The following is a 144,179-nucleotide window of genomic DNA, read 5'->3' as shown; positions in this document are numbered from 1 at the left end:
TTTATCCTTCAGCCATGTATGCCCGGATTAGACCTAGCAATGGCGCCAGATGTTTCGCCTATGGAAACTATTTCAAAGACATAAGAAGTAAATGCATAGTACAGAATAAAAGATGCTAGTATGCCATAAGATAAGTGTTATAACTCCAAAGAACAAGTATATTTTCCTTTATATAGTCTCCAATTACAATCCTACTTCCCCAAGGGAACAAGATACAATATATAATACCCGATGGGGTGCAACCAACCGTCACGTCCAACTGCCCTTCGGGTGAACTAACTGACTCCCATAACACACAATTACCGATGATGACACAACATAATGACGACACAATAACATAATTGATTATTCCCGACTACATTGCCAAGAATCATTGCTTTATAACTCAATTTGATCTTCACAACACTTTAAGACCTTTGATTTAGACTCCCAGGACTGTCTTTTGCCATTGACCTCTGCTTTATGAGTGAATGCTGCTCTAACCCAGGTCTGAGACAAAACCCTTTCACTGTGACTATGTGTTCAAGGATTGATCTGAAAAGCTTTACTATGTGGCAACCTGCCATTTACTTTTTCTTGAAGCCTATACCATAAGAACTGAAGATGCTAGATCCTTTTGCATGTGGTTGTGATTGTCTTTATAAATCTAACACTCTTGATGTTGCTCCGATTGTGGCAGTGGCTTCTTATGGCTGTCAAAAGCTTTATACCTCTGTTATTTTAGGTGTTATGAGGTGGCTTATATAAAGCTTGCAACCTTAGTCTTTTGGACACAAATTCACCATACTTATTGGCCATCTCTCTAACTTTGTAGCTCTGTCTATTGTGTTTAGTCATTGAGGCTACAATCTTCATCCTTGACAGTGATAAGATCACTGTTGCCCCTCCTTTGATGAGGGTCATCCAACACTTCCTTATATCTGTCATTGTACATAGTAATCTTCTACCAAACTTAGGATCTCCAATGGTGTTCATTCACTGTCTCTTTGCTTGTTTTTAAGGCATTGTAAAAGATGCCTTAATCTCTACATTGGCTGTGAGTCAGGGATGCTTTGAAGCTGGTATGGACCATCTTTGAGCTCCCTTACTGATTCATGGAAACAACTGATTCATGGAAACACGTTTGTTCATTGATGTATGGTCATTGAAATCTACTTCTTGGATCAATTTTCAGCTGTAACAATCCTTTCCTACTGTGAATGACTGCAAACCTTCAGTGACTGATATGACCTTTGGGCTATCAAAACCCAAATGCTGACACAAAACCTTGCTCCTTATAGTTCATGATCTCCTAATAGTGTCAAGCATTAATGATCCCTTGTCAATGAAGGTTGATCTTTTAATTTATTGATATCAACCCCCTTTTCAAAATGCACTATTTTGACAGTCTTTAAAGAACTGTACTTTCTCCTTGGTGATACTCTAGGGTTGCTCCACTTGAATACTAGACCGCATCTATAAACTTATGACCCTTCAAGCCATAGAAAGCATTGCATTATCCTTTAAAACTAATCACTACAACTTTGTATCCTGAAACTGCATTCTTATCTCTCAATAATATCCCTTATAAACTGATTTTGGACTAATTTTTTGTGTATCCATTGTGGCCTACAAAGGATTGTATTTCAAGGCCCGTGACTGTTCCAAGGAATACGAGTTTGGGTGCTTATGGACTGGACTATCATAGTCTTGAAGGTCTATGTGCCTTGCATTTAAAAGAATTCTCACTGTTATTTTTTTGTAGCTTTTTTACAGACCTCTGCTACACTGTGATGACAATATGCTGTTAAAATCCACTCCCGTGACTGAGACAACCATCTATAGACTATAATCTGCCCTTGTTTGGTCTTCATGACATGGCTGTTGCTTCATATCTCTTGATATTTTCATGATTGCAAGTCACTGTCTTTCAGCTCTTTTACCCCACCTCTTGAAGATTGTCTCTTACTGTCCTTGGGCTGCTAATCTTCTTGGTGAAGTAGGCATTGTTTTTATGGTCTCAGTGCACTGTTATTGACCTTTTCTGGAAGCTTTGCTACTATGCTTTGATATGCAAAACTTAGATGTAATCATGAATGAATTTTATCACTATTCTTTTACCCCTCTTTACTGTGATAGTGAACTGCTTTGTGTTAAGCCTTAGGCTTTGCTTTGAAGGCTGATTAAAGCTATCTTATGTCTTGACAGTCTCATACTAATATTCCCTTCTCTGTTATCAAAACACACTGCCCTTTACCAAAGACAAGTATAAGACTGTCATGTGGCTATCATTTATGAGTGTTCTTCGTTGTCATTTTGCATTTGGTCTGCTTCTTGATGATGATTTGCCTTAATGCTTTACATGTGTCTGTGTTATGACTGCTGCTAAAGACTTGAGACTACCATATCTCTGCAACTCTGGGCTACTATAGCTTGAAATGGCTCTTCTTCTCTGACTGTTTCCATGTTGGTTTCAGTGACCGCTATTATCACTGTTCCTCCTTTAGCTGCCCTGCTCTTTTAACATTTATGGATGCCTTGATGATTTGTGGTCTATGAGAGAGTTTTAAGACTCTTGATGACTGCTATTACTATCTTTATTGATTCTATGCCAGTCAAACCCCCTCTATGCTGCAAAAACTGATATCCTGATATTTATTACTGTAGATGCTTTATGATTGCAAATCTATCATGAGATTTGATCATTGTTCATAGTGGCCTTCAAGTCATACTATTCTTAATCATTGAACTTGATAAAGAGATTGTCTTTCTTTCCACTACCTAGAGCATTCGCCTTAGACAGTCACTACTCTAGATCTACCCAAAACCTTGCCAAACATTCATGGCTGACCTTATATAAGTCTGAGACTAGACTGAGATCCCTTCTATATGTTGCTCTTAATGTCTTGTGCATTGTCACTGTCATCTCTCAGGCTGCAAAAATGATCTCTACTACCTTTTGCACAGAAGACTGCTTTGTTACTTTGAAAGAACTATGAATTCTTATTGATAACCGTGAAAAGATGACTGCATTTTTCTTCAATAAAGCCCATTGTCTTTTGTTGATTTATAACTAAGAGGTAAAACTGGAAGCTTCTCTTTAATCTGTTTGTGTTCTAGACTCAAAACCTACCATTGACACAAATTTGCTTCTTTGTCTATTAACAACAATGATCTCTCCTTACTATTAAAATGATCAAACATGACTGTCCTAATTTTATCTATATGCTGCTCACTGTGCTTTTCATAAAAACCCTAAGATATTTGAAGAGCTATCCAAATAACAACAAAGGGAAGTCTATTTCTCAACAAAATATGTGCATTCCTCTTAGAATTTCACATTGTGAGATATACCAGTGTACATGAATGGGCTCCTTAAATCAAAGAAGCATAAAATAAGGAACTAACCCGTGATATGCATGAAGCTGCTCTAAAAAACACTCTTGAAACTCTTAAAACACGTGGGTCTCTTAAGTAATCTTCAACTACAATCTCTTTAACACCTCTTCTGTGTATGCAACGTGTTACCTTGCCTTCATTCCTTCTATATGGTCGCCTTCATAGCCTCAAACCTTAGCTGGAATACTACGTTCGAAGATAACTAGGGCTTCTTTCTTTGTGTTAGTATCAACCAACTGCTATGTTAACTCGAATCAAGGAGGGGAAATCCCATGTAACCAGCAGTTGGAACAAGAGTTTATTTATTTCATCTCCCTCCAAACTTTCAAACTAAAGCATGTTGAAATTTATCCCTTAGACTTGGGCAACGTGGGGGTCTCCTTTGCTAGCTCTTAGAATTTCAACAAAAATAGGAAAGCATTTTTTCCTTTTATGAACCTTGACAACCTAAATGAAGAGTGTTTGAAGTGATTCTTTGAACTCTTTTGAAGCTCTAATGAAAAAATAAGGCATTTCTTTAATCTATTCACTTGGCAATGTGAACTCAATATCTTGGAAGTCTTGAGACTAAATTTTCCTTTTTTCCTTCAATATTTGAAACTTCTTCTGTAATATTTTATTAAGAAATATTGAAGATTTCATGAGAGCCATTTTGTCCAAGGAGAAAAATTGGCAACACAAATATTAAAAGATGGAACCAAAATATGGATAGTTGGAAATGTTTGCTTAAAAATCTTGGAAAGAAGAAGGCCAAGGACAGTAGGAAACTTGAGAGAGATCTTATGGACAACCTTCAAATGATGGAGGCTCAAGCCCAAAATGACCCATTCAATTTTAGGTGTACTCAAACTATGACATGTTCCAGAAATCTTCTAATAAATATACAGCAGAACAATATTAGAGGAGCCAAAATCAGGGCTAGAATGAACTGGTTGCAACAAGGGGACAAAGGATCTAAATTCTTGTTCAATATGCTTAAGTAGAAGGAGTATAAAGAGAGGATTGATAGAAATTGGGTTGAAGGGAAAGATGTTGTAGATGATGAAGAGATTAAATCTAATTTTTTTCACTTCTATCAAAATTTATTTACCTTAGAAGATAACCCTTCTTGTGTCATAGCTAGGGATAAATGGAGGAGATTGATTCCTAACTTGATCTCTGCTAAAAATGGTATTGATCTCAAGAAACCCATCTCCATTAAGGAGATCAAAAAAGCCATTTGTTCTCTGAATAATGATAAGGCCATTGGCCTAGATGGCCTGCCCATTGAATTCTACAAGGCTAATATTGATTGGATTAGTGAAGATCTCCTATTGGTGTATAAGGAAGTAGTTGATATGGGCTCTCTTGGTCCAAACATCAACAAAGGGACTATTAAAATACTCCCTAAAGATGAGGATAAATCATTGATTAAGAACTGGAGGCCTATTACCCTCCTTAATGTCTCATACCAGATCCTTGCCAAAATTTTGGCCCTCAAACTCATGGATATTCTACTTGGCTTTATAATCTCTACACAAACTAAGTTCATCAAGGGCAAATACATCCTCAAGAACCTTATTACAAGTTGGGAAGCCATGAATTGGGGAAAGACTTCAAACCAAAATGTGGTCATGTTTCTCCTGGATTTTGAGAAGGCTTATGACTGAGTGGAGTGGGGCTTTCTCACGATGATGTTAGAAGCCTTTGGGTTCCCCAAAGAATTTTGTCACATGGTTCAAGTCCTGATTAGGGATGCTTTTGCATACGTGGAGATCAATGGGTCTCAAACCAAATCATTTAAACTAGAAAGATCCATTAGATAAGGCTGCCCCCTAGCACCTGCCCTATATGTCATTGTTTTTTATGCAATTTTCTACTTGATGAGAGATGCAACTCTTTCACCAAGAGTTAGAGGAATCTCTCCACTGAATACGGTTGACTTGATAAACATTCAATTTGTTGATGATACTACATTGTTTGTTGAATTGAATGGGGAGAATATTGAATCTTTGATTACTAAGCTCAATATATAGAGAGAAGCCTCCAGAGCAAGAATCTCTTACTCTAAATCTATATTCCTAGGTTGGCTTGATGATCCCTTTAAGTGACTGAGCAAGTATGACTACCAATGGGGGGGACCCTCTAAGCAAGTTAGATATCCAGTCATCCCTTTCTCTATTTGCCTTTGTTTGAAAGAGATGAGGCTTTGGATCAAGGGCAAATTGGAGAGAAAATTGAGGAAATGGGACAAGCATTATTTGTCTCTTGCTAGGAGGATTCAAGTTTGCTAAAAGGTACTGTTAGAATATTTAATCTTTACTTAGCTTAGGTTTATTTTTATTTAGTTTAGGATATTCCTTTGGAATTCCTACATGTAATTTGTCCTCTAGTACATGTGTGAGGACAAGTCATTTCTTTTATTTTCCTTTATTAAGGAATATTAGATCTCCTCCATAAGAGGATGTGGACACATGGCACACACATTTTATGAATGGTGGCATTCATAGATTTGGGAGTTACTTTGTAACTCCTCTCCTCATCTCTATTTAAGAGATGCCTCCTCTCTCATTTCTTCTTAATGACAATATTGTAAAGAGCTTCTTGCTCTCTCTCTCTCTCTCTCTCTCTCTCATTTTTAGGCATTGCCTCATTCATAATATCACAAGGGGTTTTTCTTTGCTTTTCCCCTTTCAAAAGTTCTTGTGCCTCCTTCTTCACATTTGGGTGATGCTCCATGTTTATTGCTTTTCTCTTGGTAACAATTACTTCATCATAAACTTTCTTGGATTAATTTTCCTTTCCTTGCTCTTTTATTTCCTTTCATGGTATCAGAGCAGGTTTCTAATCCTTGTTTTAAGTTAACATTGATGAAGGTTACCATTCTGTGGAGTTCACCTTGTTGGAGGCATTCTTGAGATGAGAAGAAGTTCTTTTTCTAATATTTTCTATTGTGCAGGTTTTAGTTTCAAATTTTAATTTTTTTTTCAAACTTGTTAACAAGTTTGCCTGCAAGTTTAATCTTTTATTCTAGTTTTTTATTAAAAAAGGGCTTTGGAAGGCTTGCCGCCAAAGTTCCTTCTTTCTAGTTTAAATTTAATTATTTTTAAAGTTTTGGAAGGCTTGCCGCCAAAACTCCGGTGCTAACTTCTTTTCTTGCATACTTTAGATTTCATATTCATTTGTTTTGGAAGGCTTGCCGCCAAAACAGTTTCTTCATAAAGTTGTTTCTCTGATTCATATTGCAGGTTCTCACATTTTGTTTACTTGCAAGCTTTTTTTGATTAAAAAAAGAAATTTAAGCTAAATTTAAGAAATTTTCTAACCTCATTCACAGAATACTAACTTTTTTAATATCTATTGATCTATTTCAATCTTTGTTTGTGCTTATTTCAGCCTGGTTTACTTTACATAATAAATCTTACATTTTATTCCTCTCTGGAAGTTTGTTTCTGTGAGATATTTTGATCATGCACAGAGAAATCAGTCTGTGTGAATAAGTGAATACATTTTATTCAGAAACACAAGTTCACCAACACATGCGTGTAATCTTCCAGTAAATCGCATATTTAAATAATTTTGATGGGTGTTGTGTTTTAGTTCTCTGTATTCATTTATTCTGAATAGTACAAAGAGATCTACTAAAGAAATTACAGTATTTTTTGTAAACACTGTATTCATTTTTTGAAACTACTAACTCCTCCTTTTTGTAATTTGTAAACCAAACTAATCATCATTTCACTATCTTAAAGCATTGTAAACAGAGTGCATTTAAATTAATTTGCTTACCATCTGTTAAATTCTTTCTGCTTGTACCTGCGTTGTCTAACTTTACCATCTGCGTTGTCTAACTTAAAAAAAAATCAAACTGCTCTTTCACAGCATAAATGTTGGACAATATAATAACAATTTTTTTACTAATAACAGCATAAACGTTGGACAATATAATAACAGATTAAAAAAATCTTTTCATTTCTTCTTTTCCACGGCCTTTGGGCTTCTTCTTCTTGTCTTGCTTGGCAACCCTGGGGGTCTGCCCTCTCACCTTCCCTACTCGGGTCCGTGTTAACAAAAACCCTAACTTTTGCGGCAGCTTTTTCGGCCTTCGGTGATCAGATCCCTTGGCTCATTGCCCTCGCTTTCTTCTTTGCCCATGGATTCATCAAAACCGGGCTGGGGAACCGCGTGGCTTACCAATTCGTGTCGCTCTTCAGGAGCTCATCATTGGGGCTGGGCTACAGTCTAGTCTTTAGTGAAGCTTCGCTGGCGCCGGCGATCCCTCCACTCCAAAACACCTTGCAAGGAGATCATTGCAGAGCCCCGTAAAAACAATAGAAGAACCCGTTAATATTTGGCCCTTGCTTGTGACCAGCGCCCTTGTCAACTGTATGACACTGTGCACATTTGGTCTTGAAAATCTTCGCTCCCTTCCAATAGAAAGAACGGTGAGTAGCTGTGGAAATCATCTAACCCCCTCGCCTCTGTGTGTTAAACGTCTCCCTTGATAATTGCTGCAAAAAAAAGAAAAAACCTTCTGTGGAAAACCCAAATCATTATCTGCAACTTCTGTGTATTCCCTACAAATCATCATAACCTGCATTCAACGTCTCTGCACCTCTGCATAGTAACGCCATTTGCTCTTGTATTTAATACAAAAATTAACTTTAAAAAAAAATTTAAATAGTTTATATCAAAAGATTAATAACGTTAAAAAAATTTCGTTATAAAGTTTTTTTAATTTTAAAATAAATTAAAGTTTTTTGAATAAAGTTTTTTTTAATAAAGCTTTTAATATACAATAGTTTTATTTTGTTATTAAGACTTACAATTTGTTTAAATCAAATTTAAAAAAAAACAAAAAAATCAATTTCAATTTGTTATTAAAATATAATTTTTTCTTTGGTAAATTTTTTTTTGTTTAAAAATTTGTTATTTAAGATTTGAATATAACATTTTTTTTACATAAATTTTGTTATAATTCTTACTCAAATCTGGTTTATTTTTAAATCAAGGAGGTTAATTTTTATTTTTTTTAATCAAAGGGGTAATTTTTTTACAAACTATTATTTTGCTATCATGTCTACATTAATTCCAGAAATTAAATTAAATAGTTCCAATTATCATTCTTGGAAAACACATATCTCGTTTATTTTTCGTTTCAAACACCTTTTGGATGTTGCGACTGATAAAACTTTTGAACCCGCTACATCTGCTCCTCAAGCCGACCTAGATCGATGGAAGGCTCAAAATGAGGAAGCACTTGATTTAATTGGTATTTCAATGGTTCCTAATTTGTATGTTTTAATTGGAAATTGTACAAAAGCGCATGAAGCTTGGGATATTTTAAAAACAACTTATGATAGCTCAAATGAATCCCGAAAAATTCAACTTCAAGATCAACTTGAAGATCTAAGGTATACAGATTTTAAAACTATGGATGAATTCTTATTAAAGTTTGATTCTGTTAATAGTCAATTAACTGGTTTAGGAGTTACTCTTGCTGATTTACGTTTAATTCATCTTATTCTTAAAAAATGTCTTCCTCGTCAATTTCAACAATTTATTACGAATATTCATGCTCAACTTGCTATTCCTAGCTTAGCTACTCAATTAACATATGATATTTTTCGTAATTTATTGCGTCAAGAGGAAGCTAAATTAATTCAATTTGGTACTCTTAAAAGTAGTGAACATGCTTTTATGTCTAAAAATCAACATCATAATAATAATTTTAGATCCAATAATAATAAACATAATCATAATCATAATAATAATCATAATAATAATCACAAATCTCCTAATTATCAATCTCATTCTAAATCCTATCATAATAATTCTCATAATAATAATCATAATAATAATCACAATAATCAAAGGAATAATTCTCAAACAAGACCCCATTGCACATATTGTGGGAAAGATGGACATATTACTAATAATTGTTTTAAGAAACAAAATGGTAAAAAGCCCATGAATCAAAATAATCAAAATAATCAACATAAACCTCATTATAAGAAGGGTAATAATAATGGTAATTCATCTCGTCATGCATTTACATGTACTTATAATGTTTCTCAACCACTTGAGTGGATTATTGATTCTGGTGCATCTCAACATGTTACTTCTCATAAAGAATGTTTTGAATCTTTGCATCCCGATACTTCTAATATTCCTGTTCAATTAGCTAATAATCATAGTTGTAAAGTTGAAGCTATTGGTGATGTGAATGTTCCTAATGGGAAATTACATGATGTTCTTTATGTTCCTGAATTAAAATCAAATTTGATTTCAGTTCCTAAACTTTGTCAAGATTATAAGATTAACTTTTATAGGGGCATATGTTATATCATTGATCCAAACACTAATCATGTTATTGCTACTGCTAAAATGGATAGTGATAACTTATTCAAGTTCTATGAATTTGCTCCTCCAAAGTATTCTTTGCTTACTACTGTTGATTTTACTATATGGCATGAAAGACTTGGCCATCTCAATTCTGATTATATTTCATTGATGCAAAAAGCAAATATGGTTGATGGATTGCCTAGTATTGTTCCTTCTCAAATTGTTTGCAATGGTTGCATGAGTGGTAAGATGCATAGGGAACCCTTTCCTCATGGTCAATCTTGGAGGGCATACACTAAATTGCACCTCGTTCATAGTGATCTCTTGGGTCCCATGGAGAATCCCTCCATCCAAGGTTCAAGGTATGCACTTACCTTTGTTGATGATTTTTCCAGGAGAACATGGATATATTTCCTTCATAGTAAGGATCAAGTGCTTGATGTTTTTACTGAATTTCATATGTTTGTAGAAAGGCAATCTGGTTCTAAAATTAAGATTCTTCGTACTGACAATGGAAGAGAATATGTCAATAATGCATTTAATGCTTATTTGAAATCTTTTGGAATTAAACATGAGCTTACCGTTCCTTATACACCACAACAAAATGGTGTGGCGGAACGGAAGCATAGGACAATTGTTGAAATGGCTAGATGTTTATTGCATGCTAAAAATATGGATTACAAGTTTTGGGCTGAAGCTATGGCTTGTGCAACATATTTAATTAATAGAACACCTACCAAAGCCTTAAAGGATAAAACTCCTGAAGAAGCTTGATCTGGTAGAAAGCCTAATTTGCAGAATTTAAGAATTTTTGGTTCCATAGCTTATGTTCACAAACCTAAGGAGAAAAGAAAAAAATTAGATGCTAAATCTTCTCCTTTTATTTTTGTTGGTTATGATGAAAATACTAAAGGTTATAGAGTTTACAATCCTATTACTAACAAGGTAAAAGTTGCAAGAGATGTTTGTATTGCAGAAAAGGGCATTCATGATTGTTCTAAAGTGAAGGATGATGAACTTGGTCAAACCAAAGTTGTGCTTGTGGAGGACCAACCTCCTTCTCTTAACCCTACTCCTAATGCATCTCTTTCTATTCCTTCTAGTGATAGTGATGATGATAATAATAACTCTACTCCTCATGACTCCTCTTCTAGTGATGAATCCATTACTTCTAAAAGAAGACCTAAATGGTTTAAATCTTTAATTCAAGATAGTGATGAATACTTAGCTAGAATGGATAAACTTCAAGCTAGGAGAGTTAATTATTGTAATTATGCTTTAATGACTACTATTATGAATTCTAATGATCCTAAAACATTTGATCAAGCTAAAAATCAACCACATTGGCAAAAAGCAATGAAGGAAGAATATGATACTTTAACTTCTAACCAAACTTGGGATTTAGTTCCCTTGCCTCATGGTAAAAATCTTGTTTCTTGCAAGTGGCTTTATAAAACTAAATTGAATGCTAATAATCAAATTAGTAAATTTAAAGCTAGATTAGTTGCTAGAGGTTTTTCTCAAATTGAAGGCTTAGATTATACTGAAACTTTTGCTCCTGTTGCTAAAATGCCTACAATTAAACTTGTGCTTGCTTTAGCTTCTAGAATGAATTGGCCTATTCACCAAATGGATGTTAAAAGTGCTTTTCTTAATGGTGATTTACATGAGGAAATTTATATGTCTCAACCTCCTGGTTTTATTAAAGAAGGTAATGCACACTTAGTTTGTAAATTAAAGAAATCAATTTATGGATTAAAGCAATCTCCTCGGGAGTGGTATTCAAAGATTAATGAATTCTTTCTTTCTCAAGGCTTTATTAGAAGTAAAAATGATCCTAACTTGTATATTAAACATAGTGAAGATGATATTATAATTATTATCTTGTATGTAGATGATTTGATTCTTACTTCAAGTTCCAATACTTTGATTTCTGATATTAAGTTTCAACTTAATCAAAAATTTCAAATGACTGATTTAGGTCTTTTACATTATTTCTTAGGAATGCAAATTTGGCAAACCTCTAAAGGAATTTTCTTATCTCAAAGTAAATATGCTCAAGATCTCATAGATAAGTTTAAAATGAATGATGCTCATCATGTTTCAATTCCTATTGAATTAGGCACTAAGTTAATGCTTGATATGCAAACTCCTCTTGTTGATCCTACCTTGTATAGACAATTAGTTGGAAGTTTGAACTATTTAACTCTTACTAGGCCAGATATTGCTTATAGTGTTGGTTTGGTTTCTAGATTCATGTCTAAACCTCAACAAACACACTTTAAAGTTGCTAAAAGAATTTTAAGATATATTAAAGGAACAATTAATGTAGGTTTGTTTTATGATGCAAATTTTGATTTTACTTTAAAAGGTTTTACTGATTCCAATCTAGGTGGAGATCCCAATGATGGGAAATCTACTTGTGGTTATTGTTTTTTTGTTGGTTCAGGAGCAATTTCTTGGAATAGTAAAAAGCAACAATCTACCTCTCTTGGATCCACTGAAGCTGAGTACAAAGGACGCACTAATGCTTCCAAAGAAGTCTTGTGGCTTAGAAGACTACTTGAAGATTTGGGTCTACCTCAACATGAACCAACTCCATTGTATTGTGACAACCAAAGTGCCATTGCCTTGGCTAAAAATCCAGTTTTCCATGCAAGGACAAAACACATTGCTCTCCAACACCACTTTATTAGAGAACAAATTGAAGACAAGCAAGTTTCACTCCTCTATTGCAAGGGGGAAGACCAAGTTGCAGATATTTTGACCAAGCCACTTTGTAAAGAAAAATTCCAATTTCATTGTAAAAATCTTGGTTACAACCCATTGAAGGGTTTGATGTAAGCTCCCCAAGTAAAGCTTAAGGGGGGGTGTTAGAATATTTAATCTTTACTTAGCTTAAGTTTATTTTTATTTAGTTTAGGATATTCCTTTGGAATTCCTACATGTAATTTGTCCTCTAGTACATGTGTGAGGACAAGTCATTTCTTTTATTTTCCTTTATTAAGGAATATTAGATCTCCTCCATAAGAGGATGTGGACACATGGCACACACATTTTATGAATGGTGGCATTCATAGATTTGGGAGTTACTTTGTAACTCCTCTCCTCATCTCTATTTAAGAGATGCCTCCTCTCTCATTTCTTCTTAATGACAATATTGTAAAGAGCTTCTTGCTCTCTCTCTCTCTCTCTCATTTTTAGGCATTGCCTCATTCATAATATCACAAGGGGTTTTTCTTTGCTTTTCCCCTTTCAAAAGTTCTTGTGCCTCCTTCTTCACATTTGGGTGATGCTCCATGTTTATTGCTTTTCTCTTGGTAACAATTACTTCATCATAAACTTTCTTGGATTAATTTTCCTTTCCTTGCTCTTTTATTTCCTTTCAGGTACTTTCATTATATAGCCTATATTATGCATCAGTTTGGATATTCAACAATTATCAAGTCAATGAAATTCAAAAAAGTTTAGAAATTTCTTGTGGTCAGATGGAAGAGGATGTTGGCAATTGACACTCATCCGATGGTTTCTAGTGGTTTCCGGTGTGATTATTGGTTTAGGGTTGTCATTGATGGCAACTCTTCATAGAGATTCGATCCAGTGGTCTAGATTCTTCTTATACAAAAGTGATTGTTAACCGGTATTTCAGGAAGAACATAGCATTTTTGGGTCCGAAACTTTTATGGTGATTGTGGTGCATTGAAGCATGTTTGGGATGATTGGGCCATCTTAGACACGTCATTATATTATCATTTTGGTGATCCGCATTTATTCTTTTGGATCTGGTCAAGCCGACATGTGACTACACGTTACATCTTCAGACCGACATGATGTATGATCTATTTTGTGGTTGTAGGTATATAAGTTTGGTGTGGGTGATCTTTTTTATGTATGGTGTTATTGTATGCGAACAAGAGGTGATCGAGAATCCATTTTGGCGCAGTTTCACGTGCACATTCTTGATTCGATAGCTGACTAAGACAAAGAACATGGAAGAATAGAGAAGGTGATCTAGTTAGTGCATTCAATATTTAACCAGAACTCATATAGGAATTGTTGATGCGATAGTTGATTGAGACAAAGAACATGGTAGAACATAGAAGGTGATCCAGTCAGTGCATTCAGTACTTAATTGGAACTCATCCAGGCATTGTTGATGCTATTTTGGAGTTCATTTACTGTAATTCATCACTGTAGCAGCTTTGTAAGTCAGTAAGACTTCCTTGAAGGTTGTAGCTTTTCGGGTTATTGTAATTGAGCAATCAGCTCTAGGCAGTGTGCCTGAATGCCTATGCATTCCCATTTTATAATATTGTTTTGCTACTGGCCATAGTGGAATAATATTGTGGGTTCAAATACCATCATGGTTTTTCCCATTTGGGTGTCCACGTAAAAATACCGATGTTATGATCTTGTGGTTGTTTGTTTTATGTTTATGCATTTCAGTTTCAATTATTTGCTTCTGGTGTTTGAAATTAAGTTTGAAAATTTGCTAACCGGTAGGTCACTGATTCACCCGCCCCCCTCTCAGTGATCCCTGAATCCAACAATTGGTATCAGAGTCTAGTTCCTCTGAGGAAGCTTAACCGCTTGAGGAAGGTCCAGGAGATTGATTCAATGGATTACAGTTTTCAGAGACAACTCAGTGTGGCACTTAAGGATCTTGATATAGCTAGAAAGGAGATTTGTACCTTGAATAAGAACTTGAATGCTGTTGATGATTTCATTAATGACTTGAAGGATCAAGCAAACACTTCAAGAGACAAGAGGAAATAATTGATGGATAAGTTGAAGGAGAAAGAAGATCAGATCATGGAATACCAGGTAAAAGTTGATGAAGTTAACAAGCTTGAGAGAGAGAATGTTGCTTTGAAGAATGAGATGCAATCCATTGTGATGAGGCTGACTAAGGAGATTGAGTACTAAAAGAAGAATGAAGAGAATCTAGCACAATCATTGAAGGAAATACCTAATGAATGCTTCAGGATTACCTATGAGAATGATAAGTTGAAGCTTAAGTTGACACAGTCAAGGAATAATGGTTAAGAACTTGAAAGACAGATTACTACCTTAAGGGATGAACTTGCTACTGCCAATGAATACAAAGACAAATTCAAAGCTAGCTCAGCAAGGCTTGATGAGATGTTGGATAGTCAGAGACATGGAAAGGACATGCGAGGACTTGGATTTGAGAAAGGTGAATCCTCTGCATCTAGACAAGGCAATGCAAAACCTTATTAGAAGAAGAGCAAGAATCCTCTGGTAAGACAACCTAATGCTCACAAATTCAATGGTAGATGCTTCACTTGCAATAACTTTGGTCATATGGTGAATCAATGCAAAAGTAGGATGAATAATGGAATGAACAACATGAATAATGTTCCTACCTTTACTAGTCAATGTTTCATATGCAATAACTTTGGACACAAGTCAAATATGTGTAGAGCAGTAATGAATAACTTCCAAAACAAAAGATGTTATGCTTGTGGGATGTTTGGGCATATCTCTAATTAGTGCAAGATGAGACAAAATCAGATGAACTTTAGACCTATGCAGAATAATGTTGTTTGTTGTGCATGCAACAAAACCGGTCAGATTGCAAAGTATTATAAAAGTAAGAATAGTTCTCTGGTAGACAAGAACAAATCAGATGAGAAGGGGAAAGCAAAAGTAGAAGAGATCAAGGAGAAGCATGAGAAGATGTGGGTTAGAAAAGATGAATCTAATGCAGAAAAATGGGTCTGCACCTGAATCCGGTGCAGGATCTTCATCCGATAACTAGGGCTTTATGCCTTAGGGAGAGGTTTTCATGCAAATTCTAAGTCCCCTCTTTGGTGGTCTACAATCATTTCTGAAAGGTTGCAGAAGGCTTAAATTAGATGTGCAGATGTTATCCAGAAGTTTTTGAGATGATTTGATGCTCAGGTGTACGACTCAGTGAAAATCATAATAGCCGGTTGCTGCATTTATTATAGTGGAAAATTAGGTTTTTGAAGGATAAAAGTGCATTTCGAAGTTTCATTTGTCACAATGTGGTCAAGTGAATAAAGTAGAGAAGAGAGCAAAGTGATTTGGTGATTTCTACAGCAATTTCGGCGACTCCAAAATGAATTTTAGCGCCTAGTTGTGAAGCAAGGTATTTATCTGTTCAGGATTTCTATTTTCTCAAACCCTAGCATTCGAAATGGCTTCAACTTATAGTGTTGCTACCCCATTGGTGTTTGAGATTAAGGACAAAGCCTAACCTGTTTTCAAGAAACACCCTTTCAAGTTAGTTGAGGATGATCCAGAAGGTGCATTTTCATTTGTACCCTACAACGTTCTTTATAATGAGGATAACAGGGCTTATATCCACTGTGATCTTGAGGAGCTTGGAAATGTGGACATGCTAAACCTGTACAACAATCATTTGGCTGATGGTTTGGGCAATCTCAAACCCGAGTATAAGGTGCTTCAGGACAAGGGTTTCTCACAGTTTGTTCACTTTATGTTGTTTGATTAAGCATAGTGGATCCATTATATTCTTAGCGGTGTTCATGATGAGTTCATATGGCTTGATAGGCTGCACAAAATCACCAAGCAGGCGATCCATGATGTGACAGGCTTAGCTGAAACCAGTGAGGTGCCCAACTTGAGGAAAGTCTCAAATGACATGGTGATAGATACCACTGGCTCCAAATTTGATAGCATATCAATGACCATAAATGACATTCTGGAGAATGATGTGAAATTTGCGTTCATGGTAGTCAGTTACAAAGTATACTAGTCAAGCAAGTACAACTCTATCTCTGGTATTGCTATTTACTCTTCATATCAGATGTTGAAGGAAGACAAAAGGTATGACCTGTGTTCAACCCTCCTGAATGAATTATTGAGAAATTTGAAGAAGATCAAGCAGGATGGAAAGCACACATTTAAATATGGTACACTTCTTATTTGTCTAGCTTTATACTTCCCGAATGAGATACCCGGTATAAAAGGAAAGGTCCAATGGGCCTATGACATACCAAAGAAGGATTATGGGGAGTTGGTGATGCAACAATGAGGATATCTGCTCTCTGGGGATACTTTGAATGCTTTCAATCAGCCATGAAAAGCAGAGAGAGGTTCCCTAAGGAAATTGTGGAGAAGTATGAACAAACCATATGTTTCAAGGTAGACAAAGATCAATGTTTGATGGAAGTTGTAGAACCTAGAATAGTGTGGATCATGCCCATGGGGTATGAAGTTGACTCTGTAACTCTTGAGGCATATACCCAATATCTTTTGAGTCAACTGACGGACCCTAAGGAAGGAAGATTTGGAACTTGCAAGGAGAAAGACCTTATCTTGCACATGCAATTCACTGCACCTTCCTGAAAGAGGAAAGTTACTAAGATGGTTGAGGAGGTGGCGGTTCAGATGGGTTTCACCTGGGAGGAGGTGAAGAAAGCAAGATAAAGTCATGCATAGAAAGTGGTAAAATAGGAAACTAAGAAGCCCAAGGTTGATCTGGTTCGTCCAAGGTCAAACCTAAGGAGACCAAGTCTGCTCTTGCTCCGGTGGCACAATCTGTAAAACCTAGCCCATCCAAGAAAGGTGTGATGAAGCAGAAGGAGAAGCCTAAAAGAACTTATGTTGCAGTATCTATGGTGGCTTCTGAAACTGAGTTTGAGGAGGAAGCAAGAAAGGCAAAGAAGAAAGGAGAGTTTGTAAGAGTCGTGAGGAAGCCACAGTCTGGTGGAGCCCAACAAAGCAAGAAGGCAAAATCTGATCCTGCTCCTATCGAAACATCCAGAAGAGGTAGACATGTCAAAAGTCAACTTGACAAAGACCTTGAGTCTAGTGACTTACAAGGTAAGTATACAATTGTTCCTCCATTGTTAGCAGATCGGTTAATAGATGAAATAATAGTTGATGGAAATTTAAAGAATATTGGAGCTTATTATGAGAATTTAGATGAAGTTTATCAAAGAAAGGTTGAAGAAACAATTGTACTATATTTACACAATTTTAGAAAAACACTAATTGAATTGGAGAAGACCATTCCAAAAGACTTGTACAACCTTATAGATGTAAGAAGAATGACTGCCAGTAAGACTGACATGGAGATGAAGGAGAGAGAATTAATAAATGTTTGTACCTGTATCACGCATGATGAAGCCAAGAGGCTGATTGAAGAGGCTAACAAGAAGGAATTTTGAAGCAAGAACACGATTAACAGATTGATGATTAGAAATGTAGAAAAGGTGCAGAAAGAGACATAGGAGATATGGAGAAAGATAATTCAACATGACCCTCTATACAAGGATGCATTTAGACCATCTCAGTCGGAAGAGAAGAAAGGTGTTTCCGAAAGTCAGGTGAATGCAACTCAGATAGAGGATCATCCAGAAGACCAAGGTAACACTACACTTGATGCTAAATGTTGGTCCTTACAACTGGAATGGTAACTAGGTAATAAATCACAATTCAGAGATTGAATATTCTTAAATAGCTAACTTTTCCTGTGGCAAAGGCTCATTTAGTTATCAACCAGGGACGTAAACTTGAAATGGGTCAACACTATATGTGCACCAAGTTCATATTGCAACCATCTTTTATGATTGTAGAAAAGGGAATTCTTCTCAAAGTAAACACACAAAATCTTAAATGAACTAATACTTTAATCTTACAATTGGAAATTACTTTAAACAATTACTGTTAAATGATAAAGTTCTGGCGGGCATCAAGAACTACTCTGTTGTTGTGGCTGCAGGAATAGGCACAGGAATTGTTTCCTATGGCTACAAGAACAGACAACTGCAGGAACAACTGCTACAGGAGTATAAAACTAACTGAAACATACAAAGGATTACTCACCAAGTGGCCCCCCTTGAGTGAGTATCTCAAGAACTTAAGATTACAATTATCTAATTATCCAAAATCGCATTGATCTCTTTATTTCATCTTGATTGAAAAAATACATAAAACAGTACCAAAAGATTGTGTATTACAAGATACTATGGGTGTTCTTTGCTATCCCTGAGAGGAGAGAGATCCCTTTATTTATAGGAAAACTTATAACAAACTTCTAACTAATCGATCACATTCCTACGAAATAGGTGAACAAGATTTATTAACAAGAGAATAAGTCAGCGCAGGACAACAGAACAACATTTGTCCTACAGCTGAGAAAATATAGCATGACTAGCCTCCTAGATATAAGCTCCACTAAGAATGGTTGTAAATGTTCATAAATCAATCTACTGAAGAACCGGCTAAGTGGTTCTGATCATTATTGCATTTCTTTGGTTGGGTCTGTGTTGTGGTTATGTATTTGATGATCTTTTGAACTGCCATTTGTCCTTACTTCGCCTTTGTTGACCCTGCATCATTATATTAATGCACAACGAACATGTGTATATACTAATGCAAACCATATTAATAATTATTTTGAGATATTTGCATAGATAGATCATTACATGACATCCTTAGGTATAAGTTAAACCGGTTCAGAAACACATAAAAGGTATCAACTTAAAAGAGTATTATAATCCAAATGTCATCTAATCATAAGACCTAGGCAGGAGTATTGTATCAAAAATCTATCAAGATAGAGCCATTATTTAGGTTCATCATCTCCCCCTAACCTAACTTCTTATTGATCCTCCAGCAACAGGAAAATTTTGGATTCTGGCATTGATTTAGAAATTGCCTGGGGTAACCTATCCAGAACCGCCTGTAGATAAACTCTAGTAGAATCCTTTCATTTTCTCCAATCTTTTCCACTTGGTACATTTTGTTGCTTCATTGTATGGTGGATCACCATCCTTGCATCCCATCAATGGCCATAGGAGGATTGGAGGCTAAAAGCTGAGAGGCAGCCAATGTCATCTCTTTGTTCTTCCCAAGTGCATATACTTGGGTGCTCTGTTTAATGTTGCACGGTAATTTTGTGCAGAGTGTGGCTCAGATTTTTTCAACTCATTTGTTAGGTTGTTCCAACGATGGACTACATGTCCTATTGCCTCTTTTCCTTCCCTTGGAGCCATTTGTTCATATTCTCTATACACTTCTTCCCTTAAGGGTAGGATTTCATTTGCATAATCTAGCTCGTATACAATCTTCTGCCAATCAAAGTAAAGTCACTTGGGTTCCCTTGATTCAGACCTTAAGGGTAATGAAAGCTCAAGCTCTTCCTTGTGATGCACCTAAAACTATTCTCCCCTTGATATATCATTCTGCATCCAGGACATAAGAGCCCTCAATTGGATATCTCCAATGTAAAGGAGAGGGTTCCAAACAACATCATCAGGAACAACATAATTATGCACATATAATTCACAGAGTAGATTCTTGATTGTTGTAGGAGATGTCTGAAAAGTGTTGTAAAATTCTTCTGGTGTTTGTAATGAGGGACTTAAATCTCTAACAATCCTCATCATTTGGAAGCTAATGTGTTGTTCTTTTAAGTATAGAGAGTAAACACGAGGAGGAGCTCGACATTGCATTAGTTGTGGTACCATGGTGGCTATTGTTTCCACCTTAGCTTTAAGCTGGTCTATTTCCTCGTCCTTTTTCTCAATAACTCTCTTTTGGTAATAATCTATCATTTGCATATTTACCTTTTCAAGTTCCCAATCCAAATCAAGAGCAAGTCCTACTGCATGACTAGTAAGGGAAGTAGGTGGCCTATGAATAGGTGCTTTAGGTTTCTTACTTTCTACTTTGCCCCCTGCTTCAATGACCTGCTCTACAGCAGATGCTAAGTTGTCTAATCTTTCAAAACCTACTTCCTTCTAAGGCTGCTCAATGTCCTGAAGTTCCCCTTCTTTCTGAAACTGTAATTCTTGTTCTTCCTCAATATTTTGTGGTTCTTCTTCTTCTTCATAGTCTATATGAGGTTCATTTGGAGGAGAAGGGGGGATATCATCATGGAGTGGACTATGTTGTTCTTGTTTTGGGGAGTCAGTCAGGACTGTAATATGTGGCTCTATGGGTTGGTCTCATCTTTTAAACTTTTCACAAAGCCTACCACTACTTCTTTGAGTTTTTCCTTTTTTGGTTGCAGGAACACTTCCTGTAGCCAATTCTTCAACTACTTCGATAGTTACTGTAGGAACTGGTTTTACAATTTTTCTCTTCTTGGCTGCAAGAAGGGGTACATTCTTATTTTTACTTTTCTTGTCCTTATGCTCTATATCAACTTGTTTTTCTTTGCCCTTTTCCTTTCATGTGGCAGCCCTAGTTTTTTTTGAACCTTGAGGAGGAACCCCTACTTCAGCTTCTTTTTGTAAGGGTTCCTCTACTGCAAGAAGATTTTTTTCTGAGGATTTCAACAAGGATGAGGGTTCAAGAGGGGAACCAGGTTCTACAAGGTTTTCTTGTTCCTGAGATGGAAGTGGTTCCTCTATAACTATGTGCTCTACCCTAAACATTCTGGTTTCAACAAATTCATTCTAGAGCATTGGAGAAACATCTCTCAAGGATTTTTCAACTAAAAGGTTAATTAGACAATGGATAGAAAGAAGGTTGTACAATAAGCTTGGAACATTCATCCTTCTTCTGTGGTGCAGATGACTTAGGAGCTTGAAGTGATGAGAATGTAGACATAAAAACCTTCCTTCGCAGGTTAAATATTTTAAAACATACAATGCCACTGCTCTCCATTCAGGCGGAAGGGATTCTCGCCTAGCTCCTTGCCTATCTACTACTAATGGGGGGTCTCCTAGACGTGTAAATTCTTCCCTTGCATTGCGTGCATCCTTGGACTCTAAGTACTTCTCTCCATCTATTGGTAGCCTAGTTACTTCTGTTATCCTTTCCTCTGTAGCCACTACTCTTAAACCTTTTACCCGAGCTTCTCCATTTGACAGTGTGCGGGTAAATTCCCTCGCAATTTCTTAATTAAACTCCGTCAACTTTAAGAAATAATCCAGCCATCCACTGTTCCTAAATACTGGTTCACAATCCTGGTCCTGAAGGAGAACTTCATGGACTGTCAGCTCATGTCAAATAGGTGGACCACCCATTACAACAATAACACTTTCAACTTTAAAATGGCATAAATCTGCTCAGTTTCTGCACTATGTTCTACACTATAGCATACTCAATGTTTTTACTTGGTCAGAACCTAGCTGCAGTCTAGAAATAACTCTAAGCAAACAAACAAGCAAAATGCAAGATATCACCTCAAATGAGAATTTTGAAAAAAAATAAAACGCAACCCGAGACAATCTGAGAGGACATCAAAATTATCTGCTAGATTAATTATCAGTGTACTTCCCCCCCCCCAGCCTAAGGTTTGAAAGGTGTCTACACATGCGGAGGAGGACGGAGAAAGGACAATATGAAAAATATCATAATTAGATTTAATATGATTTAATTATATACATGCAACAAGAATAAATACACACGACTGTACCTGGCATCACGTGAAAATGACTGCAACTTGAAGATATTTGAGCCGTCATGCATGGAAAACGATGCAGAAATGGATGGAGTGAAAGAAAAGAAATGAATGAATACAGAAGGGAATATTTATTATGCAAAAAAGTACTCCCGCCAGATGGGGAAGTATTTATTATGATCGTGCAACAAGGAGATTAGGATGGAGTGGTGACGGCAAAGACGTTTGCAGTGGTTGCAGGAGTCTCGACATGCTTGGTAGTGGAAAATTGTCGTACGAAGTCATCTTTTCTCAGAGGTTTATGGTATAGGCGCAACTGATGATCGTTAACTAACAATTTAAACTTAACAGGATCTATGGTAGATAATCTGACAGCACCATTAGAAAATGTTTCAATTATTTCATAAGGTCCTAACCACCGTGTCTATAATTTTCCCAAATTATATTTATACCTAGAATCATAGAGTAGGACCCAATCTCCTGGCTGGAATGATTTGTCTTTTATATAGTGATCATGTCACTTCATGCGCTCATTTTGAACAGATTCAGTATGTTGCAGGTCAGATTTCCTTATTTCATCTAAAGCATTAAGTTGCAGGAGCCTTTCTTCTTGTGTTGTAGACAGAGTCATATCTAAAGAAATAATTGTTCTCAAAGTTTTATGTTCAAACTCTATGGGCATCATTGCTTTTGTCCCATATACCATTTCAAATGGTGTAAACCCTGTTGTAGTTTTCCAGGTGGTTGTATAAGCCCATGCAACTTCAAATAATCTGCTAGACCAATATTTCCTATTGAGTGCTACTGTTTTGGTCAAGATTGATTCAAGCTCTATTTTAGTAACCTCTGCTTGACCATTAGCCTGTGGATGATAAGAAGTGGATTTCCTATGCCTGACATTATATTCATTAACTAAGGTTGTGATCAGAGTGGAAGTGAACTTTGCTCCTTGATCTATCACTATTTATCTAGGAACTCCATACCGAGTGAAGATTTCTTCATATAAGAATTCTGCCACCTTATTATCTCTTGCATGCTTGAATGCTTTGACCTCCGCCCATTTAGTAACATAGTTAGTACAAATAAGAATGTAAGAGCGACCATTTGATAGTGGATCAATTGGCCCAACAAATTCTAGACCCCATTTGTCAAATGGTGTAGCAACCACCTGAGGGTGGAGAGGCATTTCATCAGACTGAGTTGGTCTACCCATTCTTTGACATCTGTCACATTTCCTGGTGTATTTAATTGCATCCTTGTGTAAGGTTGGCCTATAGTATCATGTAGTTAATATCTTGAGAGTTGTTCTTTTGGCTACAAAATGACCTCCACAAGGTTCATCATGACAGGCATGAAGTATATCATATGTCTTATCTTCTCTTACACAACACCTCATCACTTGATTTGGCCCTGTATAAAATAAGCAATCTGCTATCCATGAGAAGTTGAAACTTTTTTCTACTAGCAGTCTTTTCTCTTTGGGTGAGAAATGTGGGTGTGTCTTATTAGCTGCTAGGTAGTTGGCTATATCAACATACCATGGACTATGTAAAATGATGGAGAACAAATGATCATCTGGAAAGGAATCATTGATGACCTCCTTATTGTCTGGTGTGTGAATCCTTGATAGAAAATCTACCACTACATTTGCTTTTCCTGGTTTATCAATGATAGTAATAGCAAATTCTTGCATTAATAATAACCATCTTGCCAATCTACCTGTAATGGAGCTTTTGTTCACGAGGTACTTGATGGCTGCATGATCAGTATGTACAAAGATTTGATATCCATTTATATAGTGCCTAAATTTATTAAGGGCATAGATGACATCTAAAATCTCCTTTTTAGTAATAGTGTAATTCAGTTCTGGTCCTTGCAAATTTTTACTAATGTAATAAATTGCATTTTCCAAAACTCCTTGCTTCTACCCCAGAAGTGCTCCTATTGCAAAATCAGATGCATCTGTACGAATGTGAAAAGGAATTGACCAATCAAGTCCTTTGAGCACAGGGGCCTGAGTTAAGGCTTGTTTGAGTTGAGAAAATGATTTTTCACATGCAACAGTCCATTCAAACTCAGCTTCCTTTGTCAATAAAGAATATAATGGCCCTACTTTTTGACTAAAGTCCTTGAAAAATCTCCTATAGTACCCTACATGGCCTAGAAAACTTCTCACATCCTTTTGTTTAATAGGGGCAAGAAGATCAAGTATTACTTCTATTTTGGTTGGATCCACTTGAATACCTAATTGAGAGATTTGATGCCCCAATACTGTACCTTCTTGCATCATCATAAAACATTTTTCACTGTTTAAGGATAAATTATGATCTTCACACCTCTGCAATATTTTTGTTAGATTTCCTAATGCTTCCTTAAATTTAGCTCCATAAGTCATAAATTCATCCATGTAGATTTCCATACAATCATGAGATATGTCTGAAAATATACTAAGGACAACCCTTTGAAAGGTTGCAGGGGCATTACATAAACCAAAAGGAAGGACTGAATAGGCATACGTGCCCCAAGGGAAGGTAAAGGTAGTCTTTTCCTGATCTTCTGGAGCTATTCTAATTTGATTATAACCACTAAACCCATCCAAAAATGAAAAGTATTTCTTACCTGCTAGAGAGTCTAACACTTGATCTATAAATGGAAGTGGAAAATGATCCTTTTTAGTAGCAGTGTTGAGCTCCCTATAGTCCACACAAACTCTCCATTTTCTTCCTTTCTTTGGAACTATAACCAAAGAAGAAACCCATTGACTATCTGAAATAGGGTAGATGAATCCTACATGAAGCAATTTTTGTAGTTCCTCTTTAACTATTTCCCTTAAAGCAAGATTAATCCTTCATTGAGGCTGTCTAATTGGTTTACAATCCTCTCTGATATAAATTCTATGGGTACACAATGTAGGATTTAATCCTTTCATGTCCTGATAATCCCATGCAAAATCTTGTTGTTGGGCTCTACGCAACTCTGTTAATGACAATCTTTGATCTGCTGCCAATTGATTATTTATATTCAGATTTCTCCCTGCAACAACTTCTATTTGAATTACTGATTCTGCATTAGATATTTCAGACAGACAAGATTTTTGAATCTCCTGTGGTAGCAATGTGTGAAACATATCTGTGGCTGCAGGACAATTTAATAAGCTTGCAGATGGAAGAAGGGTATGTAGAGGACTTACTGGTATACCCACTGACTGCTGAGCTGCTCCATAATGATTCCTTATGATATTAGAGAGTACTGTATCATCCTCTTGAAGTGCTATGAATGGGTCCCTTGATAACATCATTAGTTGTTGAACAAAGTTAATTTCCCCTGCTTCTTCTCCTATGTCTAGCCACACTACTTGTTCTTGATCAAGTTGCAGTTGTGCTGGAGAATAGAGTGCAAGTGTTTTAGTAGTAATACCATCTGAAATTGTCATATCTCCAGATCTGCAACCTATGTATGCATCAGTTGTTGCCAGCCAAGGTCTTCCCAAAATAATTGGATATCCTCCTAATGTTGCCTTGGGAGAGAGGATTATGAAATCAACAAGATATTCCCAAGAATCTAATGTGACAATTGTTAATGCATTAGTAGCTTCTGCAAGATAAGACTTCTCTGACCCGTTAATCTCCTTTATTCTATTATGGTTTATTCATCTATGCTATTAGATTATCTAATTTATGCTTTTCGAACTGAATATGTTTATCAGATTGTAACATTGATCATGATTATGATATTGGCATTGGATAAAGATGGATTAGATTGACGACTTGCTTAACATAGTTAAGCATCAATCTATATGCTATCGGGTTAATACCTGTTAAGCAAGTCGTTGATCTAAATGCTATCTTTGTCCAATGCCAATATCATAATCATGATCAATGTTACAATCTGATAAACATATTCAGTTCGGAAAGCATAAATCAGATAATCTAATAGCATAGATGAATAAACCATAACAAAATAAAGGAGATTAACGGGTTAGAGAATTCTTATCTTGTAGAAGCTACTAATGCATTAACAACAACAATATCTTCAACCATTCCTTCAGGCCGAATAGTTGAGCTATCAGTAAGCTGCAGGACTGTTGGAGTTGATCTAAGATTAGTAATGCTGAGTTGTTGCATGACATCCTTAGTCATCACATTTATTGCTACTCCCAGGTCTATCAAGGTATTTTTTATTTGAATTCCATTAATAACTACTTTGAAAATAGGGCTACCTGGGTCAAAGTATTTAGGGATTGCTATTTTTCCTAACATAATATCAGCCAACTGTCCTACCACATGCATTGTTTTTGGATATTTTTTCTTCCTCCCAGGTTTCTTCAGACATGCCTCCTTAATAGCTTTTCCATATATGGGGATATCTTTAATAGCTTGAAACAATAGAATTTTAACACATATATGTTTTAACTGATCAATAAGATCAAAAGCTATATCATTTTGCTGCCTAGATACTTCTACTTGTAATCTCTGAGGAAACGGGGGTGTTCTTATAGGTATATATGAAGTTTTAGACTGTCAAACTTGCTCAGGATTTCCAGATTTATCAAGCATGCTTTCCTGAGTAGTCTCCTCTGTTGGTAACTATGTTATGACTGGAGGAGATGGAGTAGGCAATGTTGTCCCTGATCTCAAATGAATATCACTTATATTGAGAGAGTATACAGGATAGTTATTAGGATCAGTTGAAAAAACTTGTTGTTGTTGTTGTTGTTGTTGTTGTGATTTATTATTTGGATTTGGAACAAGTTGAGTTGGTAGTTGGGTTGGCTTGGATGAAGTGGCAGTACGAGCCTTGTGACTATTGTTCTGACTACAGGAAACTTGATGACTGGTTTGCCCATTGTTGTTCTCCCCTCCATTGTGGTGACTGCTGCCAGTTACCTTGAGGGGGAGACCAATTCCCTTGTGGCTACTACCATTGAGATGAGGAATTCGGATAATTTGGCCAAGGATTTTGAGAGTTATTCCAAGACTGAGGAGTATAATGACCAAAATTTTGGGAATATGGTGGTTGCCACTAATTCTTTTGTGCATTGAAGTTTGTATAAGGATTAGAAAATATAATGGATCATGTGGCATACCTTGTCTTGGAGGCCAAGACCTTCATTGTGCAACATAAAAATTTTGTTCATCATCTCCATAAACAGGCTTGAAATCTGGGGAACTTTGTTGGCTATCAATTTTAGCTAACATTTTGCATCTACAGTCCTTCTTCTTTTATCGACAATGAGGACAAAATTTAGCAAGCATAGCCTCTACCTCCTCATGCTTCTTCTTTGTCTGAAGTGTATCCAATTGGATAGCCATATTATAATTATATCTTCTTTAAAATCCTTCAATAGATGAGTTATTTCCATTCTTGAAACTGTTGAAGATGACTTGGCAATTGAAGAACCAGGCCTATAGTGTCTTCCCCTTTTTGTTGCAGCTCTTGAATACTTTTGACATATTTGTCTGATATCATCCCATTGAACTTGAGTCATATCTCCTCCTCCCATTAGATCTAAGGAGTCAACATAGTCATCATTTACGCCCCTCAGAAAAATAAACTTCATAGAATCTTCACTTAGATTACTATGTTTGGATTTGCTAACACTAAATAAAAACCTTTCCAAATAGTTTTCCAGTCTCTCATCTTATTTTTGTGTCATTCTGAATATATCATCACCATGTCGGTCCATTCCCCTGCAATAGTCTTTATACTTATCCAAGAAGTTTGTTTTCATTTCCTCCCAGGTAGTGATTACATTCCTTCATAAACTCATAAACCATCTCAAGGCAGCTTCTTTCAAAGTAGCAGGGAATAACTAGAGTTTATGAGAATCAATGATATAATCATAACTTCTACAAAGGATATCAAATTCAAACAAAAGGGTGTCTGGATCCTCTGTTACCAACCCATGAAAATTTGGAAGTGAAGAGGCTGGTATCTTTTTCAAATTTGCATTATCATGCAGATCAAGAATGGGGAACTCAAATGTTGGATTTACAGGTGGACGTAGAGGATTTGTTGCCATTGGTGCCTGATAAATAACTAGAGGTAAAATGTTTTGTTCAAGGGGTTCGCTCAAGAAGTCTAGGTCTCCTTCTGACAAATTAAAGACACTACCATTTAGCACATAGGTTTCTGCAAAAGGGTTTACTTCAGGTGCTTGATCTAATCTTATATCTTGAGTAGAATGTGAGGGAAGAAATCTTCCTAATGCATCTCTTCTCCTCCTATGCATGCAGATTAATGAAGGAAATTCAAAAATCTAATTAAGAAAACTTTAAACTAATGGTTTACAACAGATTCTTAGCTTGGCACCATCCTTGACAACGGTGCCCAAAATGTTGGTCCTTACAACTGGAATGGTAACTAGGTAATAAATCACAATTCAAAGATTAAATATTCTTAAATAGCTAACTTTTCCTATGGCAAAGGCTCATTTAGTTATCAACCAGGGACGTAAACTTGAAATGGGCTAGCACTGTATGTGCACCAAGTTCATATTGCAACCATCTTTTATGATTGTAGAAAAGGGAATTCTTCTCAAAGTAAACACATAGAATCTTAAATGAACTAATACTTTAATCTTACAATTGGAAATTACTTTAAACAACTACTGTTAAATGATAAAGTTTTGGTGGGCAACAGGAACTACTCTACTGTTGTGGCTACAGGAATAGACACAGGAACTGTTTCCTATGGCTGCATGAACAGACAACTGCAGAAACAACTGCTACAGAAGTATAAAACTAACTGAAACATACAAAGGATTACTCACCAAGTGGGGCCCCTTGAGTGAGTATCTCAAGAACTTTAGATTACAATTATCTAATTATCCAAAATCGCATTGATCTCTTTATTTCATCTTGACAAAAAAATACATAAAACAATACCAAAAGACTGTGTATTACAAGATACTATGGGTGTTCTCTGCTATCCCCAAGAGGAGAGTGATCACTTTATTTATAGGAAAACTTCTAACTGATCGACCACATTCCTATGGAATAGGTGAACATGATTTATTAACAAGTAAAAGAAGTCAGCGTAGGACAACATAACAACATCTATCCTGCAACTGAGAAAATATAGCATGATTAGCCTCCTATATATAAGCTCCACTAAGAACATTTGTAAATGTTCATAAATTAATCTGTTGAAGAACCAATCAAGTGGTTATGATCATTACTGCATTTCTTTGGCCGGGTCTGTGTTGCAGTTATGTATTTGATGATTTTTTGAACCGCCATTTGTCCTTACTTCGCCTTTGCTGAACCTGCATCATGATATTAATGCACAACAAACATGTGTATATACTAATGCTAACATGACATAATGCAAACCATATTAATAATTATTTTCAGATATTTGCATAGATAGATCATTACGTGACATCCTTAGGTATAAGTTAAACCAATTCAGAAACACTTAGAATGTATCAACTTAAAAGAGTATTATAATCCAAATGTCATCTAATCATAAGACCTAGGAAGGAGTATTGTATAAAAAATTGATCAAGATAGAGCCATTATTTAGGCTCATCACTAAGACCGATGATGTTCCTCTAGTGGTGGACAACTTTGCAACCCTTGAGATCGAACAGGTTGATACTGCACCAAGTGGCAACATCGGTGCAAAAGATAAAGGGGATGAGGGAGAAAAGAAGAATGTTGAGAGTGAAAAGGCCAAGGTTGTAGAGGTTGATAAAGGTAAAGGTGTAGCTAAACCAACAATTGTCATCCCTCTAGTTGCAGGGGCCCCGCCTTAGATCCCTATTAATCTTGATGGTTCTGTAAATCTTGAAAAGATGTCTCTTGCAGAGAAGCTCATGCTCACAACTGTTGTGCAAGCCTAGGCCAGTAAAGATCTGGTGAAGTCATAATCAAAGGATAAAAGGCTACTTTTGATGTCAGTAGATGTTTTGCAGAAGGTGGCTCGAAATGTACAGATAGATTCCAATAACAACCCCTCCAGTAAATTGTTATAGTTAATTAACACTGTAAATACAAGTTTTGATTCTTTGGAGAAGATGGCTACACATAAAGTTTTGGATAAATTTAAGGATGTTAGGATACAGAGTTTTCCAAAGATAATTGAGGGTGATAGAGTAATACTGAATAAGAGATTGCAGATTATTTCTGATACATTATCAGAAGGCGGTAAATTGTCAAAATCTTGCCTAATTTTGCCTAAATTCATAGTAGATATTGACAAGCATATAGGTATTTGGCAGGGGAAGCTTGTTGGTGTTTCTTAGTCATTTGATCTAAATGTAACACTAACCAGAAGTGTTGAAGGGAAGATTATATCTCTAAATGATCATATCTCAAGCCTCCAGATGGACATGGACAAAATTTTGAGAAGAATTGGTGAACTCTGGAACTTGATTGCCACCCGGTTGGACACCATATTAAGTAATAAGGAGATTGTATGAAGGAGATGGCCCAACCTATGTCATCTGATCTAAAGGAGTTAGAAATTCATGCTACTATATTTAGTGCATTCATCACAGTTTTGGATAACTTGAAGAGTGGGTGGGATATTCACCTAGGATTTTTGAAGACTATTTATGTTGACTTCTTCAAATACTTGTAAATTCTTAGTTTTGGACAACACCCTATCTTTGGCATTGTTGTCAAAGGGGGAGAGAAACAATGAAAAATATATAGGAGAGTGGAATTCTCTATCTAAGGGGGAGCCTTAGAAATTCTTTTGATTCTTTTGAATCGATGTACAGTGCTCAACACTTAGCCATTTTTCATGAGTGTTGCCATCAATGCCAAAGGGGGAGATTGTTGGCAATTGACACTCATTCGGTGGTCTTCGGTGACTGATTATTGGTTTAGGGTTGTCATTGATGACAACTTTTCATAAAGATTCGATCCGGTGGTCATGATTCTTCTTATCCGGAAGTGGGTGTTAATCGGTAGCTGATTAATCGATATTTCAGGAAGAATAGAGCATTTGTGGATCTTGAAGCTTTTCGGTGATTATGGTGCATTGAAGCATGTTTGGAATGATTGGGCCGACTTAGAAACATCATTATATTATCATTTTGGTGATCCACATTTATTATTTTGGATCTGGTCAAGTCGATATGTGACTACACGTTACATATTTAGGTCGACATGATGTATGATCTATTTTGTGGTTGCTAGTATATAAGTTTGGTGTGGGTGATCTTTTTAATGTATGGTACAATTGTATGCAAATGAGAGGTGATTGAGGATCCGTTTTGGCATAGTTTCACATGCGCATTCTTGATCTGGTAGCTGACTGAGACAAAGAACATGGCAGAACAGAGAAGGTGATCTAGTCAGTGCATTCATACTTAACCGGAACTCATCCAGGTATTGTTGATGCTATTTTAGAGTTCATTTACTGTAATTCATCACTATAGCAGCTTTGTAAGTCAATGAGACTTCCCTGAGGGTTGTAGCCTTCCAGGTTAATGTAATTGAGCAGTGAGCTCTAATGTAATTGAGCAGTGAGCTCTAGGCAGTGTGCCTGAATGTCTGTGCATTCCCATTTTGTAATATTGTTTTGCTACTGGCCATAGTGGAATAATATTGTGGGTTCAAATCCCATAGTGGTTTTTCCCATTTGGGTTTCCATGTAAAAATACCAGTGTTGTGAGCTTGTGGTTGCTTGTTTTATGTTTCTACATTTCAATTTCAAGTATTTGCTTCCGATGGTTGAAAGTTAATTTTGAAAATCTACTAACTGGTAGATCATTGATTCACCCCCCCCCCCCAGTGATCCTTGATTCCAATAGAGGAAATAGGAAAAGGCACTCTATTAAATGGAGCTAATGTTGTTTGGATAAAAGGATGGGAGGTTTGGGGTTGAAGGACCTCAAGCTTCAAGGTATTGCTTGGTCACTCCAACAATAATAATAATAACTCTAATTGAAGTATCAACCCGAAGTTTGGAAATTCATCTAGTAAAGTTACTATTTTCATGGTTAGTGCTCATTTAGTTATCAACCCAAGGACGCAGTACTTGAAATGGGTTTGCACTATATATGCACTAAGTTCCTTCAATGGCTATTCTGTATTACTGCAACAACTAACATTATGCAAAAAGGAAAGGCAAGAATGTAAATTATGAAAGGCTACTGGAAAAAATTATAAAAACAATGTTGGAAAGATTTAATATAGATAACAAAAATTACTTTGTTCTGGCTTGGCTACAGGAACAGTCAGTGAATCTATTTCCAGTGGCTGTAGGAACAGTCAAAGAAAGAACTTCTATTGCAACTAAAGAAAAACTAATTTCAATGAGCACACACAGGATCACTCATCAAGTAGGCCCCCTTCGATGAGTGATATCAAGCTTCCAGAAAACTACCTTTAACGGATCAGAACAACATGATTTTTATTCATTGCTTCTAGAAAGTGATTACATCTTTTTGAAAAGAAACTTAAAAATGCTTATTAAAAATCCTCTGCTCTATTCCTTTCTCTTCTGTCTAACCTCTGAGAAAAAGGAAGAGCTTATTAATGAAGAGAAGATCAACTACAATAGACAACACAAATCACACCCAGAAGAAGAGGCAAGTGATTGATTGATAAAGAAGATAACTAGAGCTTTGTTGTAGGAAATGTGGATCTAAACCGAACCACAATCTTTGCATGTTGTGGTGATGTTTTGCAAATTCAATGCATATTAAAGTTAAACTTTAGTAGTGTTGCTTGGTTGCTCTGCTTATGTCGTACCTTGCGCTCGCTCAACTCCTCTTCAGTTTGATCTTCAGTTATCTCTTGCGTGATCTTTCCTTCTTTAGGCGCAAAAGGAGAATATAGTCTGCGGCATCATTTATTACCTGCACTACAACAAAAATAACATACAAGGACATACATACACATTTTATTTAATTAACACATCTATTAATTCAGATATGATATTACCCTAAATAATCCACATAGCAACATGAACAAACCACATGGCTACAGGAATAAATGGTATGGCTGCAGAAATAGACCGACAAAGTTCAAACATGATTTCATAAGTTCAGGTTTAACACATGGAATACATATAGTCAATTTACAATACATCACTACTACTATGCAAACCAAAAGATGTCAAAAACCTAAGAGTTTTGATTATAAAAACATGACAAAGTCTCAACTTATCATGCCCCCCAACTTTAAGAGCTTGCTGATCCTACAACAAAAGGAAAATTTATGACTCTTGCAGTAACTCTTAAATCACCAATGGTGCCCTAACCTGTCCCCCTAAAGCCAATTTCCAATAAAATCCTTTCATTTTTTCCAGCTTGGACCATCTAGCTGATTCTTTTGTGACTGCATCATAGTTCTGTTTCGTAGGCTGACATGCCAAAAGTGGCCACATAAGGATTGGGGGCTAAAAGATCAATAGTAGCCAATTTTTGGCTTTCTCCCTGCCTAACTGTATATATCTGGGGGCTCTTTGCATGGCTCCTTGAAAATTTTGTAGTGAATAAGGTTCTCCTTGTTTTAACTGTTCCGGTAGATTATTCTAGCGCTGAGTTAACCCTTCTATTGTAGTTGTCCTGTCAGTCTGAACCAAATGCTCATATGCTTGATAGATTTCTTCTCTCATTGGAAGCACTAATTTTCTAACATCATCTCTTACCAGTAATTTCTGCCACTCATAATAAAGAATTCTTGGTGCTTTTGATTCTCTCCTTAATGGTAATGGACAGTCAAACTCTAATTTTTCATATTCCTTGGCTTGTGCCCCCATGATGATCTCATTTTGGATCCATGACATTAAAACTTTAATATGGATATCCCCAATATATAATAAAGGGTTCCACTCACTATCTGAGGGTACAACATAGTTATGTAAGTACAATTCACATAGCAAATTCTGCATAGTTGGTGGAGAGGTTTGGTAAGCATAAAAGAATTCTTTAGGTGTTTCTAAGGAAGGGCCAAGGTCCCTAATAATGCGGTTCAGTCTGAAGTTCAAATAATGCTCCTTCAGGTGCACTGCATAAACCCTTGGAGGTGACCTACACTGCATCAACTCAGGAACCATACCAACTATTATTTCTACCTTAGCCTCTAATTCCTCAATTCTGTTATCTCTCTTTTCAATTTCTTTTTGTTGTTTATCAATAATCCCTTGCAACCTAGCCCTCTCTATTTCCCATTGTCTATAAAATGTTAAAGCAATAGATAAACTACTTAGGGATAAAGGAGGTCTAATAGGTGCTACCTTAGACCGTGGGATTTCCTCAATAAACTCCTCAATCTGTGCTAGCATCTCTCCAATATTTTCCTCAGGCTGCTGTAGAATGTCTCTAATAGTCTCTTCAAACTGCTCAGGAATATCTCCAACAATTTCTTCAGGATGCTGAGAAATATTTCCAATAGTTTCTTCAAGTTGTTGTGCCACAAAAGCAAGATTTGCTAGTCTATCCTCATCAACTTTTACTTGGATTTCATCATCCGCAGGGCTTCCTTCTTCTTGAATTTCAATATCTGCAGGGCTTCCTTCTTTTGAAGTTTCCACTGTAATAACCTTTGCCGGATTACCCTCAGAATGAGCCTTTCATGTCTTACTACGTGTTCTTCTCACATAAACCTTTGGAGTGGCTACAGGAGTTTTTCTTTTTGTCCTATGCCTCTTGGCTGCAGGAGGAATCTGAGTTACCTGTGGCTAGGCCATGGGCTCTTCATATGTTTCATCCCTTTCCAACTCCTTCCCTTTTCTTTGAGGAACTGATGAATCCCTTTGAAGAGAAGTAGAGGGTTGTTCCATATTTGCTTCAATCATCTCTTCCTCCATAATAACCATGGCTCCTTCAACAACAAGCAAATCCTCGTCTTCAACAACTACAGGGGAAGAGGGTTCCGCAACATTTTCTTCTTCAACCAGCGGATTCTCTACAGCAGGGGCATCTTCAACCCTAAACTGCAGTATATCCTCAAATACGCCCCATTCCATTTGTGAAACGTCTCTCAGGGACAGTTGTACAAGTAGCTTAACCAATCCATGATGGCTAATGGAGCGATTTCCATTTTTCCGTGTCTCCTTAGCGCTTGTAAAAATGAGGGGGTATAAGAAATTAGAAACATTCACTCGTCAGCCATGTCGTAGATGACTAAGTAATTTAAAATGAGGTGAATGCATATTTGAATATCACCCCTCACATGTTATGTAGTTCATGACATACAAAGCTACCTGAGGCCACTCTACTGGCAGAGAAACCCTTCTAGTTCCTTTTTTGTCCACCATTAGGGGTCCATTTGTGGGAATTATGAACTCCGCCCCGACGCTCCTTGCATTTTTTTATTCTAGAAATAGTTCTCCTTCCTGCGGCAACCCTGTTACTTCTGCTATTCGTTGCTCCATAGCAATAACCCTCAAGCCGTTAATTGTAGATTCTCCTTCATTAAAGGAATGCATAAATTCTGAAGCAATTTCTTTTTTATAATCTCTGATTCTCAAGAAGTAATCCAGCCAGCTGTGGTGTCTAAAATAATGCTCACAAAGAGCATCCTGCAACAACACTTCATGAATTGTTGGCTCATGGCGAATTGGATCACCACCCATCTCTTACTCCGCTATTTTTTACTCTACAACTTAGAAACAAAAGACTAGAATATCTAACAGACTTGCTAAATTGAAATTCCCATACATATCTCAATTCTGGCGGCAGAATTTATTATTCCCTTACGTGAAATAATAACATGATAAGCAATGACGGAAAGAAATCAATTCAGAGTACCAGAAAGGACAGATAATCAATCACTTTGGAAAACGAACCATAAAGCACCCCCCCAACTTAACCTAGCACGTGTCCACACAAGCTGACAAGATTTTAGGGAGTGGAGCGGATTTAAAAAGGATATAATCATAATGAACTAATAAATGCATAATTAAAACAAAATACAATATACACATACCTGCAATTGTACAAAAAATGATGGTGAAATGACAGGTAAGAATGTGGGATGGAATAACATGGATAGAATTTTATTTATGGAGAAGAATATTCCCATAAGATATGGAAATATTTTATTATGAAGCGACAAACATGTTCATTGCAGAGGCTGCAGGAACTTTACCTTTATTACTTTGCTTAACTGCGGCAGGAAGTTGATGAGTTGCTGCAGGAACCTTTGATTCATCCTGTCAAGCAAATTGCTGTAGGAACTCCTATTTAGTGGTCAGCTTATGATATAGACAAAGTCAATGACCATTTACTAAGAGTTTGAATCGAACAGGATCAATTATGGACAAATGAACAACTCCATTCTGGAAAACTTCTTCTATCTCATACGGACCTAACCACCTGGTTTGAAGTTTTCCCATAGCATCTTTATATCTGGAATCATACAGTAGTGCCCAGTCACCAACTTTGAATTTCTTGTCCTTGATATATTTATCATGCCACTTTGCTCTTTGATTTTGAATCAATTTTGTCTATTGAACAACTATTTTCTTCCATTCATCTAGAGCATTTAATTGTTGAATGCGTTCTTTTTGTGCTTCAGATAATGTCATATTTAATTGCAAAGTTGTCCTCAGAGTTTTATGCTCAAATTCAATAGGCATCATTATTGTTTTGCCATAAACCATCTCAAAAGGTGTAAAACCAATTGGTGTCTTCCAAGTTGTCATGTATGCCCAAATTGCTTCTGAAAGCCTCTGAGACCAGTATTTTTTATGAATAGATACTGTTTTTGTAAGAATAGCCTCAAGCTCTCCATTTGTAACTTCTACTTGTCCATTAGCTTGTGGATGATATGGAGTAGATTTTCTATGCCTTATATTGTATTCATTGACCAAAGCAGTTATCAATGTTGAAGTAAATTGAGGTCCCTGGTCTGAGACAATTTCCCTTGGTACTCCATATCTTGTAAATATCTCTTCATAAAGAAACTCAGCTACCTTATTATCTCTTGCATGTGTCATGGCAAGAGCTTCTACCCATTTTGTTACATAGTTTGTACATACCAAAATATAAGATTTGCCATTAGAAGGTGGATCAATTGGGCCAACAAAATCTAATCCCCACTTATCAAATGGCGCAACTGATATTTGTGGATATAGTGGCATCTCATCATATTTTGTAGGTCTTCCCATTCGCTGACATTTGTCACATTTCCGCGTGTATTGTGCTACATCTTTATGTAATGTGGGCCTATAGTATCTTGTATTGAGTATTTTCAGTGTTGTTCTTTTGGTAGCAAAATGGCCTCCATATGGCTCATCATGACATGCATGCAGGATGTCATATGTTTCATCTTCTCTGACACATCTTCACATGACTTGGTCAGGTCCAGTGTAAAATAGATAATCAACAATCCATGAGAAGTTAAAACTTTTTTCAACTAGCAACCTTCTTTCCTTAGGAGAGAAATAAATTGGCATCTTAGCAACAACTAAATAGTTGGCAATATCAGCATACCAAGGAGTGTGAGCTTGAATGAGAAATAAATGTTTATATGGAAAAACGCCATCTATCACTATAGAATCTTCTTGTAATTGAAGTCTTGAAAGATAATCTACAACCACATTAGACTTCCCTAGTTTATCAACAACTGTGATATCAAATTCCTGCATCAACAATAACCAACAAGCTAATCTACTAGTAATTGATTGTTTATTCATGAGATATCTAATTGCAGTATGATCTGTATGCACAAATATGGGATATCTTGTGATATAATGTCTAAATTTGTTAAGTGCATATATGACAACTAGCGTTTCCTTTTCAGTGACTGTGTAATTCAACTCAAGTCCCTGCAAGTTCTTGCTAATATAATATATTGCATTTTCCAATTTGTCAATTTTCTATCCTAACACTGCTCCTATTGCATAATCAGATGCATTTGTGTGGATTTGGAATGGTAGAGACCAATTTGGGCCTTTAAGAACTGGTGCTTGAGTCAAAGCATGCTTAAGCTTTAAGAAAGCTTCATTGCATGTTGGGGTCCATTTAAACTCCATATCTTTAGTAAGCAGTGAATATAAGGGGCTTGCAATTTTACTAAAATCTTTGATAAATCGTCTGTAGTATCCAACATGATCAAGAAAACTTCTTACATCTTTTTGCTTCACAGGGTCATTGATATGCTGAATGACTTCAATTTTTGTTGGATCCACCTGGATGCCTTCTACAGAGATATGATGACCAAGGACTATTCCTTCTTCCATCATGATGAAACATTTCTCACTATTTAATGACAAATTGTAGTCTTCACATCACTGCAAAACTTTTTTGAGATTACCTAATGCTTGCTCAAATTCAAAACCATAAGTTGTAAAGTCATCCATATAAATTTCCATAATGTCTTGAGAAATATCAAAAAAGATACTGATTACTGCTCTTTGAAAAGTGGTTGGAGCATTACACAACCCAAAAGGAAGAACATAATATGCATACGTGCCCCATGGACAACTAAATGTTGTCTTCTCTTGATCCTCAGGGGCTATCTGGATTTGATTGTAGCCACTTAATCCATCAAGGAATTAAAAATATCTTTTACCAGCTAGAGAATACAATAACTGATCCACAAATGGTAATGGAAAATGATCTTTTATCATTGCTAAGTTTAGAGCTCTATAATCAACACATACCCTCCATTTCCCTCCATTTTTAGGGACTATCACTAGAGGTGATACCCATTGGCTGTCAGAGATAGGATAGATAAACCCAGCTTTTAATAACTTCTACAATTCTTCTTTAACTATCTCTTTCAAGGCAAGATTGATTCTTATTTGAGGCTGTCTGAGTGGGTGACACTCTTCCTTTATATAAATACGGTGGGTGCAAACTGCTGGATCTATCCCATGCATATCCTTGTAATCCCATGCAAAAGCATTTTTATGAAGTTTCAGCAAGTCCACAAGGCCCTCTTTTTGAGTATCTGATAGATCTCTATTGATATTCAAACATTTATTCAACTCCACTTCTATCTTAATAGTAAGATCAATCTGATTCATCTCAAAAAAATGAGAAGAAGATAATTCCTGCGGCAACAAAGTATGCAGCATATCAGTGGTTGCAGGAAAGTCCAAACCTGCAACATGCGGACCCAATTCCTGCAATTCTTGGTCTTCTATTAATTCATTTATTAGAATTTTATAAAGAATTGATTCCTCATTATGTAATTGCATGAATGGCCCTCGATTAATCATCATAAGATGATTAATAGAGTCAACTTCCTCAGATACTTCTCCCAAAATAGGCCAAACGGCTTGTTGTTGTTCAAGCTGGGGTTGTGTTGGAGAATACAAGGCTAATGTTTTTGTAGAACTCCCATCTAAAATAGTCATATCCCCTACTCTACATCCAATATATGCATCAGTTGTGGCAAGCCAAGGTCTACCTAAAATCACCGGATATCCTCCCAATGTTGCTTTTGGAGATAAAATCATAAAGTCTGCAGGATATTCCCAAGAATCCAAAATAACTACTACATCTTCAATGATACCATCAGGTCTCACTGTAGAGCTATCAACAAGCTGTAGAACTGTAGGTGTAGGCCTTAAACTATTGATCTCAAGCTATTTCATTACTTCCCTTGTCATTACATTAATGGCTACCCCTAAATCAATCAAAACACTTTTTATTTGATTGCCATTAATGACTCTACTCACAACAGGACTACTTGGATCAAAATACTTTGGAATGGCAATTTTGCCTAACATAATATCTGCCAGTTGACCCATAACATGCACTGTATGTGGATCCTTTTTCTTCCTGCCAGGTTTTTTAAGACATGCTTCTCTCAGTGCCTTACCATATATGGGAACATTTTTTATTGCTTGCAACAATGGAATTTTAACACAAATATGCTTCAGTTGATCAATAATATCAAAGCTTTGTTGTTGTTCTATGGGAACTTCCTTTTCTTGCAATCTGTGGGGGAATGGTGGCAATATTTGGTTCTGAGGTATTGTATCTGTTGGATGAGAGATTTCTTGCTCCTCTTGTACATCAGTGATAACTGGATGAGAGGGATTAGGCAGAGTTGTCCCAGATTGGAGGTGCATATCATTTAGAGATAAAGAATAGGCTGGGTATTCATTCAGATCAGTTGAATAAGCTTGTGGTTGTTGCTGAGATTTAATATTAGGATTTGGCAATGGTTGAGTAGGCAACTACATTGGTTTAGGAGGTACAATAGTGGCTGCAGGAGGAGGCATTAGTGTAGGAGGTTGTGGCTGCCGGATAGGTGGTTGATAACCAAAAGATTGGGCATTTCATAGCTGGCTCCCCCTCCATTGAGAAGTAGGTTGCCAATTCCCTTGAAATTGGTTTCCTTGGCCCTGAGGTGGGTACCAGTTCCCTTGTGGTTGTTGCCATTGTGGCATTTGATTACCAAAATGCTGCCCTTGGCTTTGAGAACCATACCAATTTTGATAATTACCAAAATTTTGAGAATATGGCGATTGCCATTGGTTATTCAGTGCATAAGAATTTCCACTATAACTAGAAAAAGAAAGTGGATCTGGAGGCATACCTTGTCGTTGGAAATTTGGTCTTCTTTGAGCAACATAAAAGACTTGCTTGTCCTCACCTTGAATTGGCTTGAAGTTAGGTACCTCCACATTTGCAACCATTTTACATCTGCAATCCTTCTTTCGCTGTTTACAATGAGGACAAAATTCTGCAAGAAATGCATCAGCTTCCTCATGCTTCTTCTTAGCTGGCAGTGTATCCAACTGGGTAGCCATATTGTTTATAATGTCCTCCTCGAAGTCCTTTAACAGATGACTAAGTTCCAATCTAGAAACTCCAGTTCCAGATGCTGATAATGGTGCTCCTGGTTTAAATCTCCTATTCTTCTTAGAAGCAGATCTGGAATACTTCTTGCAAATTTGTCCTATTTCAGCCCAAGTGGATTGTGTAATGTCACCTCCTCCCATAAGATCCAAAGAATCAGTGCATTCATCACTGATTCCCCTCAAAAATATCAACTTGAGGGAATCTTCATTGAGAGTACTATGCTTGGACTTTTTGACACTAAACAGGAACCTTTCCAGATAATCTTCAAGACTCTCATCTTCAGTCTACATCATTCTAAAGATATTATCACCATGACGATCAATACCTCTACAATAATCTTTGTATTTTGCAAGAAACAACCGTTTCTTCTCATCCCATGTATTGATTGTGCTACTACCCAAGCTCATAAACCATCTCAAGGATGACTCCTTCAAAGTGGCTGGAATTTTTTTGAGTCTATGGGCATCTGTAGTATAGTCAAAACTCCTACAGAGAACATCAAACTCAAACAGAAATGTGTCTCGATCCTCAGTCACTAATCCATAGAATTTAGGGAGTGAAGATGCTAGAATGTTCTTGAGATTAGCATTATCATGCCGATCAGATATGGGAAACTCAAACATTGGACTTGGTGGTGGTGGTGGATTATTCCCACCAGGAGGTGGGTTCCCTTGCATTGGACTTGTGGGGGTTGTTACTGTAAAGCGGAAAAATCGAACCCTAGTCGTTCTCCCCTCCCCAACTCCAAGGAGAGAGAAGGGAGAGTCACTAGGGTTGATGGTTTTCACTTAGGAGAGACTTTACATTCAAAAGCGGGGTTGAAACCCACAAGATCCAATCGCACGCAATGCAAGATTGGATTCTATATGAGTTTCAAGGGTTAAGACATCAAGGATACCCTCTTTTGTAAAGAAATGTGGATAGAAAGATTAAGCTAGGAATGCATGAAAAGTGAGAAAGATTCACTTATAAACAAAGATAGGAATATAGGATGAAGCTGCGGACCTGGAATTAGCTGTAAAATATCGAGACGGTGCTATTCTGCAAATTTGAGCGAAAGTTGACGGGACGATGGCACCCGGCGTGCACACGGTCCTCCGAAAAATCCGTGAAATGAAGGGGGATTTGTTCATCTCTGCACAAGGATTCCATATCTTCAATTACAACCGCGTACCTGCAACCTACACACAGAAAAGAGAGGACGATTGGGGGGTTAGGGATGAGGGGTTTGCCTTTAGGTCAAACCCCGGTTTTGGAATTAACCAAGAAATGAGAATGCTGTAAATGTAAATGTTTGTAATGTAAACAAGTACTGATACCTTGTTGTAAGAATGTTTGTATTCTTACATGCGAAGGTGTAATGTATGTTGTATGTAATGTGTTGTAAGTGATCTCCTCTTCAATGGTTAAATCCTTGTCTTGAATGCAACACTTAGCCTTGAATGGAGACTTAGAATGCTCAATTGCTTGAAGGAATGCTTGAATGCTTGAATGTTTGAATATTGCTTCCACCTTTTTTCCATCTATGTCCTTCCTCCTCAAAATGGGAGAGGAAATGTAGTTTATATACTTGTCAATTAGGGCTGATAGACTGATTTTCCCGACCTTAGGCCGACTAGGAAAGATTATTTTCCAATTTGCAAACTTAAAGACCCGATGCCCAAAAGAGACCGGGCCCAAAATAGGGCCAGGGACCAGGGCGCTGGGTGCCATGGTCCCACCTCCCGGGACAGCAGGGTGCAAGGAGGGATCAGGCCAGGGTGCAGAAAAATGCAGTTTTTGATGTCATGAACAAGTTTCGAGGTCTCCATTCAGGTTCCGTGTTGCATCGCCATCGTGAAGACCCAAATGCAGTCGAAATTGCAAGTGTCGCAATTTTAGGACGCTACAGTTACTATAGGAAATTCTTCTTCTTGAAGACCAAAAAGGAACTGAAGACTACCTGTTGGAAATTCAGATTCAGGATGGTTCAAATTCTGTGTGGCTTAGTAAAGTTCAGCAAACTGATTTATATCTGGGAAATTATCTTTTGCATGATTAGAGTAAGTGGGCAGGAATCTACCTCTGGGGTCTCTTCTTCTTCTATGCATGCAGATTCATGAAATTTTTCAAATGATCAGGTATACCAAAAACAATTAACTGAAAACTGAAAAGAATAATAACCATAAAAGGTTCTTAGTTTGACACCATCCTCGACAATGACGCCAAAAAGGGTCACTCCAACAATAATAATAATAACTCTAATTGAAGTCTCAACCCGAAGTTTAGAAATTCATCTAGTAAAGTTACTATTTTCATGGCTAGTGCTCATTTAGTTATCAACCTAGGGACGTAGTACTTGAAATGGGTCTGCACTATATATGCACTAAGTTCCTTCAATGGCTATTCTACATTACTACATCACCTAACATTATGCGAAAATGAAAGGCAAGAATGGAAATTATGAAAGGCTACAAGAAAAAACTTATAAAAATAATGCTAGAAAGATTTAATATAGATAACAGAAATTACTCTGCTCTGGCTTGGCTGCAGGAACAATCAGTGGATCTATTTCCAGTGGTTGTAGGAACAATCAAAGCAAGAACTTCTATTGCAACTAAAGAAAAACTAATTTCAATGAGCACACACATGATCACTCACCAAGTGAGCCCCCTTGGATGAGTGATATCAAGCTTCCAGAAAACTACCTTTAACAGATCAGAACAACATGATTTTTATTCATTGCTTCTGGAAAGTGATTACATGTTTTTGAAAAGAAACTTAAAAATGCTTATTAAAAATCCCCTGCTCTATTCCTTTCTCTTCTGTCTAACCTCTGAGAAAAAGGAAGAGCTTATTAATAAAGAGAAGATCAACTATAATAGACAACACAAATCACGCCTAGAAGAAGAGGCAGATGATTGACTGATAAAGAAGATAACTAGAGCTTGGCTACAGGAAACGTGGATCTAAACTGAACCGTAGTCTTTGCATGCCGTGGCGGTGTTTTGCAAATTCATTGCATATTAAATTTAAACTTCTGTAGTGTTGCTTGGCTGCTCCGCCTATGCCGTACCTTGCGCTCGCTCAACTCCTCTTCAATTTGATCTTTAGTTATCTCTTGCGTAATCTTTCCTTCTTCAGGCGCAAAAGGAGAATATTGATTGTGACATCATTTATTACCTGCACTACAACAAAAACAACATACAAGGACATACATACACATTTTATTTAATTAACACAACTATTAATTCACATATGATATTACCCTAAATAATCCGCATAGCAACAGGAACAAACAACATGGCTACAGGAATAAAGGGCATGGCTGCAAGAATAGACCGACAAAGTTCAAACATGATTTCATAAGTTCAAGTTTAACACATGGAATACATATAGTCAATTTACAATACATCACTACTACTATGCAAACCAAAAGATGTCAAACCTAAGAGTTTTTGATGATAAAAACATGACAAAGTCTCAATTTTTCATTGCTCTTGTTGCTAAATGGAGTTTTCATGCTCTGGAAGGAGATGAACCTTGGAAGGTGCTTGTACAAAATAACATAAGGATGGTTGTACCCAAACAAGCCAAAACATGGAAGTCTCTCCCCTTTAGTGATCTCATCGCTGGGAACTTCCCTGTCTCCACATCGAGCTCTTGTGTGTTTAAGGCAATATGGAAAGCATGGGAGTTTGTTAGGTCTTGGGTCTCCAATTGTAGGGTCAATAGTAATAGTGACATTATATGTGGGGAAAGGTCTATCTGGTAGAATCTTATCCACAAAGTAGACGTCTTTCTCTCATTCAAGACTTCTCTACTAAGAGTTGGACTTTTAAAGGTGTATGTTGTTTTAAAGATACTATTATTAATGATCATCTAATCTTGTAGGTTGAGTTGTCTCAAAAATTTTAGATTCCTACACCTAATGGGAGGACCTATTCTATGCTAAGAGAGGCTTGTAATGTACTCCAACTCCCTAAACCTTGTATGGATAAACAATGACAGGTTTCTTTCTTACACCTAGACGGATGACACTCCTCTTATGAGGACCAAAGCAAAACTAGTTTATAATACTTTATTTTGTAATATAGGTCTTATAGCTCCTATTAATTCTATGTGGTGTATTGATTTTTCTAACAAGCAGTGGCAAAATATCTTTACTAGATTATCGAGCAACGACACTGCTCCTAAGAAGAAGTGTTTCAAATGGTTATTTATTTTGAACAGACTCCCATTCAGGAATGACCAACATACAATTGAAATATGTAGTGCATGCAAAGTGGCAGAAACTACTAACCATATTTTCTTTGAATGCACCATAACTAAGGAGATTTGTCTCCTATTTGGAATTATTATTAATGATAATGTCAATATTATGGACATTGTTACAAGTTTTGTTCATGGCTTAAAAAAAGTGTAATTTGTTCTAGAACTTATATTATCCTGTGAAATTTTATGGTATATATGGAAGTTTAGGAATGAGGATACGTACCAGGGCAAAGGTAGGATGCTTATTGAGTCTCTAAGAAGACTCACTTTTTCCCATATTGATGTGCAGGTCAATATTGTAATGAGATTGGCAAAGAAAAAGTTCGAGAGATTCTTGGAGGATGGACATTCAAGAGTATTCACCTCAGAAATATCCCACGGGTACACTTGGAAGAAATTTCAATATGGAAAGAACCCCTTTTTTTAATGCCCTAACATCTTTATGCATGAGATTAATGAGGGCAAAAAGATGGAGAGGGACTACCTAGCTCAACTGACAACCCATGGAGCAGTCCCTATCAACAATGGCAAAATAGTAATATGGATGGAAGGTCCCCTTGGATGGACAACCCAAGTGGACCAATGAATCCTAGCTTACAGTTGTCCCAAAATGCTTTTTTGTTAATGACATATAGTTACCCTAGGTTGTTATTTTTGTAGAGGAATGTTATTTTGTTCATACTCATATATAGAGTCACTTTTTTTAATGTTGTATTGAGTCCTTTTCATGAGACATAGTGATGTATAGCTGATCAAGTTTTGTACATGAGTCTATCGTCCAGTATGGTCTTTTGGATGGACTAGTTTGTTCTTGTTGACAACATCTTCATGATATCTATAATGTTTATTCCCTATATATATATATCCTTATTTTGTCAACCACATTACAACAATATTTATTAACTATTCACATAACTTATTACGCTGAAGGTGTATTACACTCACATATGGATGCAAAAACGTTTCTTAATAAAAACTGGAAGCATTTAATTTGACGTGTTTGTGATACTTAAATGCATGAAAAAATAAATAAAATAAATTAAAAAAAATACAAATAAAGATACAGATGAATCTAAATAATAATAATAATAATAATAATGGGTGTTAATGGGCGTTAATAGATTTTTTGATTTGGTGAATAAATAGAAATATTTTTTTAAGTGCAATAATGGACAAATGTAATATCCTTGACATACTTTACCTATATTCCTCTAAAATTAGGTATGCTAGTTATTATTAATGTTGAAAGACATTTTCCAATAATGACAAAAAATGAATAAATAGAATATACGTGTTAAAAAAAATCTCATAACTTTTATCTTAAATTTAATAGTCATTTATATGTTAAAAATATTTATATTTAATAATTAACATAATATTTTTAAAATAACTCTAAATTGATATTTGTCAACTCTTTTTAAATATACAGGACTACACAAACCTTTGAGAAAACTTATATACATACATATAAAAGGTGTTTCCACTAAAAGTTGAAACAATGATGGTTTATGTTCATGTTTGCTAGAGTTCCTTTCTTCACATTCTAGTTGTGGCCAATCTTAAATCCCACACACTAAGCAATGTATTAAGTCTAAAGAATGTTAGACAATTCTGAATGTTTAACACTTTTAAGCTTAAAGATAAATGTATGATTTAAACCATCAGCTCTATAATTGTGTTAAAAATACAATGAATAGAATATTTAGTTCCTGCCGACAGGCAGGTAACTATCGCATCCGTTGGATGCAAAACTGATTTTTGGTTATCCAATCATATTAAAGTATTTTTCAGCTTTCTACTTTTTTTCAAATGTTTCAATAATAAAAATATTTAATAATTAACAGTAAACTATTTTACTTAATTATTATTGGATGATGCTGTTGATTTTTTTTATTTTTTAAACTTTGTTTTTTCTATCCAATCAGATTACAGTATTTTTAGTCTTTTATGTTTCATAAATGTTCTACCAAGAATGTTCCGGAAGGTACTTGAAACATAACCAATTTTTAGCTTTTTATGTTTCACAACTGTTTTTCCAAGAATGTTCCGGAAGGTTTCTATTAGAAGGACTCAATGCTTGCTGGTGTCCTTTTGCTCTGGGAGGTGATGATAATCTCAACTTGGCAATTTGTTTTCCAGCTGAAGATCCCAAATCAAGTCTTCTAGCTGAAGATCCCACATGAGTCTTAATCTGCCCTTGATCCTTTTCTGAAGATGATGTTTGTACACTATTCACTTATCATGCCAATTATTTCTCTATAATTTGTCACTTAACATTTGATTTCTTTGTTTCTTTTTTCTGTCTCTTTTATTTAGGGATTGAGCAAATTGGTGCTATTGAATTCAGGTTCAATGCATACCCAGTTATGCTTTATCCGCTTGGACGGATACCGACTCTTGTGTTTTAATAAACTCAAGAAAAATTAGCTTGAAATTTGAGCAGATTCATCTTACAGAACATTAAGCCTCACAGATAAGACATGAAAATTGCTCAAAACCCATATTGCACCACACCAATGATTGTAGTGAAAACCCTGATTAGCTTAGAAACATAATTAAACTCAAATTAGTTTTATATTTCATCGATTAATCCATAACAACTTTTCTGCTCTTAAAATCAGTTCATATTTTTTAATAATATGTACAAAATCATAACAGCCCATCAATCACCAAAAAAATTCCATTTAAAAAACCATATTATGTGATAAATATTACCTAACGCATTTGTATATTTCATATACAATTATAGCTACAGCAGCACCTTGATAATACATTGGATCCATGGTATCTTTCCTATCCTACAGTGTCCCATATCTCAAATTTTACAGTTGTCTCAAATTTTACAGTTGTCTCATTTACAACAAGTGTCTGAGAGAAAAACGTAGCTCCAATTGTTGATTCCTGATTAAAAAAAATATGAAAAGCATCTTAAATCAAAAAGGATTAAAATAAGAATCAAAAATAAGTTTTAAAGATTACACAAATCGAAGAGGTAAAGCATTTAACTAGATAATAAAAAAAATGGCCGTTCACAAATTGCAAAACCAGGCTTATTTTCTTTGAATTGCTTAAGAAAGTTGTGGGAAATTACATGCAAATAGAAAATATTGCCCCAGGATGCTATGTTTCAACAGTTTGTTTCTATGGCTCAATAATAAATGTTTAGAAGGTTTAGACATGACCAGAAAATTCGATGGGATTCTCTGCAAGTACAACCACTAACCCCGCAGTAGAAATGATATCTTCTGACTTTACTCAGATTCTGAGCATGGTAAAACTATGGCACAAGTTTACCACAAATATTACAAAACTCTTTGGCAATTTCAGTAAACTGTTTTCCTTGGGAACTGGAAAATATCAAAAAGAACAAAATTTTCTACTTAGAAAGTAAAAGTAATTTATTTATAGACTTAATAAACCCTGTAAATCTAAGATCTGTAAAAAAATACATTTGAAAGCCTACATAATTACCAATTTGAGATAGAACATCAAAAGGAAGCTAAATTTTCGCCACATAAAATCAAATTTACAGCTGAAAAACAACAGAGATCTTGAAAAATTGCAAGCCGAACATACTACCTTGTATCACATAGGGAATAAAATTGGTCTACTTCTGCAAACATAATCAAATTAAAAAATAGGAGATTAAGAAATGGAATAATTAAAATGAAAAGGAAAAAAAAGAAATTGCCTATGAATCAGTGTCATTGGAAATGTTGAGGTGAGAATTTGAACACAGGTTCCTAGCATAACAGTTTAAGAATCAGAAAGGTGAGACTGCTGTCATTGGACATGTTGACGTAAGAATTTACACAAAGATTTCTAATATAACAGTTTTAAAGATAACACAGGCAAGAGTCTGGTGTCATTGGAATTTCGATAAAAATTTCAACACAGATTCCTAGTATGACACTTAATACTATAAGAAAGGCAGGACTTTGTTTCTAATATAAATTTTTATATAGCAATGGCAGCATATAAAGACCTGTGTTACAAAAAAACTCATTTCTCAATTTAATTACTGAATCTCCTACCTGTTGAGACAATTTATTAACAAAGCACTGTACAACTACTACAAATAAAGGCTATTGCCAAAATTTGAACATGAAGGAAGCTTATGCGAAGAATTAGCCTCAGAAAATTTACTGCGATCCTGAGATGTAGCGTGTTGTTTATCCTCTCCTACAAAATCGGAGACTTTACACTTGTGCACAGCATGAGGAGAGACACCCATGAGAGAAATTGCACTGCAGATCGTGTGATAAAGATGAATTTGCGCCGAAGTTTGATGCGCTCCTTTTTATTGAAACTCTTGTAACTTCTAATGGATAGGATTTTATTTTGCTGAAAGCTTAAAACATTAAACAACGGTGGGCTAAACCAGAAAAAGCCATTTTTTTCAGTGCGCTCCAGATGGTTGTCATCGTTCAGCTGTTAAGGAAAAATTTCAAGCGAATGCAATAGGCATGCGTAAATCCAAACTCTACAATTTTTCCTCTCGTCTATTCTGAAACGGGAACGTTTGAACAAGGAATGCAATACGTAAAATTTGAAGAAAATGAAGCTTTTGTGATCTTTTGTATGCATGAAAATGTGGAAACACAGACAAGGCACGTGGACTGTTTACACAGATGCATGTGAGGCATGTGGACTATATTCCCATTCAAATTGCCATGTGGAGATGCATAGCATTTATATTAGTCAACGTCAAGATTAAATAAAGCTGAATAGTATTTTGATTGGTAAATGTTTATCAAGCATTAACATTTTGCATTAAAACTTTTGAATTTGTGAATTTGTGAATTTTTGACTTTGAATTTTTATGCTTTTCATGTATACACGATGCACGTAGGTAATTAAAATGTGTAGAGCAATTTCTGCTGGCACGTCGTCAGCCTATAATATTTTTTCGTGCTTTTTTCTGTTTGGTTTTTGGTGTCTGGAATGCACTAACGTCTAAGTTATTAGTTAGGTCTGGGACAAACAAATAAAATATTTATTTTATTTAATAATAAAAAATAAATAAAATATATATATAAATTCAAAATTTTGATTGAATGAGTGGACGAGAAAAGCTTGGTTTTAGGTGAAAAGAACCATTCAAAATTAGAATTATCTTTGTTGTTGAAATTATTATTATTGATTTAAAATAGAAATTAAATTTTAAGCATAATAATATTAAAATTTAGAGATTTGGTTTTAGATTAAATATTTTATAAATTATTAGATAATGAAATTTTGAGTTATAATTAATAGTATATGAAAATAATTAGAAGAACACAATTGTAAAATTTTCATTAAAAATTAGATTTAAAATTCTTTATTATTATATTATATTGTTGAAATTTAAGTTATGTAGATTAAGTTACAATTATAATTATTAATAATTCGAAATAACTATAAAATAATAATAAACTAATCATTAAATATTTGAATATATTTAAAACAATTATATAATAATTGTAATCTTTAGTAATAATTAGTTTAAAATATATAAATGTATTAAGAATTTTAATTAACTATGCTATATTGATTATGAAATTCTAATTTTACCTTTGACAAAAGATACAAAATGAACAAAATATTAATAAGAACTTTTTTTTGAAAATAATAAGAACAAAATATTTCTAAAAATAAAGTATATTAGATAGAGTTAATTTGAATTGAAAAAAATAGTGAATCCTGCAAGCATGCCTATTGGGAGACTAATGTTTTCATTGTGCTCCTGAACAATTAATCTATCCTGCAGAATCGTGTGCCAAAACATTTTAACCTATGGTCTGTAACAAATTCATTATATAGATTCATTTATGACTTTACGATTGGTAGATGTTAATTTTGTTGGTAGTTTTTATAAAACTCTACAAACGAACAACAAAGGCATATAACAACATCCATTTAATCAGTTCACATGCCTTGGCTATGCTTCTACGCTTTCCATACTATTCTTTACATGGCGTTGGAGTTGTGTTTAGACGTGGCGCTCTAAATACATTTAAAATTTGATTGATGGAATATTTATGAAAGCATCATAATTTCAGATATAAGTTTATTAAAATGAGACCTTTTCCTTTACTGAATGTTGAATAGAAACATTGACCTCTTGTACTGGCCCTCTTTTGGCATATATTTATTCCCACTTGGTTCAATTTTGAAAAGCATATAATCGCAATGTATTTCTAGGAATTCTCATTAAAACATTTTGTATAATCTTTTTCCAATTTTTTGTATAAGCTTTCTCCCTCCTAGAAAACGTCAAAAAAATTGTGCATCCTAATTCTACACCGTATTGAAAAATTCAAAGCACTATTTGCATTTCTTTAAATCATGAATAAAATGCACATTCTCTTTTCTTCTTTACCATCTTCATTTCTAACTCTCGGCAGGAACATGACGCTTTGCGTCTCTTGTCTAGCATGGTCTTGGTCACCATTGCCTTCTAGAAACATTTAGCACAAGCATTTCCTTGAAGCACATAATGGTAAAAGTTGCGTTCTCTTTTATTTCAAATCAACTCACAAACGGAATATATACGTTAAATGGTACACATTAGTATGATATATCTGGAATTGCGTTGAAGGTTCTGGACATTGAGTTGAGCCGAGAAGAAAATAATGGAGGAAATCAACCAGAAAATGGGCAACATGCAGTTGAAAGATAACCAGAAGAAGAACAAGATCCAGGTGTCCAATACCAAGAATCCCCTTTTCTTCTATGTCAATCTTACTAAGGTAAGTTAAATTACACCTATAATCATATATATGTATATATTATTTGTTTTCTTCATTTCTTGTAGATTAGTTCTAAGATGGATTCCTGCGAGGAAAAATAATCAGGTCCAATATATATATATATTTTGGAGTCTAAGTTTTCTTTGGAGGATCACACTTTTGAATGTACATTTCTTGTTTCATTTTCAAGAGCAGTTTGATTTCGTCGGAGATTTTTTTTGAAATGGATGTTGCTCAATTGTTGCATCCATTCCATTATCATTTCATGGTTCTGAATTGGTCCAGCAGGTCAATTTTGGTATTGAAGGCTTGCTTTTCTTCTTTTAGTAATAGCGAGTGAGGTTATAGGTTGCATTTGATGTCATTTGGGGTTGGCTTGGGGATGTATCCAATAATCATCCTCGCCATTAGCAGTGCACCATAAATCCTTGTACTTGCATTTTAGCTGTGGATGAATGTATTTGCATGCTTGGCCCCTCTCCTTTCCTCTTGTATAGTTGAATAATCTAAAATAAATTTCCTTATTATAGGCTTCTAGAAGAATCCCTCTCCAATCAAGTCAGATATGCCTAAAAATATGCGTCTTGGAATTGATTTTACAACTGAAAAGTAAAATATTTTTATATCATAATGGTAGCTTGCATACTCTATATTCATAATAGTTTTGTAGAATTTTGCGGGACAGATTGGGGCTTCATAATCCATGGGGTGTCACCTAGTGTTTGTTCCTTGAGCTGTTTTTGTTCAGGTGCTTCTTGCTTATGTTTGCTTGTCTGAAAACTTTTAAAATTTATGTTCTGATTTGCTGCTTTAAAGTTCATGTCAATTTCTCCGCTTTGTTGGTCGTGTTGTATTGTAAATCTAGTCATGTTGAGTGGTTATCTGATTATCCATTAGACATTACTGTCTGATGAAAACATTTTAAAATTTAAAGTTAACATTACTGTCTGATGAAAACATTTTAAATTTTAAAGTTATGTTCTTATTGGCTGCTTTAAAGTTCAGGTCAATTTCTCCACCTTGTTGGTCGTGTTGTATTTAAATCTAGTCATGCTGAGTGGTTACCTAATCCTCCATTAGGCCTTACTGTTTGACAGGTCATTTTGCATAATGTCGGTCATAGTGCAATTAGTTATATTTATTAGCATGTTGCAGTGGGTGCAACTCCATTGTCTTGGCACACGACCATATTGCCTAATTGCTGGGCGTGATAGATTATTCTTTAGCATTTTAACTATCCATTGTGTCTTGTCCCCTCCAAGTACCAGATTGCAGCTTTAATGAAATACAAGATCACAGCCCTTTAATTTTATAACTTAGACGATTTTAATAAAGGTGGCAGTGATTCCTAAAATAAAAGAATTTAATTAAAATTAAGTTAAAATTTAAGAGCTTTTCATGACAGCGATTAGAGATGAAGGGTTGTAACTCTTCCAAATGCAGCGATGGTGAAAGGTGGTGACTCTTTCGCCAATAAGGTATAAAGGAAAGATCATTCTATAAGAAGAGAACAGGAAGCAAGAAAATAAATAAACAATCATTCAATTGGGAAATAAAAGGTGAACCTGCCCTAGAGGAAGAACAAACAGACACAGAAGGATAGGTTAGAAAGGGGAGACAGAAAGATTTTCCAAGTACCTACCCAGACATTTCAGTAGAAGAATGTGCTAATGTTGAGCTTGCTGAAAATTTAAATATTCTCATGCCATCTGTTAAGGAGGTTTGCAAGGAAATACAAGAAGAGGAGATTGTTCCTGATGGTCCTGATGCTTTTTAAAAATGAGCATGAAGCTCATTCTTCATGTGCCTCTACTGATGGAGAGGAGTGCATTGATCTTCACAATAGTGTTCAGATCGAAGCATTTGGTGATTTGGAGTTAGCTAAATCAGCAACTAAGGAAGTATGGACAAACAACAAAGAAGACAAAACCAACACAGTTTTATTCCAGCAGAGTGATACAATGGGTTTTAAGGGAAAATAATCACTTGTTGCATCTGCAAGTGAGGTATACACGACTCTCTATGTTGGTGACTTGAGATTTTTATTGATAAGAATTGTGAAGAGATGGATTCCCTTGATGATATTGTTTTTGATCGTAATGCTGTCCCATCATTTTTACTTGAGGATTGCAAGGCATCAACTAGTGAGTCAGTTGATTTTGGTGGTGGTATTGTTCTTACAAATGAAAGAAAATCAGAAATTTTATTGTGTGGCAGCCCAAGTCACTTTGATAAATTTGATTAAAGACCTTTAGCATAGCAAGATTTTAAGGACCAATTTGTGGCTACAGAAGAGAAAGCTGTGCAAGTGTTAACAAGGGTAGATAGTACTCATAAATACATTGAAGATCTCATTTGTAAAGTCCAAATTGAGGAGAGGCAAAAAGGAGTTGCAAGTGGAGTCACTATTACACAATTGTACAAGATCAAAGAAACATTAGAAATGATGAATTGATTACTTGTAATTGCTCATGGATAGGATCTTGCCATCAAGTTAACTGAAGACAAGAAAAAAGAGGCAGCTGAACTTTGCTTCCAGCTAAGTATGGCTCACTAGTCATTATACAAAGCAGAAAATCAGATATGTATTTCAGCCACTCCCAAGTAACAAGAAGCTAATGTAGGGTTATGGAGATCAAGCAAATAGTTGAAAGGATTGATGAACTCCATAGGGTTGAATTATTGCATAATGATTCATACTAAGGAGAGTCAGTGTACAGAAAATGATAGAATTTTCTGACCTGGTTCAAATGTTTTCAGCTTACACGTTAATGTTTAAAGGTTGTTCTATAATGCTGATCATGAAATTATCAGACTTCGCATTGAATATAGCAGCTGAGTGCAGGATTTGTGTGCTTGGGATTGTCACTATAACAATTTGAGATTGAATGTTGATGAGATCTTACAATTTATAATAGCAGAAGCATTCCTGAGGTGGTTATAAATCAGATTTTAAGACTTAAACACTGTTGTCTTCATTTGTCCAAGTGGATTTGAGGACTTATGTGTGAGTGTAATTGGTGATTTGTTGAGAAATGTTCTTCATTTCATGTTTAGTGTGTTTGATGGTTTGAACATAAGGGATCCAAGAACATAGGTGATTGACAGGTTTGCTTCATGGGATAGCAGATTTACAACTTGTAATTGTATCAGAATGGAGCAGTGAAAACATGGTGGGAGTACGAAGCATGATGAAAAATCACTCAATGGCTGTGGCATCTCTACTATCAGAGAGATCATGCTGATAACACTTGGGAAAATGAATCAATACAATATAAAGTTTTACTGATTAAAAAAAAAACACTTGGGAAAATCATCATGAGGGCAAACAGAGTTTACATGGTGATACATCTTCCATTTTTGATGCAAAATGATCTCCTCATGATCTGATTTGTGACACACCGCCTGGTTCTGGTGAAGAGGATGGTGAGATATGGAATCCTAGTGATTGTTGAGGATTTCCAATGGAGCTTGCCGATGCATTTCACATTGATTGCATTGTAAGGCATGCATATCATTTTTCTTTCAGCCCACATATAGATGATTTGACCATGTTTTTGATCACATAAGAATGGGATGGATATTGATGTCAAAGTGAATAGACATGACAATTAGAAATTGTCATTGATGTCAAGGCGTAATTCACTAATATCAAAGCAAAGATATTAATGTCAAAGATGAGAAGATTATTATCATTGGTTCAAGGAGAAAATCAATAATTGTATTAAGGCCAAAGGCCAGTATAATCATTCAAGCATGAGTGTGAGATATACATTAAATGAGCAGCAGAGATAATGATTAAAGCAATAACCATATTAAGGAGCAGTGATGAAAAGTGCAGCAAGGATTATATAGAGGGCAACAATTCTTTTGAGGATAAACTAAGAGAAAATGCATTGACAACAATTCAAGATTATGATTGATAAAACAACAATTATGTTTTGATTTAATACTGTGAACAACAGCAATCATGATTAGTATTTAAGGCAAATATAATTTATAAAAGGCAGAAAATTAAGGTTTGAATTAAAAGTAGTTTGTTAACAAATGGTCGCAACTTTATGAAAGTTTGTTTCCATTCAAAGGATGCCTCCTTTCATGAAAAGGCATAAGGAGGATATAAAGGTAAAGAGAAGTTGGAGAGAGGAATAAAAAATTGTAATTAGAGATTTGTGTGTAGAAAATTATGATATCATTCAAACAGATTTAGTAATGAAGAGGTGTGATTAGCATATGAAATGAAGAGTTATAATTTTTAGAGGTGAAAAGAGATGGCTCTCTGCATGGAGGGATGAAGATATAAATTAATATGTGGCATGTGGAGAATATGATGTGGAAGAAGTGAGATGTGTGTGGAAGACAAATAGAAATATATCATTAATACACCAGCATATTCAAGCATGTGAAGATCAGATCTTAAGGAGTATATTTGCAGATTTTATGAAGGGATTGTGAGGAGTGTTAGAGTGAATGGAAAGACAGACATTAATGCTGATTTATGGGCAATATTGTAGCAGATTTGTGAACAGACTTGTAGCAGACCTTGAGGAGAAGAGAACATCATAAAGAAGGAAATATATAGACAAGGCAGATTTGTAACAAAGATATATACATGATCAAGACAGATTTGTTAACTAAAAGACACATTCATTCAAATAGTTGTTTCCTTTCTAAGATATGTATCATTTCATGAAGACATAAAGATATAAGATGTGAGTGAGATTTGTGGAGATAAGTGTTGTAGAAAAGTGAGTAGAGTGGGTGAATATAAAAGATATATATTTCTGATTTATTACAGAAGAGGAGAATTAAAATATTTCACACTAATAAAGGGTTACCTATCTTGGTGAAGAGGTATATTGGAGTAATATAAAAGCAGATGAGTGAAAGGCGATAAAAGTAAGAAAGTTTAATGTAATATCCTTCTAAATAGTAAGCAGATTTATGAAGATTCTATGAGCATAATATTGAAGATTTTATGAGACGTGTGAAGAGGGTTTCATGCAAAAATTAAAAAGACTTTGGAGAATATTGGAGAGAGTTTTATGATCAGTCTATAGCAGATTTGAATAGGGCAGATTGAAGGAGAGAGTTATAGCTCTTGTGAAGACAATTTGAATGAGGCGTTGGTGCCTTTAGTGGGCTGGTGCTCATAAATTGAATAAGGGGTGGTGCCTCTAGTGGTCAAGTTCTCATAAATTGAATGAGGAGTTGGTGCCTCTAGTAGGTTGAGCCTACAAAATTTGTAAGAGATTATTATATAAGCGAGTAATTTGCTGTGGTTTTCTCCCATAAGGATTTCCATCTAAATATTGTGTTATTGTGTTCTTCCCATGTGCATGATTATTGAATTTTAGTAAATGATGCTATTGTGATTGATAAGGTTTAAATTGATAAAAGTTGTTATATTGATTCATCCCCCCAATATAACCATGTGCTCATCATATGTAACATGTAGGTCTCCTAATTTACTTTTATGGGATAGTTACTAGGTTGGGATAAATGGAAAAGAAACAGAGACTTGGAAAAAGACACTAGGCATTAGATATGACAAACTTCCAATTTGTCCACGGGATCTAGGTGGAGTACACTCAAGGGAGGTTATATTACATGAAGACTTTGCCATAATGAAGATACTCCTTTTGGTTGATTTGTGCATGAAATCAAGTTTATAGAATTAAATCTTCAGGATTGGTACCATTGTTTTAATCAAGGTTGAAAAACTCGGACTCGGCAATGACTCGGCAAGCCCAAATTTTTAAAAAAACTCGGGACTCGCCAAAACTCGGGGAAAAACTCGGCAATACTCGGCAACTTTATCGAACATTTTGAAAATACAATTTTTTTAAAATATTATTCAAAAACACACATTTACACCAATTTGTATAACATATATTGATTTCCATGATATATAAATCAAAGTTTGAGTTAAATATATAGCATAAACCAAAAAACAAGTGCAACATGTGAATTAGAGTATTGTATATGACAATATACATATTAAAACATATATAGGACATTTATATTTTATTAATAGGACATTTATATATTTTATTTATATACTCTAATTCACATGTATTAGGATATTTATTAATATGTTTTAACTTTTAATATGTATATAATACCCACAGTAACATATATAGGACATTTATTAGGAGTACGACATTTATTAATACGTTCTAATATAGGACATTTTATATATTTTATTTGTATACATATTATAATACCCACAGTAACATATATAGGACATTTATTAATAGGGTATTATATGTGTATGTTACTGTGGGTATTATATACGTATTATACATGACAAAAACAATGTCATATATAATCCTTAAAACGTATTACAAAAAAATGTCATATATAATCCTTCAAACCGAAACGTATTACCCAGTGGGCCAGTATATTAATACGTATATGAAATCGATATATAACCTGCAATCATGCCTGCAATATAGCCCTCATCCCTTGGATTTTCGTCTGCAATCTTGCCCTAGTCGCACGTTTTTTTCATGCGTCGTGCCTGCAATCGCGTCGTGTTTTTTTCCTCTCGTCGTGGCTTGAAATGAAATAAAATTGACCCCTTTTAGGTTTTTTTCGACTTTAACACTTTCGTATTAATTTTCACACCGTTTTTTTGCACGCGTTTTGGCGATTATCAGCGATTTTTGCAGGATAAACTCGCCGCGATTTTTAATAAAACCCGTTTGCGAGTATCCGCGAGTGACTCGCGGCCAACTAGGGCTCGCGAGTACTCGCGGGTTTTTCATATACTCGCAGAGTTTTTCATCACTGGAACTTTTAATGCAAATTAGCCATCACATACTCATAATTGCACGTATTCAAGTATGTTGGCATGTGTTTCTTGGTATGTAATGGGGAAATTCTCAGTTAATGACTTTAGGAAAAGAAATTTCAGATTTCTCTAATGACATTTCAGCGTACTCCCTCCCTATCCTTGTTAGTAGATTTCAATCTTGCAGCTGCAATCCTACTTTTAGATTGCTGTTTTTGGAAAAATCAGAATGTAAGTTATGGTTTTCAGTTTAAAACAGTAGTAATTATGCTCAAATTGACAACGAAGAATCAAAACAAAGTGTTGGTAAGCTGTTATTAGTGAAAATGATGATTATGGCTGCCAACATTGAGCACATTTGGGAGGCAATGCGAGAGAAACAGTTCAGATGTTTACCAACAACATTGATTTTGAGATGGAAACCTGTGATGGTGACTTGTTCAGTTATGCTTATCCTTTCAACTTTAGGATATATGATGTTGCCAAGGTTTGGGATGTGGGAAATTGATGATGGATGGGCTGCTTCATAGCGTGACAAAGTTTGATAGAGTTTCTAGACTTAATTGTATCCTATTGATGCAAAAGGGATATAGTGAAGCATTCTTCAAATTCATCTGGGATCCCGGTATTGGTCTTGGCATATAGGTTCAGATTGCTTGAGGACAAGCAATCTCTGGGCAGGGAGGACTGTAATGCCCCCTTTTTATGTGACCTTAGAATAATTACATGATTAAAATTCAGTTGTCAAAAAAAAAGATGACTAATTTTAATTATTTTAAAAGGGTCATAAAAATAATTAAGTTAATAAGTTGTTTAAAGTGACTTTAATGGTTATCTAAGAAAGAATTTAATGGTCATTTTATTTCTTTGGGCCAAAGTTAAAATAAAAAAGTGCGGGAAATTTGAAATGTGTTTCTAGAAGCTTCCTTGGATTGTCATAAAAGAGCAATGAGAGACTCATTTGGGATATACTTGGTTATTTTCTCATATTGGACTTGGTGAGCTTCTTGAGAAGCTGGAAACTCTAGGAGAGAAACCCCAAGGGATTGTTGGTTTTTGTAGTGGAACTATCTACCTTAGCTAGTTGTTGATGTCATTTAGGTATTTCACAGTGCATTTACAATCTTGTTAGTCAAATTTGTGAAGTTTCTTACAGAGACAAATTTGCAAGGCTTGGAGATTTAATATTACATTGGTTTCTTGGATGCCATCTTATACACCAAGCTAATCTTTTGTGATGCCAAGGAAATATATGGATTATTATGCTAGGTTATCTTGGATTTTAATGTAAGTTTTGGCTTTATTGCGTGGAGTAATGAGATAGAGAAGTATTAGAGGTCATGTGATTGGTACTTGCCAAGTTGTGAGAATCCTTGCAGGTCATTGGAGACTTAAACTTGTTCAATGAGCCTGTTGATGTGTTATTTATGCACCTCAAACACAAAATAAAATACCAAGGTATGTTTACTCCCTATGGTGAATATGTTTTAACTTCACAGAATAAATAGATAAACTACAGTGTGCATAAAACATAAATAACAATCACAACAACATAGGCAAAATGATATAACTTTATTGCATCATGTAATGGATAGTACAATAGTTACAAAATGTATCTTCAATCATAATCCCCCTGTTCCTGGTACAATGTTAGATTATATACCACTTGGTCGGTTGGCAAAGAGGCCAACCATTGGGAACTACCAACTACCTACGGGAACTAATCACCCATTACATTGCCATTTCAAAACATACTAAACATACTTTATTTAGTGACAACATAATTGCCATCTACATCAGCCCCCCCAAAAAGAAGTCTTCTTCCAGGCGACTAATACAAAATTGGGCTAACACTATCATACTACTACTATTGAGGACTAGGTAGGTGAGAGGACGTCCCTGGAGTAGTTGAGGATGCTGAACGCTGCTGTAGGCATTGGAGTTGCTCTGTACAGAGGCGTAGATCTCTCTCAACCACCAACTGTCACTCCTGAGCGGTCTTCACCATCACTACTGCCTCCTGCATATCCTTCTCCTTCTGTTCAAGATGGGCTTGCAGGGCAGCCATGCGTTCCTCTATCTCTCCTACCCGACTGGTCTGCTCCTACATTCTTGCAGTCTGCTTCTCCAAGAGTGTTTGCTGCCGCTTTACCTCACTTTCCAACTCAGCTCGCAATTTCTGCTCTACGACTGTGAGTTTGGCATGGAGGCCCAACTCCCTCATGACACTTTGGATCACCTCCATAGTAGAATCCCTCTTTGCCTCAACCCAACGCATCTTGTAGAAAATCTCCGTGAAGGATCTCTCCATACCACGTAATGTAGGTCCCAACACTCCTTGTGTCTCCCTAGTGTGTGCGAGCATCTGCCTCCAGCTCTGAATCATCTCATCTGTCTCTGCAAGTGGCCATCTTGTGAAGTGGCCTGCAAACTCTGCCGCACATCCATCCCTCATGAAAGCTAAGAGTCCCTCAACTGTAGGTACTGAATCTATGTTAGCTTCTCGGGCTAAGGCTGCAAGGTCTCGAGTGACATTCATTAAGGCACCCAACTCCGTAAAAAACTCGCAGATGGATCCCATGGGGTCTCGTAGGTATGGCCTGGACACTCGAATACTGCTAGTATCCTCCTCCCGAGTCCCTATGTTGCCCACCTGAGTGCTCTCGTCCTCGATGTCTATGACCATATTCTCATGTTGCTCATCTTCCTTGTCTGCATTTCCTCTTGTACTGCAACCTGCTCACCTCCCCCTCCTTCCTCCATCAAGTTTTCACCCATAGGGCCCTCCACTATGCATGGAGAGGGAGGTACAACCACTGTAGCATGCTTACCCAACCACCTATCCAAGGAGGCATCTACCTCCACATCCTTGCTCACAGTCTCGGCTTGGGTTGCTGGTACAAGTACGGTCTGCTGTACACTCGTGGTGGGTATGATCACCACCGACATGGTGGCCACTAGTGCGGGCCTCTTCACATGTTTATCTCCCCATGCTATGGTGATTGGAGTCGTCTCTCCCGCAGACACTCTCAACCCACCCGGTGTTATCAAATGTGCAGTAGGGGACAATTGCGTGGGCGCAAACATCAATTCCCACAACCCCTCGGTGCCGTAGGTTTTTTTTTGTTGGTATGGTAGGCTATGAAAGCTCCCTTCCTTCGGGAGAATCTTCTTCCCTCTCATCGGAATACTCCCCTTTGGCTGCCTCCTCACACTCCACTGCCTCACCCTTTAACTGTAATTCCATTATCTCTCCGTGCAGGGTCATATGGAAGGAATTATCTTCACTTTGACGCTCGGCTGACTCCACCTCTATGGTGTCTTCCTCTTCACTCGCACTACTATCTTCATCCACATGGATCCATATCCTGCACATCTAGTCATTGCCTCTTTCGCTGCGACTGTTCCTTTGAGAGTGTCTAGATTCATCCAAAAAAACATAGGTGGCTTGTTTGGCTTCACACGGCTGAGAGGCTGGAATGAGCCCAACAATCTGATGATACTTGTTTACGCAATGCTTCCAAGAAGAGCCCTATGGCATGATGCCCCATGTAAAAAGTCTTATGTTGCAAAGTGAGGAACTCCTTGATCCTGGCAGATAACACTGTCGCCTGATCATACACAACATCTGTCATAATCCCATTCATTAGTCGAATCATCCATACGGCTATGTTAGATGATCGGCTGGCTCTCATCAGACGACTTTTGATGAGGTCCATGATGCAGTGCCATTCAACCATTGCGATATAACTCTTTTTTACCCTTCAGCTATTGGAGTTATTCCACAGCCCCTTCCATTGTACATTGGTGAGGTCATTTCTGCACACTAATTGCAACAAAAAACGTTTGTCCTCCATTTTTGTAGCCGGTTTGGCCACCTTAACTCCTTTGGATAGAATGCTGAACACCCTTGTGAACTCACTCGGCCCAAAATATAGAGATACTTGGTGCTGCTGGAATTCAACAATGGACCGGTTAGAATGCTTGTCATAACCTGCGATTAGAGTTCCTAGTACTGGCTCAAATTCTCGCAAGTTAAACATTGGTATCTGAATAACTTTGTCGACCTCTACTCTGCGCATGGATTCTTTCAATAGGTGGTCATCGGGAGCCTCTCGCCACTAGGTACGACATTTTGTTCCATTCACGATTTCGAATGTCACAGTATGTGCAGTCACCGGTTCATCTTTCTGCACATGGGGGTGGTTTTTCCTTTTACTGTTGCTGGCCATGTTTGCAATGCTTGAGGTGGCCGTTACATGTATGACTGGCCTTTTTATTTGTTCCTGGCAGATAGTTATTATAACGGTTTTTATTTCCATGTCTAGGATTTCCAATGCTTGTATGCACCATTTTAAATTTTTCTCCTCCGTAAGGTCTCAAGTGGTGGCATGGATGGTTTCTTATGAGTCTACTCATTCGGCTTCTTGCTCAATCTGTACAGCCTCCATTATCCGTATGGCCTCCTCCTGCCTGTATGGTTGCATGACTTCCCGTACGTAGCACCTCCTTGGCCTATGTGTCCAAACCGTACGACGTACGGTATCAATGCTCTACAATTTGACTCCCTTGACCATACATATCTCTTGCACTTAGCTTCTTTGGTTTGTACAATGTAGCTGGCGTTCGTGGCTTCGCGCGGTAACCTCCTCACATTGGCGCAACTTGGGCTCTCAAGAGCCAACTTGCTTTCGTTTGTTGTGAACCGTATGGTGTACGGTATGAACTTAGTCAATCCTTCGACAACTTTACTTTCGGCGGCAACTTGACTCTCGGTGTACAGTGACAATCCTTCGACAACTTTACTCTCGACAACTTTACTCTCGGTGTACGGTGACAATCCTTCGGCAACTTTCAACTTCTGTACGGTCAACTTGCTTTCGTCGACATCTAACTTTGGTTTTTGCATGATACCTGAATTTTGTGATTCGCTGTCCTGCACAACCTTCCTGTTGCCTTCACTCTCTCCATACGAGCTTGGTATGGTATGTACGACTTCCTTGCTGCAATATTCCCTCGCCTGGATCTCTTCACCACAACCGTCTTATGGTTTGTATGGATGACTTGTGTTTCTACGTTGTGAATTTTCAATTGATCTTCATATGGATCCGTACAATGCCCTTCCATTGTGCCACGTGCCTTTTGGGACTCGCACCTCACTTCACCTTTCTCCACTACGTAATTGGCTTCCAATGGCAAGATGGGAGGATTTATAACACTTTCTTATTTTCAGGGTTAGGGTTGCAACCAAATGTTTTATCAATTTTTTATAAAACATCTTTTTTGCTTCATATAATTTTTCTTTTATTAACTTTATTATTTTTCCCCTTCCATTTAATTTTTTAATAACTTCTAATCCTTCCCTTTTAATAATTATAACTTGCCTCACTTTTTCCAACTTTAATATTTTCTTTTGAAAGTATTTTTTCCATATTTTACCTTGGCAAGAGTATTTGAATTTAATTTTTCGTACCTTTAGCATTTTATGAAATTTTTTCCATACTTTGGATTTCCTGGACCTGCTTTTGTGCATTTGCATTTCTGGCTTCGTTGGATTAGTTGGTCTTTTTAATTTCATCGCTCTTTTCTTCTTGAGCCGTCTTCCAAGATGCTTTCTAGTTCTTGTACTACCAGCCTCTACCCTTTGTTTTTGTCACAATTCCTCTTCGTCATTGATTGCGACCTTCCATTTCACTCCTCGGGGGTCCCCTTCTCGCATCTTTATTTTCGAGTCGTGCTGCCCCTAGCAGGTGAATGGAAGCCACTTGAAACATTCTTGTTCGCAACATGTGCTCACATACTCAAGGTCGAAAATTTTATCCAGCAAGGGTGCTGGTCCCACCCCCTTATATTGTCCGTCAATGTATCGTCTGCCATACTGCTGGCACTAGGTCACCGTTTCACCTTCAAAGTGAGTTGGAGGCTGGCTCCCTCTCTCCTAGATGCATTTCTGCCATGTAATAATCTTCCCCTTTAATCACCATTTTTAGGCATGGCCCAAAGGTTGCACCATACTCTTCCAGGTCAACTCCCTCCTCTAGGTCAATCGTCTCTTCTTCTTTTTTAGCTAGTCCTTCCTTCCATCACGCCTCAACCTCCTCATTGATGTCATAGGCTTTATATCCTTCCCGGATCCCCTCGTACTGAGCCTTTCTCCTCCAATGTCCTTCGTACCTTACCCACAAAGTTGGAGAACCAAAAAATGCATTGGTGATATGTTTATGTCTTCGAGGTACTGCGATGCCTTCAACATGTTTGGGCACCAGTCTTTCCTCCAGAAATGTGACCGAATCGACCCAGTTCTCATTAGGTTTGTATGGTTCTTTCACAATCATAGGATCTTCTTCGATTTCATTACTCCAACCAACTGTCCAATCTCCTTTGGTAGCATAACCCAACATGTTGATCAAGAGCACGGGCTTATCTCGTTCTTTGTAGACTTTTAATTTGGAACCATTCCCTTGGTCTCAGATGGGATTGTCATCCAATGTGGAGAGTTTCATTGCACTGTTTTACCTACCTCCCTGATTTTATATGGTCCAAGCCAATGGACTCTGAACTTCCTCGGTTGGAGTTCGTTGCGACCGTTATATTTTAGAACTAACTGGCCCGGACGAAAGTTCACCCACCGGAGGTGTTTGTCGTGCCAAAATTTCCTTCTCCGATGGGCAACCTCAGTCGCCCACTACGCCATCATCCGTTGTTTGTTGAGCCGTGTTAAATTCAAGAGGCGTTCATTCAAGCTCTCAGCGCCCCCAAGCCGGTTATCCACCGCGATCCGTAGGCTCGAAACGATGTACTTGGCTGGTACTACAACTTCTTGGCCGTACATAAGTTGGAAGGGAGTGTGACTCGTCGTCACCTTGTATGTTGTACGGTACACCCACAATACTACTGGAGGCTGCTCCTCCCAATCTTCTTGCTCCACGCTACATGATTTGTAAATGATTAATACCAACACTTAGTTGGTTTACTCTTCTTGACCGTTTGCTCGAGGATAATACGGACTTTATTGGTTGTGAATTTTTTTGAATTGAGCTGCCATTGTTCTAAATTCTAATGACTTGATTGACAAAATGAACCCCACGATCATTGGTGATTTGGATGGGAATATCGAACCTTGTTACAATCTGTTCATAGAGAAACCTTGCCGTACTGACAACGGTATTATCTAGGAGTTCTCTCGCCTCCGCTCACTTCGTAAGGTACTTGGTAGCTATGATGATATACCGACATCTGTGCATATTGCTTACCTTCAGTGGCCCCACAAAGTCGAGACCCTGCCTCTCGAACAACTCTTGTGGCTGAGAGGGGAACAAGGGCATAAAATCCCTTTTCTGCGGCTTGCCCGCTTGTTGGCATGTATCACACCCCACGACCCACTCACGAGATTCCATGTGCAGGGTCGGCCACCATAGCCTTGCCAATAGAACTTTCCGTGCGGTGGCATTGGGTCCCATGTGGCCTCCGACAAGTCCTTCATGTGCCTCCTTCAATACGTCGAGGGTCTCCTCTTGCATCATGCACCTTCAGAGTATTTGATTGGGTCCCATTTTGTACAATAGACCATTAATTAATTGGAATGTCTTTCTTTTTAGTGCCAACTTCTGCCGTTCCCTTGGCGTTATATCCCTTGGAAATGTTGAGGTAGACAACTATTCACCAATTCTTTCGTACCATGGAGGAAGTGCTGCTATCTAGAACAGGTGTGCGTTAGGAAAATCTTCATTTACCCCCTCTGGAGGATCTCTGGACTTGATTCGGGACAGCTGGTTTGCGAGCATGTGGCTTTTCCTTGGTCGTACTATGATGGTGAAAGTAAATTTTTGGAGCAACAATAGCCACTTGCTCATGCGCCCTTGAATGATTGGCTTATTTACCAAGTACACGAGAGTTTGATGGTCCACATAGAATGTGAATGGTGTCGTTGGGAGGTAATGACGAAATTTCTGTATGGAGTATATTATTTTGAGGGCCTCTCTTTCCGTCGTGCTGTAATTCCGTTCTGCCTTGGAGAGAAAGCGACTGGCAAAGAAGATGGGATGGTCCAACCCTTGTACGGCTACCTAGGCCAAAGTAGCATCGATGGCATAGTTGGAGGCATCCACATGTATGTGGAACTCCTTGTCTCAATCTGGGTATGCCAGGATTGGTGCACTCACCAATCAAAACTTAAGCTCTTTGAATGCCTCTTCTTGCTTCGTTCCCCATACGAATGGTTCTCCCTTCCTTGTCAACCTATCAAGTGAGTAAGAGATCTGCGCGGAGTTCTTAATGAACCTCCAGTAATAGCCCATGTGTCCAAGGAAAGACTTGACTCTTGTCATGTCCTCCAGACTCTCCATGGTTACGATGACCCCTACTTTGTCGTGATCCGTCTTCAGTCCCTCGCATACAATGTGGCCCTTGATGGTCATAGCATTTAGGCATCAGAAGTATACACAGATTCGGATTTGGTTTGCCTCCTTTTTCAGAGAGATGACGATGGGTGATACCCATTCATTCGTTTCCACTTTAGAAATAATGCAGGCTTCCAGCATCTTTTCAATCTCCTCATTTACTTTGGCCACATAGTTTTTGTTCATTTTGTACGGCCTCTTTCGTACGGGATGAGCACTAGGTATGAGGGGTATTCGATGTACGCACAACTTCGGAGGTATCCCCTTCAGGTCCTTGTATGTCCATGCAAAGACGTCTTTGTACTCCAAGAATATTTTAAATGTTGCTGCTATTAGTATGGGATTCCAATCATCTCCTATGAGGATCACCTTCGGGTTGCTATCATCTCCTAGGTTCACTTTCTTTATATTCGGTTCCTTGTACTTGATAGCCTTGTCCCTTTCGAACCGATGAGTGGGTGTATTGTCCACCCATGCCACGCCTTCGCGGTACTCTTTGTACTCTGGAGGGAAGGTCGCACTCTCTGTACCTTATTCGCCGGTCTCCTCAATCTCATAGATTTGTGGCATGTTCCACTTCGGGTGGAATACCTCATAGTCCTCCATCTGCCAGTGGAAGAATCTGTTGAGAAAACTGGTTTCATCCTTTGAGCAACCTTCCAGCTCCAGTACCCCTTCCTCGTTGGGTTCCATTTTTCCCTTTTTGTCCTCTGAACCCCCTTCATAATCATGAGTCATTTGAGTCTGAGTCGGATGATGCCAACTCCTCACTTACGGCCTAATTCTTCAGATCAATGATGTACTTGCGTCCTTCACTCTTGATTGAGAGTGTATTCTTCTTCCAGTTGTGATTCGCCTTGGTCGTCACTAGCCAACCCTGTTTGAGGAGGGCGTCATATGCCTTTTTCTCTAGTGGGATGACCACGAAGTCTAGGAGGAAGGATTGAGTGCCAATCGTGACCTTCTGTGCTATGAGTGTCCCGAGAGGTTTGATGCCATGCTGGTCGGCACCCACCATTTGGAAGGTTGTCAGCCAGAGTGTTGGCTTGCCGAGGCCTTTCCAAGTTTCTTCCAACAACACATTCACTCTCGAGCCTCCATCGACAATGGTGTCTGTCAACCTTTGTCCCATGATTTCCTTTTCCACCATTGCCGGTTTCCTTCCAATCCCAACTGTGAGTAGCATGGGGCTAGTAGCCAGGTTATTGGTTGATTTTGTCGTTGGTTTACTTTGTTCCTGGCTAATTAGTTCAACCTCTGCTACATTGTTGAGGGCTGCTTTCAATTGTGGCGTTGTTTGTAGGTCCGCCACTCGTACAGGTACAATGGCTTGCAACATCTATTGTATTATAATTTTTTCGGGCTTTGCCCATAGTGGGGTATTGGCGGCTTCATGTGAGACTCTTCGTTCCACCACCATTGCCCGTTCGACATCCGCTTTTGCCTCTCAGAGCCTTTCCTTTTGCGTACGCGGATTTGGGTACAATGCTTTCTTTGTTTGGAGTTTGGTGATTGCTAGTACTTCCTCGCCCAACTCTTTGATGTCCAGCATGTTCACTCCCTTTTGCTTGAGGCAGTGCGTATCTTCATGGTTTCCCGGTCCACACCATGTACACAACAAACTCCCGTTGTTGTTACCGCTTTGACATTCGCGGGCAAAGTGACCCCACTTGTTGCACTTTCGGCATTGAATCATGGGTCTCGCTTTGGCATCGTATCAAATTTTGCTTCTTGGCGTGTTGTTAGAACGATTGTTCCCTCACCGGTTGTTACGATACCCTCTAGGTGAGGCATCTGAGTTTACTGGTGGTTGGTAGGGAAGCTTGTTCCCCTTGGGCGTAGAGCACTTGTGTGCTCCTTGTTTTCAAGTTGTACGGGCATTCCTTGGTGGAATGGCCTAGTACTTGACAGATGTCACATAATATTTTTTTTGGGCAAATACCCTTGGTATGACCACCTACTTTGCAATCGGTGCACCACACTTCTTTGCTTTCCTTGGCACTCTCCCTCCCTGCAGTCAATTCCTTCATCATCCAAAACATATCCTTCCATAAGGCTTGTATGGTCTTTGACTCTTGATCGCTACTTTCATCTGTCATCATCACTCACCCTTTTCTTCCCTTTGGATGTTTTGCTTTCGCTCTCAATATCCATTGCTCGGTTATAGGCTTCATCGTACGATGGCGGAGGGACCACTTTCATTTTCCTTCTCAAGAACAAGTACTTCCACAAAGCATCTTTTCTTCAAGCCATTGGCCCGCTGATGTTCCATTTTATTCAACAATTCTTTCAGCCTACGATTGTAAGCCCGAACACTTTCACTTTGGCCTTGTTGGGTATTGTAGATTTCGGCCACGATCTCTTTGCATCCCTCTGGAGTTTGAATTCCTCCTGGAACACCTTCTTTAGATCATTCCATCTCATCTTGTGCCGGGCGTTGAGGTCTGTGTACCAATCAATGGTGATTCCCCGAAGGGTAGCAAAAAATGCCTTCAGGTAGTAGACCTGGTCATCTTGGCCATTTGCCTCCCATATCATTATACATGTTTTATAATGCCGCACAGGGTCCTTCAACCCGTCACTTGTGAATCTTGGGAGTTTTTGCCTCTCTGGATTATTCTGATTATGTAACATTGTCCTTGTTTGGAAGGTATTATGTGCCGCCTGGAAGGCATTGTATGCATTCGACTAGATTGGACTGTTCTTCTCTTCACGTTCCGGTGCCTCTCTTGCACTCTCGGCCACGTGCGAGCTCTCTCCACATCCACCTTTAGCGTCTTCGGCACCTTGGTCAACTTCGTTTCTGTATTCTCTCCTTCTTGGAGTCTTCGGCTCAGACCCTCTTATTTTTGACTGCTCCGCCAAAGATAGATTCTCAATTCTATACAGATTGGTTTCAAAATTTTTGGCAACCTCGCCCTCAAGGTCCCGTACTACCTCTTCGTTGCATTCGGAGTGTTCGGATGAGTTGTTCTCAGACTCGGTTCCGGACTCTTCACTCAACGTCGAGTGTGTGGCCTGGTCGACGAGATCTTCCTCCACTACGTCTGGAAGTGGTAGGTTCCTCGCAACCTCTACCAATTGGTTCCACATACACGGTTTTTGCCTCTCCCAACTACGGCTCCGACTCACACTCCAACTCTTACTTTGACTCTTCGAGCCTTTAACAATTTCCCTTAGTCGTCATTTTCGCTCACTTTGTTCTCTTATATGGAGGGATCTCCGTATTGATCCTTCCCCTACCTTTCGGGTGGCACTAGTATGCCATTGGTCTTTGTTTGGTCGTAGGGGCATTAATTGCCAGGGGTACGACGTCTGTTCGTATCCCTCTCTTTCTCTTCCCTATGGTTCCCCTCTTCATACCTCTGCAGTAGATGCTACCGATGATGTTCATGATTGCTTTCCTCCCTTCGGTCTTGTAGTTCAATGAGGTTCCGTGCCAACAACCTCAAAAGGCTCTCGAGAAGATCAAATTCAATAGGGTTGACCATGAGTTTGCCAAGTACTGTGCCTTTAGGGACAACTCTCTCCCAAACTTCCCTCTGCACATACTAGGTGACCAAAACCTCCCACAGGTCCACCAAATCTTTCGTCAGTTGATCCTCCCGTGCCTCCGCTTGTGTGACCTCTTCGTGTGTATTGCTTTTAGTTACTATCAATTGCTGATCGAATGGTCGGCCCATTAGTGCTTACCATGCCACCATATTGATCTCCAAATTCATATTGGAAACGATGCCAAAATGTTTACTTCTTACAGTGAATATGTATTAACTTTATAGAATAAACAGAGAAACTACAGTGTGCATAAAACATAAATAACAATCACAATAACATAGGCAGAATGATATGACATTATTGCATCATGTAATGGATAGTACAACAGTAAACAAAATATATCTTCAATCATAATCCCACTGTTCCAGGTACAATGGCAGAATATATACCACTTGGTTGGTTCGCGAAGAGGCCAACTGCTGGGAACTACCAACTACCTACGGGAACTAATTACCCATTACATTGCCATTTCAAAACATACTAAACATACTTTATTTAGTGATAGCATAATTGCCGTCTTCTGTATCTTATCCTCTCTTGAACAAAATCTCCTTGAATGCTAAACTTTGTGATCATAGGAGGTGACTCCAAGGTTCCAAATGTTAGGTCCTGACGTGTGGATAAGCTCAATGGTTTGATGTGATATTGCTGGAATCACAAGGGGACTTATGTTTATACTTGAACATAGCTAGAACGTGGAAACTAACTTAGCTTAGAAAATAAAAGGCAAAAGAGATAGGGTTTAGGGAGTGTAATCTAATTCTTAAGGTCAATGATAACAATGGATGATGCTTGGATGAATACATTCTTTAAACCAAGTTTTTCTTGGCCATGCTAGGAACAACTCCACAAAACTAGTGCAATCTTCTAAGGGTGATAAAAGGTTTTCATATCATGAACATTCATTCAAATACCCAAATGTGGTGCAACTTGAACACATATCCACAATTGAACTTAGCACAATTTGAGGTTCAGGCTAACTATGCACTGCAATTAGAATCATCTAACCACAAATAGTATGAATCAAGGAATTATCAATATCCACACATGGTTCCATCATAATCAATATACTTCATTTAATTTGAGGATATAACAAGAAACCATGCAATATGTAGAAGAAGCTCCACTATTCACCATAAATTCAATGAAAAGTATGTTTATTTACATGCCCTGTCAACAATTTCTGCCTTCTCTTCCTACTCTACTGTTAACTCTATTCTAACTTCTAATCTCTTGATTATTGTCTTTTAACCTTTACAAATGAGAGATTTGAGCCTTTTATAGACATCTCCTTACAATTCAGGGGCTAGGATTGATTCTCAAATCAATGGCCGAGATCTAACGATGAAACCCCAAATAGGATTTGTTACAACAAACTGCTTTTCTTGACCAATGAGAAAATTACATTGATTTGGACACATGTCCATCTCGAATTCCAACCAATGAATGATGAGGTTAGGTAAGATAAACAATATTTGAGGAAGTGACACATGTCACTTGCTCCATTAGATGAGTTAGGTTCATTGTATATGGGCATGCTGGTTTGGAAGAACTTGATTGGCCGGATGATGATTTGATGCCAACTCAGCTTGTTCATGTAGATCATCATCACAAAGTGTTTTGAGGTTGAGACATATCTCTTGATACTCAACATTATCCAGTTGTTAGATGAGATGGAGATGGGGCATATTCCCAAATTGCATCATCTAAGTGATCAAGTTTCTAAATTTGATTAACTCTTCTGAAACTATCTGTTTCCTTGATCATGTTTGCATTTCCATCCTCGAAGTTGCGAATCTTGACCTTGAGATACACTTCTTATTGTGTTGTTCTTGAACATCCCAACTCTATACTAATGACCCTTGGTGTGAAATACTCCCTTGATGTAGCATGTAACTCCATGGTTGATCTTTCTTTTTTCACAATGTACTTGACCTTGATCTCCTCCTTGTAGCTCTAACTTGAATACCTTGTGTATTGTCAATGATTCTTGGATTTCCGGAGGAAATTCAAGATTGTCTCTTGTTCCCCCCTTATATATTTTCTCCTTATGTATTCTTGTGAAGTTCTCCTTGATGATTTGAAACTTGAATCCCTCCTCCTTGATGTAGTCCTGAAAAGAGTACGACCATATATTAATTCCAAAATCATAAAAGGAAAGCAAGCAAATTGTGGTAAGGAAATTAGAAGTTTAAGACTCGCAAAAACTCGAAAAGGATTTATATGATAATCATTTTTCAACACACACAACCTCAAACGTAATTCCACAAAAACCCCCCTTTAAACTTGGAAATAATATCTTTCAGTTCGGGAATTGCATTAAGTTTGTGAGAAAATCATCCAGATTTGTAAATAAATCATTAGGTTTCTTTCCTTTCAAAGTGACCTTTCCTCAAACTGCAACACCAACCTCTCATCTTAGCCCTTCAAAACTCACATACTTCCCCTCTTTCCATTCAACACTTGCTTAGGTCGTCTGATTGCCATCTTTAGGACTGATTTTATCTGCAGGTCTGATTCCTCAGTAGCCTGATCCTCCTTGAATTGAATCGCATAGGTGAATGGTTGAAATGGTTTTTACATCCTTCCTTATAAGCGCTTAATGCTTAGAGGCACACCCTTTCACCTTAGCCGACCTCACAACTCCCTCTTACAAATTAAGCCGTATCACAAGACAAGTCGGCTAGTTTAAATTTGCACACAAGGAGATCAGGTTGGAGTATTTTCAAGTCTTGCATTCTTGACCTAATCGGACTTTGTTCCATCGTTGCATTATGTCAAGTTGGAGTTTAGTTTAATTTTGCATTAATAGGTCATACTTCTCAAATGTTTTGCAATAATAAGTTGGACCTTGTAATGTTTATGCATTATCCCCTTGGCAAGATTGGAATTTGTATAAGAATTGCATTTTGAACTGATTGGTGGATCAGACGTTAGATAAGATTTGCAATATTTTATGTTTGATTGGCGGACTTCATGTCAAGTTTGACATTGTTGCAATGCATATCAGATCCTATGGCAGATTTTGATCCAAGTCGACATTGTTTTCACTTAGCACAAAAGTAATCAATCATTGGCGGAGTTGATAGCAACTTCTACACTTTGTCTTGAGGCGAACTTGTTAAGAGTTTTGCAATGTCCACATTTGACACTCTTGTTGTAAATGTAGGCAAATTTTCGTGGGATTTCAACATTTTTGCCCTTGGCTGGCAGAGTTTGGATGAGCTTTGCAATCTTTCCTCTTCAAGGTCGAAGTTTGTCCAACATTTGCATTCTTATCAATCAAGAGGGTGGAGTTGGAGTCAAGTCTCGCAGTCCAATTACTTGAGTGGCGGACTTTGTGTGGAAACCTGCATTTTTATCTTTACCTTGGCAAACTTAATAAAATTTGTGCATTGATTAGTGGATCAAAGTTCTCAAATGTTCTGCACAATCAATGATGAGGTTGGACTTTGCACCAAGTCTTGCATTGAATGCATCATTGGGAGATCGATTTTTTTGACAAGGTTGTGCACAATATAGATCGGTCTTTATGACAAGTTTGCAATCCCTCAAGATCGAATTTTGAGCTTGACCAACAATTGCCTACAAGAGCATGATGGTGGAACCCCAAAAATTTTGCACTATACCATATGACTAACAAAACTCTAGCCACCTCAACACTTTCCAAGGGCAAAGTTCAAGGAATGTTACACATTTTCTTTGTTCACCAAATGAGGAAGACTTTGATCAGGTTTATGCACTCTTAAAGTTGGAGTTTCTCTGAGTTATGTAATGATATAGGTCGGACTCTAGGCCATTTTGACATTTTCACCATCAAACTTGAATCACTTTGACAATCTTTGACTCTAGCATTGGTGGAGTTTAAGGAAAATCTGGCATTAGTTGTCACCAAATGAATGGCGGAGTTGGGATCAAGTCTAGCGTTGACCTCACTTCATCAACATTTCTTCCTCTTCACTATGGCAGAGTTGAGGGTTTGATCAACAATTTATACTCACCGTTCACATTGAATGGCGGACTTTGAGTAAAGTCCGACATTGCAGTAACTTGGTGTAATTTCTATTGGATATTCGTCAAGACTTGCATTTTCCTCCACTCTTTAGTGGCGGAGTTGGGATCACGTCTACCATTAAATTGACTTAGTGCAAAATTTGAAAACATCATGAGCAAACTTAGCAAAGAGTTGTGCATAGACTACCAAGGGCAAAACTTCACTCATTTCATGCGTTGATCAAAGAAAGGTGGGAATTTTGTGCAACAAAACCGCTGAAGGGTGAAAATCCATCGTGAAGGGTAAATGTAAGACTAGGTGAAATTGCAAGTGATCTAAACACCTATTTGTTCCTTCTAATCATTGTCACAACCATCACAACATCCTGCATTTGACAACTTCTAACAACTTTGCAATATTTAGCAACTTTCATCATTTTGACAATATTGGCGACCTAGAAAACCTAGCATCATTGACAACATTTGGATGATTGACAACATACATGTTGATGTGTTTTTTACGCACATGCGAACACATAATAAAATACCCAAGAGTATCTTATCCTCTCTTGAACAAAATCTCTCAAATGCTGAAGGTTAGCTTAAGGATCACCTGAGAAGACTCCAAGGTTCATGAATGTAGGGTCACTATGTGTGGATAAGCTTTGTTGGTTGATGTGATTATGCTGGAATCACAAGGGGACTTACATTCGAATGCTTGAATGCTTGATTTGCTAGAACTTAGGTCATCTGATGTTACGATATGGTGATGCTTTTGATCCTAAAGTAGCCGGAGTTTAAAAAAATGGCAAAAGATGAAGGGTTGAGAGAGTCTATTCTAATCCTAAGAATGTAGGAAGATGAGTGAATGATTAGATGGAATCGTACTGGGCAAGGTCTCACCATCAACCTGAACAATTTGACACAAGCTCAGTGCAATCTTCTAAGGACATTTCAAAGATTTTCAAATCATTATCATCAAGCATTGCTCACCATTCAAGTTAACACATAAGCAATGGACGCATAACAATTTGAAGTTAAGCTCATATCATTCTAGTTGACCACGCAAGGCACACTTACAATCAGTAAGAGGCTAGTGGTATGGACTAGGCGGATTCCACTTGAATACATTCAACAAATTCCTCCATTCAATCTAATTTATTTATCATCTAACATGAAGATCCAACAAGAAACCATGCACATTGTAAATAAACAACACACTTCACCTTATCTTCAATGAAAATAGAGTTCATTTACAACTTAGGCAACAATATCTGTCTTCTCCTCCTACTCTGCTCTAATTGGTATTCTATTCTTCAAAACGATCTATTCTTCTATTGCTATTAACTATTAGCTAACTATTCTAGCACTATTAACTATTATTCTTTACAAATGAAGGGTTTGAGCTTTTATAGATAGGTCATTTACAATGAATGGCCAGAATTGAATCTCCATCAATGGCCAAGATTTTACAATGAAAACGCAAATTAGGGTTTGTTACAACAAACTCAGTTTTGGCCAATGAAATGATTACAACACTTTGGCATGACCAATAGATAACAAGGGTAGGTGCCTTGGAGTTTGTGCCATGAATGGTGAGTCAGGTACATTGAATCAAGACATGCGGAGGTAGACCTTCCCTGATTGGTGAGTGGTGACCGGGATGATGACTAGGATGCCACTTCAACTCGCAATTTGTAGGTTTGATAGATCATCATGAAGGAATATCTCTTGATACTCAACATTAATTAGCTTCAGCGATGATGACGATGATCTTCTAACTTTGATTAACTCTTCTGAAACTGTCTTCTTGAATGCCTTGATCATGAAAGTGCAAGGTATAAATCTTAGTTTTGAAGTGTTGATGTTGCCTTGGAATGAACTCCTGATGTCACCATTGCCTTTCTCCTTCGGAATTCCTTCTCTTGTGACTTCTTTCATGTCATTGATATTGTAGATCATGTCTTTGTTTAAGTGAATGCTTCTCGTGTGATCCCCTTATTTCTTTCTCCATCTCCTACAAAACAAACAAGCAAGTATCAAATACACTTGATATATAGGTTTAATAAGAGCATATAAAGAGAATTCGCCCTCATGAAGCGACACTTGAAGTTGTTTTAGCGCTCTTTGGAGAGGAGTTCTTAAAGTTTATTCCACCCTTGATGTTCATGAAGTTGTCCTTGTCTTTGAACTTACTCTCCTTCATTTGTCTTCATTCTATGGGTTCCAACATTGAGCCTTTTAGTCATTAATTGATGACAACATGACGAACTAACTTTAGGAGAGGCCTCTTTAGGAGTGGAGCACATGAAGTTCGCCTTGATTTTGCTTCACATGAAGTGATCTTTGAACTTCTATCTTCCATCTTTTCAACTCAAAATGACTCTTTCCAATCATCAAATCTCTTCCAATGTTGTGGTCTTGTAGTCAATCTTGCAAATTCACCTTCAATTAGGAACACATGAATTAGAGTTCACTCCATAACTTTTACACTTGAAATTCGCTCTTGAAGCTCAGAACATGAAGTTTGCTCCCCTCTGTCCATTCATGAAGTTTACTCTTGTATGCTAGAGGGTGAAGCTTGCTCCCCTCCTTGAATTCATGAAATTTGCTCATGTTGTTGAGTTCGTGAAATTTGCTCATTCATGCTAATTCATGAAGTTGAGATTTGCTCATGTAGGTTTGAACATGAAGCTTAGATTCGCTTATGTATGTTTGAAGATGAAGATTGCTCTAGATAGTGTGCACGTGAAGCTTGTTTCAATCGCCTTGCTTGCTAAGCTCCTTGTCTTTCTCAACTCATGAAATTCGCTCCAATCTTCTAAGTCATGAAGTTCACTCTAATATTCAAATTCATGAAGTGCACTTGTACTTGATTTCGCTCTTCTACTTTTGGTCATGAATTTCGCTCCAAATTGTTAACTTGTGAAGTTCACCTTTGCATAAAATTTGCTCCATTTCATTGATTCATGAAGATACTTTTAAAGTTCGCTCCAAATGTCTCAAACATGAAATTCGTCCCAACTTGTCAAGTCATGAAGTTCGTTTGTGAATGCCTGAACAATAAGTAAGTGATTCCAAATTTCCTTAATCTCTTTATCTTCCATTTCGCTCATGAAGCTTTGAATGCAAAATTCGCTCCATTTTCCTCATTCATGAAGTTCGCTCCAAAAGGTGAACTCATGAAGTAAGAAATTCGCTCCAAGAAGGCAACTCATGAAGTTGGAAATTCGCTCCAAGATGGCAATTCATGAAGTTGGAAATTCGCTCCAAGATGGCAACTCATGAAGTTGGAAAATTCGCTCCAAGAAGGCAACTCATGAAGTTGGAAATTTTGCTCCAAGAAGGCAACTCATGAAGTTGGAAATTTCACTCCAAGAAGGCAACTCATGAAGTTAGTGTTCTTAAATCCTTCACTTCATTCCTTTATTGCCAACCTCGTTCAAGAAAGATTGAAAGTGAAATTCACTCCAATCTCCTTATTCATGAAGTTCGCTCCAATTCCTTAACTCATGAAGTTGTTCCAAATGTGAAATTCGCTCCAATCTCCTTATTCATGAAGTTCGCTCCAATTCCTTAACTCATGAAGTTGTTCCAAATGTGAAATTCACTCCAAATTGTGAGATCGTGAAGTTCACTTGAAAAACCCAACTCATGAATTATGAAATTCGCTCCAGAATGCCAAGTCATGAAGTTCACTCCAAACTTGCAACTCATGAAGTTTGAAATTCGCTCCAAAATGCAAAGTCATGAAGTTTGCTTCAAGGTGGCAATTCATGAAGTTTGCTTCAATACCCCAACTCATGAAGTAGGAAATTCGCTTCAAATGGTGAACTCATGAAGTAAGAAATTCGCTCCAATTCATCAACTCATGAAGTTCGTTGGAATCATCAACTCATGAAGTTTGCTTGGAGTCATCAACTCATGAAGTTCGCTTGGAATCATCAACTCATGAAGTTTGCTTGAATGAAATTCACTCCATCTTCTCAAAACATGAAGTTTGCTCTAGATCCTTCAAACATGAAGTTCACCTTTGTATGAAATTCGCTCCTTTTCTTTGATTCATGAAGTATACTTTTATGAACTTCGCTCCAAATGTACCAAACATGAAATTCGAGTTCGTTCCAAGAGGTGAAGTCATGAAGTTCGCTCCAAAAGTCTAACTCATGAAGTTCACCTGGCATTGAGTCCATTCAAGGTGATTACCATCAAACATCCTTCATTTCTCATTCGACTTTGCTCATGTAGGCTTGCTTATGTATGCTCATTGATGAAATTCGCTCCAAGGTGGCAAGTCATGAAGTTCGCTCCAAATCCTCAACTCCTGAAGTTCGCTCCAATTTGCTAGTTCATGAAGTTGAAGTTCACTCCCCTGACCTTGAAGGTGAAATCTCTCCCGAGGTTGAGCTTATGAAGTGGATCTCAAATCATGATTAAATTCTCCCTTGCTCACTTTCACTTACATCCTTGACTTCAATTTATAATGACATGAACATCATGAAGTCTTAGAGCAAATTTTAGTTCTTTACATGAGGAGTGTTCATGAAGTGAAATTTGTTTCCCAAAAGTAGCACTTGAAGTGACCTTCTAATCCTTCTTTATTTACAAATGAACTCATGAAATCTAGACTTTGCAAACCTACTTCACACTCATGCAAGACTATCCACCTAACTCCTAGCCATTTAAGCACCCATACCTCTCTAATGCAAAGGCTAATAGCAAAAGACTCAAACACTACCTAGAAAGCAGAAAAAAAAAATTTGGGGGTCCCCATTTGCAATGGGGTGATGTGTGAATACCTCACAACAAGACACCTCCTCAATCATTTCCCAACAAAACTGAACTCTTCTCACAATCAAAGGCTAACAACCTAACAAACTATTGCCAAACTATTCAAACTAACAAAACGATCACCTAAAAAGAAAAAAGTGGGGGTCCCCATTTGCAATGGGGCAATGTGTGAAAACATCACAACAAAGCCAATAGAAATTAGCTTCATATATTTGGGTATTCGAAGGCCCTTCCTGAAGGGCATTGTGGGCATAGAGAGTGTAAAGATTTGCGTAGTTAGAGTTGATATTGCCATTTGCAGACATTAATATTTGTATGATGTGAGATTGTCTGCCTTGTGCTAGATGTTGGACTTCTCTCTAGCCGTTATAGTATGGCGTAGGGTGATATGGTATTGTGGTTGTGGCGTGAGGAGGAGATTGGCATGGTATTTCTTTGTAGGTAATTTGGGGCAAGATAAATCAGCGCTTGGCTTCTTGGTAGGTGTTGTGACATATTCACACATCGCCCCACTGCAAATGGGGACCCCTACTTTTTTTGCTTTCTGGGGTTTGCTTTCTAGGTGTTTAGGGTTTGTCTGTTAGCCTTTAACTTTTGAGTGTCACAAGGGGGATCACCTGGATAGCAGGTTCTACTTGAGTTAGGTCAAGTTGGAGAGTGATGAAGTCTGGAATGTCTTGATCCTGAAATTTGGCTAAGTCTGGAATGTCCTGATCCTGAAATTTGGCTAAGTCTAGAATGTCCTGATCTTGAAATTTGGCTAAGTCGGGAAAACTGAAGAATCCTCTAAAAACTAGATTTTGCAATATAACTCCTAGAGGTCTGAAACCACTCTCAAACATCTTGAAAGTATATATGGAATATAACTTAAAGTATAAGTGACATTTCCTTCTTATACTTAAATGTTATATTCCATAAAATGATCCTGACGGAGAGTCTAAAATGTCAAATTTCGCTCCTGACCCTTCCAAAGGGTCCAAAGCGAATTTCGCTCCTAACCCTTCCAAAGGGTCCAGAGCGAAATTCTCCATAAGACATTCTAGTTTGACCCAAACTTAGAACCAACTCGTTCCCAGGCATCTTTGAGGGCAAAACACTTGTTTGGATGGAGAAATGTGAAAATGAAGACAGGATTTTGGCCAAGATTAGGAAAATCGCTCCTGACCCTTCCAAAGGGTCAAGAGCGAAAATCCTTATACACCTCAATTTATCACTTATCAAGACCAAGTTCCTAGTTTGCAAGGCACGTGTGGAGGTGTTTTTGAATGTTCTTGCCTTGAGAGGGAGTTGGATGATTTCAAAGATCAAGATTTTGCTTAAAAACTGATTTTCACTCCTGACCCTTCCAAAGGGTCCAGAGCGAAAATCAATCTAAGACTCATTTCTTGCCTTATTTGACCAAATTTTGATTTGCAAGGCATTTTGAAGGGAAGAGTGGACATGTTTGGACTTTGGAAATGTTTGAAAACCTTGAAAAAATGAAGGATTCTAGCCAAGAAGGTGAATTTCGCTCCTGACCCTTCTAAAGGGTCCAGAGCGAAATTCCTTACACACCTATTTTTTGACCTTGCTTAGACCACAAACCTTGTCCCTTGGATGAAGATTGATGTTTAGCTACCTTCTTGAAAGGATTGGAGTTGAAAGGATAGAGGAAGAAGACTAAAAGGTAATTTTCGCTCCTGACCCTTCCAAAGGGTCCAGAGCGAAAATCTCTATAGCCCTTATTTTCTTCCTAGTTTTGGCCAAGTGTTGGTTTCTAAGGCGTGTTGAAAGGTAAATTTATGTCTTCTTTCCTTGAGAAGTGGTGGAAATCAACTCAGAACATGGATTTCGCTCTTGACCTTCCAAAGGGTCCAGAGCGAAATCCTCATTTACCCCCCTTTTTTTTTGCCTAAGACATTGAGAGGTGAAGTTTCCAAGCTAATTTGGTGGTGAGTGGGCTTGATTGTGGAGAGGAGAGTTGAGTTAGATCAATTTTGAAGATGGATTGGATGAAGGAGGTGAGAAATCAATCAAGAATATGGATTTCGCTCCTGACCCTTCCAAAGGGTCAAGAGCGAAATTCTTGGAAACTCATATTTTCTTCTTGGAGATGGTCTAATTCTTGAGTTTTATGGCATGGTTAGAAGGACTTTGATGTGTTCTTGCCTTTGAATATTGGATTGAGGTAATGGAGTAGCCAAAACGAGCTCAGGAGAGAATTTCGCTCCTGACCCTTCCAAAGGGTCCAAAGCAAAATTCCTAAAAAATCCTTATTTTCCTAGCAAAGTCAAGTCAAACTTGGGTTTTTGTAGCTTGGATGAGTGTCCGGATTGGTTTTCTATCCTTTTGAGGTGAATGCAACTTGAAATGATGGAGGAATAAGCCTAAATAAAGAATTTCGCTCCTAACCCTTCCAAAGGGTCCAGAGCGAAAATCCTCAAAGTCATCTTTTCTTCCAAATTTTGGACAAAACTAAGCTTAGACAAGGGTGTGAAAAGGCATTTGGATTGCCTTAGAGTGGAATTGGGTTGCTAAGGATGCAAGTTTTGAAGCCTAATGAAAATTTCGCTCCTGACCCTTCCAAAGGGTCCAGAGCGAAATTTCTAAATTCTCCTTTTTTCCTTGCAATTTAAGAAAAGAAAGGGTCAGGAGCGAAATTTCTAAATTCTCCTTTTTTCCTTGCAATTTAAGAAAAGATTTTGGTTTTCATGACTTGGATAGGAGTGAGGCATGATGTTCTATGCCTTGGAAGGATGTTTGACCTTCAAAAATGTGAATTTTGAGCTAAAGTTGGAATTTCGCTCCTGACCCTTCCAAAGGGTCCAGGGCGAAATTCTTATAGGGTCTGTTCTTGGAGAAAATCTTGGGCAAGTTTCATGTTGATATGTTTTCGTTGATGACTTAAGTTGAAAATGCTATGTTGAAATGAATTTATCATGTGTCCTTAATCATCTTTTTGTTTGTCTTGCAGTTACAAGGACGATCTTCTCCAATCCGGCATCAACAAGGACGACCTCCTCCAATCCAGTTTCATTAAGGACGACCTTCTCCATCTATCTTCCAGTCCAGCATTTGAAGGAAAGCATTACCAAATTGAGCATCAACCAAGTGTCAGACAAGGTGGCATCCCAGTCATCACTCCTCCAATCGGGTTGGTCCACCTCAGCGTGTCCAGATTCAATGCACCTGACTCATGGGAGATGGCACAAACTTCGATGTACCTACCCGGTTCTCCATTGGTCGAATATTCCAGAGAAGACATGTGTCCAAACAATGCAATTATTTCATTGGCCAGAATTGAGTTTGTTGTAACAAACCCTAATTAGGGTTTCATTGTAAAATCTTGGCCATTGATCTCAAATTGATCCAAGCCATTGAATTGTATTGTGGGCACTATATAAGCCCTGGCTCCTCATTTGTAAAGGCTAATAGTTGGTCAGTAGTTAGAAGGTGAATAGTTAGAAACAATGAATGAGTCAGTTAATAGTATAGCAATTAGAGTAGAATAGAAAGAGAAGGCAAAGATTGTTGCCAAGATGTTGTTGTAAAAGGCTTGTAAAACTTCATTGAAGAAACGGTGAAATCTATGGGTCGATTCAACAATTTCCATGGTCTTTATACTTCTCAGTTTTGATTTCATGTTATTAGATGAGTGGAAGAAATGTATTTGATTGATGGTGAAATTTGTATATCCATACTACTAGAAGTTTGTTGATTGCAGACTTGCCTTGTGTAGTCAACTGGAATCATTCAGCTTAAGCTTAACTTCAATTGTCGCTTCTTCACTGATATGCATCAACTTGATGGTGTCTATGCTTATAAGCGATGATCCAAACATTATAAAGCTTTCCTCCGAAGATCGCACTAACCTTGTGGAGATGGTCCTGGGATGTCAAAACAAGCCTTAGTTAGAATTTCACCAAAGGTTATTCATTGCTCCTACATTCTTAGTGTCAGAATTAGATCCTTTCCTTGCCCTCATCCTTTTCCTTTTTTTTCAAAATCTAGGCCAGTGAAATCTTGTGATTCCAGCAAATCAGACGTTTAAGTCACTGAGTGTAAGTCCCCTTGTGATTCCAGCAAATCACATCATACCACAGAGAGCTTATCCACACGTAGAGATCCTACATACAAGAACCTTGGAGTTACTCCGACTGATCCTTCGGCAAGATCTTCAGTAGTCGGGAACTTTGTTCAAGAGAGGATAAGGTACCTTTAGGTATTTTATTCTGTGTTCGCATGTGCATAAAAACACATCAACATAATTGGCGGTAGAAGGAGGGCTCAGCATTTGAACGTTCGATCCTGTCAAGTCACATTGCATTTGAAGAAATTATCCAGAGCTTTTTACCCTCCTCCGCACTCAACAAAATTGAAGCAGAAGAAAGGAGGGCGAATGCGAACTCTTGAATCCAAGGAAGATCAGTGGAAAGCCTTTTTCAACGCTTGACGGAAGTGATATAGAGAAGGAAGGTGATCGCTGGATCATCAATTGGACTTGCGAAAGAAGGAAGCATGCTGGAACCAATTGAGCTCTGAAGTTGAATCTGAGATATTCAAGATCTCTCCTATTCCAGAAAATCAAAAAAAAGTGAAAAATAGAAAATCCAAAAAAAGTGAAAAATAGAAAATCCAAAAAAAGTAAAAAATAGAAAATCCAAAAAAAGAAAAAAAAAAAAAAAAAAGAAGATTTCTCAATGGAACAACAACAGTTTCACAAGGAGCAACAAGTTGATTTCCCTGAACTTTGGTGGAGATTAGATACACAACTTTATCCACGCAGATTGTCTGAGTTTGCAAGACCAAGGCAGTGTCGAGTCCACGAGATAGAGGAACATGATGAAATGCATTGCTTGAAGTACTTATCAAGAATGGAATCGGTAGCGCAGGGAAAAATCTTCTTTTGGGATGTCCCCAGGCCAGAAACAGAAGAAGACAACTTCAGTGTCCCAGAAAGCAACGATCCTCTTCTAAGCTTCTTATGGATGATCGAGAGTCAGCTCATTTTGAATGGTGAAATGCGTTTACAAAACATATTGCTACCATTGTGGTGTAGAATTCACAACTCACCTCACTCTGAATTTACTTGCTCAGTATGTGAAATGGCTATCAATCAAGTCAGAAACCAGTTTGGAATGCCAACTTTGTCCGAGGAAGAATGTATTATGAACAGATCCTGGGGTGCACATCTCGCAGCCGAATTCAGGGGAACCTATGAACAAGACATTGCTTCGACATTTGATTGTGAGAAGGATCAGTTGTACGTTGACGATACAAATGCACCTAACGAACAATGTATTACAGTGGATAGCTCGCCATGCCATGCACATGAAAAGGAATACCATGAAACAAAAGTTGAAGAATCAGTTGAGAATACTCAAACAGTAATAAAGGAAGATCCAGGAGTTGAACAAGCAATTAAAGGAGAAGATAACTCATTCCTTGAAGACTTCTCGTTTATGCTACAAAAGGAGATCCTTGAGGTTGAATTGCAGGAGGTTTCAAATGGCATTCTTAAAGAAGACAATCAAGTTGAAATATTGAACAAAGAAATACAAATCATCATAAGTGAGACCAGGTATGAAGAACAATTCAAAGGGGCGCTTGAAGATTTCATCACCATTATGCTATTTGAGGAGGCACTCAAAAGTCTTGTAGAGGAAACACAAATGGAATCACTGCCAAATTTTTTTCAAGATAACCAAGTTACTGTGAGTGATATGATCCATCATCAGCTCTGACCTCCCAAAACTATGCTTGAAGAAGTATTTGATCAGCTAGAGGAGATGTTTGAAGCTCAATCCATCAAGGAGACTCTCATTTTTGAGGATATGCTAACAAAATTTCATAAAGATGCCTGGTTTATGCAAGATATCTCAATGAAAACAGAGAATGTTGAGCTATTCAAAGGGGCGCTGGGCTTGTTTCAAGAAGAACTTCTTAATCAAGATCAACATGTTGTGGATGCTCATGGAATAGTTCATCATCAATGGCGACCTCTTGAAGCAATTGGTGATCTCGCTTCCGACAATGCAGTTCCATCTAAGCACGAACAATGCCAGGTTGCCTCTTTCCTTAATCCTAGCCTTGAAAGTTATTATGATTTTGATTATGGGGATTTTGAGAAAACAACTTGCATCTGGATTGATCACGGTCCTAACGAATTGCCTCAGTTGATCATTTTGAGTGAAAACCTACTTGAGTATGAGAAATGCATGGTGAGAGTTTGCCTTTCCGTATTTAAGGATGAATTTGCTCGACTGAGAACCATCACGTTTGCCATGCTCTTGTTGCACAACCTAAGAAATCATGTGAAGTCATGTATATATTTTGCTTCTTTGAGTCGTGTTGAGTCTGGGAGTCTTGTATATAGGTTTAGAGTAGGTTTTCTTTTCGTGTCTTTGGTTAGAGGTCTTTTGAGCCTTGTTCTTAATTCGCCTCGAGTCATTTGACTCATGATCCTGAGTGGCTCAGATGGTTTAGTTGTTTGCCTTCTTTAGGAAGTTTGCTTTTGGTGTGTGCTATAGCTTAGTTTGCCTTGGGTTAGTCTGTCGGTCGTTTGCTTTAGTTTAGGTGTCTTGAGTGGGAGCCTCCATCTTGTGAGAAATGCATTTGTGTTGTTGCTCAAACACTGGCAATATCCTAGATCTTATGTTAGACTCATTTCTTAGATATCTATTCATGAAGTGCTTAGAATCCGAGGTTGTTCCTCTCCAGCTTTATCATCTGATCAGGACCTGTACTTGACTTGGAAGGGAATCATTTTTTGTATCTTGATGCCGACATCTGTTGATTACTATATCTTCACACATTAATAGACTCCGAGTCATTATGGTTTTCAGGCAAAGCTGTGATTGGTGAAAAATCTAAAATCTGACTTCAGTGCCACCGCAATCCTCAAACCCTAGGAAGCTTCATTGCTTATGAGCCAAAGGAATTGACAGAATGAAAAAGCAATATCAAAAGGAAAAAATGGGAAAATGAAAGAGAAAAATGAAATGAAATGAAATATCAAAATTGGCTAATGGGAATATACGGATAACTCCATCGGGGCTATGGACGCCTGACTGGCAATGGAGCAATGTTGGTGAGCTTGCGGCGATAACCTCGTCGGGACTATGGACGTCCGACTGGCAGCGAGGCTCTATCCGGGATGCTTATGAAGTTCAGATATACTATGTAGCCGATCACAGGGGAACCTGAAGGTCATGATTGTCTTGTTGAGAGGAATGAATACACTTGCACACACCTGGGTAATCAAAGAATAAGTGTCTGGATGTGGTTTGAGATTTTCCTTCCACTTTGAGTACATTTTCTAATCTCTTGATTAGCTAGGTTGAATTTTCCGGAGGTTCTAAGTGTTGATTGAGTCTTTATCTCAGCAGGTACACTTTACGCTGGAAGTGGTGAAGACTTTAATTCAGCCATAGCTGGTGTTCTTGGTTTGTGTTCATCATCTACCCTTCAATTGGCGCCATTATTGGATGTAAGCACATCCCCAGTGCGTAGGGAATAATCTGGATATTATAAATCAGAAATTTGCCTGGTACGATTTGTATCAATTCTGATTTAATTGAATGTTCTTACTTGTTTCAGCTTCCTTCCTTATTTGTTGTTCTTTATTCATTACTTGCTTATATTTTCAAAAAAATACAAAAAGAAACCAAACATTCTGCAACTTCTCTCTATTCTGTAAGAACATCAACAAAATCACAGGAAAATATAGTTTATTATTTTAAAAATTACAGCAGATCAGCAAGGGGATCCATCAGGGATCTTTCAGTGGTATCAGAGCTATTTGCCTGCCAGCCTATGGGGTTAAGTTTTCTTTTTTCTATGCATCCGGGAAGAAGTGACATATACAAATATTATACCCGCGGAAGAGCTCAGTACGAGCGTGAGAGGGGAAGAGAACAGGAACCTATTATGGCAGATGAACAGGTGGGCGCTAGAGTAAATCAGGCTAAGGAAGACAGACAAGAGAGAGAGATGATGAGGACCCTCATCACTACCTAGCCCAGGATTGTTTAGACCTTAGACAGAATACATGTTACCTTGGAGCGGTTGGAAGTGGATAGACACAGAGGCAGACGGAGTAGATCAGTGTCTGTGGCTGGAAGCCAGCATAGTCATGGATGTCATACATCAGCTGGGAGCTCTCATCATTCCCCTAGGTGTGAGAGACATCATACACTAGTTAGGGATAGACCATTACTTCCTCGGTTTATACCAGGTGAGCAGCCGGTACAGGTAGAGCCACTAGAGGTGGAATTTCAGGATTCAGTCAGGGCGGCTACAGATGAGTGGAGAGCCCTACCCCTAGAGGTTAGGGATGTTTTTCCTTTTCCTCAATATTGTGCACAGCGTAGAGATACCGCAAGGTTCAGAGGAGACCGGGGCTATAGGCCTCAGCAACAGAACTATGACCTCAGTAGAGCTACTGGGAAGATCACATTGGCTACATTTGATGGGACTAGTGGTAGGAGTGCACGAGCGTGGGTGCACAAGCTGGATATATATCTATCACTGAGACCCATGCCTGAGCGTGATGCTATTCAGTTTGCTTTCTTGCATTTAGATGGGGTTTCCTATGACTGGTGGCACCATGGATTGGTCACCCAGGACCACGCCATGATCCACTCCTATGCAGAGTTCACTGAGCGCCTCATTTCTCGATTTGACCGTAAGGACACAGAGCTCTATTATAGGGAGTTGGCACATATGAGACAGACTGGGCATGCAAAAGCTTATGTCAATGAGTTCCAGCGTATTGCAATTATGGTGCCTGACATGCCCCAGAGGCGTAGTGTTATGTTATTCATTGAGGGACTGTAGGACAGGCTTAAGGGAATGGTACGCACCTTCAATCCAACCACCCTTAAGGACGCCATAGATGTGACGTTGAGGTTGGATACCACTCCTACTTATCAGACAGATAAGAAACCTTTTAGAGACTCACGACCTCCACAGAAGGCCAACACCTCACAGTTTAGAGATGGACAGTCAGCTAGACCTCCTAGGATGGACTAGGAGACACAGAATGAATTGAGGAGGAAGAAACTATGTTTTTCCTTCCAAGAGCCTTGGGAACCCGGACATCGTTGCATGGGTAAGGGCAAGGTTCACTTGATTGAGGTAACATCCGAGTTTGGGGATGAGGAGATACCAGACACTGATACTGAGGACAGCCCAGAGGAGACTATGCAAGAACAACCGCAGTTGGAGATAGACATTCCTGAACCTTTGGCAGCAGCGAAAGTGACTATGGCTACCCTTTCCAGTTATCCCAGATTTCATGCCTTTCGATTGAAAGGTACATTACTGGGGCAGCGAGTCATGAGCTTGGTAGATACAGGGGCCACTCACAACTTCATTGATCAGAAGTTGGTTGAGCGGTGTGGGTTACAGTCTGAGGTATTTGATGGTTTTGGAGTGAAGGTTGCGGATGGTGTAGTTTTGGGCTGTACTAGGAGGATTCCACAGCTTAGCATTCAGATGGGGGATTATACCTTGACAAATGACTTTTATATTCTACCTCTAGAGGACTATGATGTGGTTTTGGGCATGCAGTGGTTACAGGGTATTGGGAGGTATATTATTGATCACCACCGCATGCAATTAGAGTTCCTGTCGGGCGGGAAGAGGATAATTTTGAGGGCAGCTTCAGACGGTGGACCTAAAGAGGTGTCTTCGCGCAGGATGGAGACTATTATTAGACATGATGATGTGATTTGGGCTACACGTTGTTTGGTGAAGTCCAAAACACCTACACCTCAGGATGGCAAGGCGTTTCATGTTGATATTCAATTGGTGATGGACTAGCATGGCAGAGTCTTTGGTGACATACCTCCTGGTGTACCTCCAGATAGAGGGTTTGAGCATGGGATAGAGATGGAGGATGGAGCTAAGCTAGTGATTACCACTTTGTATCGTCATCTTAGAGCATACAAGGATGAGATTGAGAAGACTATTCATGAGTTGTTGGACATGGGCTTCATTCGCCCTAGCTCTAGCCCCTTTGCTTCTTCTGTGGTGCTTGTTAAGAAGAAGGATGGGACTCTGCGGATGTGTATTGATTACTGGGCATTGAACAAGAAGACAATCAAGAATAGATATCCTATTCCACGCATTGATGAGTTGTTGGATGAGCTTCATGGATCTATCTACTTCTCTAAGATTGATCTTCGTTCAGGCTATCATCAGATTCATGTACGAGCAGAGGATGTACACAAGACTGCTTTCCGCTGTCACTATGGGCACTATGAGTTTCTGGTGATGCCTTTTGGCCTTACCAATGCGCTAGCCACTTTCCAGTCCTGTATGAACCATATCTTCAACAAGCAGTTGAGGAAGTTGGTTCTAGTGTTCTTTGACGATATCCTGATTTACAGTCGTACTTGGGAGGACCATCTCAGACATGTTGAGGAGGTACTTAGCATCATGGAGAGTCAGTCTCTATTTACTAAGTTGTCCAAATGTGAGTTTGGACTTAGAGAGGTCTTATATCTGGGTCATGTGATCAGTGCTGATGGGGTGAAGGTGCATGAGGAGAAAATTCAGGCGATTCGTGATTGGCCCTGCCCTCGGAACATTACTGAGTTACGTGGATTCCTCGGTCTATGTGCTTACTACAGGAGATTTGTGAGGGGCTTCTCTCAATTGGCAGCACCCCTGACAGACCTCACAAAGAGAGGAGCTTTCAGATGGACAGAACATGCATAGGGGGTCTTTGATAGACTCAAGGAGGTTATGAGCACTTGTCCAGTTTTGGCACTCCTTGACTTCTCGCAGCCATTTGTACTTGAGTGTGATGCTTCAGGTGTGGGCATTGGAGCGGTGTTGATGCAGAACAGACATCCCATTGCTTACGAGAGTAGGAAGTTGCGTGATAATGAGAAGTTGTATTCTACATATGATAAGGAAATGTTGGCTATTATGCATGCATTAGCCAAGTTCAGACAGTATCTTGTTGGCAGAAAATTCGTGGTAAGAACAAACCACAACAGTTTGAAGTATTTCCTTGATCAGACAGAGCTCAATGATCGTCAACAAAAATGGGTAAGCAAGATCCAGGCCTATGATTTTGACATCGAATTCATTAAGGGAAAGAATAATACTGTTGCTGATGCACTTTCTAGGAAACCATCACTTGCTGCCCTATGCCCATTGAGTGAGATTTCAGTAGATTGGAAGGCTCAACTTTTAGTTGAGTACTCCAAAAATCAGCATGCTTGTGAGATCATGGATGGATTGGTATTGGATGATAGGTATAGTGTGGTGGATGATGTCATTTACTACAGAGGCAGGGTATATCTTGTTTCGGGTTCTCAGTTGAAGGAAGAGATTTTGCATGCTTACCATGATACTCCTACCGCAGGACACCCAGGGTATGGTAAGACTTACAGGGTGGTTCAAGAGAGATTCTCTTGGAAGGGTCTCAAAGATGATGTTCTACGTCATGTCCGTGACTGTATGACGTGCCAGTAGAATAAGTCTGAGCATACTTTTCCTGCTGGTTTGTTGCAGCCCTTACCTATACCGGAATAGAAGTGGACAGTGATCTCTATGGATTTCATTACAGGTCTTCCTCGGGTTCAAGGGAAAGATTGTATCTACATCGTAGTGGACAGGTTAACTAAATATGCCCACTTCTTTCCTATTGCAGTTGATTTCACAGCATCTCAGGTAGCTGAGCTATTTTTCAGAGAGGTGTTTAGACTCCATGGCCTCCCCAAGACCATAGTGAGTGACAGGGATAGCAGGTTCATGATTTCTTTCTGGCAAGAACTTTTCAGGCTCGCAGGTACGAAATTGACACCTAGTACCAGCTACCACCCACAGACAGATGGGCAGACCGAGATTGTTAATAAGTGGGTTGAGGGGTATTTGCGCAGCTATGTGGCAGGACAACAGAAGGCATGGGTGCGTTGGTTGTATTTGGGCGAGTATTGTTATAATACTACACACCATGTCTATTGCTATGACTCATTTCAGAGCCCTCTACAGTTACGATGCATTATCTTTTGTTGATCTGGCTGTAGGTGATAGCAGGGCTCCTTTGGCACAGGATTGGTTACAGGAGATCCAGGATATCATGAGATCTCTCAGGGAGAATTTGCAGCAGGCGCAAAATCAGCAGAAGGTCTACGCTGATCGACACAGGACTGAGAGGGTATTTTAGGTGGATGATATGGTTTTCCTAGGTCTGCAGCCTTACTGGCAAAGCACCCTTAAAAGGGGTGGAGCTGAGAAGCTCAAGCCTCGTTTTCACGGGCCATATAGGATTCTCAGGCGTGTTGGAGAGGTTGCCCATGAGATTGAGTTACCACTTGGCAGTCAGATTCATAATGTGTTCCACATGTCCTGTCTAAAAAAGGCACTGGGGCAACATATTCTAGCATCTCCCGATCTACCTCCCTTGGATGAGGAAGGTAAGCTGACGTTGGTTTCTGAGGAGATCTTGGAAGAGAGGGAATGCCAACTGAGGAGCAGGGTGATTCGGGAGTACTTGGTTCGTTGTAGGGGTCTCCCCATAGAGGACGCCACTTGGGAGGGAGAGGCTATTTTGCAGCATCCAGCTTTGTAGTTGCTTGTGGGCAAGCATCTCCGAGAGGGGAGGACTGTCATGTCCCCTCTTTAGCTCTGTCTAGCAGAGACATGTGAGCTAGCCTATTATGTTGTCTTGTAGGCTAGCAATGGTGGATAGAGAATCAGTCAGGATATTCAGTGTTTGGATTTGGTGTTTCTGGCAGTAGTAGACCAGTTTGGAGCAGTTCCTTGATTTTAGGAGGCAGTTCCTACATTTTAGGAGGCTCTTCCTACTTTTAGGAGGTTATGACAGCATCCAGGGTTGGGGTTCCATGAGACCATTCCTTGGTTTCAATTTTAGGAGATTTGGGTGTGTTTCCTAGTTTCTAGGAGCATCCCTAGATTTTAGGGATGAGACTGCCAATTGATCCATGATTTCCGACATCAGTCACAGACAGGTGACAGGTTCAGTTTTAGGCTTTTGGTGTGTTTCGAGCTTTTTGTAGCTATATGGGTTATATTTTTAATATATTTAAATATTTCCTAAGTTAGCGTTTTAATATTTTAAATAAGGCTATGTCTATAGCCATTTCGGAGTAATAAGGGGTTTTTGGCTTCATCTGGATTCGTATGCCCATGTGTTATAGCTCGTTGGAAAGGTCTTGAACTTTTCTAAATGATTTTCACTTGCCAGGGTCCTTTTGGCGCTTGGAGTTATTTTATATTGAAAAAGTGGTGTTTTTTCTATACTTGGGCGCCCAATATTGGGAAATATGACTTTATATTAAAGCTCACTTTTCATATATCTTTAGGGTTCAATTGGAAGGAAAGAGATATAAGGAGAAGGAAACCTAATTTCTCATTATCTTTTACATATTGAAAACTTGTTTGGTGCAATATTGCTCTGGTAGAGCAATTCTTCAATCTGGGACGCAAACCCCATGATTGGTACTGGCTGGGACGTAGCCCTCAGCTATTGATTGGCAGTGGATTTTGGCATTGACATTATTGGTCAGAGTGTATGCGCTATTCCTTGTGGAGATTCAGATTTCTTGGTGAGGGTTTCAGCAGGGTGGTTGAATTTCCCAGCTGGGGCGTGATTGTTTCAGCTTGATGCCACCATTACAGCAGGTACACTTTACGCTGGAAGTGGTGAAGACTTTCATTCAGCCATAGCTGGTGTTCTTGGTTTGTGTTCATCATCTACCCTTCAGTTGGCGCCATTATTGGTTGTAAGCACATCCCCAGTGCGTAGGGAATAATCTGGATATTATAAATCAGAAATCTGCCTGGTACGATTTGTATCAATTCTGATTTAATTGAATGTTCTTACTTGTTTCAGCTTCCTTCCTTATTTGCTGTTCTTTATTCATTACTTGCTTATATATTCAAAAAAATATAAAAAGAAACCAAACATTTTGCAACTTCTCTCTATTCTATAAGACCATCAGCAAAATCACAGGAAAATATAGTTTATTATTTTAAAAATTACAGTAGATCAGCAAGGGGATCCATTAGGGATCTTTCACCACATTGCAAATATCTCTTCATATTAGTAATTAGCTCTACAAATTGTTTGACCAAATTACTCAAAGAGAAAAGTAAAAATTTTGGGTAAAACTTCAGAAAGGGATATTAGAATGAGTTTCAGAGGTTCCTAGAACCATTAGAACTCCCAACAGGGTTCTCGGTTTGCGACAAATCCCCAATGTAATGTCCCCTTTTGTAAATGCCCTAGTTTTTGCCCTAGATCATAATCCCAACTAAACTAAGAAATGAAATAGAGATATCCTTTACCAATTAGGTCCTGATTGAAACCCCTTAATCATGTTAGATATAAAATTGATTTTTCCTACTAGGGTTAGGAACATTATCTTAATCATTATTGTAGTTTACATAATGTGCATGTGAGATTCGTTTAAGGCTTTTCCCAACATTCCATCCACACTATGAAGCACCTGAGAGATCATACGAGGTGCATTGAGCCTATCCATCAAGCCTAGGAGCTCATTAATGGCACTTGCTATTCAGCCTCCCAGCCACACTTGTGGTTACCACTACTTGAATGGACCTTTTTGCTACTTGCCCTCCTCATATGTCCTACCTCCCCTCCATAATGGGATGGTGGATTGACTATAAGCTTAAAGGAATCATCATTAATTATGTATATCTATATATATTAGAAGCCATAGATTATCTGCATACATTCCTACTACCTATGAAGTGGATAACAATTCAACCAGATCAGAATCTATGCATTATGCATCAGTCCCAATCACTTATATAATGCACAGGGACTGTAGGATGAATATTATTAGTTCAGATTCCTACTTGATTGATCCCCCTTATGCTGCTTATATAAATCAGGTCTGCTGGTTATACTCAGGTATATATTAGTGTATGTCCAGTATAGTTCACATATCTTCCTCCCAACATTTATCTCACAAAATGGCCTCTTCTAATATCTTGTTTCATTGTGAGACATACCCTTTCCATCGTGACTGTTTGGCCTTTCATTTTATCACTGTTCTTTCATTTAGCATTAACACGTCATAATTATAATCGCACATTTTGATTTATTTGTTCTTAACAACCCTTTTATTTGTGCTGCTTAACGTCTGTTATCATTGTTCTTCTTGCTATAGTCGGCTCTATCATTAACCCGCCACTTTTTCTCACTGCTCAGGTGAACTTCATAGATCTTCACTTGTAAACCTCATGTATCTGCACTTTTATTTGCTCATAAGGTCTTCTCGGAATACCTTCAGATCTGCTCACATGTTTGTACTATATCTATTATAAGTCCACTGCATGCTTCCTATTCACTTCTGCTTATTACTGCTCAAAATCCAATCATATTCCATTGTCTATTCTCTAACCTCCTGCTTTAGCTTCTATATATAGTATATACCAATTAAATATGGCCAAGGGATGCATCTCTATGAGGAGGGAGGACTTGCCTTAAGGAAGGCAATCTTCCAAAAGGGTTGGCCCTGCTTTGCCTTTGGTTCCTTTTTATTCTTAATTAAGATTATGTTCCTCTTAGCCAAATAACAAATCGCTCTCTTAACTAAATTCCGTTTGCCTTGGTCGGCCTTCCTCATCCAGTTGCAAATATAAATGCAATAAAACCTAGGTCGGCCCATAATTGGGGCTTAACTTGGGTCAGCCATAATAATATTATTTTTGCCCTTTTACTTTAAATGCCTAGGGTTTAGACTTATTTCATATTGGGTCTGATGTGACATGTCATAGTGGGGACATGACACCCAACCCCCGATTTTGTGAAATTGCGTGAGCTCGGAAAAGGAACCAAAGCATGATGGGAATTAATCAATGCAAAACCAAAAGAACAAAAGACTTTTGGAGCTGTAAATTGGCTCTATGTGTGTACTGTGTATCAATAAGAAAATTGTCAGTTTTCTCATTATTTTTATGTATGAGTGAATTTTATCTTCTCTGTGTGTATGTTGTGTACTGTGTATCAATAAGAAAATTGTCAGTTTTCTCATTATTTTTATGTATGAGTGAATTTTATCTTCTCTGTGTGTATGTTGTGTTATTCTAGTTTTCAAAGCTATTTTTAGATGACTATTCTCTTTTAGTGCCTTGTCAAACTTCAACCTCTATGCATACCTCTAGAAAATGATACTATAGAGAATTGTGTGGATGATTTTGGTGATTTCTTGTGCATCCCCTCAGCAGGAAGAATCACACTCTAATCTTGATGCATCACTCCTTTCATTTTTGTTTTCCTCTTTCCCCTTTTCCTTGGAAAATTGTTAGTATAGGGTTAGTTGTAAGATTACTCAATGCTAGGTTGGACCAACATTGCTCCATCTTATTTTAGAGAGGTAACCAACCCTGTATTTGGAGGCTTGGCTTCATTTAGCAGTGGCCCACACCTTCAAGCCATTCCCATGTTTCACTAAGCAATTGGATTTGGAATTTAACAAAGGGTGTAGTTCAGATTGACAACAATTACCATGCTAAAGCCTAAAACTTGATTTATATAGCTTTTTCCACATTTATAGAGTGTGAACATGCAAACTAAGGCTTGGCAGGTGAAATGAATAGATGAAACCCTTCAATTTTAAAGAATTGCATGCATGGAGACATGTTTGCTGGTTCTTTTAGGGGGTGGACAGATGGTCAATGAGGAAGAGATGTGTTTGCTACAACAATTGGTGTGTTGGCCTCCTATAACAAGTGGTTAACATGTTTAAATGGGAGCACTTAGTTTTGACACCTACATGCAAGCTCCTCTTCTTCCCTAGGATGCCCTAAATCATCATAAGTACAAGTCCATGGTACTCCAAAACCAATAGAAACCAACTTCTTTTAACAAAGGAACTCCTTGATTATTCTTACTAGTAAGCAATGTGTGTGCGTGCGTGTGTGTGTATGTAGTATGTACATATTGTTGATATGCATTTTATGACACTTCGAACACAAGATAAAGTATTGAATACTCTATCCTCTCTTGAACAAAATCTTCTCAAATGATGAGTGCTAGGATCACTTGAGATGACTCCAAGGTTTATATATGTTAGGTATTGACCTGTGGATAACTTCAATGGTTAATGTGATTGCTGCTCTTCCAAGGGGACTCATGTAGTTGTTCTTTAGGAGACGAACCTTTTGATCACAAGGAATGCTTTATGATTCTAATCTTTCAAATGATATGCAATGAATCTCTTTTCCTACTACTACAACTACTAATGATCGCTTGATAAAAAGTGCAAAAGGATTAAGGGTTGAGGAATGCTAAACTAATGCTAAGAATGCAAGGACGATGGATGATTTCAAGTGAAATTCAACTAAGCTTTGGTTTGACATGCGAGGAACAACTCCACAAAGCTAGTGCGATCTTCTAAGTTAAGCATATGATATTCAAATCACTACCAAGGACATAGACACCATCAAGAGGATGCATATTAATGAGCAAGTACAATCAAAATTAAGTTTGGCTAAAGGAGTTCAGTTGACTACGCAAGATACTTCACATTCAGCGAAATACTAGTAGTGTGAACATATGAATTTCACCATCAATCATGCACATGGATCTTCCATTCATCTAAAATGCTTAAGCAAATTTACTCTATTTTTTTGTGTTTTTTAAGTTATCTCTTAAAAGGATGAAGAAACAAGCAAATGCTCCAAACACAATAAGTCACCAACACTTCAATGATTTTATTATTTTTGGCAGCAGCAAAGCAACAACTCTTTAAAATTCTTCTAATCTACTCTAGCCATCTGCTAAAAAATCTACTTGCTATTGAACTATTGACTATCAACCTTTACAAATGATGAAAGCAAGCCTTATATTGTGCTCTCTATACAATTTGAATGGCCAGGATCAAATCCGCATCAATGGCCAAGATTGAAAGATAGAAACCCTAATTAGGGTTTGTTACACCCATTACATAGCATTTAATGCTTGACCAATGATAAAATTACAACAAATAGGACACATGTCCATCCTTGAATGATTGACCAATGAATGATGAGGTTAGGTACATCGAACTTTGTGCCCACTTGTGGTAGTTATCCTCCTCATTGGATGAGTCAAGTGGATTGAATTTGGATGCTTTGACTTGGAATGATGCGAATAGATAGGTGATGACCTCAACACCACCTTAGCTACTTGCTCCTTGTAACTCATCACAAGTGTTTGTGATTGAGGCATATCTCTTGATACTTAACATTTCCAAGTGCCTGCAGTGATGGTGGAGGGAATGAGATTATGGTGGGAATTATTCCCAAATTGCATCATCTGACCTGACTTGATCAGCTTCGCCTTGAAGCTTCCATCTCAGATTACTTTCTTGCTATACTGGCAATGATTCGTGGATATCTGGAGGAAATTCAAGATAGTTGTATGCCCCCCTTTTGACGTTGATCTTTATTCTTTGCCTTGTAGCGTTTTTCTTTGATGCCTCCATGATGTGACGTCCCCCTCTTACATCCATCACTGTGAATGTCTTTGATCCCTTCAAATTGTAATGTCTTCTCTCCATTCTTCCATGTGCTTGTTTCCTTTCATTCACTACCTTCTCTCCCGTGCATGTCTACACCTTTGATGCTCTTGTTGATTCAACCTTGAAGTATGCTGATCCTTGCCCTGGTGATGTTACCACAACTTCACCTTCACTTGCAATCAGACCTGCAAGAGGCAAATAACACATTATTACATCGCAAGCTGTAAGAAATACTTACTAATTTTACACAGTCAATCAAATTCCTCAATCTGAAAAGTTTACTTCTGCCACTAAGGTTAATGATTTAGGACTGATTTATCTGATTTTAGGTCTATTCCACTTCTGATTTTTATTGATTTCAGGTCTGGTTCACCGATCTTTGAAGTCTGATTGCCCATGTTCTCAGTCTGAGACTCCACCTTTTGTAGGTCTGCTTTTTTGGATTCCATCAAGTGGTCTACAAACTTGCTGCTATTCATTACCTACCTAAGCCATGGATTTGGGAGGCCATAGGAAATATCCTAGAGTAGGCTGGGGTTTTGAAGGGTCATTGACAGTGCAACATGGCTGGGCTTTTCATGGCCAAGTGGAAGTGATCATTAATGGTCAGGGTTATGGGGGGCACTGGCAGTGTCTTAGAGAAGGTCAGGGTTTTGGACCTCAAGTGGAAGTGCAACCAAGACAGGCCGTGGATTTGAGCCCCAAGTGGAAGTAGTAACTTCCTCTCTTGCTATTATGTTTTCCTTCATTTATTCATCACCTTCAATCCTTTGTTTGATCAGATGTTAAAATCATTCTTACCTTTCTTCATAAAAGAAACCTTATCTTCCTTAAGGTGGCAAGAAGGCAATATATTCTTCTTGGCATCTTAGGCCGGACCTTTCAAGGCCAAGTGGAAATCATCCAAACATGGCCGGGCTTTTCAAGGGGCACTGGAAGTGCACTCAAGTAGGCCAGGCTTTTGATCCCTAAGTGGAAATGCTATATGCTTGGTTGTGGATTTTGGGAGCAACTGGAAATATCAGCAAGGTGATTGGGCCTTTTAGGTGTCACTGACAATGACCATAAGGTGGTCATGGATTTTGACCCCTATTGGAAGTAACAACCGACTCCCTTAACCATTTGCATCCCTTTATCATTTTGGTCATTTGCACGTTTAAACGCTGAAAGCATTCTCATATCTAGTGGCACTAACATCATTCATTAAGGCGACCTCAAGCTGGGTTTTTGAGTGCCAAGTGGAAGTGGCCTAAAAGCTGGTTGTGGATTTGGGAGGGTCATTGGAAGTGACTTCAAGATATCAATATAACTTGCTCAATGAACTATTCAAGGCGTTTAGCAGACTCTGCCAATCTCAAGCAACATTATCCTTCAAAACATTAAGTGTTCAAATTCACCAAGTATTGATCTCAACAAAATGAAGAGCATGCACATCCTAGTCGGGCTTTTGATAGCCAATTGGAAATGCAAGGTTGGTTGGACTTTTTGGGTGCCACAGGAAGTTGATGTGAAGGCAGGTTGGGGTTTTAGGCCTGAAGTGGAAATGAGCAAGGAAGTCCGAACTTTTCAAGGGTAAGTGGAATCATGCCAAGCAGGTTGGACTTTTGGAGGGTCGTGGGAAGTAACTCCAAGAAAAGCTGGCTGGGGATTTAGGCATCAACTGGAAGTGAAAGTGAACAAGTTCATGGATTTGGGGAGTCATTGGAAGTGACTTGACTTGTTCTAATTTTCTGATTGTAGCACTTCATCCATTTCATGAGTTCCCCATTCACTCATCAAAGTAACCTCACCATCAACAAGGCTTCTTCATTATTTCTTATGCCCTGACTACCCTCCCACCATGAAATGAGATGGCATAGGCACAAAATGTTTGGCCAATGGTGCCTTCTATTCGTCACTTAAGTAAGCAAGGTGTGCTTGACAAATTCTATTTCTTATTAAGATGCACATATGCCAATGATATTGATGATTCGCCAATGTCTAATATCGATCTCCCCATCCATGATAATTGAGCAACCCATCCTTAGCCAACTTTGGGGTGGTGTGAAGTTTATGGTCTCTAGGGAGGGCATATCAGGACTAAGGGTAGGGATAACATGGCCCATGAAATGAGATGGCATAGGCAAAGAAAAAACTGTCCAATGGTGTGCAACAATTAATTTATGAATGTGTTGTGACCTTTTTACACATTGCCCCATTGCCTGATATGCTTTCCCTAGAGAACATGAACTTCAGAGTCCACACCACCCTCCTTGATAAAGAGCACCCTCCTTGATAAAGAGTATTCTAAGGTGAGTTTGTTGATGAAGGACATGAGGCAAACTTGGCTAAGGATGGATTGCTCAATTATCATGGATTGGTAGACTGATATTTGACGTGGACAATCATCAATATCATTGTCATATGTGCAACTAGATTTTGGACATTTCATTTAGTAAGAAAGAGAAGTTGTCAAACACACCTTTCTTACTTTAGTGACAAGAGCTCAATATTTCAGCTACAAACATCCCCTTGATAGTCATAAGTATTAAAAATGTGATTATCCTGAGGGCTGTCACTAAGGAGTTGAAGGTGACTTCTTTTTTTCCATTTTAGAAAGACAGATTACCAAGCCTTGATGATTCCCCAACCAATGTTTTGGCATGCGATAAAAATGGATTTATTGGAGGTGATCAAAGAAACCAAATGCAATAAGAATATGTTGAAACATGAAGCCCTGAATTCCTTCTAGAAGCCATGAAGCTTATAGAAGAAGTGCTTCTACATGAAGCCTTGAAGAGAATAAAGATCTACTTAGAGAATATATGTAAGCTTGATTTGATCATGTAAAACATTCAATAAAGTACACTAGTTCATGTGACTAATGTGATAAAATATTAAAATGCATTAGCTGATGTGGCTACCTGTCCTCTCTAGTTCTTCTCTTTTGCATATTTTTTCACAAGTGTGTTGAAAAATGTCTTAGAACTATCCCATGAAATGGGTTTGAGATTAAAACACAAGCTTCTTGTTGCATATTATGATATTTTTTGAGGTTTTGTGTCAACTATGTATAAAAAAACTGTAGGTACTTGCTGGATCTAAGGAATTTTAGAGATTTGTAACTAGTGAGAGTTGTTTTTCTTGGCAAGTAATTTTGAGTAGATGAGCAATTAGTCGATGAAAGGCTTTAACTTCTATTTTTTCTTCAATAATTGATTTTGATGCCCTTCTGTAAAGAAAATTTAGTGTTTATCGTGTCACTGACATTTGCAAGGACTTGCTTGGAGCAGTAATTTGTTGCTATTGATATTATAAATGATTGTGCGGTACTACGATTTTGCTTTCTCCTTGACAATATTAATTTTACCATTATAGGGGGAATGGATTGCACATCTTGTCCATCCCTTCTGATAGTGGCCTTGCTGATAGTCTGACTTCCTTCCACTTTCACATGTTTAGGTATATTAGATTAAGCGTGAGTAGTGGGCTTTCCTGCTAGTCCTGTCAGTAATTTGATGTGTGTTCGTGTAAGTTTTTGGCTACATTAAGTATACTAAGACATAAATATCAAGCTGTTCAAGTTCAATAGTTTTATGTTTTTTGTTTTTATATATTAAGAGGTCTTAAATTTTAATACATTTATCACTTAGATGGGAGGAGTCACCAGGCTGGTCAGCTATAAACAAATTTAGATCACGAGGATGTTTCAGGAGAAACATTGATTTATTCTATGATTTAACAGATGTTTATTTCTGTTGGATGTATTGCCGTAAAGTGTATGTTGGGTGCTTGAGAATTACATTTCTTGCCATCTCTTATTCATTAACTATGATGTTATTGCAGAGGTATTTGAAACATTGTGATGAAGTGGAGCTATCGGCTTTAGGAAAGGGTACATACACATTCATTGAAAAGAAACCGTAGTGCAGAATTCTATTATAATTTATCTGCTGTTTGTATGGTGACAAATTAGAAAAAAGTAGAGATATTAATTAATGAACATTTTTTAGAAGCTGAAGTTGTAAAATTGCTGATTCGTCATCTTTATTGTTGCTGCAGCTATTGCCACAGTTGTTACTATAGCTGAAATTTTGAAAAATAATGGTCTGGCTGTAGAAAAAAGTAAGTTTCATCCAGTCTTCCAATCATACACTATTCTGTAGTTCAGTTTTAATTTGTTTTTTTTAATTAATTTACCATGCATTATATTTTTGTTACAAAATATTTTTTCTGATTGAATAGATAGCTTGAGAAATTTTAATTGTATTAACTTTCTTTTTCAGGCATTCAGGTTTCTTTATGCATGTTTATGCGTGTGTGTGTTGAAGTAAATTTTTAAGCTACTAAATTGATTAGCATTGTTGTGAAGGAATCTTAACCTCAACGGTTGATATTAAAGATGAGACAAGGAGCAGACCGATCCAGAAGGCCAAGGTAAAATTCACTACAGTTGTCAATGAAATGAATGTTTCTATTTCTCTATTAATTTTATGATGTGGGGTTGACTGCTTTTACTGCCTCGACTTCCTAGTTTGAAATAATATTAGGGAAATCAAAGGATTTTGAGGAGTTGATGGATGCTGCAGAGGAAAAGGTGCTCGTTGATAGAGACGAAAACAATCAACAGTAAAAGAGGACAGTATATTGGTGCTTTGATATTCTGTTAAATAAACATATTGGATGTCAATAGAGTAGTTTGTTATGGTCTGTGGTATGGTGGAGGAATACCTGTTATTAGCCTGCATAATTTCAGCTGATTAGCACAGGGCTTCAGATGATGGGGGTTAGAAACTGGATTCTCTAGTTCATCAGATTTTAGTTACCTCTCTGTGTGTAAGCTCAAAGTTATACCTGCCTTTTAAGATTCCTGTAGATTTGGGATTTAGTCTCATAGAGGAGGTCTGTATTTTCTTATGTCGACAATGTAAAACAATGGATTTTAGTGGAACTTTATTTCTGAATTTCTTCTGATTTTAAGTAATTCCAGTCAATCTTCTATGCATTAGTGGCAGATAACTATTCAATTTAGCATTGTTTTTGTGCACATGGCATGCATATTTGTTGTTCTGGAGGTAAGTTCATAGTTTTGTCATGAACCATTGTAGAGGGAAAAGTTCTTCGAACAGACTAACCTATCCATTAAAATCACTTACTAAACACATAGTTGTAGTATCACAGAACACACAGAACATAGAAATGAAGACCATCATCTATAACACAGGAATACTCTAAGGATCATTACATTTATATAAAAGCTTTTAGTGCATGGAATAACTCCACGGTGATATGCTCACGTCTGCTTTGATAATCTCCTATCTTACAGAATGATGACTTGTGTCTATTGGCAATGTGTAATATCTGGAAAGAAATAAAGAAATTATATTAATGCCCATGGATGACCAAAAGTAGGTTAATGGGAGTCAAGAGTGCATCAGTTTACAAAGAAAGTTCTCAGAAGAGAATCCTAGAGAGGCCCCACAGAGGCAAGAACCAAAAATGAAATACAAAACAGCAGGGGACCATCAACACAGGTGATCAAGAAACCCATACAAATAGCCAAGTAGGGGGAACAAGATTCTCAAAGAACATAAGCTGAGGAGTACTGGAGAGAGGAGGTCTTATTGAGTATCACGGACTGGACCAGACATGGAGTTGTAACTGGTGTCATCATCGATCACTGTGAAGAGGCTGATGCAAGATCTAAGAATGCTCATAAGGGAGTGCCGAAGGCCAGGAGTGGGAAAGAGTACAGCCAGAATAGTTGGAACAAACTGTATATACAAGATTAATATATCCCCTCTTGGCTAAAGACAGGTCCTAATACAACTTACATAAAAAACATACTACTAAAGATAGCTTTTAATTATTGTCAAGAACTATATACAATCAAAGAGTCTACAATCTTACGTAAAGCTTTTCTCCCTAGAAAATCTTAGTTTATTGCATGAGTTTGTACCATGACTTTTGTCTGTATAACCATCAACTAGTGACAGGAATTTGCAGTTCTAGTACCCATGTGAACTTTATTTGATTCAAGGCTTTTAAGAAATTTATATTCATGTGAACTTTATGTTATTCGAGGCTTTTAAGAAATTTATATTCATGTGAACTTTATGTGATTCAAGGCTTTTAAGTAATTTATATGTAGTCTGAGACAGTGCTCAATTTGTTCACTAACACTTGCTTAACCTGTCTTGCTTGTAGAGAACTGGTTTCTGTTCATTAATCCCTTCAAGCAGAAGAATTGCGTGAGACTCTTGTGCCTGGTTTATATTTTAGAACCGGAGTTCTATGTTTGCGTCAAATCACTATATTTGGAATTATTTTTTTGAGTTTCTCTACATTTTGGATAACTGTTATAGTGCTAGTCAAAGTGTATGTGTTCGATTCCTATTCGTGAAATGGTTGTGATGTCTATTGCAGAGGGATGTATGTTGGTGGTTGAAAATGTGCGTCTCTTAGTGTGGACGTATTCCTTTCATGAAAACACACATCATATGAAGGAGTGTTTGGTTTTACTATCTTATACAAGAAGCAAGAGAAATTTGTTTTAAGTTGATAAAAGAAAGAAGAGTAAGGAATTTATCTAATCTTTAAAAAAGAATTGAAGAAGAAATGCCACTTATATTACTTCTCTATTAATAATTTACATCTATATCTGTAGAATTTGTAGCGAAATCCCTTTCTGAATAAGCAAGGAGAGAAAACACCCGATGTTTTGCACCCATGCTTAAGGCTTACGGAGTCAAAATTATTACATATCCATCTTAACTGTGGTTTAATAAAATGTACTAAATATTATCTGAATAGCTTCAATACGGATAGACTGAGTGGAGAAATATCATTTTGAAAAATTGCTCAACAATTTAACTTCGGCAAGAAGAAAGGAGCAGTGAGCAAAAACACATGCCTGTGACTCCAGTAAATAATGCTTATCATCTAGAGTCACCAAGCAACTCCACTTCAGGAATTTCTTTTTGGAAAGAACATAAAAAATTCATCTAGAAACCTAGATCACAAGTCTCTAGGAGATGTGCCTCGCCAAAATATAACTAATTGATTCTTGTTTTGCAAAAGGGGGCAGTTTGGATCAATGCCATTTTCCACAGGATTACAAACGTTAACTTGAGAACTGTAGTTTGAATAATCATCACGTTCAGAGTTGAGTCCACGCTTTCTTTGGCATCAAAGGCTGCCTTAGTTGGGAAGTTGTCTTTGGAATTTACGTCTCTATTAAATTTAATTTGTCGATGATAGGATATGGAAGAAGGAAGGATGACTGATATCAATAGAAGCAAATTAATACTATTGTCTGTTTTACTATAACTAATTAATAATAATTATTGACATGCCAAACAAATTTATTGTCTTAACTTCTTTTGTTAGTCACTTGTTTGATGGTGTGGTTGATTTAAGCACAAGAATTGGCATGTGAGGATCTGGTCAATCTTTTTGGTTAACACTGTCAGGTATTAGTGTTATTTGTAGGAACCCTGCTGGTTGTAACTTCCCTGTGATGCTAAATATTGTTTGTTTTGTGTTTTTCAATGGTTTTTGAATAATTTTAAATAAAAAATAGAAGTACAGCAGGCAAGAATTGCACATAAAACTGAATAGACAAGCAGAATAGAGCAACTGCAACTATATTATGAATCAAGTAACCGCTGCAAGTAAATCTATTACAAATAACATATCTAGAGGTCCTTAGATTATTTAATTAGAAAATTTTGGATAAAGCTAGGCAATAAGGGAAACGGGCAAATTCCCACGCCCAAGTCCAAGGATTGAATTCTCCACGCTTGAAACTGGATGGGAGACCCTGACAGAGCTAGGTGTTCAAGATGGAGCTGACAGGGTAAAAAAGGAGGAGGCGTTTCAGATGGTGAAAACCTTTGAAATCATTGTCTCAGATAAAACCATAGAGAAGCCACGCAATGTCAAATAATCAACAATGTCCATGAGGTCGACTTGCTTTGCCTTATATACCTCTAAAAGGCATGAATTCCTTTGCAATTTTAAATTACTTTCTATAGTTTTAAAACACTTTTTTGGGCATCCTTTTTCAATAAAGTGATTCAATAATCACTTTATAATGTTTTAAGTGGCTTTTAATTTTTATAAAGTCAAATTATGACTTTATAACATCCTTATAAGTTAATTAAATAACTTGACTGGAAATATTAATATCTCCCTCAATATTTAGTCTTTTGACGTGTCGTCTGAAGCAGGGGTCAACACTGTATAACCCCCATGTGTCCAGGTACCCCGACTAAAAAAAGCATCATTGCCAAATTGACTTACTATAAATAGTAGGTCCCTCAACTAAGCCCACACACTGATTGCAAAGGCCTGAAACTGAAACTGAGACTGAACTGAAGGAGAGGAGTGACAACAAACTCCATTAATGGCCACTGAGACTCTCTATCCAAACATATTGGCCTATGAGAGTCCCAAGTAATAGGCTAACCCATCAACAACTGATACTGACTAGAGGGGGGGCAGGGGGGGCATTACAGTCCGCCCTCCCTGAATTTGCTTGTCCTCGAGCAAACTCAATGCTGGATGTTGTTAAATGCTCTCACTCTCCCAAGTAGCATCATGTGTCAATAGATCTCTCCACTTAACCAAGATTTCCATGATAACCTGCCTTCGAAGATGACGCTCTCTAGTTTCCAAGATGGCCTCAACTACTAATATTAACTTCCCCTCATCATCAAGGGGTGGTAGGTATGAAGGAGGAGCTATATGTTGTCCCAACGGCTTCTTCGGGCGAGATACATGGAACACATTATGAACCTTACTATCTGTCGGTAAATCTAAGCCACCTCGCCACCTCGCCAACTCGCCTAATAATCCTGAATGGCCCATAATAGCGTGGTTTGAGTTTTTCTGTGCTCTTCTTCCGAAGAGATGATTGTTTATAGGGCTGCAACATCAGATACACCATATCCCGGATCTCAAATGATTGCTCAACCCTCTGATCAACATATTGCTTTTGCTGATTCAAAGCCTTCTGAATATTTCATGAAGAGCTCTCATGATATTTTAGTTCTCCTGTAACAAGTCCCTAGCACTCGATACTTTGCAATCGCTCAACAATAAATCTAGGAAACTAGGAGCATCATAGCCATACAAAGCTCTGAAAGGTGTCATGTAGATAGTCATGTGGTGAGTGGAATTGTAGCCATACTCACAAAGATACAACCACTTCACCCAAGCCTTCTACTGGCTAGAAATATAGTTTTGTGGGTATCCCTCTACCCATTTGTTGACAATCTATGTTTGCCCATCAGTCTGGGGGTGGTAGCTAATACTCGGAGTGAGCTCTATCCCGCATAGTCTAAATAACTCCTGCCAGAAGTTACCCATAAACCTATTGTCTCTATCAATGACAATACTCTAAGGTAACCCATGCAATCTGAAAACCTCACAAAAGAAAAGATCTGCTACCTATGTAGCTGAATAGGTAGTCGTGATCAGGAAGAAATGTGCATACTTAGTCAACCGATCAACTATCACATAAATGTTGTCTCTCCCTTGAGCTTTCGGCAAGCCCGTAATAAAATCCATAGACATGCATTCCCACTTCCTCTCAGGAATAGGAAGTGGCTAAAGCAACCTAGTAGGGTAAGTATGCTCTTGCTTGTTCTGCTGACAAACAAAACACTCCCTGACATATTGAAGAACATCAGATTTGAGACCTGCTGTGACCTATTTCACACATCGCCCCATCTTAGATGGGGACCCCCTGTTTTTGCTTTTTAGGGTTTTGTCCTAGCTTGACAGTTTCATAAATCCATTTTCTCTAAGAGTTTTGAGTTAGAGTTTTGAAGTCATCTCGAGCCAAGTAAAGAAATCATGCTCAAAATCATATTTGAGCGTTGTCAAAGCGCTTAGAAGGTTTGAAGGACGAGGATCACAATTGCTCTGGCTCATTTCTGACAACTTTCTATTTTTAGGAGTTTATGCTTTTTTGCCTTTTTCTAAATTTAGAAAGTTTTGTTTTTGGCACTTTGGGCACAATTTGGGAAGCAGTTTTTTTTGGCTTGCTTTTTGCTTTTTTCTTTATGTTTTTTTTTTTTTTAATAGCTTTTTTGAAATTGAGATTAGGTTTTGTTCCTCAAGTCATATCCTCGGTGCCCATGTTCTTAGAATAAAAAAATTTGGTCTTTAAGTGTAAAAAGCAGGGTAAAAACCCTAATTAAGGTTTTGTTCTAGAAGATCACTTCATAAGCCATATGATCAGTGCCCATGTCCTCAGAATTGAAAAATTATGTCTCCAAGTGCAAAATGCAAGGTAAAACCCTAATGAGGGTTTTGTTCCAGATTATCCAGCATTGATATGGTAGATCCAAGTTTGACATAGCAGGTGACAACAACAACTTGGAAGATCAAAATTCATGGTATAAAGGTCAAAATTCGCTCAAGGCAAAGAAAGTTGGCTGTCTAAAAACAATCATGTCTTGTGCACCTCCAAACTTCGCCTTGTCTCAAAGGAAGTAAAGTTTGATCAAACATATAAAAATATGGCAAGGAAACACTCAAGTCCTCCTTGGCTTGACTTCCACAAAGTCCGCCTTGGCATAAGATGATCAAAGTTTGCCTTGGTTAGACTTTCTTGGAGTCCACCAAAAGTGAAACAAAGTTGGCAAAGATATGAGAGATAAAAGTAAAAAAAAGGAGTTCCAATGAAGCATGGCGTCCGCCTAAGCATCAAACCAAGGTGGCAAGACAAGGGGTAAAGTCTGCCTAACAACATGAAGAGATTGTCCATTGGCATTCAAAGTCAACCCTGTCCAAGAAAGCATGAAGTCCGCTAGGCACATGAAAGGTAGATGGCAAAGAAGTCACAAAGTCTGCCCTGACAAATGGCTAATGAATATCAAAGTCCGCCTAGGAGGAGTTGAGGTTGGCAAGGTAAAAATTGCACCAAAGTAAGCAAGTTCCAATCAAGCTTAAGGTCCGCCATGGAAAAGCATCTATCAAAACCACCTAAGGAAGGAAAAGCAAGAGGTAGATGGCGTATGAATCATGAAGTTCGCTCACATTAAGATGTCCAACAGTCCTCCAAGTTCACCTTCCCATAAAAGATATGTGCCAAGAAGTCACAAAGTCCGCCTTGGATGAATGGCTAATGAAATATCCAAATTCACCTAGCTTGGAAAAGCATAAAAGACATCGCAAAAAGGTTTCAAACTCCGCCCAAGGGGATAAAGATTAAATCAAAGTTTGCCAAGACATGATCAAAGTCCACCCTCTCTAGCAAGACATTGACAATGAAAACATGAAAAGTCCGCCTAAGAAAATTAAAATTTCCCAAGATAGATTGTCCAAACACCTTCAAAATTTGATCAAACACAAAAAAGATGAGACATAGACCTTCAACATTCAAGCTGGGCATAAATGGAATGTATGAAGATGCCTAAGCCAAATGGAAAATTCGCCCAAGATTTGAAGATCAAACATGAAGATCAACTTGCCATGAAATCAAAGGTCAATCAATGAATGGGTTGGAATATAAATTTTGACACATAAATATTTTTAATTATTTTCCAAAAAAATTATGAAAATAATTTCAACACTTAGAAAGATTTTCAAAAATTCAAGAAAATTTTGGGAATCTGAGAGAAAGTTCTAGAAGATTCCTGTTTTTTTTTAGCTAAGGATGAAATTTTGAGAGAAATAAAACTTTCCATTTCGGAAAGATTTAAAACATAAAAACACAAAAAATAATAAAAAATTAGAAAAAACAAAAAAACCACAAATATGAAGCTTCTAAGTTTAAAATCCTTAAACTCTATATAGTTTCAACTAGTCACTTTCAAAATTCATTATTCAGGTTGGAAATTTGGAGAGCATTTGAGAAGAAGTTTTCTCTCTCAAATTTTTGTGAAAGTTGATTTTTGAAGAGGAATTTTGAAGGAGTAAGATTTTTTAAGTGTTGAAACACAAGAACAAAGTGCTTTTTCTGATTTTAAGGCAAAATTTTTAGAATTAAAGGTGAATTTCAGTCACAGAGCAATTTCAATGATCCAAAATTTGAATTTGACCGAATTCTTCTATTATTCTGTTTTATTTCTCTCAAAATTCATCAATTTCTAGACCAAATTCTTCACTTTTAGTCTGCTTTTTCGCAGAAATTTATCTTTGTGACAAACTGAAAGTGAAATTTTCAAGTAAAAAGGTCTAAAATCAGAATTAAAATCAGCGAATTGTCTTGAAAATAATATTGAATTTTCATGTGTGATGCAGGTTAATGACCACCAAAGGAGCATCTTCTAGAAAAAACACCAATGAAATTTGCCAACAAAGGAGTACAGTCAGAATCCAAGATCAAATCTAAATGGAAGAATCTCACAGACACTAACCTTGGACATGTGGACTTATAAGAATTCAAAAAGAGAATGTACGGGCATGATAGATACCTACCGACACCAATTGATTATTGGATGATGAGAAATGACATCGTCTAGGCAACTAGATTTCCTCTGGCTAAAGAATGTGCTGAGCTGATAGTTGAGTGTGCTATACACTACAACGCACAATCAAGAGAGATCATTGCACCTGATGGAAGGGTTTTACCTAATCTTTTAAAGTTAGCCATTCAAGAGACATTTGGAATTCCAAACTACAATAAAACCTCCTACAAGACTAAAAAAGATACCAAGAGGATCTATGATGACCAGTCTGAACTTTGTGCGACAAATATTAGCAAATTATGCTTGGAAAAGAAAAGACCCCAAGGGAAAGTGCCAAAGAATCTGTTGCGCCCATACTTGAACGAAGAATATGGTGATATCATCATACTGTTGAATAGGGTAATGGGCAACCCCCAAGGAGCGCCATTTGAAATGTGAATGTACTATCATTGATGAAATTACCTCAGGAGTCAAGATGTTCATTTGGTCCTGCATAATCAACAACAATCTTCATGAACAGTTGATAAATTTGGAGAAGACAAAGTCATTCTACATGAGCTCCTACATTATCTACTCATTGGCCAAATTTTTTAGATATTTCAGACTAATCTACAAAGGCGTAGTTGGCAATGGAGAAAATGAATTCAAGTCTTATGACTGTTACCTGCAGCTGCAACTCAAGGAAAAAAGCCATTTCAAGCGAGTCAATAATGCATTCCTGATGTACATCACAAGGACATTACAAGGAGGAACTCACTAAAGGTTATCTCCCAAAGCAAAAAGTTTAATCAGCAAGTATGGATCTTGGTTTATCCAGTTTCCAAAATTTACATATATGTGTTCAAGGTTTTGACGACCGTCCTTACCGACTTCTGATCTATCCAACCAACGTGATGGTCCTACTTGAAGTTCTCAAACAACTGGAAACATATCAGAGCTTCAAAAGAATAAGGTAGAAGGCAACTATATCCTTAATATGGAGGAGTCTTGTCCGACATCACATGCAATTGAAAGTGCTAGGCTATAAATGCAGTGGTATCCCTTTACATTCTACTGATCCAGAGCTAATTATGATCCTCACAACAATATTGGATTAGTGAATGGATAAAGATTCAAACATAGAGTGGACATAGAGGATTTTTGGGCAAATGTTGCAGATGAGTTTGACATCAGGAAAAGACTATGGTCCAGATTGCTAGTAAGCTTGATCAAAATGGCTGAACCTTTCCTTGTGCCAGATCAGCTGGAAGATAATGCAAAATATACTCAGTTTAGCTTTGATGAGCATGCACTTTCTCCTATCAAATGGTTAGAACCAGAGAATGCAGACTTGACCACCTTGATACAACCAGTTATGAAATATTCCAGGTGGTGGGTTGATCAACAAAGTCATAGATTAAGACAAAGAAATATAACCTTGACTTATGACTTGATGGGTGAAGCGGAAGAATGTTCTTCAAACGCTGAGGCATCTCAAAGTGTCAGGCCAATCGAAAGTGCTAAAAAGAAAGGGAAGGCAGTTGTGAATGAAGGACCTGCTCAGAAGAAACAAAGGCTAGAACCATCTTGTTCAGCCACATCAACAAACATGCCGAGATGGAAATTCCTTCCCCATTTCATGGAGAAAATGTAGAGTCAATCCATCAAGAAGATGAGCAACCTCCATCTCCTACCGGCACAAAAGTATTGGATTTAGACAATGAAATGGATGTTGAGGAGGGTGAATTTCAAGAAGGAATGATTTCCGCCCTTCGAGTATCACATGTGAAGAAGGCAATTAGGAAGTGGAAGGCATTGAGGAGCCCACTGTTCCTGATTGGTTGAAGGAAAGATTGAAAGTAAAGACACAATAATTAGAAGTTCAAGAAGAGGATGATATGACATATATCTTGGCCAGGTTAAAATAGGTTGCCACAAAGAAGCCAACCAGAAGGTTATCCACCATCCAAAGAGATGAAGCCAGTTGCAGGATAGTGCAAATTGCAGTGCCAAAAGTAAACAAGGCAAAGAGAGATATTGGTCTCCATGAATATGAAATCACTACAATCAGTTTAGGACCAACTACCAAGAAACAGGAAGTTGAAGACGAAGATAATTCAATTGCTTCCATGAAGGCAAGACTAGACAAGGAAGTAGAAAAGAAGGAATATAAGAAAGAAGTTGAGCGCCTAAGGGATTATATTCAACATTTGACTAAGCCGCTTGATCAAGAGAATCTAGAAGCTCCTCCACTCTTGAATTCACAGGAAACAGTCATAAATTTCGAAGAAGTAGTGATGGTCAGAGAAACTAAAGAATGGATGGAAAACACAAGTAAAGAGGCAGCCACATTTGTGGAAAGGTTAGCATTAACACATGACCAAACCTCTTCTTCACTCTACAAGATTGTAAGCATGGTAGAAGCATGGGTTGATCTCCAGGATATTCAAGACATAATCGTCCCATGCCTCGGAGAATTGAAAGGAGTTTCAAAGAAAGAACTAATTGATGGAAATATAATTGAAGCAGGAGCTACATATGACTTCAACAGTTGGCACTGGACATTGGTTGCACGCAGTGAAGTCTTGGAGAAAGTGAAGGAAGATGCTAACAGAGTTGAGGAGTAGATAAAAGAAATTCAAGACAAGGTTTACCTTGTAGCTGCAGAGGTACTTGAAAAGGGAACTATCCGAGAGAAGGATATGCAGTTGGAAAATCTAAAGACCAAGACACAATAGATCTTCACCACTGGACTAGTTCTGAAGGAGAATCTGGCTAAGGAATCAAACCTCATGTCCGTTAGAGATGCTTTCCAAAAACAAAAATTAAATTGGGAAATTACTTTTGCTGTATGTGCAGATGATTTGGAAGGATTAGAATTCAGAGTCAGTGTGATGCCACATGTCACGATGGAAGAGTTTGATCAGATCATGTCCAAGTTCATTGAACATTTTGCCTCTCAACAGGAGAAGGGGGTGCAATCCTAAAAGATAGCACCTTGTGCCACTTGTCTTGCATGCACTGGATATTAGTTTTATTTTAAGAAACCCTAATTAGGGTTAGGTTGTCTTAATCTCGACCGTTGATCTTAGTGTTGGAATCAAGGAACACTGAGAGGGGGGGTGAATCAGTGTTCTACCGGTAAATAAATTTTTAAACTTATTCTCAGGCCACTAGAAGCAAATGAAAGAAAGTAAAATGCAGGAACCCAAGATAATCAACCACAAAATCATAACACCAAGATTTTTCGTGGAAACCCGGAAAGGGAAAAACCACGGTGGGATTGGAACCCACAATATTCATATACTGTGATCAAGAGTACATAAATATTACAAAAGGGGAATGCACTTGCATTCAAGCACACTGCTTAGAACCAAAGGTTCAATTACAATATGAAAGTTTCACTGACTTACAGATCATTTACAATAATAACTACAATGTTTGAACTCCAAAATAGCATCAAACAATGCCTGGATGAGTTCCGGTTAAGTGCAAAAAGTATGATTGTAACCGCTCTACAACTCTGCCCTGTTCTACTTCTCAGTCAGCTACTGGATCAAGAATGCGCATGTGAAACTGTGCCAAATAGGTTTCTCGATCACTACTCGCTCATATCATACCTCAAAAAGGTCTCCTACATCGGTCATATATATCCGCAATCACAAAATAAAACATTCATCAAGTCGACCATCCATATTATGTGATGTAATGTGTAACCAAGTGTCGGCTTAGATCGGATCTCTAAAACATATGTAGATCAACCAAATGATGTCAAAAAGATTTCTACATGTCAACCCTATCATCGCATGAACGAATCTAGGCACCACAATCACCACAAAGATTCAAGACCAAAAGTGCTCTGCTAGCCTGAGATACTGATGATAGATTACCAAATCACTCTCTCTGTCGGTTACCAAAATCCATAACTACCGGATAAAATTTCTACCACCAATGACAACCCTAATCCATTATCCATGCAATGGTATCCATCGGATGAGTGTCAATTGCCAACAATCTCCCCCTTTGGCATTGATGGAAACACTTGTGAAAAATGACCAAGTGTCGACTTGTATACCAGATCAAAATTTCTAAGGCTCAAAAACTTGTATCAACCAAAAACTTGTATCATTCTCTGTAGATTTTTCACTATACTCTCCCCCTTTGACAACAATGCCAAAGATGGGGTGCTACTCAAAAACTTATATACAAGGGTATACACCGGATAATCTATACATGAAGATATCTGCAAAAATGGTCTTCAAAAATCCTAAGTGGGTATCCCATCCATTCTTCAAGTTGTCCAAAACTGTAATGAAAGCACTGAAAACATAAGCATATATCTCCACATCTTTCAATTCTGTCGGAATCTGTTTGTGCCATTGTCTTCACTCAATCAACTTTGTTGCTCAACATGTTGTTCATCTGGGGAGCAATAAGGTTTCGAAGCTCACCAACCCGCTTCATTCTCCTGTCCTTTTCTATATTTAGGCTCGAGATTTGATCAATTAGAGCCATCACTTGTCCTTCTATATTGTTGGAAAGGGCTACATTGGAATCAAACGACTGAGATATACCATCAAGCTTGCCTTGACAAATACTGATCTACTTGTCTATATCTGATGTGAATTTGGGAAATATAAGGCACGACTTAGATATTTTTCCTCCTTCACTCAATGCCTTCAAGATTGTTTGTAGTCCTTTGTTCAATTTGGCTTTGTCATCTTCAATCATCTTCCAGAATGTCTGCATATGCACCTCCTTGAATCTATCTAATACTTTCTTGGTGGTTGCCTTTTCCATTTACTCAAAATTGGTACAGATATTGTTGATCAACTGTAACAGTCTGCCAGAGGAGTTAGAATTTGGATCTAATTGCAGTTCTGGTACCACCTTTTGTAAAACACCTATAGTCATCTCAATCAACGTTTTGTCCTCAGTCTCAAATTTAACCAAGTCCTGACTAGCTTGAGCCTGGACCACTGTAGCAACCACCAACCTTTCAGCTAGAGACATTTTTTCAATGTCAAGAGGTCCATCAAAGTTGATGGGGATTTGAGGTAGAATCCTTTTCCCTTTGTCCTTCAGTGTGTCAATTGCCATGGTTACCAGGACATCATCAGTTTTTTGCTTTCCCTTATTGACCTCTTCGCCCTTATCATGTACCTTGTCCTTATCCGATTCATCTTTACTTGCATCATTTTCCAGTTGCCGCTCATTATGAACTTCTTCTTTATACTTTTCTTTTTCTTCAACCTGAGCACCGATGTCACCACTTGGTGCAGTATCATCTTTTGGTGTCTCCTTGGCCTCTTCAACTTTCCCTTCCACTATCTCTGAGTGGTCAACCAGAGGATTTTGACTGTCCTCTACATCAAGGGTTGTATTGGTCCGATCTTTCGGATGAGAAGTATCTTCCTTTTGTGAGTCATCATGATACTTGGGGTTGATTTGCAATCGATTGTTCTTTAGAAACTTTTTCCATATTTCTTTTGTTTCTTTTCTAACTTCCTCAACCCTGCCAACCATAAGCTTGTTCACTCTGTTTTTGCTTCAAAATTCTTTCTTGTTGGCTTTCTCCACGAGTCTATCAAGTTCTTCTTGTGAAATACAAGCACTGATATTGATCAATTCATGCTCTTTCATTTCCTTATCTACTCGGCTTGCTGTTAGCCTTCTAGCATCAAGAATATTATATCGATATTTCAGAATGTTACGTTCTAACTCAATTAAAGATTTGTTGAAGTTATGCAAATGCAACACAAAAACTTCCTCAATTTCCCTCTGATCATTCTCATCAAAATTATCATAGTATGCACTAATATTCTTGAGATTGTCATCATTAACTATTTCATTAGTCAATTCTTTTGCAGTCAATCGAGGAATGATGGTGTATTTACCTTCCACTTTCATCAAGCTCTGTCCTTATCTTTCTTCCTCTTTTAAGTTAGTTGGTTGGAGAGGGTTCTAATTTTGTTTTCTCTCTTTGTTGGACACCACCAAACTGAGATTTCCTAACCACTCTGACAAATTCTAATTTCTTCTTAGCTTTCTCTGCTTCCTCATTTGACTTTGTTTTAGATGCAACAAGAGATATAATGACATAATTTCTTTTTGGTTTATGCGTCTGCTTCAGTACTCTTTTGCCTGATGAGCTTTGAGCTGTTGATAACTTCAACGAAGTAGGGGAAGACTTAGTCTCCTTAGGCTTGGAGGGAACTAGTTCAGTCTTGTTGTGACCTAATCACACATCACCCCATCTCAGATAGGGACCCCCTAGCTTTTAGGCCCTTTCGGTCATTTGGTCTTGGTTTTTTGTGTGTTTTGGTGACAATCTCGTCAATCTCTACACTTTGCGGATGTTCGGGGGTCAGTTAGGGTTGATCTGGTTCTCTGTTGAGCAAGTTCTATGAAGTCTAGCGCATGTTTTGCCCCTTTTTAGGGTTTTTGCCTTCTGTCTTAGATTTTAGGGGTTTCTGTTAGGGTTTTGGGAAAACTGAACATACAACTGGATCAGGACCCTTCAAGGAACCTCCTAGTAAAATTTGAGCCAAAATGGAGCAATTTTCTATTTTTAGAAAGTTCCTATTTTTTAGGGATTTTTTCGAGTCCTAGAATGTCATCATTTTGCCAAAAATCAAACTTACTATTTTTAGTAATTTTTATTTTTATAATGTTTCTATTTATAGTAAGTCATTTCTGCACCCTGCCTAGGGGCCTAACGCTGACACTTTGAAGGTTTCAATTTTTGGAAAGTTAGTATTGGCAGGGTCAGTCAAATAAGGCGACAAAGATCATGCGTTTGCAGATATTTCTAATTTCGAAGAGTCAGACAGTAGACAGAGAAAGCCAAAAATTGGTCAAGTGCTGGAAGCCTATGCCCAAAATGGAAAGCTCAGAAATTCACCAAGGTTCAGGAAGACACTTCAAAATCACAAGGAGGTCAAAATATTCCAAGTCTGGAAGATTGAATGATGAAAAAAAATCCATGCCTAAATGAAAATTCCGCCCAGATATGCAATTGGGCGCTAAATCCAAGTGTCCAGGGATGGCATGGAAAGTTTGTGAATCCTTAGCCCAGGTGAAAATCCGCTCAGGAATGGGGAAGAACGCCAAATCCACTAAGGCAAGGAGAGGTGGAAAAAGTGGAGAATCTTTCCCCTAGTCAAAATTGTGCCCTAGCTTGATGGAAGGCGCCAAAGTGGGGGGGTGCATGGATAACATGAAAATATTGAAATTCCTTGCCTTATTGGAAATTTCCCCCTAACAAGGAGGAAGGCGCCAAAATGGTCCTCTCATGGACAGTGAACCAAAATGATGAATCCCTCCTTCAGGAAGAAATGTGCCCTAGAGCAGTAGAGGGCGTGAGAATGGACAGTGTGCGGAGAAAAGGACAATTCTAAGAATCCTTGGCCAAGTGTGAAATGTGCTCTAGCCTAGTGGAGAGCGCTAAAATGGGAGGTGTGAGAAACTTATGAAAGAGTTGAAATTCCTTGGCCAAGTCAAAAATGCGCCTAGGAATGATGGAGGGCGCCAAAATGGTGTTCCCATGGACACCAAGCAATTTAAGAAATTCCATGCCTCATGGAGAATAGCGCCCAAAGGAGAAGAAGGGCACCAAAATTAGATTACCAAGGACAATAGGAAAAGACATGAATTCCTTGCCTTGGTGGAAATAGCGCCCAAGTATGTAGTTGGGCGCCAAACTGAGGAGACCAAGGAAGGAAGGAAAAAAAGGGAATTCCTTCCACTGAGGGAAATAGTGCCTGGATATGAGCAAGGGCGCCAAAATGCTAGGTGCATGGATAATGGACAAAATGTAGAATTCCTCACCTTAGCCAAAATTCCGCTCAAGGGAGTGATTAAGCGCCAAAATGGAAATTTCATGGAAGGCATGAAAATAAAAAATTCCAAGACAGTGAATTCAACGCCCAAGCTAAAAAGTTGAAATTTTGCCTAAGGCATGGAATCCAAGGGGTCAAGGAGAAATAAAAAGTAAAATTCCCCTCGGGCGAATTTTTGAATTTACTATTTTTAGACACCGAATCTTGACGGAGTGTGGAAAATTTTATAGATTCGGAATTGGGGTTAGGAGGATCCCTAAAAAATAGGGATGTTGAAAAGAGACATGGAGAGTCCTTCAAAAGTAGGAGACGACAAGTTAAAATAATCAAGCAAATCCTGAGAGAATCCTTCGAATTCCCTCCAAAATTGGAAAGAGTGGAATCAATGAGCTGGCAAAGAGAATCTTCCAAGTATGACGCATGACTTGGAGCATTTAAGGAAATTTCTAAATTCAAACTCACTCGCATGGGAGGTGTAGTAATTGGGGAAAGTATGAGGCGCCATGAATGCAATTACTAAATTAATGCCTCCTAACTTAGCAAGACGTTTTGAAGAATTCTATATAAGTTTGGAAAGACATTTCATTTCTCACGTGCAAGATTCAGGAAAGAAGAAGTGGAGAAGTGAAGAGTGATCATACTTAGTTTCTGTTTTCATCACTTTCAAGGTGCTTCTAGGATGGCAGAATCAAACAATGCGGCTACTCTCTCCAGGTAGGCGTTGATCAAAGCGGAAATGAAAGGTTTCCTTCCCCATTCCCGATTGAATTCAAGATGGGAAGAAATCAGTGATACTAATTTAGGCACATTCAATTTGGCTGCATTCAAGATCATAATGTTCGGGACAGCAGGGCACAGTCCATCACCAACAACTGTCAAAATTGTCAAAAGTGGAAGTGTTGCGGCAGCTGGCTTTCCTCCTGCTATTCAGTGCCCGAACTTGGTCCAGGAATGTGCAGCACATTATAATTTGGAGCGAAAGACAATCTCAACACTTGATGGCAAGTTTCTGGCAACATTGACTCTGAAGTCAATTGGTGAGGCTTTCGGAATTCCTTCGCACTATTCCATGACATATAAGACCAACAACGGAGCTCAGGCAGTATATGAAGCAGGTCCTGCCAGGTGTGCTGATTTGATTAATAAACAGTGGTTGCTGAAGCGCAGAGTGCACGCTTCCAAGATGCCCAAAACTCTCACCATCTTTGAGTTCAAGTAGGAGTATGTAGACCTGATAAAAATGCTAAGCAGAGTAATGGGATGTTCACATTCTGTGAACTTCGAAACTTGGATGTTCTTCTACATAGGTGAAATCGTGAATTCAAATGGGTTGATAAATTGGGCTAGATTGATTAGCCACTACTTGCATGAGCAGTTGAAGAACCTAAAAGAGAAAAGATCCCAGTCCTTTTTCATGAGCTCCTACCTGTTCTATATGCTTGTGCGAAGGGGAGGATTCGATGGGCTGCCAGCAAGAGGAATCATGGGTTGTAGACCAGCTCAGTTGAAAGTACATGAGTGTTATCCCCAGTTGCATCTCCACAATGTTAATTCTTACAGGTTGGCAAATGACACCTTCACCATGTACTTGACACGACTTATGCAAAAGAAGTTGCACGTGAGGTTGTCACCGCAAGCAAATGCCTTGGTCTAGAAATATGGAGCTGCATTCTTACAATTTCCTAAATTCACCTACATCAGGACGCAAGGATTCTCATTCCAGTCATACAAGTTGCCCAAATATCCATCAGACAAGCTTGTATTGTTAGAGCTCATGAGACAGTTAACTGCCTATGATCAACTGCAAAAGAGGAAGAAGAAGAAGAAGAAGCAATCAATTGAATTTCCAGTTGTCCTGGGTGACTTCATGGAAATATGCCCAGGCTTGGAAGCCGCTAAAAGTGTAGCAAGGGAATTGGCATTCTATCGCCTGCCATTTTATACATCCAGGGCCCAATATGATCCTTACAGCCAAATTAGAAGGGTTGCTGGCGTCAAATTCATACACAAGTTTCACGTAGAGGATTACTAGGCAAGTGTTGAGGATGACCTTGAGGTCCGGAAGAATGCATTCTAGATTGCCCCTCGACACTATCAAGATAAATGAAATTTATCAGGTGCCAGATCAGGTGAAGGAAGATGCAGATTTGATACAACCTGAATTCGAGAAAGTAAAGGATCAGCCTATTCAGTTGCCATAATGGTCAGAGCCCGAGATGGATGATTTGAGTATCTTAGCTAGACCAGTGCTGAAATTCACTAAGCACTGGATTGACAGGCAAATAAGGAGGTTGGCGAAAGGGAATGTTCATCTAACATATCAGCTAATGGGAAGTCTAGATTCCCACAGCGAGGAAACCAAAGGCTCTTTGCAGGGTCAGGCAGGAAAGGAAGTTCAGATGGATAAAGGAAAAAATGCCCAAAAGAGACCAAGGATAACAAAGAATAAGGATATCCAACAGGAAATCCCATGGGAGGTTCAACAGGAAGTCCAATAAGAAGAGCCTCCACAAAAGAAAGCAAGGACGGAAAGAGATCACTCACCAGCTAGTTCCTCAAGTGTGCAGGAGGTAGAGATGTTTCCACATACCACAGGTCCACTTCCAGAGAACATTCCGACATCAGATATACTCAACATCAACACTTCACAGGGACACCATCAGCCACGAATTCAAAGGCAAGAAAGTTCCCCTCATCAGGAAGAGGCTCGCCAGGATAGCTTCGTGGAAGCTATCCTTGGTGAAATGGAGGAAGAGTCGCAGGAACAGGAGCACGCAGATGATCATGGTCATTCCATCCCCGCTCCAGATTAGCTGGTAGGAAGGATGACAAGGGAATCAAAAAGGGAAACCGATCCTGCTCAAGAGTTAGAAGAATTACTGAAGAAGATGGATCAGCTAGTGGAAAGAAAGGCTCCTCGAAAGTTTTCCAAGGTGGTCAGGGAAGAATCTGGATCTTGGACCTTGCATATTGCTGAGCCTATAGTGGATAAAGATAGAAGTGACATCAGGCAGGAGGATTATGTCATCAAACAGATTGATCTTGGCCATGCTTCCACAGGTTAGGTAATGGGGGACTTTGAAGAATCTTCCTTGGCCATGAAGGAGAAACTTTTGAAATCAAAGGTGAAATGTAAGCGACTGAGGGAAGAAAATAGAGTCCTATGCGAGTATGTCAGAAGTTTCAAAAGACCCCTCAGGGAAGTAGGTCCTTTGTTCATTCCTCCTTCCTCCCTTCTTAAGGAAGTGGTAGATGATGCAGAGGTTATTAGAGCAATGACGCAAAATTCCCCGAAATGGGTAGAGGACATTTATGCTGATGCAGGGAAATTCATTGAGGATCTAGCTCAACTTCATTCAAAGTTCGTGGCCCTCCTAAACAGATTAGAGACAATAGAAGGATTATGGGAGGATGTTCACATTTACCAAGACTTAACCATTTCGTGACTCAGGGCTCTGATGAAGACTCCAAGGCAAATTCTGGTGGACGGGAAAGTGATTCAAGAAAATGAAGCTTATGACTTTCCCTGATGGTTCTATGCCATCTGCTCAGAAAAGAACACCTTTGAAAAATTCAGCGTTGACTTGTTTACCTTGAAGGAGTCCATCAAAGGGGTACATGAGGAAATCATTAGTGCAATAGAAGAATTTCTTGCGAAGAAACTCAATGATGGAGGAGTAATAGTGAACTCCCTAAAATCTCAGTTGCACGATTTCTTCTTCGTAGGTTCATTCCCTAAGGAACATTTTGCAAATGTTTCTTCATTCTCCGGTATAATGAAGAAGACACAAGAAGTCATGACGGAGTGGGAGATCTTCTTTTTCAAGAGCGAGGAAGAAATTGCCTTGATGGAATTTGAGATTCAAAATGTGCCAAGTGTCTCCATCAGAGAGATGGAAGCTGTCGTCGACAGATTCATTGCATACGCTATAAATGAACGAGATAATGGTCACCCATTTTTGGACGAGAATCTTTTGGTTGAATAGTGGTGGCGTATTTATTGCTAGAGATATTTTGACTAGGTGTGGGCCCGGTCAATGCATGTCGCCATCGGATGAGGAATATTCTTGCATGCAACCTCCTCATTTATTGTTTTATTCTCCGTGCATGTCACCGTCATATGGAGAATGATGGACATTTATTCGTTGCATGGGTTTTTGCTATATTCTGGGCATAATCAACATCATGGGGCATATTTAATGTGCTAGTGGGCGCTATTTTAGGCTCTTTGATTTAATTGTACATAGGCATAATGGGTTATTTATTACCGATTCCCACCTTGTTGCACCTTGAGTGGAGAATTTTCTAGGGTGAAACTCTAATTAGGGTTTGCATGGACAGAGGCCTATATAAAAGGGCGATCCCCCTCATTTGTAAAAGGGGGAGAGATTATTTGTCTGAGATTGTTGCATCAGGATTGTGAAGTAGCCAACTTAATGCATTGTTCAATTTGATGGTGTATTCGTGTTCTACTTTGGCAATCTGCATGGTCTTGCTCTCTTCAATTAGATTAGATTTGCTTATATGTTGTTAGAAGAACTGGATCTGATAGGAGTGCTTGTTGCAGAATTCGAGCTCATACTTTTGGTGTGCCACTGATTGTTGTACACCATGCAAAGTTAGCCTGAGCCCTTTTGATGTGTATATGCTTAACTTCGATCATCAGTAGAGATTGTTCAATCCAATGGTCCATATTGATGATCTGAAAAACCTTTATGCACCCTTTGAAGATTGCACTGCCTTCGTGTAGTTGTGCTCTGCTGGCGAAACAAAGTTTGGTTTGATTTTGCATGAGTGATCCCGTCTCATGTTCTTAGGATTAAATTAGCTTTAGCATATATTTTCTCTACCCTACTCCTATTTACTTTCCGCGTAATTCAAAATCTAAAAGATCCAAAACCAGAAATTTTATTGCAAATCATCCATGCAGAAATCTTTGAGCTTGCATGAGTCTTCTCCAATTGAACACACATAAGGCCCCTTGGGTTATCAACAAACCCATCAAACATTTGAGTCACGTCCACGCATTGAAGGAACCTTGGAATTAGCGTTTGAACTTTAAGCAATCCTAGCATATGGACTAATCTTGATCAAGAGAGGATAAGGTGACCATTGGTGACTTTATTTTGTGTTCGACACGGTCATAAAAAACACGTCAACAAGTCTTAGGCTTCTTTGATTCCATCTCTGCTTCCATCTGAGTCTTCTTCTCCTTAGATTTCTTGATAGCTTCTCTGGTAAAGCCATCTTCTCAGCCACTACCTCTGCCATTTTTGTTACTTTTCTTTTCATTTTGGGCTGAGTGAACTTCTTATGCAATTCCATATCTTTTTCCTTGAATGTGCCAAATTTTGCTTCTTGAGGGTCAACCGGTTTGCTCAAGAGATGATGAGCATAGCCTTCAAGAGTTTGAGCATCAATCTCATAATACATTGGCATTATCCATACCATCCTTGGCTCTACTGCCTCCATATGGCACTGGTCCTTGTCGACCATGAAATAGATAGTGTCTGCATATTTGTCCACTACTTCCTTAGGGATCCTTTCCCTATTCTTCATTCTGCCTTGGAAGGTTTTGAAAAAAATCCATAGAGCAGTTGTCTGAATCTTTTTGCTTCCCAATCTTTGCAGACCTTGTTTGATCTGAGTGGCTACCGGCAAGTCAAATGCCCATTTGACCTTGCTTGTCCCAGGGATTTCATTCATGAAGTATAGTGCTAGGCAGACAATCAATTAATCAAATTTGAAAACATGCTTCTTGTCTGATTTGATTTTCTTCAAATTGCTCAGAGCTCTTCAAGAAGAATTGTGCACAAGTCATACTGCATATCCTCTTTCACCATCTGATAGGATGCATATATTGTAGTACTGGAGACCGAATTCAATCTGCTAGACTGATAAACTTTGTATCCAATAATCATCGATGCAAATTTAACATCATGCTCTAAGATATCATCAATCGTTATTGACCTACTATCAAATTGAGCACCAGTTAGTTTTGTGGCGGTTGGGTTTGTTTCCTTCCTCAAATTCGGTTTTCCACGAGTTTGGTGCAGACATGTGACCGCATGTACGACCTGCTTGGTTATCTTATAAGGTTTTTCCAACCATATGAATTCATCATGGACACGACTCAAACTATGTCTTACCAATTCATCCTCATCGAACGTCAGAAAGTGAACAAACTGCGTGAAACCCTTCTATAATTGTGCATATTCCGGTTTGGAGTTTCCAACGTCATCCATTATGTTCTCAGTATGGCATGGATGGAAAAGAACCATTGGGATCATCCTCAATAGATTTAAATGGATGTCTTTTAAATTGTGACCTTGCTCGCTCAGAAATTTCTACTACCAAAGGTGTATCAACAAAAGAAGATGCCATTTCAAGAAATATAGGGTTTAAAGGATGAACACGCTTCGGTAAATACCTTTTTCTTATGTCGAATGCACAAGAACTTCTTGTTGGATCACCTCAAGCCTTCTGATCGCCTTGAAATTTGATTTACCTCGCTCTGCAACTTCAACTCTTCGCTCGCAATGTGAGAAATGATTCATATTTTGCCCTTTTTAACTCTGCAAACCCTAACTCTAAGTTGAAATAAATGCAACTGTAAAGCTCAACCGGATGTCTTGTTCAACATAATCCAATCCATCAGATTCCAAGATTGATATGATGAATTCTAGATAATCATCTCCAAGCATTTGCCATCATTCTTGATCGATCACACATTTCTTTAGGGGGTTCTGCAAGATTTTGCATGAAAATGCCACTCCCTAAGGCCAAATGCCTTAAAGTTACCGGATGAAGATCTTGCAATGGATTCAGGTGCAGATCCACTATCTATCTTGGATTCATATTTTCTTTCCCACATCTTCTCATGCTTGTTCTTGATCTCTTCTACCTTTGCCTTGCCCTTTTCATCAGCTTTGTTCTTTTCTACTAGAGCATTCTTGTTCATATTCTTCCTTCTGCAATACTTTGCAATGTGACCAGTTTTGTTGCATGCACGAAAAACAACATTTCTCTGCATAGGTATGAAATTCATCTGATTTGGTCTCATCCCTTGTTGGTTAGAGTTATGTCCAAACATCCCACAAGCATAGCATCTTTTGTTCAAAAAATTATTCATTACTGCTCTACACATGTTTGACTTGCGACCAAAATTATTGCATATGAAAGACTAGCTGGTAAAGGTAGGAACATTGTTTGCATTATTCATTCCATTATTCACCCTACTTCTACATTGATTTTCCGTTTGACCAAATTTATTGCAAGTAAAACATCTACCATTGAATTTATAAGCATTAGGCTGTCTTACCGGAGGATTCTTTCTCTTCTGATGATTAGCTTTGCTCTGTCTAGAACTAGAGGATTCTCCTTTCTCATATCCAAGTCCTATCATGTCTTTTCCATGTCTTTGACTTTCTAGCATATCATCAAGCCTTGTTGAGCTAGCATTGAATTTGTCTTTGTATTCATTTCTAGTAGCAAGTTCAACTCTTAGGGCAACAATATGTCTTTCATGTTCCTGACCATTATTCCTTGATTGTTTTAACTCAAGCTTCAACTGATCATTCTCATAAGTAAGCCTAAATTCTTCATTCTTCTTCCGGTCTTCAATCTCCTTAGTCAGCTTCATCACAATAGATTGCATCTCACTCTTCAATACAACATTCTCTCTAGCAATCTTTTCACACTCCTCGGTTTTTCTTTGGTCTTCAATGCTTTGCTCCTATTTCTCCTTTAGCTTGTCTATCAACTCTATTCTCTTGTCTCTTGAAGTGTTGACTTGATCTTTCAAATCAAATGAAGTCTCCAGCTGCATTCAAGTTTCTCTTTAAGGAACTTATTTCATTTCTTGCTGCATCAAGATCCTCAGGTGCCACACAAAGCTGTCTTTGCCAATCGGATTCCATGGATTCCGATTTCTGGATCTTCCTCAAGCGGTTAGGATTCTTCGGAGGAACTAGGATCTGATACCAATTGTTCGAATCAAGGAACACTAAGAGGGGGGGGGGGGTTGAATCAGTGTTCTACTGGTAAATAAATTTTTAAACTTATTCTCAGACCACTAGAAGCAAATACAAGAATGTAAAATGTTGGAACACAAGATAATCAACCGCAGAATCATAACACCAATATTTTTACGTGGAAACCCAGAAAGGGAAAAACCACAGTGGGATTGGAACCCACAATATTCATATACTGTGATCAGGAGTACACAAATATTACAAAAGGGGAATGCACTTGCATTCAGGCACACTACCTAGAACCAAAGGTTCAATTACAATATGGAAGTCTCACTGACTTATAAATCATTTAAATTGATAACTACAATGTTTGAACTCCAAAGTAGCATCAAACAATGCATGGATGAGTTCTGGTTAAGTGCAAAAAGTCTGACTGTAACCGCTCTGCAACTCTGCCCTGTTCTGCTTCTCATTCAGCTACCGGATCAAGAATGTGCACGTGAAACTTCGCCAAATAGATTTCTCGAACACTACTGGTTCATATCATACCTCAAAAAGATCTCCTACATCGGTCATATATATCCACAATCACAAAATAAAATATTTATCAAGTCGACCATCCATATTATGCAATGTAACGTGTAACCAAGTGTCGACTTAGACTGGATCTCTAAAACATATGCAGATCAACCAAATGATGTCAAAATGATTTCTACATGTCGGCCCTATCATCCCATGCACGAATCTAGGCATCGTAATCACCGCAAGGATTCTAGACCAAAAGTGCTCTGCTACCTTGAGATACCAGTGATAGATTACTGGATCCCTCCCTCCGTCGGTTACCAAAATCCATAACTACCGGATAGAATTTCCGAGGAGAGTTGCCATCAATGACAACCCTAATCCATTATCCATGCAATGGTATCCACCAGATGAGTGCCAATTGCCAACACTTAGATTGATCTCGGCCATTCATTTGTTTTCAAAAGCTCTATATAAACTCATTCTCTCATTTCATTCAGTGTGGAGAGATTTATAAAATTGTTGCATAGAGCTACTTGAATAATAAAAAGTTCATTATCAGTATTGTTTTGAAGTCTTATTATTATCAAGTGGTTGCATGGTTGCATCTTTTCTTCAATATAGAGAATATATTTTCGTTAAGTAATTTGCTTTGAAGCTGTTAGATGAATGAAGGATTGATAGTTTAGATTGGTGAAACTTTTGCTCATACTTTCTTTGGATGGATGATTTCCATTCGATGTGTAAAGTTAGCCTAAGCTTTTGATGTGGATGCTTAACTTCTACTTTGAGTAATATTGTTCAATTGTTGGTATTATTCATGTGTGAAAATCTTGAGCACAACCTTATAAGATTGCACACGCTTTCCATAGTTGTCCTAAGTGTGGCGGAACAAAGTGTTGTTTATTGGTTTCGCCCAGTCTACACCGTCTCTTGAGTTCTTATCATTTTTTAAAATTCCTAAACCCTTATCCTTTTTATCTTTTTTTGATATCCCAAATTAGAAAATCCAAAAACAAAGAGCATTTATTGATAAATTCACCTAAGTCAATCTTGTGAATGATACTAGTTGTCAAGCGTAAGTCCCCTTTGTATTTCAACACACACTACCCAAGAAGCTATCCACATAAAGTCGCTCGTTTGCACATATAGACCTTGGAGTGGCCTTGTGGTCTTTCTCACAATCTTGGCACACGTAGTAATTTTGTTCAGGAGAGGATAGAGTTTCCTTGGATATTTTATTCTAATGTTCGGTATATGATAAAACGTACACCAACAAGACCCTTCCAAGTGAATCTCTCTCATGTCTACCTATAGGTCTTAAAGTACCCGAGATGACTAGCCATAGGTGAATCATGTAAAGATCTCAATACTTTGTTCCTCATATCTAAACCTGGGACGAAAAATACTCTCTTTGTAAATGATGAGATCATTCACAAGAGCGTACCTATTGTCCTGTACTGTCCCATCAATAATGCCATAATCCCATGGATTCTTGACATACTTTGCTATGATCAAATGTTTCCAATCCTTGGAAACCTTTGCCATTGAGCTCAAATGGGGATGGTGAGATAAGGCATTAGTAACAATATTCCGATTCCCCTTGACATAGGAGATGTCAAAATCATAAGATTGTAACTTGCTGACCCACTTCTATTGATGGTCATTTAGATCCCACTATCCAAGGAAGTGCTTCAAGTTGTTATGATCGGTTTTGACACAAAACTTTGCTGCCAACTAAATACTGTTTGAACTTGGCCATTGCATGCATGATGGCCAATATTTACTTGTCATAAATGTTGTAGCTCCTCTCAAGACCCCTTAGCTTCCTGCTCTTGAAATCTATAGGATGACGATCCTGCATAATCACTGCACCAATACCCTCTGCACAAGCATCACAATGAAGCTCAAAAGGTTTGGTGAAATCTGGCAAAGCTAAAACTGGACATGTAGTCATCAACTGTTTTAACTTCTCTGAACACTCTTGTGCTAGATGTGTCCAAACAAATGCTCCCTTCTTTGTCAAATCAGTAAGTGGTGCGATATGTCGTGAGAATCCATTAACAAACCGACGGTTGAAGACGCATAAACCAACAAATCCCCTGAGTTGAGTCAAAGTCTCGGGAGTGGGCCAATCAATAATGGCACGAACCTTATCCGGGTCCATGTGAACTCCCTCTCTGTTGATTATGTGACCCAAATATAGAAGCTCTATCGTGCCCAATGCACACTGATGTAGGAGAATCCCTGACCTATGAGCAATCTTGCATCAACCAAAAATACTTCCTTAGTTTTGTTCCTGTTCAGTTCTTGTAGCAGTTTTTTGTGTTTCTTTTAGGTGTGTTTCGGTTGCTGGTTCTTTTTCATTGCGGATCAAATTTTTGGTTTCCAGGCTTGTTTTTGTGCATTATCCCATATTTTCAGTTCATTTGGATTCTTTTCCAGAGAGTTATTCCTTCCAGAGTGTCTGTTTCTTGGTTTAGAGCAATTTTGAGCTTAACGGCTAGTTGGTGATTTCTTTTCGTACGAAGCGATTTCTTGGCTTGCAGATCTATTTGGTGCCTTGTTCGATGTTTTTGAGTCCTTGGCCAACCTTTCGTTCGATCCACGCTTCTTGGTTGTTCTTTTCTGGAGGATTTTCCTTTCATTCTCGGGGCCGACTTATTTGCACGTTTCATTTTCCTTTCTTGGTAAATGTAATCTATTGTGGCTGACCCAAATGTGTTCCAGAGGGTATATATATTGTTATATGTGATCCTTAGGAGGCAGTTCGAAGGTTATGAGTATCTTGAGTATCTAGTTTCTGGAATTGTAATTCGGATGCCTCTTGGAGGACCAGATGGATTGTAATCTGCCATATAGTTTAAAACAAAGCATGTTATCCTTCATGTAACCAGATGATTACCGAGTGTTCTACGATGATAATATGATGATGTGGATATCTGATTTTACATTTTATCTATGTGTTGTTGCTGCTTTCGTTGTGTTACTCTTGTTGCATGATCTGGTTTGTTCTCTTTGAGGACCCATCGGTTTATGGCTGCACCAAGTGCTATCAGAGCAAGTTGCAAACCTTGAAGCATTCCTTTGGGTGAACAGATCGGCGAGTGGAGGAAGGCTGTGGGTGTGTTTGATAGATCACTGAGTGTGAGGCAATCAAAACTGGTAGTCAAATCAATGAGTTGAGGAAGTTGCATCAGAGCAAAGGAGGAGATGCCACCTAGAAGGATGAACCCCCGAAGGGTAGTGAAGATGATGGAGGATTTCAAGAATGAGATGAGGAATGAGATACAAAATGTGTTGGTTGGTTTACGAAGGAATTTAGAATCTGAAGATGACTATGAAGAGGTCAAAGAGAATTTGGAGTTCGAGGAGGCTGAAAGACCAGAAGATGAAAGAGAGGAAATATTTTTGAGAGTGGTGGCACAAGTGAGTAAAGTTCATAAAGTGGAGGTTTCAAAATTTTTCGGGACATTGAATCTGAAAGATCTGATTGATTGGATCGAAGAGTTGGAGGACTACTTCGAGTTTGAGGATATTAAGGGCCTGCAGAGAGTTTGGTTGGCACAGACTAAGTTGAAAGGACATGTTTCTTTATGGTGGAAGGATTTGCAGAGGGATAGAGTTGAGAATGGTGAGATGAAGATCACCTGGTGGAGGAAGATGGTAGTGAGATTGAAGGCTAAGTTCATTTTGGGCGACTATGAGTTGGATTTGTTCAAGAAGTTGTAAAACCTGAAGGAGAAAAACATGAGTGTGAAAGAATACATCAAGGAATTATACATGGTAATGATCAAATCTGGGCATAGAGAGATGGATAGAGAGAAGGTGGATAGGTACATAAATGGACTTGCATTTATCATTCAGGATGAGATGAGTATGCTGAAGATTTCCACAGTTGAGGAGGCTTACCTATATGCTTTGAAGGCTGAGGAGAAAGTGAGAAGAAAATAATAGAATAACCTTGGAGGAAAGGAGATATATAAAGGACAGATGCGTAACAGAATACAGAAGCAAAATGTTGAAGAAGAATCAAAACCTAAGTGGAATAAAGAACCAGATCAGAAGACACAGAGAAAAGGGAGTGGCTGAGAATTTTTGGGTAGATGTTTTAAGTGTGGAGAAATCGAACATAGATCTTTTGAGTTCAAGCAAGGGATGACAAGAAATTGTGTGGCAAATGAGGATCAGGAAGTTAGAGTTACCGATGAGAATGTGTTTGAACCAGAGTAGGGAGAATCCCTTATGTTCAGAAGAGTCTTGATGGAGCAGAGCAGTGAAGATACCGGACCTACTCAGAGGAAGAATATTTTCCAGATTGTATGTAAATCAGGTGGTAAGTGTTGTAAGGAAATTGTTGATAGTGGAAGTACCAATAATTTGGTATTTGAGGAGATGGTCGAAAAGCTTGGTTTGAAGAGGCTTAAACACCCTTGTCCTTACAAGGTAAGTTGGTTGCAAGATGATCAGAAGTTAGAAGTAAAAGAGAAGTGTTTGGTGAATTTTAATATTGGACCTTTTAGGGATGAAGTCCTATGTGATGTTTTGTCTATGAGTGCTTGTCATGTTTTGTTCGGGAGACCTTGGCAGTTTGATAGAGGACCTATCTATGATTGTAGAATAAACTTAATCACTATTGAGAAGGATGGGTAGAAGTTCAGATTGGATTCTCTGAGGGAGGAAGAGAGGGAAGTGAAGAACTCAAGTCTAGAGAGTAGCAATATTGAGAAGTAGGTTGCAGAGGTTACATCGTATGGTGGCATGAATTTGCAGGAGAATCTAATAGATAAGCCTAATAGTAAGAAGGAACCAGATGACAGTAAGGTTATGGTGGCAAACCGGTTGAAATCTTGAGGCATAAATAAATCAGAGTTGCAAAAGAAAGAGAGTATTAGTTAGAGACAGGGTGCAGGTTTGAAGCAAGGGAAGAGAAATAAAGAGAATCAAGAGTTAAAGAATCCGATTGAGATTTCGGAAGAGGTGAGGAGTAAGTTTGCAGACAAAGAAGATGTTTGGATCTGAAATGAGCATGGAGTCTATATTTTGAATCCTTTTTTATTTTCATGAGTTGACTCTCATGGCACATCTCTTTCTACCTGGGGTGTCTGATGCAAGAGCATCCCCGACCTATGAGCAATCTTGCATCAACCAAAAATACTTCCTTAGTTTTGTTCTTATTCTGTTATTGTAGCAGTTTTATGTGTTTCTTTCAATGTGTTCCGGTGGTTGGTTCTTTTTCATTGTGGATCAGATTTTCGGTTTCTAGACTTGTTCTTGTGCATTATCCCAATTTTTTAGTTCATTTGGATTCTTTTCCGAAGAGTTATTCCTTCTGGATTGTCTGTTTCTTGGTTCCAGAGCAGTTTTGAGCTTAACGACTAGTTGGTGATTTCTTCTCGTGTGGAGCGATTTCTTGTCTTGAGGATCTATTTGGTGCCTTGCTCAATGTTCTTGAGTCCTTGGATGACCTTCCATTCGATCCATGCTTCTTGGTTGTTTTTTTCCGGAGGATTTTCCTTTCATTCTTGGGGCCGACCTGTTTGCATGTTTCATTTTCCTTTCTTGGTAAATGTAATCTATTGTGGCCGACGCGGATGTGTTCCAGAGGGTATATATATTGTTATATGTGATCTTTAAGAGGCATTTCGAAGGTTACGAGTATCTAGTTTCTAGAATTGTAATTCAGATGCCTCTTGGAGGACCAGATGGATTGTAATTTGGCATATAGTTTAAAACAAAGCATGTTAGCCTTCATGTAACCAAATGATTACCGGATGCTCTACAATGATAATATGATGATGCAAATATCTGATTTTGCATTTTATCTAGGTGTTGTTGTTAATTCCATTGTGTTACTCTTGCTGCATGATCTGGTTTGTTCTCTTTGAGGACCCACTAGTTCATGGCTGCACCACACACTTGGACACCTTGGTGTAAAAAGACTCCATGTCAAGTATGCCCAAAATAGTATCCAGGTTAACCATGTGCTCCTCCCAAGAACTGTTGTAAACCAGTATGTTGTCAAAGAACACCAGAACAAATCTCCTCAACTGAGACTAGAAGATCCTATTCATAGTGGACTGGAAAGTAGTTGGTGTGTTGATTAAGCCAAAGGGCATAACCAAAACCTCATAGTTTCCACAATGACATCTAAATGCAGTCTTCTCAATATCCTTCTCTCTGACTCTGATCTGGTGATATCTTGTCCTCAAGTCAATCTTGAGAAATAACAGGCTTCGTGAAACTCATCTATCAACTCATCGATGCGAGGGATGGGATACCTGTTCTTTATTGTTCTTTTGTTCAACATCCAGTAATCAATGCAGATATTGAGTGTACCATCTTTCTTCTTCACCTAAACCACTGATGAAGGGAAAGGAGACTTACTCGGCCTTATGTGTCCCATAGCTAAGAGTTCTTTAATTATTTTCTCAATTTCGTCTTTCAAGTGCTTTGGGTGCTGGTAAGGTGTAATCATGATGGGCTTGGTGCCTTTTTCCATCTCAATGATGTGCTCTATACCTCTATCAGGAGGTCTACCAGGTGGTATGTCACTGAACACCTTTGTATGCTTAGATCTAAGCTCCTGGACATCTGGATGATAGGGTGTTTTATGCTGCTCCTCATATGAAGGCATCAACCTACACTTTGCTGCCCACTCTACCATATCATGTTTAATAAGTCTCTCCATTCTTTTCAGAGTTATGATTTTCAAGTTGCTGTCCTTGATGGATTTAAGTACATGATTTGTCCCATCAACCTTAAATTTCATTTCCATTTCCCTAAGGTTGAGTGTAAACTCACCAATTGCATGAAGCCACTTCATGCCAAGAACCACGTTCGTGTTTCCCATGTCAACCACATAAAAATCTTCTTTAAACCCATAGTTATTGAGTTTCATAGGCAAATCCAAAATCATTCTCTCACAAGCAAGAGTGTAACCATTAACAACTTTACCTTTATCCCTTCAAACTCTTGAGTTTGAATTCCACGCTTTTCCACCAACTGTGCATCGATAAAATTGTGAGATACACTTGCATTAAGTAAAGAAATGACTCTTTGACTAGCCAAGAGTCCACTCAACTTAAAGGAGACTTCCTTTTGCATGCTAGATAAATGAGCTTCTTGTAGCTCCAATTCCCCTTCATTTTCAATTTCATTTTCTGAGTTTTCAGTCCTTGATTTCTCTTAATCAGCTTGCTAGTCTGTGTTATTAGTCATGTTTTTACCCTCATAAAACCATTCCATATGCTTATTTTGACCTTTAGGTTTGAGAGGACAATAATGGTTTGATCATAAGGGCCCTTGCAATAAAAACACAACCTCTTCCTACACAAATCATTAATTGTTTACCTATCCAAAGGGGCTGCAAATTTTTTCTTTTGATCTACATTTTCTGATTTCTTTGGATCTGATTTATTGTCATTATAGGATGAAGATGGTTTTGAATTGTTTGAGTTGAACTTATTACGTGGGGCTGTAAGTTCCATGCTACGAGCTTTCCTCATAGCTTCTTGCAAGGTAGGGGGATCGAAAGCTTTAATCCAACCCTTCATAGGCTCTTAAAGACCCTCAACAAATAGTATGACCAACCTCCTCTCTGAGATACCTATGACCATGACTGAGAGCTTTTGAAATTCACCAATATAAGACTCCAAGCTGCCCATTTGTTTCAACTGAGTTAAATCTCTAAAATACAACTTTGGGGCTCTTTTGTCAAAATGTTCAACTAGTTTATCAGTGAACTCTTGATATGTAGTGATAAGGTCATGCTGCAAAGTAACCATCCCATGGTGCCACCAATCATGGGCTACCCCATCCAAATACAAAGCTGCAAACTTAATGGCATCTTCCTCTGCCATAGGATGTAGGTTTAACAAAGTGTCCAACTTTCTAACCCAAGCTCTGGCTGTAACTCTACCGCTGTCATCAAAAGTGGAGAGTTTAAGCTTGTTGGTTGCATTCCTAAGATCATTGAACTTATTCCATGGTTACCTGTCAGTCCAATTCCTGCTATGCTCCCTCTTGTGACTCAGGAACTTGTCAAAGTTAAGATGATCCTTAACTCTTGGTGGTAATGCATCCCACTCATCATGAAGTGTCATCACATTATCTGCAAAGGTCACATCACCCTCCTCCTTAGCCACGTCCCTCTCTTCAGGTTCATTTCTAAAAAATGTAGGGCGTGTAGGCCTATCATAGGTGCATGTGGGTGTCACTCTTACCCTCGGGTGTCTAGCAATACTTCCATTCTCTTCTTGATTCAGGTTATGTCCCTTAGGAATGGTGATCTATTGTATGGTTGTAGCCAGCTACTCCAACACATTTGCTACATGTTCCTGCCTAGCTACTAGACCCCTCATAATAATTTCGGCTTCTTGGTCCTCATTGTTACCAGGGTCTCTATGTAGCTCATCATCATTCCTGTCTCCCATGATTTCCAATGGTATCTCCTCAAATGGATTCTGGTTTCTCTGTAATCCAGGTCTCTTGCGTGAATAATACCTGTGAGGCCCAAATTGATGCTGATGCATAAGAACTTCTAACCCTCCAGAAAGGCAAGATCAGAGCTTTGATACCAATGTAAGAACCCTGCTTGTTCTAAATTCCCTCTGATGCTAAATACTGTTTGTTTTGTGTTTTTCAATGGTTTTTGAATAATTTTAAATAGAAACTAGAAGTACGCTAGGCAATAATTGCACATAAAACTGAATTGACAAGCAAAACAGAGCAATTGCAGCTATATTATGAATCAAGTAACTTCTGCAAGTAAATCTATTACACATAACATACCCGAAGGTCCTTATATTATTTAAATTAGAAAATTCTAGATCAAGCCAGGCAATAAGAAAAACTAGCAAATTCTCATGTCCAAGTCCAAGGACAGAATTATCCATGCCTGAAACTGGATGGGAGAACCTGACAAAGATAGGCATCCAATATGGAGCTAACAGGTGACAAAAAAGGGAGGTGTTTAAGCTCCCATTCCCCACGCCTCAATCTAGAGCTGTCAATTGGCTGTGTAGAAGGTACGACCAGTCTGGACAAGGTACAACTTTCTTATTGAAAACTACAACTGCTGAATGAGGGCATCTAAACTAAAATTCCCTTTCCTTATTGAAAAATGGAACAATAAACTAATTAAGATATCTGGTGAAAGCACAAATGGACTCCAAAATGAAGCCCTCTCAGTTGCAAAGATTCAGTTGGTCTTTCACAGCCTCAAGATTGCAGATCCATGAAGAATTCTCCTTCTTCAATGGTGAAAACCTATGAAACCCTTGTCTTAGATAAAAACCACATAGAAGCCAAGCAATGTAAAATAATCAATAATGTCCATGAGGTCATCTTGCTTTGCCTCATATACCTCTAAAAGGCACAAATTCCCAAAAAGCATGACCCTTTGCAATTTTAAATACATTGCGTTCTATAGTTTTAAAACACTTTTTGGGTGTCCTTTTTCACTTAAGTGATTCAATAATCACTTTATAATATTTTAAGTGGCTTTTAATTTTTATAAAGTCAAATTATGACTTTATAATGTCCTTATAAGTTAATTAAATAACTTAACCACAAAAATATTAATATCTCCCTCAATATTCAGTCTTTTGACATGCCCTCTGAAGTAGGGTTCAACACTATATAACTCCAATGTGTCCAGGTACCCTAACTAAAAATAACATCACTGCCAGATTGGCTTACTATAAATAGTAAGTCCGTCAACTAAGCCCACACACTGACTGCAAAGGCCTGGAACTGAAATCGAGACTGAACCGAAGGAGTGAAGTGACAATAAACTCCATTAACGACCACTGAGACTCTCTATCCAAACATATTAGCCCACGAAAGTCCAAGTAATAGGCTAACCTATCAGCAACTGATGCCGACTAGAGTGGGGACATTACATGATTAGTGATGTCAAAATTGATAGTGGTGCTAGTGTCCATGATTTTTTTGGTTTGATCTCCTCTGGCTGAGATATGAAATTTCCCTACATAGGATCCTATGTATGATCAATATAATTAATAACATGAATCATTTTATGTTGGTCGCAAGAAGAATTTTTAATTTTCTGTGTGGGCTATTTGAAAAAGGTTAAATTATATTATATTAAATGTTGATGGTTGCAAGAAGGTTTCATTCATGATGGTGAAACCATGCTTATAAGGAGCAATTCCAGATGTTAGAAAGTGCGGAGATCAAAACATGAACTTAATTTGACTTTTACAAAAGATACAACTATAGTTCACTAAGCACAACAGCTAGAGATCAACTATTTTTTGCCAGCGAGTGGATAGCCATTAGAAAATTGAAGAATATATACAATACAAACAATGCAACAACTTCAAATAGAATTAATGAGGGTAAGGACCACTTCCTTTTGGCAGTTTGTTGTTCTGTCAAGCAATGGAAGTAGAGGAAAGAGGTATCTCAAGTCTTTTTGTCCACATTCCTTAAAACAATTTCTCATTAGCATGCTTCTGGATAGTATCCACAATTTGTCTTTTTGCTTGTTTGGGCAGAAACATGTCAATGCTAGCTCCAAGAGATTTCTCATGTTCTTCTGTTTTGTTGAGATTTTTTCCATCCAAACATTCATGGTTTCATTTTTTTAAGATTCTTTAAAGATGCAAAGAAAGCCTAGACAAAACATTTTTCATATGAGGTTTGAACATCCTCATTTCATCAATGATTTTATGCAGCCCCTTCAGTTCTTTTGTAATATCGTTAATGGTGTTGAGGAGGGAGTACTAGAAGAAGGATACTTTGGTGAATGAACATAAACATCCGGTGGAAGATGAGCATGATGTTGATTTTGAGGACATTGTGTAGAATACCACGACAATTAATTTGAGATTATATTGTAGGGGAAAGGTCATGGATGATGGAAACACGGTATCGGTGTTTAGGAATGCTAAAAATTGGATGGACTGACCCCAAAGCTGGTTTGAATGGGGGTGAGGGACGGTGAAATTCTTCCATCTCTATGCCCTAGGTCTGTGCCACTATATGCAAATATTTGCAAAGGGTTGGGGTCTTGGGGAAGCTTGAAACGAAGAGGGCTTTTTCTTGGTGTTTTCTATTGTGCAATGTTTAATTCCCGAGGCTATATATAACCTTGATGGTGTAACGTGTGTTGCTGAAGTGTGCATAATTTGTGCTGCAAGTTCTTCTTCAAAATTGATTGGTTGATATTTGTGCTCCCTTTCCAATACACCTTTCATGTCTGGATAGAAAGCTCAGAGGGCACTGGTTGATTTCTTCATTTGCTTTACCTGATACATGCTTTTAGGCTAATCCTTGCAGTGGATTTGTGAGGCAATTAGCTTTTGTATAGATGCATTTTTTGTGTCTTTGTTGAGTTCATGGCAACTTAATAGCAGAAACATTTTATTTCTGATCGACTTTTGGAGAATGAAATGATTGTAATATAGCCATTAATCAGCGACAACTTTCTAGGATTTATTTTGAGTTCATGGATGCCAACAAGATAACTATGTGAAAAAGACGAGTAAGGTGTCTTTTAATGGGCCAAGAGTAGAATAGGGCATCAGGTAAAAAGGTAAATTTCTCTTGTGAGTGATATTGATAAATATAAAAATATGGTGTAAGGGTATAGGGTAGTTGCTAGATGGTAAGGGAAGTGTCCATTGAAGGGTCTTGTGGTTCATGATGTGAGGATATTTCTAGTGAAATAGTGAAGATTGTATTTTTATATTTATGTCTTAACAACTATTATGTTCATTTTAGTTGTGGTTTAGTTGACTATTTTCCTTAATTAACATATAATCTTAAAATGTCTACCACCTTGTAGTTTCTCTTTAGTTGATGTTGATTGTGATCTTCATTATGCTGACCAAGTGTGGTGGAGTTATTCGAGAAGGTTTTATACTTCGCAAATGGATTTTTCTAGTTAAGATGTGGGTTGTATTGTGGCCCACTCCCTTAGAAAAGAGAAACTATAAAGTGTGATAATCAAAAACAAAATGCCCAAAACAAATAGCTAAAAACTAATGAATAATCAACTTGCTAGTTAACATTTTTATTTCTCATGAGATTAGAAGAAACAATTAATAGGAATTTTTCTTCGTAGATAACGATTTCCAAAGATGGGGAAGCTTGTTTCTCAAGTAGAGAGTCTTTGATTTTGGGGAAGCTTGGTGCTCAAGAAGAGAGTCTTTGATTTTGAGATATGAGAAACACTAGGAATTGGAAGGGAGGGTTGATGCAAGTGGAGGATTTTCTAGGGGAACCAAAGAAAGCTCTTGGGAAGCCTTAGCTAAGGCATCACAGATTTAAATATTATAAGGGTTTGCATCCTTTTACTAGGAAGATTTACCAATACTTGTTTCTTTGACTGTTGTACATTCTTTTGCCATATGTGCTCAATCAATTAGTCCCAAAATAGAAAGCATAATTGCAAAGATATCTTTGACCAATAAATTTCCAACAAAACAAATCCTCAAATCTAGTGTTCCATTTTGGAGTCTAGTAACTCGTGGGTTAAATCCAATATGTCAAGATTATCTACTTCTTCCTTTAGCACCTAGGAATGAGAAAACGCCTAAATGAGTCAAAAATCAAACTTAATTACCATTGTAGTGATCCACCTCTATCATGAAATCATATGACTACTAATATAAAAAGGGTTTTAGGGGAATCTAAATACAAAACATATCTCCAACTTGTATGCCTTAGGCATCCAAACACACCTTCCAAGAGTGTTGGAGATACATAACATATTAAAAGCAACAAAACAAGGGTGTTGACCTTGTATACAAACAATCTGTAGCCAACATAAAAGAAAGGCAACAAAACAAGGATGTTGACCCTATACAAGCTTAGGTCAAACATGCCATTAACAACAGGGAAAAATACCATTGTTAAAAGGCCTACCAAATGAACAACACTACCAAAAAAGTTAGGAACCCACCTCAAGAGTGGGGAGAATCACCCACAACTTGACACGAGTTTTGGGGGAGGGGGGGGGGGGGGAGGTAGACTTACCTTTATGCCTATGACAAACAACTGTCAGTCAATACTATTATTAGGAACATCATTGCAAGTGGGATCAAGTGGGTAAATCCCCTCAGAGTGTCTGTCAGCACCTTGAGCAGACTGTTGCTGCAGAATAACACTTGGAGCAGACTCACTAGGAGCAAATTGTTGTTGCAAAACATGAGAAATAGGATTGAAAACCTCAAGTCTTTAGGAGACCACACCAATAGGATCCAAGGGGCAGCAGAGGCTACAACAACAGTAAGAGGCACAACCTCATCCGAGGAGGCGTCATCGTCAACATGTGAAGGGTCATTAGAATCAGGGGCCTCAACAATCCAATGATTAGCACTAGCATATTTCCACCAAGTAGAAGTACCTTTACAACGTGAGAGAGAGAACAATTTAAAGCTAAGTGACCAGTTGAGAAGCATCTATGACGGTGAAAGGGGAGAGCCTCATAATCCAGCGATTGAGTCCATGGCTTATCCCCAACCATAAGAATCACATCCCCAGGGAGAGGCATAGAGATGCCAATGTCGATTAAAATGCAAGCAAATGTAGAATGACCCATGAAGGATGTGGAATCATCAACTTTCAAGAATCAATCGATAGAGTTGCCAATGGCCTCGTAACAAGAATGCTCCCAAAAATGAAGAGGAAGATTGGGAAGGCAAACTCACACCAGACACACATTGAGTGGTTTAGTAAGAGGGTTAAAAGAAGTTGACCAAGGTTTGGTTGAGAGAGAGTGAACTCCCCAAGCTCACATCTTTCCCAACACCAAGTCACGATCCTTTGAAGAAGAAAAGGAAACAATGAAAAAAGCCTTAGCACAAGGGAAAATCTCAACGTTACTAGCAACCAAAGGCTTCCAAGAATTACTCACCCAACGATGAAGATTGGGGAGAGAAGGCCAGAACCCAACAAATTTGCACACCAACCCACAACGTTGGTAGAAATCAACATTTTCAACCACATCTTGGTCACGAATCACAATAGGGGAGGTCTTGGCACAAGGAAGAGGGTGAGACTTCCCCTTGGAAAGATGAGCAACAATATATTTGACAACATGGGCAAAATATTTGACCACCAGTAGTAGAAAAAGTTCTAGGAGGGACCCTAACACTTGCAATAGCTTGGCATGACCACCATTATTAGAAGCCTTGGGATGAAAACCATTTGTAGTAGCTGGTGCAGAAGCATCACCATCCACCAAAATCATAGGAGACATAGAGGACTTAGGCTCAAATCCGATCCTAGTCGAAAGGGGTACCTAAAAGAAACATTGAGCTTAATGGTATCTTAATCCTAACATTCCTTTACTTGACATTGAATATTGCAAACACATCTAAAAGAAACACAAATGAAATGAAGTACAAGATCTAAGGCTCCATGGTCACTAGCTTTGTGAGAGAATTTATAACATTTTCTTTAGTGTCAACCTTTATAATAAGACGTTGCCATTATGTACCATTTATCACATAGTGATATTAGCCATCAACATGCTTAGTATGAGCATAATACATGAGAATCTTGGCCAAATAAATAGCACCTACAATTATCACAATTATTTCTGATGATTATACAGTTAAAACTAATGCATGCACAAAGTCTCTAACCACACCACCTCCTTAAAGGCATGCATAGTGGCCATATATTTTTCTTCAGTAGATGGAAAAGTAACAATGGGTTGCCTGTTACTCATCCAACTCATACATCGCCAAACAAAAAAAAAAATAGTCACTAGTGTATTTTTTACTATTACAAAACATATGTTGATTTGTATCATAAAGTGATGTATGTCCAATGAATTTTCCACATCATTAGTACCATAAAAACAAACAATAATCAAAAGTCCCATGTAAATATTTAAAAAACCTCTTAACATAAGTCTAATGCTCCTGAAAAATGTTAGAGATAAATTTGCTCAAAACTTCCACTACATGGGCAATATCTAGTCTAGTACAAATCATTGCATACATTAGGCTATTGACAACACTGGCATACAGAACATTAAACATACCCTCAAAAACATTATTTGATTTATGAAACATAGCTAAAAAAATCTTAGTGGTAATAGGAAATAGAATACGCATTACTTTACAATCATATTTATTAGACCGTCACAAAATAGTAGCAACAAATTTAATTTGACTTAACCAAATCTTTTTGTGTACCCAATCCTTGCTAATCTCCATCCTAAGAATGTATCTTGTAGCCCTCAAATCTTTCATATCAAATGTGTTAGAATTTGATCATCAATACTTCTAACATAAACACAATGACCCCACTTGCTTATAAAAATACCCAAACTTAATCCAAAAGATTCTAACTTTTGGTAACACATTTTGGGGGACTATTTTAGACCATATAATGGTCATTTTAAATTGAAAACCAATTGTTTCTTTTCTATCATAATAAAACCATCAAGTTATTGCATATAAATTTCCTCCTCAAGATCCCCATGCAACAATCTTGACACCATCTTCTAAATCTTGGAATCATAAGTTGTAGCAATAGATAATAGGAATCTAACAAAAGTTCATTAGCAATAGGAGGGAATTTTTTTTTACCAAAAGTGACTTCCTCTCTTTAGGAGTAGCACTTAGCACCTATACATCATGTGATAACAATCCAGTTGCACCAATTTTCATATACATTCTTTGGAAAATAATGGGATTTCTTCCCTCAAAAAAGCCAACAAGATGTTAGGTGTCACAATTATCTAAGGTTGTCATCTCCTGTTGCATGGCATACATCTAAGACTCACTATCTTCCAAAGAGAGATCTTTCTTAAATGATGAAGGTTCATCATCAATATGTAACAAAGAAAACATATAATGGAAATTTGGTGGGCCATACTATTAATTCAAATTTTTTTGTCTTATGGACCTCCTCAAGTTAGAGTAAGGGGGTCTACTTGTCCTTTTGTATGTTCAACCTACACATCCTCATCTAAACTCTCATTTATACCCTCTTCTTCCTACTCCTGACTTGTTTGTACTATTTTTCGTCCCATCTTTTTACTTTGATTGTTTTGAAATGACAAAAGCTTTAAGCTTCTTGAAAATTTATATCTATAGAAAAAATATTTTTTAGGTTAGAGGATTCCAAAGCTTAATCTACAAAGATGTATTTTTGAGATTTTTGATCTAGTTTGGATCACTTTTCTTGAGGCACATAAACATAAGCATTACAACTAATAATCCTTAAATAGAAGGAAGCACACAAACTAGTAAACCATACACCTTTTGATGCATGTGTTTTCAAGACTAAAATAGAGGCATCTACAACTCATCTTCTAAATTGCTTTTCATTTTCTTCCCATCTTTACAATCTTTATAGAAAATTTTAGGCTTGTCATAGTTCCAACACTTAACGTTAGACTTTTAAAGAGATTTGGATCTCCTATAAGTTTTGGATCTCAACTTTTCTTTCTTCTTGTCAAGTTCTTACCTTTCTCTTTTAGTCTTCCATAAACAAATAAATCAATCTTTTTGAAAATAATGTTGCCACTACCTCATCCATCTTGAGCTTCGAGGTAGTGCTTCCAATGGACATCATAAGGTGATCTCGTGACTCTAGAAAATAATAAATGAGTGTCATGCAATGATGTCCTCTATTTTCACTCTAATAGAGTACAACTAGAACCACCATCGAGAGGGTATACAATTTTTTTCTCAAGAAAAAATTATTTATTGGGGATTTAGCTTGTTTAGTTTCTCCCAACTTCTTCAAAGGGACTCTATATAATTTGACAATGTGCCCAAGTTTGATATATTTAGAGCATACCAAACCTCTCTATGAATCATTTTTATTCATCATATGATATTTCCACTTCTATTTCTTTTGAATTTAGAATTGCACTTGACAACCTTATGCCCAAAATTGTTGAAAGCATAACAACATCCATTGAAAGATTGAACATCCCTACCAAAAATTGAATTTCCATATCTATTCCAATTCATATTTTTTCTACATTCACTTGCTTTGTGACCAAACTTATTTCAATAGTGACATTGTCCATTAAATGATTGGTTTCTAATTTGACTTCTGCATTCACTAGCTCTATATGCAAATTTATTGCATGAAAAATAGTTTCCATTAAAAGATGAGGAATACCTGGATTGAACAAGAGGAGGTCTCTTGAGGTTCTTCAAATTTTGCACCATATTAAAACCTTTCTAACTTTTATTAGGGTCCTTTAATTCCTCCTTATCCTTTTCTCTTCCATAATTTATTCCTATCTCATTCTTGTCTACCATTTTAGGTACTAGTTTCCATGTTTGATTTTTCTCAATTTGGTTTTGTTCCTCTTCCATTATTTTTATCCAACTTTTATCTTCCGGAGCAACGGGGATAAATTTAGTCTTAGGTTCTGATATAGACTTAGGGGTAAGTGCACAAAGATGATGGTAAAAAAGGGGGGTATAAGTGGACACTTTTTTTTTTCTGAAATCAGGTGAACCTGAACTTGGAGGCAAAATTTGAAAGTCATCCACTTAAGATATGAAGATAATCAAACACCAAAAATTGTATTACTCTGAATCTAGTTTCCAAACTACTAAACTTTTTCAAAATTGGATAAGATTAAGGGGGTCAAATCCTTCGCGCATGAAAAACAAACTCTGATTTTTTCTGAAAAATATAAC

General features: G+C 37.9%; 2 protein-coding genes across 5 annotated transcripts; one reads left to right on the top strand and one right to left on the bottom strand.

Annotated features, from left to right (window-relative positions):
- Positions 1–51,521: 51,521 nt before the first annotated feature.
- LOC131037554 (uncharacterized protein At2g34160) lies at positions 51,522–104,360 on the top strand. Of its 4 annotated transcripts, XM_057969750.2 has the most exons (6): positions 51,522–51,784; positions 101,635–101,683; positions 101,851–101,913; positions 102,161–102,225; positions 103,996–104,039; positions 104,215–104,350. In XM_057969750.2, exons 1-6 carry the CDS (start codon positions 51,668–51,670, stop codon positions 104,234–104,236), a joined length of 360 nt encoding a protein of 119 aa, XP_057825733.1. In that variant the 5' UTR covers positions 51,522–51,667; the 3' UTR covers positions 104,237–104,350. The 4 variants fall into 4 exon arrangements, with proteins under 4 accessions (XP_057825733.1, XP_057825734.1, XP_057825732.1 ...); XM_057969751.2 differs by having other exon boundaries at positions 51,524–51,784; positions 103,996–104,360; XM_057969749.2 differs by lacking the exons at positions 103,996–104,039; positions 104,215–104,350 and adding an exon at positions 102,378–102,815 and having other exon boundaries at positions 51,524–51,784.
- A 23,948-nt stretch (positions 104,361–128,308) lies between these two features.
- LOC131037490 (uncharacterized mitochondrial protein AtMg00860-like) lies at positions 128,309–128,692 on the bottom strand. The gene has a single exon (XM_057969644.2). The coding sequence runs from the start codon at positions 128,690–128,692 to the stop codon at positions 128,309–128,311; it is 384 nt and encodes a 127-aa protein (XP_057825627.2).
- Between the last annotated feature and the right edge of the window lie 15,487 nt (positions 128,693–144,179).

This window comes from Cryptomeria japonica, chromosome 6, assembly GCF_030272615.1.
Source record: "Cryptomeria japonica chromosome 6, Sugi_1.0, whole genome shotgun sequence".
Lineage (NCBI taxonomy): Eukaryota > Viridiplantae > Streptophyta > Pinopsida > Cupressales > Cupressaceae > Cryptomeria > Cryptomeria japonica.
This window is presented reverse-complemented; position numbering and strand designations above follow the sequence as displayed.

Bases quoted from the DNA above. Each gene is read 5' to 3' on its own strand.
- LOC131037490 (XM_057969644.2), bottom strand. From the start codon at position 128,692: ATGGACCCGGATAAGGTTCGTGCCATTATTGATTGGCCCACTCCCGAG.
- LOC131037554 (XM_057969748.2), top strand. From the start codon at position 51,668: ATGGAGGAAATCAACCAGAAAATGGGCAACATGCAGTTGAAAGATAAC. The intron at 101,914-102,160 runs GTAAGTTTCATC...ATTGTTGTGAAG, and splicing joins TGGTCTGGCTGTAGAAAAAA to GAATCTTAACCTCAACGGTT. The intron at 102,226-102,322 runs GTAAAATTCACT...TCGACTTCCTAG, and splicing joins GACCGATCCAGAAGGCCAAG to TTTGAAATAATATTAGGGAA.